The 144,179-nt window shown below is 41.6% G+C and overlaps 2 protein-coding genes and 1 pseudogene across 4 annotated transcripts; 1 reads left to right on the top strand and 2 right to left on the bottom strand.

Annotated features, from left to right (window-relative positions):
* Positions 1 to 28,249: 28,249 nt before the first annotated feature.
* On the bottom strand, positions 28,250 to 28,824 carry LOC113904260 (annotated as a pseudogene).
* Positions 28,825 to 58,363: 29,539 nt separating this feature from the next.
* SBSPON (somatomedin B and thrombospondin type 1 domain containing) lies at positions 58,364 to 91,091 on the top strand. Of its 2 annotated transcripts, none has more exons than XM_027561176.1 (5): positions 58,364 to 58,658; positions 70,810 to 71,038; positions 82,204 to 82,294; positions 83,935 to 84,111; positions 88,442 to 91,091. In XM_027561176.1, exons 1-4 carry the CDS (start codon positions 58,445 to 58,447, stop codon positions 84,106 to 84,108), a joined length of 708 nt encoding a protein of 235 aa, XP_027416977.1. In that variant the 5' UTR covers positions 58,364 to 58,444; the 3' UTR covers positions 84,109 to 84,111; positions 88,442 to 91,091. The 2 variants fall into 2 exon arrangements, with proteins under 2 accessions (XP_027416977.1, XP_027416976.1); XM_027561175.1 differs by having other exon boundaries at positions 58,372 to 58,658; positions 70,810 to 71,004.
* Positions 91,092 to 99,566: 8,475 nt separating this feature from the next.
* Positions 99,567 to 142,771, bottom strand: TERF1 (telomeric repeat binding factor 1). Of its 2 annotated transcripts, XM_027561173.1 has the most exons (10): positions 142,418 to 142,771; positions 135,260 to 135,355; positions 128,531 to 128,652; positions 124,059 to 124,145; positions 120,523 to 120,672; positions 119,514 to 119,626; positions 116,397 to 116,456; positions 114,767 to 114,858; positions 108,785 to 108,891; positions 99,567 to 100,784 (listed from the first exon to the last, which is right to left on the bottom strand). In XM_027561173.1, the coding sequence occupies exons 1-10, from the start codon at positions 142,722 to 142,724 to the stop codon at positions 100,608 to 100,610; spliced, it is 1,311 nt and encodes a 436-aa protein (XP_027416974.1). In that variant the 5' UTR covers positions 142,725 to 142,771; the 3' UTR covers positions 99,567 to 100,607. The 2 variants fall into 2 exon arrangements, with proteins under 2 accessions (XP_027416974.1, XP_027416975.1); XM_027561174.1 differs by lacking the exon at positions 116,397 to 116,456 and having other exon boundaries at positions 100,423 to 100,784; positions 142,418 to 142,760.
* Between the last annotated feature and the right edge of the window lie 1,408 nt (positions 142,772 to 144,179).

The raw sequence follows: 144,179 nt of genomic DNA, 5'->3' as shown, positions 1-144,179 counted from the left end.
ATGGGCGGAGGAGCCTGGTGGGCTGCAGTCCATGGGGTCGCTAAGAGTCGGACACGACTGAACGACTTCACTTCACTTTTCACTTTCATGCATTGGAGAAGGAAATGGCAACCCACTCCAGTGTTCTTGCCTGGAGAATCCCAGGGATGGGGGAGCCTGGTGGGCTGCCATCTATGGGGTCACACAGAGTCGGACACGACTGAAGTGACTTAGCAGTAGAGTATTCAATTAGTGGTTTTGGGAAGGAAGGAAGAGAGGGAAAGAAAGTAGAGAGGAGGGAGGGCAGGCAGGTGGCAGCATCTTTAGACACCAGGAAGAGAGCACTGGTTTGAGCATTATCTCAAAAAAAGAAAAGATGATGCTACTGAAGGGAAGTCGCTCAGTCGTGTCCAACTCTTAGCGACCCCATAGACTACAGCCTACCAGGCTTCTCTATCCATGGGATTTTCCAGGCAAGAGTACTGGAGTGGGGTGCCATTGCCTTCTCCACTGAAGATGAAGCTATATCTAATCCTCTTTCCTCATCTCTTTCATGAGGATTATCACAGCTAACTTGCATTTGTTTGTCTGATATAAAGAAAGAAAGTGAAGTCACTCAGTCATGTCCGACTCTTTGCGACCCCATGGGCTGTAGCCTACCAGGTTTCTGCGTCCATGGGATTTTCCAGGCAAGAGTACTGGAGTGGGTTGCCATTTCCTTCTCCAGGAGATCTTCCTGACCCAGAGATTGAACCTGGGTCTCCTGCATTGTAGGCAGATGCTTAACCATTTGAGCCACCAGGGAAGTCCTTGTTTGATATAAATATATATCAAATCAGATAATACCTGTGGTGTAAGTACTTTATAAAAAAGCAGACTGATATGTACATGAAGCTTTGTTGAAATTATTATGACCAGACCAGCTCACTTGTTTTTGTTTTCAATTTTTCCTTATGCCACCCTTCATTTGACTTTGGGTTAAAAAAGAAGACTCAAGAAAAAAAAAAAATCCTCATATTCTCCAGAAGTCATTAAAACTAGCTACTAATCTTTTTCCCTTTGGCTGAACATTCCAAATATGACACCACTTCCCCAAATGCAAAACATTCATTATTTTAATGATACTTTTATACAGGAAACACTTTCTGAATGGCATTCATCCAAAATCTTAAAGTACACTAATCTTCAAGGCTTGAAAGTGTTTTACTGGCTTGCAAACTCTTAAACTTTCTGTTTATCATGAAAATAAGGATGACACATGTATGATTATCTGCTATCTCCAATGGAAGAGTGTTATCTACATGAAGCTTTAGTTCTCACTTAATCACAGACACATCCCCTTTGAGGTGTCACCTGTCTCTACCTGGGAGGGTTTCAACTACAGACTTTAGGGGCACATCTGAGGAAGTCTAGGACCAGAGGAGGGACTGTCTGGATCTCTGAAAGAATATAAGCTTTCTATGGTGTCTAGGCTCAAAGTCAAATGTAACTTTTGAGCTTATCTCTTTTCGTGTGTTTCACCCACATTTCTCTCTGTCCTCTCAGTGTGGATAATTGAGATTTAGCCACATTTTAAATTCCTCCTTCCCTGTTCATTCCAACCAGAATTCCACCCCTACAATTTCAGTGAAATGGCTCTTAGTTGTCCAAGTCACTAGACATATTTTAGAACCTGGGCAAACAATCAGGCCTTGACTTTGAAGATGTTGTTGACCCTGGATTAGAGACATGGGTAAACAAGCAGTGGAAGACACAGAAGGGCTTTGGCAGGTGTTTGGGAACAGAGTGGACATCAACTGACCCGTCTGCGGTGGTTGAGATGGGTGGGCAAGTTCTCTCGACATTTTCCATTCTTTTGGTTTCTAGAATAATGCCCCTTGGTTTCTGTCTCTCTGATTACTGTGTCAGTCTCTTTACAGTTCTGCTTCCTCTATTCATCCCCTACATGTTGGTATTACTCAGGTGTCCAGACCAAGTCTCCTGTTCTTGTTTCTTGGGCTTTCTTAGGACAATCTTATCCATAGTTCTGGCTTCTGCCCCAATAAGTTGGTGACATCCACATTTCTGTTTTCCATTGTGTATCAATCTTTTTGGCTCCAGATTTACTTGTCTGTGTGTTCACCTGGGTCTCCCACAGGCATCTCAAACCCAACACATCCCAATCTGAACCCATCATCATAAACCTTCTTCTCTCCTCTGTTGCCTATTTCAGTGAATGGCACCACCATCCACCGCTCCCAGTTACAAACCCAGGAGTCATCCTTGACTCACACAATCACCAGGTCCCATTGGTCCTGCCTCCTTACTGCCAGGTGAGCTGTGCTACATGCCTATCACACTGTCCACAGAATCAGAGTCCTGCTCCATACAGCCTTCTGGGACTGGCACTCAGGTGTCTCCTTCACCTGTTTCCCCGATACCTGGGCCTCACCTGGTGACACTTCTTGGTGAGAAGCATTTCCATTTTGGATGATAATGTGATTAGATAGGCAATGGCGGCCTGCTCTTGTGGGAGGGGAGTGGCTCCTACTCTCTGGCGCTGTAATCTTTCTCTGATATCTGTTCTTAAATGCCCCGTTATTAGCAGCCAAGTCATAAAATGGAAAAATAAATCTTAATCTCTTCCTTAAGAGGAACGAGGAAAGTATTATTGAAATGGAAAACATGATAGAGGAATAGCTTCAGATTGTTTCCGATGTTTGGGAAATTCTGACCAGGGCAGAGTCGAGGATATTTGTATCATTTTTTTACATTTAAAAAAGTTTAAAAATAAACAACGACTGTAAGATTTTGAAAGAAATTTCTTTGCAGAGACCAGAGAGACTGGGCCTCCTGTAGTGTTATTTAGAAACTTGAATCCATGAAGCCAGTGTGTGGTTGAAAACAGGGAAACTGTGTTTGCAAAGATACGATTTCTCATCGTGTTTGGATCTGAGTTAGTTATAGGACTTTTTCATTGTTATGCATTGCAAAACTGGCATAGAGAAAAACTTGACCCGGGGGTTGAATAATTTTCTGTAGTGAACAAATAATTCCACACAATTTATATAATGATGAATCAGATGAACAGTTAATTTACCATTTACGTGAGCAAATTCTGGGCCCTAAAACAAATGTATTCTATAGATTAAATAAACAATTCCCTGTTTTACATGCTTTGAAATTTAAGTTTACATTCCAGAAATATTGTATTTAATGTTTAGGACCATCCTAGGTGGAAAAACCCTTGAAGAACTTATGAATATTTTAGGAAACTTCTCGTTTCTTCTTAGGAAACATAGTAGTGGTCCTAGCTCATACCATTCAAATGTAAAATAAACATAAATAAGAAACTCCTTGTTTCTTCTGAGGAAACATAGCAATGTGTCATGGTGCATGTCATTTTTCCTCTGTCTGATTTCTTTGTTCTTTAAACTGCTGAGATTACAGGAATGAACAGTTGTTCAGACCACCTGTCTATTAATGACTAGTACTTGACACAATAGGATTTTGCTCCCAAGACATCCAGTTGATGCTAACCTATAATTTCTTCCCATTTTAGACAAGACAGAATCAAAGTGTTTATGTCTCTATTTTATCATCACTGTATTTAATCAGTTGTTGTATTTGAAAGTTATATCTTTTCCCACTACAAAAATGATCCTTCCTCCCTTTGTTTCTTCCTTTTTTCTTCCATTTCTCCCTCCTGCCCTCCCTTCATTCCTTCTTTCTGTCTTCAACAACTATTATCTGAGCCCCTAATCTGTCATACAATGGATGTTGGAGATGAAAGAATAGTTCAGACATAGATTCTCACAGAGGAGGCTAGTGTAGTGGAGAAAGCAGATGTGCAGAAAAAGTCATAAAAGAAGTAAGTGCAGTGATCAAGACACATACAAGGAACACAGACAAAAGCCAAAATAAAGGGTAGTTGTGACTGCTCTGGTGGTCTGGTGGTAAAGAATCTGCCTTCCAGTGTAGGGGCTGAGGGTTCAGTCTCTGATCAGGGAACTAAGATCCCACATGTCGTGGGGGCAACTAACCCCCCGCACCACAACACAGAGCTCACATGTCACAACAAAGACCAGACACAGTCAAATAAAGTAATTAATTAATTGATTGATTAATTAAAAAATAAAAGAAAGTTGAGGATCCATCAGGAACTGCCTCCCAGCAATGCGAACCTGAGCAGGTAAAGGAGGTTTGTGTGTAGGAGAGAAAAGTGCTCCAGGCTTTCTGGGACAAGCAAAGAACAGAAATCTGAAGTCATAGAGTAAGGTCAGAGAAGAAAACCAGGTCATCATATCTAGAGTGTGAATTGTGAGGCAGGAAAGAAACAAACAAAGTTAGAAAATTGTTCAGGTGCCAGATTGTGGAGACATATTAAAGAGCTTGGATTTGATTCAATCAGAGTAGGATAGACTTGTGGGATCTGAAGACTGAAGACAGAAAACAATGAAGAGATGATCACATTGGTTCAGGAAAGGTAAAAAAATGTGAGGTCCCAAACTAGGGTGGTGAGGAGGGAAAAGAGCCCAGAAATATTTAGAAAGTAAAATTGGCAAATGTAAATGATTGTTGGACGCTAGGGAGAGGAAGTTCACGGGTGGAATCTAACTGCTAGGTTTCTAGTTTGTATGCTACCAGCTAAGGCAGGGGGCGGGCGGAGGCAGATACGCTGGTTTAGAAGAAAGCATAGTGAGCTGTATTTTGGACATGTTGAGCTCGAAATGTCAGTGGGGTATGAGGTAGATGTGTCCAAAGGTGGTTGGGTATATAAGCCTGGAGCTTGAGAGAAAGATCTGAAGATTTAGACTTTTGAGTGATTGGCGTGTATGTAGTATTTAACATCCAAAAATATAATAAAATCATCAGTGACTGCTCTGGGAAAGTATGGAGGATAAGAGAAGCAGTTGGATAAGGGAGAGACCTTAGAAACAGCAACATCTGAAGAATTGCTAGAGCAAAAGAATGCCCACAAAGAGGACAGGAAGTAATGGTCAGAGGAGCATGAAAACAACTGAAGGAGACATCATCATAGACAGTACCGGAGGGAAATGTCTCAAGGGGAATGAGAACAAGACTCTACAATGGAGGGATTTCCCTGGTGGTCCAGTGGTTAAGAATCCACCTTGCAAGTCAGGGGACTCCGGTTTGATCCCTGGCTAGGGAACTAAAATCCCACATACCTCAGAGCAACAAAGCCAGTGCCTAAACTAGAGAGCCCATGGGACACAAAAAAAGATCCAGCAACTAAGACCTGAGGCAGCCAAAGAAATAAATATTTTTTAAAAATGTAAATGGACTAAATTAAAAAAAAAACTATACAATAGAAGAGAGGCCCATAAGGTTTTGACAGTTAGAACTTCATTGGAGAAAGAGGGAGAGAGTTCAAGAAGGGGATGAGGAGAGAGGTGGGAGAGAGGTTTAAGAGGGAAGAGACATATGTACACCTATGGCTGATTCACGTTGATGTATGGCAGAAACCATCACAACATTGTAAAGTAACTATCCTCCAATTAAAAATAAAATAAAAAACTGTAAAGAAATTAAAAAAGAAGAGTAGGGGAAGCAGAAGTCACACTAATATGCCTTGGGGGGGAAACAGGAGCTGACACTTAGAATCATATTCACTGATTGTAGAAAGTTTGGATGAGAAAGAGAAGAGAGAGAGATGTGATAGTAATCAGAGGGGAGTTGAGAGAGATGTTTGAAGAACTGGTGTGGTGGAAATGAAATTTTGAGAGAGCTGCTTTGTAGAGAGAGTAGAATGTTGCAACTTAAGATTTCTGCTATGAAAACAGTTCTAGGTGATAGTAAGATTCATGGTGTGGCCCTAGGAATATATCGATCATTAAAGTTAAAGACATCATTAAAGTGAAAAAGTATAGGACTGTCTAAGCAAGGACATTGTATCTGTAATGTACATACAAGTGTCCCAGGTTCGTGAGAGAATCTGAATGTAATAGGAATCTGTGAACCAGACTCCGAAGACTTTAATGATGGTAATTGCATATCTTAATCAGGTGATGTGTTTCTAGGGACTGCTGCGAGTTCTTTGTATATATTTAAACCCTGTGGGACTGGTGTTGGGGAGAGGAAAGGCTTCTCTGAGCAATTCGCACTTGAGCTGTGTCCTCAATAAAGACCAGAAATCAGTCACAGGACGATCCCAGGGAATAGTAGAGGGAGCAGCAAGTTTAAGAACTTTAAGGTGAAAATCATCTTGATATGTGTAAGAGACACAAATGCAACCAGTGGATGAATGAGATAAGACTGGAAAGGTAGGAAGGGGCCAAGTCAAGTCGCCCTCCTGGGTTATATGACAAGGCAGGGTTGGATATTATTCTGGTGACAGAGGAAATCCATGGAGCATTGTGAGCAAGGGAATGACTGCTGCTGCTGCTACTGCTGCTAAGTTGCTTCAGTCGTGTCCGACTCTGTGCGACCCCATAGACAGAAGCCCACCGGGCTCCCCCGTCCCTGGGATTCTCCAGGCAAGAACACTGGAGTGGGTTGCCATTTCCTTCTCCAATGTATGAAAGTGAAAAGTGAAAGTGAAGTTGCTCAGTCGTGTCCGACTCCTAGCGACCCCATGGACTGCAGCCTACCAGGCTCCTTGGTCCATGGGATTTTCCAGGCAAGAGTACTGGAGTGGGGTGCCATCGCCTTCTCTGGAATGACTGCTAGGAGTCATTTATCAATGGATTCCTCGAGCTCCTGTCTGTTCGAGGTCTTCTGAGCCAAGGCATTTACAGCCATTGTTTGTATAAGGAGATCTTCCAGGATAGCAAAGCTTAGAGATTTTCCTTCTTTTCTCTGGAGACATCCCAGAGTAATAAAGATAATGCTCTTTCCTTTTGCTTCCTGGAGGAGTTTGGCTTACATTCCAAGATAATGAGTAATCTCTCTCTTTAAGAGGAGGATGGGCAGGTTACTAACAGCCCCATATAAAATCAGATTTTCCTGACTTCAGAGTTCCTCTCTTCTGATACACCCCGCTGCATGTGCAGGTATTGTCTGCCTTGTCATGTTGAAGAACCAAAGCAAGATATAGCTCTGGCTACTGCTCCTGCTGTGAGTAAGAAATGATCTTTTTCTCTGAATCAGAGATACAGTGATCTCATGTCTTCTGTTGGTATAAGTTGATAAACCTGTGATGTGGTAGGCTAACTTGTTAGCTCTCAAGTGGGGCAAAATCTCAGACCCTCCACAGTGTCTGATTTATCAAGGACCTAATCCAATTTGCATTGGGAAAGGATTTTATAATATCAAAAGGAGACGGAGAGTTAGAGAGCTGAGATGCTTTGCCTGAGATAAGGTAGACCAAGGTTTTCAATGGGACTTCGAACAAGAGAAAGTTTGTAGGTGCTTTTTTAGTGCTTTTCAGAAGAAACCATCTTGGCTACTCTGAGTTTCTCTTCTGAACCCCCAGGTATGTCATCATATAGTTCCTGTTCACAGATTATTCATACCAATCTTCTGAAAGAGGGCTATGTTCTCAAAAGGTGATTCAAGTAGACTCAAAGAAATAGAAAGAAAACGTAGGGTTACCAAAGGGAAAAAGGAGGAGAGGATAAATTAGGTATTTGGGACTAATATATGTTCTGTGCTCAGTCGCTCAGTTCTGTCCAGCTCTTTGTGACCCCATGGACTGTAGGCTTCCAGGCTTCTTTCCAAGGGATTTTGCAGGCAAGGATACTAGAGTGGGTTGCCATTTCCTTTCCCAGGGGGTCTTCCCAACCTAGTCTCTCGCGTCTCCTGTATGGGCAGGCAAATTCTTTACCACGTAGCACCACCTGGAAAGCAACATATACACACTACTATGTATAAAATAGATTAAGAGCAACCACTGCATGGGAAATAGATGGGGAAACAGTGGCAACAGTGTCAGACTTTATTTTGGGGGGCTCCAAAATCACTGCAGATGGTGACTGCAGCCATGAAATTAAAAGACGCTTACTCCTTGGAAGGAAAGTTATGACCAACCTAGATAGCATATTCAAAAGCAGAGACATTACTTTGCCAACAAAGGTCTGTCTAGTCAAGGCTATGGTTTTTCCAGTGGTCATGTATGGATGTGAGAGTTGGACTGTGAAGAAGGCTGAGCGCCAAAGAATTGATGCTTTTGAACTGTGGTGTTGGAGAAGACTCTTGAGAGTCCCTTGGACTGCAAGGAGATCCAACCAGTCCATTCTGAAGGAGATCAGCCCTGGGATTTCTTTGGAAGGAATGATGCTAAAGCTGAAACTCCAGTACTTTGGCCACCTCATGTGAAGAGTTGACTCATTGGAAAAGACTCTGATGCTGGGAGGGATTGGGGGCAGGAGGAGAAAGGGACGACAGAGGATGAGATGGCTGGTTGACATCACTGACTCGATGGACGTGAGTCTGGATGAACTCCGGGAGTTGGTGATGGACAGGAAGGCCTGGCGTGCTGCGATTCATGGGGTCGCAAAGAGTCGGACACGACTGATCGACTGAACTGAACTGACAGGGAACTATATTCAATATCTTTAATAACCCATAATGGGAAAAATCTGACAAAGAACACACACACATATATATATATATGCACATATATATGTGTATATTTAACTGCATCACTTTTCTGTACATGTGAAATGAACACAGAATTATAAATTCTATTTTAAAAATTCATATTAAAAAAGAAAAAAAAAACTTTACTGGGTTTCCCTGGTGGCTCAGTGGTAAAGAATCTACCTGTCAATGCAGGAGACATGGGTTTGATCCTTGATCTGGGAAGATCCCACATGTTGGGGAGCAACTGAGCCTCTGTGTCACAACTATTGAGACTGTGTTCTGGAGCCTAGGAGTCGCAACTACTGAAGCTCATGAGCCTAGAGCCTGTGATCTGCAACAGGAGAAACCACAGCAATGAGAAGCCCTCGCACTGCAACTAAAATGAATGTGCTTACTCGTTGAGTCATGTCTGACTCTTTGCGACCCCATGGACTGTAGCCCTCCAGGCTCCTCTGTCCCTGGAGATTCTCCAGGCAAGAATACTGGAGCGGGTTGCCATGCCTTCCTCCAGGGGATCTTCCAACCCAGGGATCAAACCAAGGTCTCCTGTATTGCAGACAGATTCTTTACCAGCTGAGCCACAAGGGAAGCCCAAGAATACTGGAGTGGGGAGCCTATCCCTTCTCCAGTGGATCTTCCCAACCCAGGAATCAAACTGGGGTCTCCTGCATTGTAGGTGGATTTTTTTTTTACCAGCTGAGCTACCCAGGAAGTCCCGGCACTTCATCGTTGGACTGAACAATGAAGACCCAGCACAGCCAAAAATAAATAAATAAATTTATTTAAAAACAACAACAACAAACAAAACTTTGCTGATTAAAGGTTTAAAAAAAACAAAAAGGAATTTGAAAAACAGCCCAATGGAAGGCACACACAGAAAGTCAGGAAGTTCCGCCATGGACTTTATGGAAAACAAGGTGAATAGACTAGTTCTAGGATTCTTTTTGAAAACAAGAGGATGCCTGATGGATTTCTGTTTGAACTGAGTTTACTGAGAAAAGGAGTTCCTGTAAAACCGTCCTCACATTGTGTGAAACCAGCATCTGAAGATGCAGCGAAACCTTGCCGCTCTTCTCTCTGTCCGGGACCGGATGCCTCCAGCCCACGCATGGCAGAACTGCCTCTCTCCGGATGCAAGGCTCAGCTGGTGTGGGAGACTGTGTTCGTTTCATGTCACCTGGAAAGAGAGCAGTCAGACAAGAGAGACTCTCTGGAGACCTCTTTTTCTGTCTTTGTTTTGACTATGCATGTTGAACACAAAGCAAGTGACACCTTTGACAAAACTTAATATTTCCAGGTCCTACTGAACATCTGCTCTTGAGTAAAGAGCACTATTTGGATCCAAAACCAAACCAAAACCAAACAACAATCCGAATTAAGGAAGGGAATCTTGTACCTTCTTTTGCAGGGTCCTTTCCCCTCTTATTGATCTCTAAATTCTCCTGTAGTCTCGGGGTTTACAGTTGGTATTTCTATCATGGATTCACATCTTCAAAGGAATTTATTACTTTCAAATTTGTTCTGCATTATGCTGCCCCTCACTGCATTGGTGTGCCCTGTTTCAGAAATGGGGAAACTCCTAAGAACTGATCTTTTGGATAAATTACAGTATTCTCTGGGTGGCCATCAAGGCAACGGATCTCAACCTTTTTTATTGAACATCTTACCAGTTATTGGGTGAAACAACCTTGTTTTTTTTTTTATTTTAAATTAATTTATTTATTTTAATTGGAGGCTAATTACTTTACAATATTGTAGTGGTTTTTGCCATACATTGACATGAATCAGCCATAGATGTACATGTGTTCCCCATCCTGAACCCCTCCTCCCACCACCCTCCCCATCCCATCCCTCAGGGTCATCCCAAGGCATCAGCCCTGAGCACCCTGTCTCACCTGGACTGGTGATCTGTTTCACATATGGTAAAATACATGTTTCAAGGCTATTCTCTCAAATCATTCACCCTTGCCTTCTCCCACAGAGTCCACAAGACTGTTCTTTACATCTGTGTCTCTTTTGCTGTCTCACATATAGGGTCATAATTGCCATCTTTCTAAATTCTACATACATGCGTTAGTATACTGTATTGGTGTTTTTTTTTTTTCTGACTTACCTCACTTTGTATAATAGGTTCCAGTTTCATCCACCTCATTAGAACTGATTCAAATGCATTCTTTTTAATAGCTGAGTAATATTCCATTGTGTATATATACCACAGCTTTCTTATCTATTCATCTGCTGATGGACATCTAGGTTGCTTCCATGTCCTGGCTGTTGTAATCTGGGCTTTCCTGGTGGCTCAGTGGTAAAGAATCTGCCTGCCATTACAGGAGACACTGGTTCGATCCCTAGGTCATGTAGATCCCCTGGAAAAGGAAATGGCAACCCACTCTAGTGTTCTTACCTGGAGAATCCCATGGGCAGAGGAGGCTGGTGGGCTACAGTCCAGAGGTTGAAAAGAGTCGGACATGACTTAGCAACTAAATAACAAAACAAATATCTATAAGCCACTGCATCTGTGGGAATTTGTTGTAGCAGTGTTAGAAAACAAATATGCTTTATATGCATCAGAACACCTGACAGGCTGATTAAACTCCAGATTGTTGGAGCTCGTTGCCCAAAGCTTCTGACTTAGTAGGTCCTGATTGATTGAGGCCTGAGAATTTCAATTTCTAATAAGTTTCTAATAAGCAGATGCTGATACTGGTGGACACTTTGACAATGTCTGCTTTATCTCACTGAAGCCCTAAACTGCAGCAGGTTATTCAGCTTTGAAAATGTTCCATTTTATTTATTCATACCCTTTAGTTTGAGGAATTCAAGAGTGAAAAGAGGACTTGAATGACTGGGGATCATGAAGCAGTGTTCACACTAAGCATGCACACAAGTTTGTAAAAGTCAGTTTCACTCCCTGTGGCATGAGTCTCGGGATAAGTCTGTATCAGAGAGATCAGTAGTGGCCTGTGCAAGAATGAAACTAGATAACTCAACTAGAAAAAAACCCAACAACCCAACTGAACAATGGGCAGAAGACCTAAATGTCTTCTTTAAAGAAAATATACAAAAAAAAAAAAGAAAATATACAGATGATCAGTAGGCACAAGAAAAGATGCTGCTGCTGCTGCTAAGTTGCTTCAGTCGTGTCCGACTCTGTGCGACCCCATAGACGGCAGCCCACCAGGCTCGCCCATCCCTGGGATTCTCCAGGCAAGAACACTGGAGTGGGTTGCCATTTCCTTCTCCAATGCATGAAAGTGAAAAGTGAAAGGGAAGTCGCTCAGTTGTGTCCGACTCCTAGCGACCCCATGGACTGCAGCCTACCAGGCTCCTCCGTCCATGGAATTTTCTAGGCAAAAGTACTGGACTGGGGTGCAGAAAAGATGCTAAGCATCTCTAATTATCAGAGAAAGGCAAATCAAAACTACAGTGAGGTACTGCCTCACACTGATCAGAATGGCCATCATGAAAATGTCTACAAATAACAAATCCTGGAGAAGGTGTGGAGAAAGGGGAACCTTCCTACACTGTTGGTGGGAATGTAAGTTGGTGCAGTCACTATGAAGAACAGTATGGAGGTTCTTCAGGAAACTAAACATAGAATTACCATATGACCCAGCAATCCCACTCCTGGGCATATATCTAGACAAAACTACAATTTAAAAAGACACATGCACCCTTATGTTCATAGCAGCACAATTCACAATAGCCAAGACACGAAAACAACCTATGTGTCCACTGACAGGTGAATAGATACAGATGTGGCACATATATGCAATAGAATACTACTCAGCGGCAAGAAACAAAATAATGCCATTTGAAGCAACGTGGAAGCAACTAGAGATTATCATACTAACTGAAGTAAGTTAGAAAGAGAAAGACAAATACCGTATGATATCACTTAAATGTGGAATCTAAAATACGGCACAAATGCATCTACCTATGAAACAGAAACAGACTCACAGATACATAGACAACAGACTCGTGGTTGCCAAGCGGGAGGGAGGGTGGGGTAGGGATGGACTGGGAGTCTGAGGTCAGTGGATGCAATTGTTATGTATAGACTGGATAAAAACAAAGTCCTACTGTGTAGCAATATCCTGGGATAAATTATAATAGAAAAGAACTTTTAAAAGAATGTATGTATGTATATAATGGAGTCACTTTGCTATACTGCAGAAATTAGCACCTGTAAAGATGGGCTCGATAAAGAACAGAAATGGTATGCACCTAACAGAAGCAGAAGATATTGAGAAGAGGTGGCAAGAATACACAGAAGAACTATACAAAAAAGAACTTCACAACCCAGATAATCACGATGGTGTGATCACTCACCCAGAGCCAGACATCCTGGAATGTGAAGTCAAGTGGGCCTTAGAAAGCATCACTATGAACAAAGCTAGTGGAGGTGATGGAATCCCAGTTGAGCTATTTCAAATCCTGAAAGATGATGCTGTGAACGTGCTGCACTCAATATGTCAGCAAATTGGGAAAACTCAACAGTGGCCACAGGACTGGAAAAGGTCAGTTTTCATTCCAATCCCAAAGAAAGGCAATGCCAAAGAATGCTCAACCTACTGCACAATTGCACTCATCTCACACGCTAGTAAAGTAATGCTCAAAATTCTCCAAGCCAGGCTTCAGCAATATGTGAACCGTGAAATTCCAGATGTTCAAGCTGGTTTTAGAAAAGGCAGAGGAACCAGAGATCAAATTGCCAACATCCGCTGGATCATAGAAAAAGCAAGAAAGTTCTAGAAAAACATCTATTTCTGCTTTATTGACTATGCCAAAGCCTTTGACTGTGTGGATCACAATAAACTGTGGAAAATTGTGAAAGAGATGGGAATACCAGACCACCTAACCTGCCTCTTGAGAAATCTGTATGCAGGTCAGGAAGCAACAGTTAGAACTGGACATGGAACAACAGACTGATTCCAAATAGGAAAAGGAGTACGTCAAGGCTGCATATTGTCACCCTGCTCATTTAACTTGTATGCAGAGTACACCATGAGAAACACCGGGCTGAAAGAAGCACAAGCTGGAATCAAGCTTGCTGGGAGAAATATCAATAACCTCAGATATGCAGATGACACCACCCTTATGGCAGAAAGTGAAGAGGAACTAAAGAGCCTCTTGATGAAAGTGAAAGTGGAGAGTGAAAAAGTGGGATTAAAGCTCAACATTCAGAAAATGAAGATCATGGCATCTGGCCCCATCACTTCATGGCAAATAGATGGGGAAAGAGTGGAAACAGTGTCAGACTTTATATTTTTGGGCTCCAAAATCACTGCAGATGGTGACTGCAGCCATGAAATTAAAAGACGCTTACTCCTTGGAAGGAAAGTTATGACCAACCTAAATAGCATATTCAAAAGCAGAGACATTACTTTGCCAACAAAGGTCCACCTAATCAAAGCTATGGTCTTTCTAGTGGTCATGTATGGATGTGAGAGTTGGACTGTGAAGAAGGCTGAGCAGCGAAGAATTGATGCTTTTGAACTGTGGTGTTGGAGAAAACTCTTGTGAGTCCTTTGGACTGCAAGGAGGTCTGATCAGTCCATTCTGAAGGAGATCAGTCCTAGATGTTCTTTGGAAGGACTGATGCTAAAGCTGAAACTCCAGTACTTTGGCCACCTCATGTGAAGAGTTGACTCATTGGAAAAGACTCTGATGCTGGGAGGGATTGGGGGCAGGAGGAGAAAGGGACGACAGAGGATGAGATGGCTGGATGGCATCACTGACTCGATGGACATGAGTTTGAGTAGACTCCGGGAGTTGATGATGGACAGGGAGGCCTGGTGTGCTGTGATTCATAGGGTCACAAAGAGTTGGACACGACTGAGCAGCTGAACTGAACTGAACTGAACTGAAATCAACTATACTTCAATAAAAATTAAATTTAAAAAAGAACATAATTAAGGGTAACCACATTGGGCTGCGTCATATTGTTTGTGGTACGGAGCTGGATTCCACAACCCAGTCACTCAGCATGGCCTTAATCCCCAGCATGGATGGAGTCCAGAGAGTCCAGAATGACAACATTGATCTTGATTTTCACCTGAGCTCAGGTCTCACTGTTTTCTCAGGTTTCACTACATGTCTGCTATTGCACAAATTCTTCAGCTTTTCTCATTCTCAGTGGACCTTTTAAAGCTCAAAAATATTAATAGTTCTATATGGTGAATGGAGTCTCCAAACCAAAGCCAGGTTGGTTGACAAGGGTCACTGAAGAGGCTTCTTATGGTCACTGGGCATCCTCACCTCACATTGAGAGCAGGAGCTTGGCAAGAATGGACAACTGTACTCTGAGTTATTTTTCAAAAGCATATTCACATCTTTTATCTCATCCTGTCACAAACATTTGGAGAAGGAAATGGCAACCCACTCCAGTGTTCTTGCCTGGAGAATCCCAGGGATGGGCGAGCCTGGTGGGCTGCCGTCTCTGGGGTTGCACAGAGTCGGACACGACTGAAGCGACTTAGCAGCAGCAGCAGCAGTCACAAACATTAATGACAAAAGTCAGGAAGGGAATACAGGCTTCCTGATCTTTAGCCCCATGTTCTGTACTGCTTATGCTGCTGTGACATTTTATCTCTGCCTCTAGATCAATGTCCAAAATGCTGTTGTATCTATAGTAAAGACAGAGCTAGAGAGAAAGAGAGAGAGAGGCAAAGAAAGAGAGAGAGAAAAGGATACACACTACACACACAGAAAGAAAGAGGGAGACAGAGACAGAGAGAAGGAAAGAAAGAGAAATAGAGACCGAGAGAGGGAGAGACAAATAGAAAAAGAAGGGGGAAGAGGAAGGGAGAGAACAAAAGGAGTAAAAGAGGAGAAGGAAACAGAAAATAGAAACGAGAAAGAAAGTAGAAAAGAAATAGATAGTGAAACTCCTCAACAATTTAGAAACATAACTCTGTGTCTGTGAATGGGATTACAGGCATCCTTCAGCATCCATGGGGGACTGGATTCAGGACATTGCTCACTTCCACCCACACCTCATACCCCCTAACCTCCCACCCCTGCTGTCTGTCCCTGCAAATACCCAAATCTATGGATGCTCCAGCCTTTGATAAACATACACACAAAAGCCTGGTACAGCTGGCCCTGCACGCTCACCTCCTCCGCTCCCTGGTTGGCAGGATCTGAGACAGCATGTTGGCAGCTTACATGTGGTGTCTGCAGGCTGTACTGAGTCAGGCTGGAGGAAAGATGAGGCTAGGAAATGACCCGGACACACTGACCATCCCTGGGTTCTCAGGAGTCCCATAAAGTCCCCGAGATCACTCTCAGATAAGGTCAGAGGGAAGCAGGAGAGAACAAAAGTTGGGAAAACAACGCTCCCCATTCTTTTTCAGTGTTGTCTTAACTATTATAAGATTAAGGTCAAGAAATCTTTCCACAGGGAGTGTGGATCAATGTAACACTACTTGAATGGTGGAACGACATTTTTCAGAGCGTAAAATAAGACCAATTCTGAAGGCTTGCTGTAACAGGTCAGTTTGGCCAGGCTTGGGGACTGGGAGGAGCGAAGGTGGGGAGGATGGTGAAGTGGGAATTACTATCTCATGCTACAGGTTGCCCTGATTTGTTTTGACTCAGCATTTAGAACCATCTCACTTTTTGTTTGACCCTTGTCTATACCACTCCTGTTCTCTGTGCCCACAAACTTGCCTCTTGAGGTCCCTAGGCCCCTGGCACAGCAGCTGGTGCATTGCAGGTTCTCAGTAGGTGAGGGGTTGTGTAGAAGGCAAAGAGATTCTGCTCCTAGGAAAGGCTAATGCCAAGGGTGCTTGCCCCTCATTTGGTGGAATGTGGGAGTCATGGGTAAAACGGATAGATAGACAACATTACTTTGGGTGCCTCAAAACTCTGGACTTCTGTATTTCTTGTGTACTTAGAAAACTTCAACAATACCAGTATCTGCACTGGAGAAATGTTTATTAAATATATATACTGGGGCTTCACTGGTGGCCCAGTGGTTGGGATTCCACCTTCCAATGCAGGGGATGAAGCTTTGATTCCTGGTCAGGGAACTGGGGTCCCTTATGCCATGGGGCACCTAAGCCTGTGCTCTGCAACTACCTAGCCTCTGTGCTCTAGAGTCCCTGCTCTCAGCAAGAGAAGACTGAGTGCTACACAAAGACCCAGGGCAACCAAAATTTTAAAAATAAATTAAAAAAAACAAATAGAAATAATAAAACCTTTTAAAAAAGGTTTATAGTAAATTTCTTTGTTAGAGGCTTATAAATAGCATTATTATTTGTCTTGAACATAAGGTTCCAATTTTCTATTTTCCTCTTTACTTAGTTAGATATCATAAATCCTAATGACTCTTACTACTGTCATATCTCACTTTGCAACATTGAAAGGGCTCATTTTTAGAGTTCCGAAAGAAAGTTAGATTCCTCAAATGGAATGTATACAGCAAAACATCAATTGCCTCTACCCAAGGCTTCCCTGGTGGCTCAGATGGTAAAGAAAGTGAAAGTGAAAATCACTCAGTCGTCTGTCCGACTCTGAGGACTGTAGTCCATGGAATTCTCTAGGCCAGAATACTGGAGTGGGTAACCTTTCCCTTCTCCAGGGGATCTTCCCAATCCAGGGATCGAACTCAGATCTCCCACATTGCAGGCAGATTCTTTACCAGCTGAGCCACAAGGGAAAACCAAGAATACTGGAGTGGGTAGCCTATCCCTTCTCCAGCGGATCTTCACGACCAAGGAATGGAACCAGGGTCTCCTGCATTGCAGGTGGATTCTCTCGGTTGGTAAAGAATGCGCCTGCAATGCAGGAGACCTGGTTCCATCCCTGGGCTGGGAAGATCCTCTGGAGAAGGGAATGGCAACCCACTTTAGTTTTCTTGCTTGGAGAATCCCCATGGACAGAGGAGCCTGGCGAGCTACAGTCTGTAGGGTCACAAAGAGTCAGACATGACTGAGCCACTAACACTTTCACTTTCAAGATGTATATTATAAAGTATCAAAAGTTGTTTTTTTCCAAACTTTCCATAATATCATCTATCAATTCATAAGCTCTGGGAGAGCATATAAAGCTTAAATGCTTCCTGCGGTGATAGTGTTTGGTTGTAAGCAAAGGAAGGAAAAATAGCTGGAAGTTCTACAGAGAAAAGAGAGATGAAAAGGGGAAAATAATACCACTGTGAAATAAAAAGAAAATGAAAATATTTGACTTTGATCAACTATCAATGCTTTGTGGAAAACAAAAATCCAAAAATCCAGTGTTACCAACTTTGCAAGATTTGCCAGCTTCTGTGTTCTTCTTCTTCTTTTTTTTTTTTTGGCTGTGCTAGGTCTTCATAGTTTCGAGAGCTTTTCATAGCTTGGAGAGCTTTTCTCTGGTTGCGGGGGGTGGGGCTACTCTCTAGTCGCGGTGCACGGGCTTCTCCTTGCCACGGCTTCTCTTGTTGTGGAGCACAGGCTCTGGGGTATGAGGGCGTCAGTAGTTGCGGCTCCTGGGCTCTAGGGCACAGGCTTAATAGTATGGCACATGGGCTTAGTTGCTCCCCAGCGTGTGGGATCTTCCTGGATCAGGGTTTGAACGTGTGTCTCCTGCATTAGCAGGCAGATTCTTTACCACTGAGCCACCAGGGAAGCCCCAGCTTCTCTGTTCTTGAGGAAGAGAGTGAGGGACTTGCTAAGAAGAATGTAGCATACTTGCAGAAACTGATTTCACACTAAAGCAAAAACCACCCAGACTTGTGCAGGAATTTCTATATCTATCACATTTCCTGGAGGCTGGGACCTGTTCAGAAATATTTACATGTGTTTCAGAAAAGAGCTTTAAAGAAATAACATTTCAAGTAAGAAGTTACATAAACTCAAGCTTCAGCTAATTTTTCAAAACCTACTTTCAGCCATACTATTCAGCCATACTAAGGATGATGGCAAAATAACAACACTTACCTTCTTGGGCTTCAAAACCACTGCAGACAGTGATTGCAGCCATGAAATTAAGACACTCCTTGGAAGAAAAGCTGTGACAAACCTAGACAGTGCATTAAAAAGCAGAGACATCACTTTGCTGACAAAGGTCCATATAGTGGACCGTAGGTCCAGTAGGTCCAGTAGTCAAAGCTACTGCTTTCCCAATAGTCACGTACGGATCTGAGAGTTGGACCATAAAGAGGGATGAATGCCAAAGAACTGATGTTTTAGAACCGTGGTGCTGGAGAAGAGTCTTGAGAGTCCCTTAGATAGCAAAGAGATCAAACCAGTCAATCCTAAAGGAGATCAATCCTGAATATTCATTGGAAGGACTGATGCTGAAGATGAAGCTCCAAAACTTTAGCCACCTGATGAGAAGAGCCAACTTATTGGAAAAGACCCTGATGCTGGGAAAGATTGAGGGCAGGAGAAGCAGGCAACAGAGGATGAGATGGTTGGATAGCATTATTGACTAAATGGACATGAATTTGAGCAAAGTCTGGGAGATAGTGAAGGACAGGAAAGCCTGGTGTGCTGCAGTCCATGGGGTCGCAGAGTCGGACATGACTGAGCAACTGAGCAGGCACTCACGCTAAATAATTTAGGGATAAAATAGCCTTTAAAATACTTCAACTGGTTTTTCTGTGGGCATAATATTGATAACTTCCCTTCACAGTTGCTTCAGTTCAAACTCAGTTTTCCTAACAGTATGTTTGAATGCTGATGGCAGTTTTCTAGTGGAGAGGAGAAAACTGATGATTTGGAGTTGGGGGAGGGATAATTTCTGGAGAAATGTCCCTGAGGGACAAGAAGGTGTGTGACTAATCCAGGGCTATTGACTCAGAAGGACCCTTGGACCCAGGTCAGTCTACAAAGTGTCTGTTGACAAGGTAAGTGCAGAAGTTGAAAGTATACATTCTGAAATAGCAATTTGACAGAATAATTTGATGCCCACTGACTCTAGTAATTTTTAAATGAGGCTTATAAAAAAGATGGGTTTTCTGTTACTTATAACTGATGTAATATTTCTTACTTTGCCATCACCGTTTCTGGGCTTCTTAACCCAAGTCTTAGATGAGTTATATCTAAGACAACCATTGTTGAATGAGGGAATTGCCCACAAATATACACATAAATATATTCATGCATGTATCATACACGTGTCACACACATCTGAAGATAGCTCTCATCAGATGCCTGTAGTGGTCTATGACCCACGAAAGGCTGAAGCAGCCTTGCCCCAGATTGCCTTGGACGAATCCTCTATACTCTCCTTTGACTTGCCTGTGTGGATACTTTCTTTCCCAGATTTCCAACTTAAATGCCAATTCCCAGTCCTACATATTTGTGTGGCCCCATCACTGATAGTCATTTAAGCACAATGTCTTGGTTGTCCCCTCCTCACTCTGCCAAAAGGGAGCTTTGAGGCTGAATATTACAAGGAAGCCAAGTTTCCCCCATGATGGCCAAGCTCCCTCCCGCCCACGGTGGGGGAGGGGGCACTGGGAGAGCCCTTCTAAATCCTCAGGCTCTCACCCATCTTGGTCCTTGGGACACAATTCTTTTTGGCTTGGCTGCTCACCACACGATTCACTGTTTAAACAAATTCCAGAAAGCACATCAATTATTACTAATGAATTCCAAATCAAATCATCCAGAACTACAAAGGGCCGCCAGATGTTTAGGGCAAGGAGTAAAGAGCCGGTGGGAGGCGTGGGGAGAAAGAGAATTCTTTCCCACCGCTCTATTAACTTGGATCTGAAAGCTATAATTTATCAGGCACCTGACATACAGAAGGATCACACACATTTTAAAATATTTCTTGGAGATTGTCCAAACATTAATTTTATTGTGGAATATTGCTTTGTATTGATGCCATGTCTAGCAAAAACTTTTCAGACCTCTTTTTGCATTTAGGTCTGATTTTATTCTTATAGTATCTGAGTGAAGAAGCAAGGGTATGACAAGTTCTTGTTTTTCCAGATGAGCAAATTACAGCAAAGGTTTTGGGGGGTTTGTTTTATAGTAGGATTTTGTTTAGAGACCAGATGTTCTGAGAATAGGACACTGCCATTTCCAAACAACCAGTGAGCTAATTGACATGAAAACTTTGCAAAGTATAAAGTTGCTAGGGCTCACATGAAAGGCTCCCAACAGGTTTCAAGGTGTGTATCTGAATGAGATATAACCAGAAATAGGAGTCAGCTCTGCAGTGGTGAGTCTCAGGTTCAAAGTCGGAAAGTGGGATGGCCATGGGCAGTTGAATATCCCTGAGGTTGGGGCCCCTGACAGGGGAAGAGGGACCAGAGGCTCTTTAAAACTAGGATGCCATCAGCAAAGACATGGGAAGGCTTTTCCCTGTGTACCTAGGGTCAGCTGGCCAGCAGTAAAGCGCTCCTGAGCTGATTCCTCTCTGAGCAGTTTAATTTCCTCCAGAAGCTTCTTCCATCATCAGGCTGATGTCAAGATTTTCAGTGGCATCTTTGGGTCTAAAACAAAACCCTTCAAATGGCCATAATCAGTCTCCTGCAAAATATGGATGACTTTTGAGGTGGTTAATGGACTTCAGAGTGAGAAAGAGGGAATCATGGTGTGTGAGACCAAGAAGGGAGGTTTTTCCAGGTGAAGGACCTGGTACGCAGAGAGGATCAGAGATTCACCAAGGACCTACACTTTCTTTCTGGATGTTGAGGTGATTGTCAGTTTATGAATTGCTTTCTTCTGCTTTAGTTTCATTTTTATGCTCATTCAAAATACTTTTACCTCCAGTGGGTTTTGTGGGCTTCCCTGGCAGCTCAGATGGTAAAGAAAATACCTGCAGTGCAGCAGACCTGGGTTTGATCCCTGGGTCGGGAAGATCCCCTGGAGAAGGGAATGGCTACCCACTCCAGTATACTTGCCTGGAGGATCCCATGGACAGAGAAGCCTGGCAGGGCTATAGTCCATAGGGTTGCAAAGAGTCGGACAGAACTGAACAACTGACAATTTCACTTTTAGTGGGTATTACGTATTTAAAACTTGTGGTCTCAAATCTTGGAATGAATAAGAATTAAGTTTTGGTTTTTGCCTTTTCTGCTACGTATTAGTTCAAATAACCAAATTTTCTTTAAAGGTAGATTTCTTTCTTCCTCATCTTCCCCTTCCTCCTGCTCCTCCTCCTCCTCTTCTCTTTACAATAACACATGTTAACTCTCTCAAGAAGTGTTCATAGTTATAGCCTCGTGGAGAGAAAAGTCATAGTGGCTGCGCTTTGGTTTCTGCTGAAAGAACTGCTGAATAAGGCTGGGTTTTTGTTTGCAAGTGCATTTCATGCCGCATTCCATCTCGACAATACATTTGATTTATCAACTCTAAAAATAAGACACGCTTTAGAGAAAAGATGTGGGCTTGGTCAGGGTGAAAGTAACAAGATAAACAATCTCTTGTAATTACTAACATTCCAAAATCATTTTCCATGGTGACCATCAAGCCAAGAGCTACCAAAACCATTTTCTTTCATTTGCACTGTACATATCAATGCAAAACAAAAAAGAAAAGAAAAACCCTACTTATTGAGTCAAGGATGTATTTGTTTGTTTTTTAATTCCAAGATCAACTTTCTAATCATCCATTTCTTTTAGAAACAATGGAATGATCATATAGTTAGAACAACACCTTGCTTCTTTCTCTTCCTTCTCTCCTCTTCTTGACTAGGTTTTATTTTTATTTGTTAATTTTTAAACGTTTTTGGCTACACTGTGTGACTTGCAGAATCTTAGTTCCCCAGCCAAGGATCGAACATAGGCCCTCCATACTGAAAGTGCAAAGTTCTAACCACTGGACCACCAGGGAATTCCCTTGACTGGATTTTAAATTAATTTTTACTTTAAAATAATACATAAACATGTTCATTAAAAATTTTAAGTTTTTAAGACAAGGATCATATGATATTTCTTATTTGCGGAATCTAAAAAAACACACAAATGAACTTATTTACAAAACTGAAATAGACCCACAGACAGAAAATAAACTCATGGTTGCTAAAGGGGAAAAGGCAATTAAAATAAATTAGGAGGTTGATATTAACATATACACACTACTGTCTATAAAATAGATAACCAACAAGGGCCTACCATATAGCACAGGGAATAATACTCAGTACCTTATAATAATCTATAATGGAAGAGAGTATAAAATATATATATATTTATATGTATATGTATAACTGAATCACTTTGCTGTGTACCTGAAACTAATTCTACATTGTAAATTAACTATATTTCAATAAAAATTGTAAAATAAATGTTTACTTAAAGCTGAAAAAATGTAAAAAAATTTTTACAGTGCTTAACATGTAGATTATTATTTTGAATTTTAAAAATAGAAGCATATCAAAGGGCAGAGAAAATTGTCTCTCCATCAAGTTCTTTTCTGACAAATATCACGACTCTCTTCATCTGTTGGTGCAAGTCACCAAGTACCATGCCTGAAGTAACCGAAACCTGATGTTTTGGCAGAGTGATGGCTTTGAAGAACTGTGCCAACCCTTTTGAGAAACAGAAGTGCTGAGTGGAAGCCCCCACCAGACCTTCTGAATCATCAAAACCTTGTGTTGAGGCTGACTTTCCAACAGAGTAGTCATTCAACAAACACTTACTGGGTGTCAACCCATGTGCCAGGAGTTGAATTTCAAAGGCGAGGGAGATGTGGTCCCTGTCTTACAGGATTCTGCAGTCTCGGGCTCTTCCTCTGTGAAAGTGAACTGCGAGTTCCTAACCAGCTAGGCTGCTGCTGGAATTAAATGAGAGATGTGTCAAGATTGGCAACCAGCACATGATACTCAAAATGGGTAGCTATTTTTTGTGGTCATTATTCAGTCACTCTCTGGCCTCCAGATGACAGCCCAACACCCTGACATCTGGGGCTCAGGGTGGATTCCTGAGTTCAGTGTGTATATACATGTGTGTGAGTGTGTGTGCGTGCATGCATGTGGAGCATTGGGAAGAAAAAGACACGTCAGTCTCTTCCAGAGATTCTCTGTCTTGGCCCTGTTGGCATTTTAGACTGGATGAACCTTTGCTGGGGCGTCCTAAGCATTGGAGGGTGTTTAGCAGCATCCCCATCCTCTACCGATTAGACTCCAATGCCCCCCACCCATCAATAGTTCCCATCAGAACTATTCCCAGACATAGCCAAGTGTCCTCTGGGAGGGGCAGAACCCACCCTGAAGTTGAGAACCACTGCTCTACCCAGTGGTCTTTAACCCCTCTTGTTGCCAATCAAATACATCACAGAGAAGGGGATGATAATTAACCTGTGTCGATTACTGTTGCATTGAAGCTTTCCAACATGTGCTGACTCAAACAGAGACCTGCTTCAAAGGACAGACCTTGTCAAGGTTCTGCAGGCTTTCACTCACACTCTTAGCAGCACAATGCTCTTGACTTTTTGAGTCCAAAATGCTGCTCCGGAATATCTCACTCTCCAGGCTTCCTGACCGGGCACACCTCTCTTTTCCTGCTCACAAGTCCGCTTTTTTCTCTGCATTTGTGCACGTGACATTGTGACTCTCTCGTCAAGCTCCCTTTCTCATTTTTCCTAAGCAGACACACTCTTGACCTCTCCCTGGTTCCTCAGGATGTCTCTGTTCTCACCCCCACCACGGCTGGAAGAGCCTCCCACATCCTTCCTGCCTGATCACCCCTGTCTCTTCCTTACAGATCCTTTTCCAGACCATACTCCGCAGGGACGGCTTTCCTAACTCTCTGTCTAGCAATATCTCTTCCCTCCAGCAACTTTCCCATGGATCATATCTATCCACCTGTTGATGAAACAGGCTCTGAAAAGAGCATCATTTGACATGCCTAATGGAATAACAGGTGATTAAAAGACGAGGAAACTTTCACTTCTCTCTGCCCTTTTTCCTGAGTTGTATTTGCTTGGGTAGTTGTGAATTTCACAGTTGTCTCTAACACGTATCTTGGTCAAACATCCACTTGTTCTAGGCCCACTGATACTTCAAAAATGAAAGTCTATTTGCTAGGTGGCTGGCTGTTTACAAAGTCCAGTTAGTATCAGGCGTGAACCACAGACTCAAACTCCAGAGCAATTTGCTCTCAATCTGTTCCTTGCCAGTTTTACTCTCTGCTTTGCTCCAAAGTTGAGAGTTGTTTTCCCAACTCCTTTCTATTTCCTGGCATTTAGTTCTCCAGTTTGTGACAGTTTCTTATAGACTTCAATTCTTGCTAAAAAGTTACAAGCAATTTTTAATGAGAGGAAAAAACTTAAAAGAAAGGGATAGGGAGGAAGTAAAGGCATGGAAGTGGGTGGGGGAAAGACAGCTTTGGGATGAATAAGGTGTATCTCATGCTGATGACTCACTCATATTAAAACGTATTAAAGTTTTTAGGTTTATTAATACATTTCATTGAGCCAATAATATCCTCAAAGGCTACTTAGTATACTTTTGGGAAGAAGTTTGTGCACATCCTGTGCTTAATGAATCTAGTTACAAAAAACTTTTCTCTGTGTAATTGGATTGACTTTTTGACATTTTCTTCTGTGTTAAGTATAGAACAGATTGATGAGCTTTCTTTTTTTTTTTTAAATCCCTGGTGAGCAAATTTGGTGCCCTGGTTTTCTTTAGGTTACACCTGATGACTTTTTATTTTTTTCTCAATTTATTTATTGTTACTTGAAGGATAATTATTGTGTTGATTTCTGCCATACGTCAACATGGATCAGTCATAGGTATACATGTCCCCTCTTCCTTGGGCCTCCCTCCCACCCCATCCCACCCCTCTATGTTATCACAGAGTCCCGGTTTGAGCTCCCCAAGTCAAACAGCAAATTCGCACTGACTGTCTGTTTTACATATGGTGGTGTGTATGTTTCCATGCTGCTCTCTCCGTCCACCCCGCCCTCTCCGTCCTGGCCCGTGCCCTGGGCCCACAAGTCTGTTGCTATGTGTTTGTCTCTACTGCTGCCCTGTAAACAGATTCATTAGTACCATCTTTCTACTGATGACCTTTGAAATATTTGTTCATCTATTTGGCTGTGCTGGGTCTTAGTGTGGCATGTGGGATCTATTAATAGTTTACTGACTAGAGATGGTACCTGGGCCACCAGCATTGGGAGCACAGAAACTTAGCCCCTGACCACCAGGGAAGTCCCTACACCCAGTGACTTTTTTACGAGGCATTCAGTAGGTTCACCTATTTTCCCGATGACAGTGGCATGAACAGTCATAGTTCTTTCCATGGAGTAGCTGGTTTTAGTCCTCCTAAAGCTGCACCCCTATTCTTCTCTATCGCTAATCCCATTCATTACTGAAAATTCTCCGTTTTTCACTAAAATTTGTCCATTTTACCTGCAGGGGTGCTTATTTTTGCCCACACCTATTTTTGTAGATAAAATTTAAAGGCTCTCACATGCTGGCTACTGTCTTGAGAAAGTTTAGCTCTGTACAAAGTAGTTCATCTTCCTGTCCTCATAACCTTCAAAAATTCTGGAGTAAAAACCAACCTAGAAACCACCTTTTAGAAACAGGGCAAAAATTTGAGCTGAGGATTGACTCAGTCTAACATTTGTCCCTCTCCTGATGCCTGTCATCTGAATTGGGTTTAAATCCCAGCTTCACCACTTTCTAGCTAGAGGATCTGAAGCAAAGTCACTTAATGCCTTTTAAACCTTGGTTTTCTCCTCTATGAAATGTATTGCATTGAATTTTTATGATGATTAGATGAGTTAATAAAGGTTGTTGTTGTTTAGTTGCTATGTTGTGTCTGACTCTGCAACCCCATGGACTATAGCCTGCCAGGCTCCTCTGTCCATGGAATTTCCCAGGCAAGAATACTAGAGTGGGTTGCCATTTCCTCCTGCAGGGGATCTTCCTGATGCAGGGACTGAAAACTCGTGTCTCTTGCATTGGCAGATGGATTCTTTACCACTCAGCCACCAAGGAAGCCTGTTAATAAAGGTAAAAGCACTTAAAACAGTGTCTAGCACATAGGAAACACACAGGGGGCTTCCCTGGTGGCTCAGATGGTTAAGAATATGCCTGAAATGCAGGAGACCTGGGTTCAGTCCCTGGGTTGGGAAGATCCTCTGGAGAAGGAAATGGCAACCCATTCCAGTATTCTTGCCTGGGAAATCCCATGGACAGAGGAGCTTCAGATCAGATCAGATCAGTCGCTCAGGTCGTGTCCAACTCTTTGCGACCCCATGAATCACAGCACTTGGTGGGCTATAATTCATGGGGTCACAAAGAGTCGGACCATTTGAGCAACTAACACACACACACACATAGCACATAGTCAGTACTCAATACATGTGAGCTTGGTTCTTCTATGGGATTGGGATCAGAGGATGGCATCTCTTAGGATAGGGTCAAGGTGAGAGATAGAGTCAACATGCTGACCCTCACTGCTCTCCCCAAATTAGAAAATACCAACCGGGAATAGTTTTGTGAAGCAATAAACATCACTATTTTCTCTTTTTTTTGGCCACACCATGTGGCATGTGGGATCTTAGTTCCCTGACCAGGAATTGAACTTGCACCCTCTGCACTGGAAACCCAGAATCTTAACCACTGGATTGCCAGGGAAATCCCCAACACCACTTTTAAAAAGTGAATTACAAACAGTACCATTAAAATATGGGCAAACAACTTGAAGGCATTTTCTCAAAGAAGGTATACAATCAACCCTTGAAAAACATGGGTTTGAAAACATGCATCTACTTATAGATGGATTTTTTCAAAAAAATATATGCCTATTATAGTACTACATGACCTGAGGTTGGTTGAATCTGCATATGCAAAATCTCAGGGTCAATTGTACAAATGGCCAATCTACACACACAAAGACATTCAGAATTATTAGTCATCAGGGAAAGGCAAGTCACAACCACAGTGAGACATCACTTCACATTCACAAGGATGGCTAGGACCAAACCAAAACAAAGAAACAAACGAAAACCAACACTGACAAAAAGGGAAATAGCAAGTATCAGTGAGGCTGTGAAGGAATTGAGACATGATGGGACTGTAAAATGGTGCAGCTCCTGTGAAAGACGTTTTGGCAATTCCTCAACAAATTAGTGAAGGCAATGGCACCCCACTCCAGTACTCTTGCCTGGAGAATCCCATGGATGGAGGAGCCTGGTAGGCTGCAGTCCATGGGGTCGCTAAGAGTCAGACACGGCTGAAACAACTTAGCAGCAACAAGTTAGTGTAAAATTACCATGTGATTCTATAATTCCACTCCCAAGGTATAAACCCTATTGAAAATAGGCATTCAAACAAATACATATGTACTTGTGTGTTCACAGCAGTGTTACTCACAATGGCCCAAACAGCCTAAATGTCCATCAACAGATGAATAGGCAAACAAAATACAGTATCCCCATACAATGGAATATTATTCAATCATTAAAAAAGAATGAACTATGCATACATACTTTTATACAACCTGGATGAACCATGAAAATACTATGATACAGAAAAGAAACTAGACCCCTAAAAGTCTCACATAGTATGATTCCATTTATATGAAATACTCAGAATAGGTAAATCCACTGAGACAGAACGCAGGTTGGTAGTGGCCAGGAGCTAGAGGTAGGAAGATTTAGGAGTAACTGCTTAATAGGTACAGGGTTTCCTTTTGGGATTATGAAAATGTTTTGGAACTAGATAGAAGTGATGGTCTCACAATATCATGACTGTACTAAATACCACTACAGTCTAGCTTTTATTATCCCCATTACAGCCTCAAATATTCTGGTGGTAACTAAGTGTTGTTCTTTTTCTTTTTTTTTTCAGGTTTTAAAACTTTTTATTTGCATAATAAAAAAATTGTGCATTCCAATAATTAAAATCATTTGAACAACAACAAAAAAATGGCAGTCTGATTAAACTGCATTTTACAGCCCGCAGAACACCTTGGACCAGCTTTTTACTCTAGATTTCACTGTCGTCCCACCCAGCTTCCTCCTTCACCAACATGCAAGTTCTTTTCCTTCCCTGCCAGCCACACAGGCAGATGGGAGAGGCAGGCGCGGCCTACGTTGTCAGTAGTTCTCCATTCTTTGATGTGAAAAGGGGTAGCACAGTCATTTAAACTCGATCCAACCTCTTTGCATCTTACAAAGTTAAACAGCTAAAAGAAGTAAAATAAGAAGGCAATGCTTGTGGAATGTACAGTGCATACTGGTGGCGCACGCTTCATTACGACTCGCCTGCTTGCTTCTCCTGTTCAATCGTTTCTTTCGAAGGCAGTGGATTTTTCTCTTGCGTTTCCGTTTTCTTCAATTTCGACTTATCGAACTTATCAATCTCAGCCATATTGGGTTTGTCAGACATGGTTGCAGAGGGCGCGGAGCGAACTGCAAGCGAGTGAAGTCTTTTTTTTTCTTCATCATCTGTCCAGCTGTATAAAACCGAATTGCACTGAGTCTTGTGTTGAGTTAGCCAACAATTCAGTTGGCTGAATTGTTCGTGTTAAAGTGGTTGATTTTATGTTATGTGATTTTCACCTAAATTTTAAAAAACTGGAGTGAGTTACTCACTTGCCAGTGAGGGTGATTTTTATAGGGGATTTAATACTTCATTGAGATGGAAGACGTATTTTCTAATGTATTTTAGTCAACATTAGAAAAGTTTGCAGAAATATTTTCTTTAAAAAGCGAAAATCCAAAATGAAACCGGTAGTAAACTGTGGACTCTAAGTGGCTTCGCTATTCTCTCTGCCATGGCACAGCAGTGTACGTGGCCTCCCTTGCTGTGAGAGCGGTCCTAGCATTGAAATCTTCCAACGTGTTCTTATGGTATGCATTGTAATACACACATTGAGTGCTCTAATCCAGAAGGGAAACTAACTAGTGGGGAGAATTTGGTTGTGCATTTGTGAGGATAGGGCTTTCCACTCATTTCCCACTCATTTCATGATGTCCTACTGGAATAGAACTGATTTCAGAACAACCATTAGCATCAGTAGATGAAAGGATGAAGAAGACATGGCACCTGTATACAATGGACCATTAATTAGCCATGAAAAGAAACCAAGTTGTGTCATCTGAAGAGATGTGGATGGACCGAAAGTCTGTCAAACAGAATGGAGTAAGTCAGAAAGAGAAAAACAAATATCATATATTAACGTGTATATATGGAATCTAGAAAAATGGTACAGGTGAACCTATTTGCAGGTCAGGAGTAGAGATGCAGATGCAGAGAACGGATATGTGGGTGTGAGGAGGGAAGGGGGTGGGTTGGGAGACTGGGATTAACATATATACGCACTATCATGCAGAAAATAGCTAGTGGGAACCTGCCATATAGCACAGGGAGCTCAGCTTGGGGCTTCATGATGACCTAAGTGGGTGGGATGGGGATGGAGTGGGAGGGAGGTCCAAGAGGGAGGGGATATATGTTTATATATAGCTGATTTACTTTGTTGTACAGGAGAAACTAACACAACATTGTAAGCCAACTATACCCCAATTAAAAAAAAAAAACACAAAACAATTGTTAGCTAATCCAAATGCCCCTTTTGACTGCCAACATAGAACCTATGAAAGTTCAGTAAGATCTGTGGTTTTAACCACCTAAAGCCTCCCAGTGTCCACAGGCCACACCGTATTTTCCACTATGTCCCACCTCCAATTCATGTGTTGCTTCAGCTTAGCTGTCCTTGTTCACATTGAGACTTGCACTTTCCTATCTCCTATCCTGATGTTCAAGCTGGTTTTAGAAAAGGCAGAGGAACCAGAGATCAAATTGCCAACATCTGCTGGATCATTGAAAAAGCAAGAGAGTTCCAGAAAAACATCTATTTCTGCTTTACTGACTATGCCAAAGCCTTTGACTGTGTGGATCACAATAAACTGTGGAAAATTCTGAAAGAGATGGGAATACCAGACCACCTGATCTGCCTCTTGAGAAATTTGTATGCAGGTCAGGAAGCGACAGTTAGAACTGGACATGGAACAACAGACTGATTCCAAATAGGAAAAGGAGTACGTCAAGGCTGTATATTGTCACCCTGTTTATTTAAATTATATGCAGAGTACATCATGAGAAACGCTGGGCTGGAAGAAGCACAAGCTGGAATCAAGCTTGCCGGGAGAAATATCAATAACCTCAGATATGCAGATGACACCACCCTTATGGCAGAAAGTGAAGAGGAACTCAAAAGCCTCTTGATGAAAGTGAAAGTGGAGAGTGAAAAAGTTGGCTTAAAGCTCAACATTCAGAAAACGAAGATCATGCCATCTGGTCCCATCACTTCATGGGAAATAGATGGGGAAACAGTGGAAACAGTGTCAGACTTTATTTTTCTGGGCTCCAAAATCACTGCAGATGGTGACTGCAGCCATGAAATTAAAAGACGCTTACTCCTTGGAAGGAAAGTTATGACCAACCTAGATAGCATATTCAAAAGCAGAGACGTTACTTTGCCAACAAAGGTTCGTCTAGTCAAGGCTATGGTTTTTCCTGTGGTCATGTATGGATGTGAGAGTTGGACTGTGAAGAAGGCTGAGCGCCAAAGAATTGATGCTTTTGAACTGTGGTGTTGGAGAAGACTCTTGAGAGTCCCTTGGACTGCAAGGAGATCCAACCAGTCCATTGTGAAGGAGATCAGCCCTGGGATTTCTTTGGAAGGAATGATGCTAAAGCTGAAACTCCAGTACTTTGGCCACCTCCTGCAAAGAGCTGACTCATTGGAAAAGACTCTGATACTGGGAGGGATTGGGGGCAGGAGGAGAAGGGGACGACAGAGGATGAGATGGTTGGATGGCATCACTGACTCGATGAACATGAGTCTGAGTGAACCCTGGGAGTTGGTGATGGACAGGGAGGCCTGGCGTGCTGCAATCCATGGGGTCGCAAAGAGTCAGACACAACTGAGCGACTGATCTGATCTGATCTTTGGTTATTGTCCAGATTTTATGACTGCACTAAAGCCCAAATACTCCAGTGGTGACTAAATGTTCTTTTCTTTATTATTTGTCCAGCTCAATGGAACCAAATTACACTGAGTCTGGCTTTGATGCTAGTTGACTGGCTCCTTTCCAGGTGATAATTATTGAAGAATTTGTCTTACTATTCGATATTAATTACTCTGTGTGGGCTTCAGTGGAAAAAATAGTCCAGAGATGGAATGTGACATTGGAAACAGGCCCAAATCCTGAATATTATTCCCACCAGACCAGGGTGTGCTGAGCTTTTTAACCCTGGGAGGAATGATGGAACGCTCATGGGTGCCTTTAGAAGACTTAAGAACCTAAAGAAAAAAATGGGAAGAGCAAACGAAGAAGGACCAAAGTCAGTGGATGGGTGTGGAGGGCACAGGAAGGCAGTGACTCTTGGAACATCACATGAGCAATAAATGGTCACTTTACACGTATTTGCTGTTAGGAGGCATAATGGTTAACTGAACTTGGGGATCAGAACATTATGGGTTATAACTGAAGCCCTACTAGATACTTGCCTAAAGGCAGGTTATCTAACCCCTTAGATCCCTAGTTTTCTCATATGTAGGATGAGGATAAAATTGACAATAGTGTATTTAAAAAACTTTTTTGGCTGCACCCCATAGTATGTGGGCTCTTAGTTCCCCAACCACGGATTGAAGTCATACCCCTCAAATTGAAAGGTGGAGCCTTAACCACTGAACTGCTGGGGAAGTCCCTAGCATATCTTTATTATGACGAATCTTTCAGCGAATGTATGGAGGATCTCACCACACGGTAGGTAATCAATAACTGATGCTGTTTGTGCAGCCATTTACCTTTTTTCTCCCGCTGACCTTGCTGAGGTACTTAAGATGACCTCTTTAATTTTGAGCTATTAATACTGAGCTAAGCAAGTATTCTTCTTCGCATATTATTTATTTTTGGTTGCTCTGGCTTTCTCTAGTTGCGGTGGGTGGGGGCTGCTCTTCATTACAGGCCATGGGCTTATTGCAGTGGCTTCTCTTGTGAAGCGTGGGCTCCAGGCCCCCTAACTTCAGAAGCTGCAGTACCAAGGCTCAGTAGCTGAGGTTCCTGGGCTCTAGAACGCAGGCTCAGTAGTTGCGGCACATGGGCTTCGTTGTTCTGCAGCATGTGAAATCTTCCTGAAGATTTCCAGATTCCAGATTCCAGATTCCAGATTCCAGAAATCCTGGAAGAGGGATCGAACCCGTGTCCCCTGCATTGGCAGCTGGATTCTTATCCACTGGACCACCAGGGGAGTCCTATGCAAGTATTCTTAAAACAAATGTTTGTTTTTGTTGTGCTGATTCTTTTTTGGTTTTGGACTAAACTCAGTCTGAGTTCTAAGATGCTTGTCTGGAAAAGAGGGAAGGGATGAAACTGAACCTTGGAGAGTCACTGTGGAGCCAAGAGGCCACACAGGAGACTGGACAGCAGACATGTGTCCCAGAAGGTGCCATGGAGGAGAAGCAAGAGGTAACAGGATGGAGAAGTGGGAGGAATGTTGGAGCCTGAAAGATCCCCTGGCAGTGGTCTTCGGGCTGGAACCTGGTAATAGAAAAAGTCATTTTTTTCCTCCGTATGTTTCTTCCCTGTGTGTCTTCTTTCTTGCTCACACAGGGCATTTCATTTCTGACACTTTGGTCACCAAATGTGTGGAGGGTTTTCTCCACAACAAGAAGGACACCAGGTGAGTGTCTCACAATTTAATCAATTCTGACACTGTCTGCCCAGAGATGGCATCAGATTCCACAGGGTGAGGGTTCAGTCCTACAAGATTATCTGTCCCATCCCCCACCACACACACACACACACACACACACACACACTCCAGATGCCAGTTGAAAGCCAAAATTGTCATCTGGGCTTCTGACACCCAGCTGTAGATTGGAGGTTCTAACAATCTCCTCCTTGGGTTTGATTACTTTGCTAGAGCAGCTCACAGAATCCAGAAAAAGAGTTTACTTGACTCTTACCAGTTTATTATCAAAGAATATGATAAAGGATATAGGTGAACACACAGATGGAGGAGGTACATGTGGCAAGCTAGGAGGGAAGTGTGTGTGCAGCATCTGTGTTCTGTCTGGGTACCACTCTCCCAGCTCTAAAACCTGTTCACCAACCCAGAAACTTCCTTGAACCTGTGCTTTGGGGATTTTATGGAGGCGTCATCACAGAGGCATGATCAATCGTCAGCTTTATCTGCAGCCCTTCTCCTTTCTCAAGAGAAGGGGGAGCGGAGCGGCACTCCTCCCACCCAGGAAACGACAAGAGTTTCAGGGGCTCTGTGCCAGGAACTGGGGGCAGAGACAAATGTACATTTTTCCATTATTTCATAAACACATTACCCTGGAATATACAAAGTCTTTCCAAGAGGCTCACAGATATCTCTTTAAAAAATATTTATTTTGGCTGTGTGGGGTCTTAGTTGTGGCATGTGAGTTCTTTCAGTTGGCACTCAAACGCTTAGTTGCAGCATGTGTGACCCAGTTCCCTGACCAGGGATAAAACCCGGGACCCTTGCATTGGGAGTACGGAGTCTTAGCCCCTAGACCATTAGGGAAGTCCCGCAAATAGCTAAAGCTATCAAATTCAGTCGTCAACTTCTTCATATGTCTTTGCCTAGCAAGGGACCTGTAGGCCAGAAGATGCTCAGGCTACCTCCACATTTATAACTGTCCTTCATCCATCCAAAGTAAAGATATCATCCATCTCTAACCTAGCAACACTGCGCTGTCCTGAGTCTGACAACCTCTAGAATACCTAACAAAGGACCTTTTGATGTATCGTATTGGCAATCATGGACTTCCCAGGTGGATCAGTGGTCAAGAATTCATTTGCCAATGCAGGAGACACAGGTTCGATCCCTGGGTCAGGAATTTCCGCTGGAGAAAGAAATGGCAACCCACTCCAGTGTTCTTGCCTGGGAAATCCCATGGACAGAGGAACCTGGCAGGCTACAGTCCATGGGGTTGCAAAAGAGTCAAACATGACCTAGCGACTAAAGAACAATGATCGGCAATGATGTGCAGAAAGTGAGTGATTCTAACAATCAAGGGACACACATTTTTCCAACTCAGATGGTTTCCAAATACTTACTTTCAATAAAATTGAAAGATGACCTTTTTCAGTTGTAAGCTGATTACAGAAGACTCTAAAGGAGTTCAAAGAGTTGAGGGACTTTGCTATAACAAAGTATCTTTCATTTTCATGTACTTATTTATATGAACATTTTCCCAGTTCTCACATAAAAACAAGAATAAAATGTATACCAAGCCCATCTCATTATAGCAATATGGCTACATGAATGAATTTTTAAAACCCCCAGCTAAGTCATTATTAAGTGATATATTTAGGCTGCCTTAATTTATAGGCAACCCACTCTGGTTCTCCTTAGCTCTTTCACACAGCTCAGTTGAGTTAATTAAAGGAAGAGTTCTGCTTTTTCAGTGGAAAGATGTTATGTAAGTGGTCTCTTGAACAGTCAGAACTCAGTTAATTACAAACACAAAATAGTTCAACTTTCTTACCTAATTGTTGCCTTTAAAAATACTCTGTCAAATCCCCTACCCTCACAGATTTTGGGTCATCTTGAGTTTTTAAAAAGTTGGATCAAGTTCAGTCCAAAATGAAGCCTCATATCCAAATTGGCTTTGTTCTGTGCTACTCCACGAAAGTTTCTCTTTCCCATTGAATAATTCACTAAGAAACATACACTTCACAGCTTCTTCCAACCTCAGATGAGGCCATGGGTACGCTGATGCACTGGTTTTCAAAATGTTTGTTTATGCACCACCCTCCACCAAAGGATGTTTTAAACTTGAGGTAAACCCTCATGAGGGTTTATCTGTAAACTCTCATGTGTGTGTGTGTGTTAGTCACTCAGTCTTGTTCGACTCTTTGTGACCCTATGGACTGTAGCCCACCAGGCTCCTCTGTCCATGAAATTCTCCAGGCAGAGATACTGGAGTGGGTTGCATTTCTTTCTCCATTAAGCCCTCATGGTTCAAGACAATTTGACTTCTAAAATTTTTTCTCAGTGATATAATTTGTTGTAACTGATACAATTTCTATTGTAGTATAAATATTGGTACTCAAACATACACTATTGTATTATTCTCTTATATATATTCATTGAACTATGAATACCATAGTTATTTTATAACCACTGTCATTCATTAGTAAAACATGGAAAAACCCTTCTCGCATCGTGGGAAAGTTTGCAATGTTCCTTTGCTTCCGTGAACTTGTATTTCCATTCCACTTCTCCCATAGAATTTTATCTTATTATCTTGTTATGCTTGAAAGTTTAGGAACCACCCTATCACAATGTTTTATAATAAAAATATGTGTATAAACTTAAATGTCTAGGTCTCTTATGTCTCTAAGACTGTTTAACTTTTATTCGACAGTGAGTTTTCAAATATTATAAGGATTGATCAAAATGACATACACATGTTAAAATATTTAAATAAATAATGTTGTTAAACATAAAACATACAATTTTATTGGAAATATATTTTGTTTTTTCTCCTACTCCCCTAGCCCTATATTGCCCCACCCCCATCACCGATGACCACTGGTGTTTTCTTCACATCTGGAGTCTGCTTTTTTTTGTTATATTCACTAATTTGCTGTATTTTTTTAGATTTCACATATAAGTGATATCATACAGTATTTGTCTTTGTCTGACTGGTTTTACTCAGCATAATGCCCTCCAAATCCCTCCATGGTGTTGTAAATGGCAAAATTCCATTCTTTTATATATTCCCAGGGGGCACTAGTGGTAAAGAACCCTCCTGCCAATGCAGGAGACATGAGACTCAGGTTTGATCCATGGGTCAGGAGGAGGGCATGGCAACCCACTCCTGCATCCTCCACTCATGGCATCAAACTCAGGTTTGATCCTCCCCTGGAGGAGGGCATGGCAACCCACTCCAGTATTCTTGCCTGGAGAATCCCATGGACAGAGGAGCCTGGCAGGCTACATTCCATGGGGTCACAAAAAGTTGGACATGACTGAAGCAAATCCATTCGTCTGATGAACACTTAGGTTGGTTTCCTATCTTGGCTATTATAAACAATACTGCTATGAACATTAGGGTTCATGTATCTTTTTGAATTAGTGTTTTTTTTTTTTTCTTTTAGATTCCTGGGAGTGGAACAGCTGGGTCTTATAGAGGTTCTAATTTAGTTTTTTGAGAGCCCTCTGTAAGATTTTCCACGGTGGCTGCATCAATTTACATTCCTACCAATAGTGTACAGGGGTTCCCTTTTCTCCACGTCTTCACCAATATTTATTAGCTGTATTCTTTTTGATAAGTCATTCTGACAGGTGTGAGGTGATTTCTCATTGTGGTTTTTGATTTACATTTCCTTGATGTGACGTTGAGCATCTTTTCATGTGCCTGTTGGCCATCTGCATTTCCTCTTTCGAAAAAAACATGAAACACACAATTTTATTGGAAATATGTTTTAGAGAGCTTCCAGCTTCTTTCCCAGCACCATCCTGACCATGATGATCTGCAGACAGTGAAGCAAATTTCAGGAAAAGAGCTTCTTTCTCTCTAAGAACAGAGCTGAGTAGTGGTGGGCATGAAAAATTGTGCCCAGTCATGTTCCAGGAGCTACCTTCTTCCGTGGGTCACTGAACTTCTTTTAATTTCTGTTTCCCATCTTTGTAAACTGAAGGTAATACAATACATGCCCTGTTTCCTGCTCAGGATTGTAGAAAGTTTCACCCAAGATAATGTAGAAATGCCTTGTATGCAAACAAAACACAATTGCTAATGACTGTTATTAGTAAAGGAAAGAAATGCCCTTCTCTGAAATGTTGGCCTCTGAGGCCTGGAATTTAAATTGCAGTTTTGATCACTATAATGCTCACTTAAGCTTGACCTGTTTGAAGCTTATCAGTATACAAGATATTAAAATAAATTAATTTTTCTAAAGAAAATGACAAGAGACCTTTAGAGATCTTTGAAATAATCTTTAAAATTAAAAGGATTCCTGTAAGCAGAAGAAAAAAAAAAAAGGATCAGGAAGCCTGGTGAGCTGCAGTCCACGGAGTCACAAAGAGCTGGTCACAATGTAGCAACTGAACAACAACAAAAAGCCAAAATGACTCAGGGTTCATGCTAGCCAGAAGCTGGCTCTGGGTTAGCCCCCAGCTAGGCCCTGGGATCCAGAAAAGCCAGCCACCCACTCCTCAATCAGGAATGAACTGTGAGTCACAGACTCAACACCCTGTGTGCACACAGCCCCGCAGCTTCTGGTTTTAAGGACCTTTCATCCGAGGCTCTTGGATGTGAGAGAAAGAGAGGGACCTCTAAAGAGTAAACAGACAAGGAAATAAGCAAGTGAGGGGGAAAAAAGGAAAAGAAAAATACAGACAAGCAGCATGTTTGAAGTCTCCCATCTTGATTCCATCAGTGAAATCCCCCAGAGAACCTACAAAGTGAGCGGGCGGGCTGGGAGAGGAGGTGGAGGTGAGGTGGGGCCGGCACTCTGCTGACAGATCCCCCATCTCAGCTCCGCTTTGAAGTTGACCTGAACGATCCTTTCATCGGGTTCTCAATATCGCCATGGCTATAATTTAAACTTGAAACAGGAACAAAGTGTTTGTACTATTGAGTAAATCCTCTGCTCCAAGAGCAGCTTCTCCGGTGCACATGGCTTCTCTCTGCTCTTCTCGGGGGTGCATTTTGCCTCCACGCTTCCCACACACATCTCGAGGATGCTTCACTCTGTAGAGCAAGTGGACACATACGTCACGATTGAGCGTGGCTTACAAACAGCGAATGATTAATAATAAATTTCTGAAGTTTTTCTTCCTCCTCCCTCCTTTCTTTCTTCCTTCCTTTTTTTTCTTGCCTCTCTTCCTTTTTTTCTTAGAAGAACATTGTTTTCAGTCTTTTGTTTTCTTTCCATACTAGCACAATTCTATTACAAATGTAATGCTCATTACAAAATATTAGGAAAAATACAAACAAGCAAACATAAAAAGATCAAAACAAAACCATAGACTACCTCATGCTAAAGTAATCTCAATTAACATTCTGGTGAAAATTCTTCCAGGCCATCCATCTCCCTGTGTCTCTCTGTGTGTGTCTGTCTGTATGTGTGTGTGCTAAGTTGCTTCAGTCGTGTCTGACTCTTTTTGACCCCGCGGACTGTAGCCCGCCAGGCTCCTCTGTCTGTGGGATTTTCCAGGCAAGAATATTGGAGTGGGTTGCCATGCCCTCCTCCAGGGGATCTTCCTGACTCAGGGATTGAACCCATGTCTCTTACATCTCCTACACTGACAGGGGGATTCACTACTAACGCCAGCTGGGAAGCCCTTGTATGTGTGTATTCACCTACTGATGATTACTTGACTAGAAATGAAGTTTCTTGGGGCTGATAACTTTTCTTCCCCTCATTTTGAGCCTTTAAAATATTTTTATTTATTTATTTGGCTGCCCTGGGTCTTAGTTGTTGCAGGATTTTTATTTGTGGTGTTCAGGATTGTAGTTGTGGCCTGTGGGACCTTTAGCTAACTCTTGGACCCCATAATACAACATGACTTTCAGATTAAAGGATCTGAATAGATGTGGAAGTCAGAGCTTCCTGAACAGGTTTTGTCTGATCTCATCTATGTGGTATGATTTAAAAGTGTGAAGTAAGGGAGCCCCCAGTGAGGACATCATGAATAGCCTCCTCCCTAGCCCTCTCTGGTCCCTACACTTTCCAAGAGCCTGTCATTTTTGTGCTACAGGAATCCTGGGAAGATTCTCAAAGAGAAATATGCCTGCTTACAGATAGTACACCAAACTCTTATCAGGCTTTTAGTAACCATCAGTTTCTGGGAGGAGAGGAAGGCTTTGATCAAGGTCTGGGTTGGGGTGGAAGAAGTGAGGAAGAAAAGAGAGTTAAGGGAGGGGAAGCTTAGGGAAGAGGCTGAGTCTAGAGACCTCCTCCAGTGTGATGGATGTTCCAACAGGAAGGAAACACACAAACGTGTGCATGCATGCACACACATGCACACACACGGGACATTGGAAGGAAGGATTAGTATAAAGATCCAATATTATTAGAACTATGGGGAAATAGCTCAGTTGGTAAAGAATCCTCGTGCAATGCAGGAGACCCTGGTTTGATGTCTGGGTCAGGAAGATCTTCTGGAGAAGAGATAGGTTACCCACTCCAGTATTCTTGGGCTTCCCTTATTGCTCATCTGGTAAAGAATCTGCCTGCAATGTAGGAGACCTGGGTTCGATCCCTGGGTTGGGGAGATCCCCTGGAGAAGGGAAAGGCTACCCACTTCAATATTCTGGCCTGGAGAATTCCATGGACTGTATAGTCCATGGGGTGACAAAGAGTCGGACACGACTGAGTGACTTTCACTTTCACTTTCATGGGGAAATGAAATGAAATATAGTAGGTCTTGAGCAGATGGAAATTCAAGAACAGAGGTCCCTGTGTTTCTTCTGCCTCTCTTGTTCCTCTACCCCTCAAGCAATGTCTTCTAATCACTCACTTGGCATTTGGCCCCAGATGGCCTCAGGTCCTAACATCATGACCACCCTAGTCTGGTACCCACTACCACTGACAGCTATTTCTGTGTCTCTCGATTCACATTCCACAGGGTGGTGGCTCTGAAATCTGACCGCTGAAATCATTCGAGGCTTTGTAAACATAGATTCCTGGAGGTCTGTCCCAGACACTCACTCAGCCTCTCTGAGGAGAGAATAGGAGACTCACTGCTCTGACTGTCAGAACTGCTGATGGTTGCCCTGGGGTCAAGTGTCCATCCAAGGACACTGAACTGCGGCCAGGGTGGGTGGGCTTCAGGACGAATGTGGGGCCATTTCAGGGTTGAGATCAAGGAAAACAATAACACTTCTTTGTGACTCTGCGCCTTCCGATCCATCCTCTACTTGCCACTGGGAGTTGTTTTTTTTTTTTTAATTTATCCATCAGGTCATGCTCACAATCCTTCAGTGGATTTTCTATCTTTTTAAGATAAGGATCAAAATCCTTAATATGGCTCACATAGACAGAGAGGTGAGGGTGGAACAGAAACAAAAACACACAGGAAATGCTAACTGCAAAACTGCATATCTTGTGACCTGGATTCTGGCTTGGATTCTGCATAATCTTGTCAGTCCTATAACTTCTCTGGCCTTAGTTTTCTCACTGTAAGAGGGTGAGGTTGGATAAGATACTCTAACTTTCAACTTCAACATTTTGATAGTTTTTGAGTCTGCACCACTGTTTGGGGGATAAGAAACCATTCTAGGGTTGGAGATAGGATTTGGTTGAGAGAGTAACATGGGTTGTGAATACTTTCACATCATATTAACTGGGGAAAAGTAACAGTGAGAAGTCAGTGGTAATGGAATACTCTGTTTACTAGATACTGACCAAGTCAAAGACACAAACAAAACAAGCATATTTTTTCTGGCTTTGAGGACACTGTCAAATGACGAAGGTGAGAAATTGGGATTCTGAGAGTGTTTTTGCAAAAGACTCACTCTAAAGCCTGCTTACAAGTGTGTCCAGGTTTTAGCTCCGACAGTACATGGTAAATGCTGAAACAATTTAGTTCCAAACAAACTGAAGAATTGCTACAGGAGGAAATGATGTGAAACTAACTACCAAGAGAAAATTAAAAGTCTCTAAGGATGACTGGTCACATTGCCACTCATAATAGTCATGTGTAGAGTAGATGAAATAGTATGTCAACAATTCATTGGTTGAATGATTATAATGACTCTTGTAAGCTGATGAAGAGTCTTGAGTTGCAATTTTTTAAGCAACTTCAGAAGTACTTCATTCATTTCCACTGGTCAATATCCATATCCCTGAGGTCAAAGATGGCATCCATCACTTTAACATACTTGGGCCTTCAATAAATTCCAACAAATTCATAGCAGTAGATGGAGGCCAGTGGTTGGATGGAAGATGCTCAAAGACTCTTTCATCTGATATCCCACTTCCCAATCTTACATCTACTTTTGAGATTGCCCCCAGTGGTTCCCCAGTTTTGAGGAGTGCCCTTTTCTTCTGGAGGCCAGCCTTTCTCTCTCATCATTCAACCTGCTGTGAAGTTTTACCTTCATCATGAATGCTGTCCTTGAGACTTCCCTGGTAGTCCAGCGGCTAAGACACTGCACTCCCAGTGTAGGGGGCCTGGGTTCAATTTCTGGTCAGAGAACTGGATCTCGCATACTACAGCGACTAAGAGTTCCCATGCTGCAACTAAAATCCCGTGTGCTGCAACCAAGACCTGGAACATCCAAATAAATATTCTTTTAAAAAAAAAGAATGAGGTCCTTTACTAGATAGGTTGGAGATGATGCCTTCTGATTCTTAACGTTTAATTGGTGGCGCTAGTGGTGAAGACCTTTCCTGCCAGTGCAGGGGATGTAAGAGATGCAGGTTCAATCCCTAGATTGGGAAGATTCCCCTGGAAGAGAGCATGGCAACCCACTCCAATGTTCTTGCCTGGAGAACCCCATGGACAGAGGAGCCGGGTGGGCTACAGTCCATGGGGTTGCAAAAAGTTGAACAGGACTGAAGGGACTGAGCACGTGTGCACATGCCATCTTCTGTGCTGCCACAGCATCTTATAAACACTATGACTACAAGGCTTAGAGTATGTTATGCCCATCTGCTCCTCTCGATCTCATGTTTCTTTAGAGCAGACATCATGACCACCTGTGTTTGTATTTCCCACACCTGCCACAGTGCACGCTTCGTGCTAAGTCACTTCAGTCGTCTCCGACTCTCGGCGACCCTGTCAGGCTGCTCTGTCCACAGGGTTTTCCAAGCAAACATACTGGAGTGGGTTGCCATTTCCTCCTCCAGGGTATCTTCCCAACCCAGGGATCAAACCCACATCTCTTACATCTCCTGCACTGGCAGACAGGTTCTTTTCCACTCCTGTGGTAGGAAACCCTACCACAGTGGCCAGCGCACAAATACTTAGAGAAGGAGAACTGTATCAACAATGGAGCCAGTAGGGGGCGGTGGAGAGGAGGAGTTACCATCTCAAACGGACTTTTATACCAACTTATTTTATAACAGTTAAAATGCTACACGCTGACGATGAAAATAGAGCAGAATACAATATCGTCCAAACACAAGCGATTCAAACAGAAACACTCTGTGTTGGAAGTATTTATTTTGAATGTTGGTGCTCGGAAAAGAGAACAAACTGGTTTAAATAAATGAGAGTGAGGAAGTTAGGAGGTTCTGGACAGAGATCCTGAGTGTTCTAGGGAGTCGCTCAGACCTCCCCCCAGGTCAGGCTTCTTTTCCCTAGACATGCCCATTCTTTTTAATATAAACATATTCTTACATTTTAATGCTTAATGCATTTTATTTTATTTATTTGTTTTTGTTTATTTATTTTAGGCCTCACCCCGAGCCATGTTCTCCAACCTGGGATCTAGCCTGTACCCTCTGCACTAGGAATGCAGGGTCTTAACCTCTGGACTTGCCCAATCTTATGTGTTTCCATTGTATAAGGTAATTTTCAGATTGACAAGGCAGGTAGAAGGAAGAACAGGAGAAAATGAGAGTTTAAAAAAATGCCTGAAGGAATCTGAGCAAGTTGGAAGGAAAGAGGAGCGAAGCTGCTATGGGTTGAATTATGTCCCTACCTCTACCCCCAAGTTCATGCACTGAAGTCCTAGTCCCCAGAACCTCAGCACGTGCCCTTATTTGGAAATAAGGTCATTGCAGATATAATTAGTTAAGTCGAAGTCATGAGGGGGGGCCCCGAGCCAATATGACTGGTGTCCTTATAAAAAGCAGAAATTTGGACACAGAGACCCACCAACAAGAAAAACATCACGTGACTATGGAGACGACCATCCACAAGCCAAGGACAGAGGCCTGGCACAGATCTTTCCCTCACAGACTCAGAAGGAACCAACCCACTGACACCTTGATTTCTGGCTTCTGGCCCCCAGAACTGTGAGAGATGATAGATGATAAATTTCTGTTGTTCAAGCCACCCAGTTTGTGGTATTTTGTTACGGGAAACCCTAGAAAATTAATCTAGAGATGAAAGAGAATGTATGTATACACATAAAAGAATGATTTCTTGGGAGGGAATGAACAGAATGGTGAACTGTGAAATACAGAGGCAGAGAAGGACCACTGCGGAAAGTCAGGTCTGATGAAGAAAAGGAAACATTTCCTGGGGCTAGCCAGCAGATGGCGCTGTTGATCGGAACAGCTCGCAGGGGTGGGAAGAGAAATCCTGTCTTTACTATCTGTTGGACTTTTGCAAGTGGAGTAGCCCAGACCCGTAATTGCTGGACATGCAGACTGCTGCCAAGCTGTGTCCAGCATCTTCTGTGATTCTTGGAAGGCTGTGAGCAAAGAATTGTGGGAAATATTTCTGACGGCTGTAATTTAGACGGGCTGCACAGAGTGGTATGTGTGCATGGAATTTAAACTTTTGCTGCAACTGACCAAAATGCAAACTCCTAGAGGCTTTGAGACAGTGGCTGTGCTATTCTCTTTGCACAGAATCTAACACAAAATTAGAAGATGGTTGTTCGTGGTGGTAATACTTTTATCCTTTTGAGTTTACTAAAAAGATCATTTTTCCTTAAACAATTACATTTTTAAGTCAATAGTATTTACATCTACTTAAATCTTTGAGGCATGCTCTCCAGTTTACTTCTTAGAATATTAACAGCTAACACTTTAATATAAAATTTATATATATGAGGACTTCCCTGGTGGCTCAGTGGTTAAGATTCTGGGCTTCCAGTGCAAAGGGTATGGGTTCCATCCCTGGTCAGGGAGCTAAGATCCCACATGCTGTGTGGCATAACCAAAAATGATAATAAATAGATAAAAGTTATTTATATGAAGAATCCCACAGTGACCAAGTAATAACAATAAGTGCTTACCAAGCTCTTTCACCCAAGAGCTCTGTTATCAAGGTAGATCTTATGGTTCCTGAGACTCATGGAGTTTAAGTACATGTAGGGAGTAGCAAAACAAAAGACTCAGTTCTTCCAACTCCGAATTCAATATTCTGTTGATCTTTAATTAAATATTTAAGAATTTTAGGAACTGCTGGAAATACAAATCAAAACCACAATGGGATATGACACTTGTCAGAATGGTTGTTATCAAGAGGAAAGAAGTGTGGGTGAGCATGAGGAGGAATGATGCCCTTGTCCACTGTTGGTGGGGATGTAAATTGGTGTAGCCACTATGGAAAGCGGTATGGAGGTTTCTTAAAACTAGAACAGCCATATAGTCCAGCAATTCCACTTCTGGGTATTTGTCCAGAGGAAATGGAAAGATTAACTAGAAAACATATCTGTAGTTCCATGTTCATTGCAGCGTTATTTACAATACCCAAGACAGGGAGTCTTCCTAGGTGTCTGTCGATGGATGAATGAATAAAGAATCGTGCAGTCATGCTAAGTCACTTGAGTTGTGTCTGACTTTTTGTGATCCTATGGACCAGGGCCTGCCAGGCTCCTCTGTCAGTGGGTTTCTCCAGGCAAGAATACTGGAGTGGATTGCCATACCCTCCTCCAGGGGATCTTCCCGACCCAGAAATCAAACCTGTGTCTCTTATGTCTCCTGCATTGGCAGGTGGGTTCTTTACCACTAGGGCCACCTGGGAAGCCCGGATAAAGAATATGTAGTATATATTATATACACAGTGGAATACTACTCAGACATGAAAAAGAGGAAATGCCTGCCATTTGCAACAGCTTGGGTGGACCCTGAGGGCATTATGCTAAGTGAAATAAATCAGACAGAGAAAGGCAAATACTATATAATCTCACTTATACGTAGCTTCCATGATGGATCAGACGGTAAAGGATTCGCCTGCCATGCAGGAGACCTGGGCTCAATCCCTGGGTCTTAAAGATCCCCTGGAGAAGGAACTGGCTACCCACTCCAGTATTCTTTCATGGCAAATTCCATGGGCTGAAGAGCCTGGTGGGCAGTTCATGGTGTCACAAAGAGTCGGACAGAACTGAATGACGAAGCACTCACAGACTTCCCTATAGTCCAGCGGTTAAGAATCCGTCTTCCAATGTGGGAGACACAGGTTCTATCCCTGGATGGGAACTAAGATCCCACAAGCCTCAGGGCAACTAAGCCCATGCGCTCTGGATCCTTTATGCTACAACTAAGACCTGATGCAGCCAAATAGATAATTCTTTTTTTTTTTAAAGAAACGGAGCTCATCACTACAGATGATGGTTGCCAAAGGGTGGGAGGTGGGCAAAATGAGTAAAGGTGGGCAAAAGGTATAAATTTCCAGATATAAAATAAATAAACCATGTAAATAAGGCATAGAATGTACTAAATTGTGACTATAATTAGTAATGCCATATGTACATTTGAAACTTGCTAAGGGAGTAAATCTTAAAAGATCTCATCACAGGAAAAAAATTATAACTAAAAAAAAAAGAGAGAGAATTTAAAGAACTGATAATTGAAAATAATGCCATAGGGTTCAATGTCTTCAGTTACCTCATAGTCTAAGTATGCACCCTCCGTCAAGATATTTATCATAAAGAACCTATGAAATTGTAACAGAAACCCTGTGTTGATTATATAATTAGTTCTCTGAGTAGAAAAAAATGTAGACTCTTGAAATTGCACAAAACATGTTTGAATGTCTCAAGTTTGGGCAAGTTCTTTAACACCAACAATCTTCAGTTTCTTTAACTGTCAAAAATAAGTAGTAATACTTCCTTCATAAGAGTCAATAAACTAAAATACAATTAAGTATGTAATATGGTGTGGAGACAGGGATCAAGACCAGCCCCATGGAAAAGAAATGCAAAAAAGCAAAATGGCTGTCTGGGGAGGCCTTACAAATAGCTGTGAAAAGAAGAGAAGGGAAAAGCAAAGGAGAAAAGGAAAGATATAAACATCTGAATGTGGAGTTCCAAAGAATAGCAAGAAGAGATAAGAAAGCCTTCCTCAGCGATCAATGCAAAGAAATAGGGGAAAACAACAGAATGGGAAAGACTAGAGATCTCTTCAAGAAAATTAGAGATACCAAGGGAACATTTCATGCAAAGATGGGCTCGATAAAGGACAGAAATGGTATGGACCTAACAGAAGCAGAAGATATTAAGAAGACGTGGCAAGAATACACAGAAGAACTGTACAAAAAAGAGCTTCACAACCCAGATAATCACAATGGTGTGATCACTCACCTAAAGCCAGACATCCTGGAATGTGAAGTCAAGTGGGCCTTAGAAAGCATCACTACGAACAAAGCTAGTGGAGGTGATGGAATTCCAGTTGAGCTATTTCAAATCCTGAAAGATGATGCTGTGAACGTGCTGCACTCAATATGCCAGCAAATTGGGAAAACTCAGCAGTGGCCACAGGACTAGAAAAGGTTGGTTTTCATTCCAATCCCAAAGAAAGGCAATGCCAAAGAATTCTCAAACTACCGCACAATTGCACTCATCTCACACGCTAGTAAAGTAATGCTCAAAATTCTCCAAGCCAGGCTTCAGCAATACGTGAACCGTGAACTTCCTGATGTTCAAGCTGGTTTTAGATAAGGCAGAGGAACCAGAGATCAAACTGCCAACATCCGCTGGATCATGGAAAGAGCAAGAGAGTTCCAGAAAAACATCTATTTCTGCTTTATTGACTATGCCAAAGCCTTTGACTGTGTGGATCACAATAAACTGTGGAAAATTCTTTAAGAGATGGGAATACCAGACCACCTGACCTGCCTCTTGAGAAATCTGTATGCAGGTCAGGAAGCAACAGTTAGAACTGGACATGGAACAACAGACTGGTTCCAAGGGAAAAGGAGTACGTCAAGGCTGTATATTGTCACCCTGCTTATTTAACTTGTATGCAGAGTACATCACGAGAAATGCTGGGCTGGAAGAAGCACAAACTGGAATCAAGCTTGCCGGGAGAAATACCAATAACCTCAGATATGCAGATGACACCACCCTTATGGCAGAAAGTGAAGAGGAACTAAAAAGCCGCTTGATGAAAGTGAAAGTGGAGAGTGAAAAAGTTGGCTTAAAGCTCAACATTCAGAAAACGAAGATCATGGCATCCGGTCCCATCACTTCATGGGAAATAGATGGGGAAACAGTGGAAACAGTGCCTGACTTTATTTTTCTGGGCTCCAAAATCACTGCAGATGGTGACTGCAGCCATGAAATTAAAAGACGCTTACTCCTTGGAAGGAAAGTTATGACCAACCTAGATAGCATATTGAAAAGCAGAGACATTACTTTGCCAACAAAGGTTCACCTAGTCAAGGCTATGGTTTTTCCTGTGGTCATGTATGGATGTGAGAGTTGGACTGTGAAGAAGGCTGAGCGCCAAAGAATTGATGCTTTTGAACTGTGGTGTTGGAGAAGACTCTTGAGAGTCCCTTGGACTGCAAGGAGATCCAACCAGTCCATTGTGAAGGAGATCAGCCCTGGGATTTCTTTGGAAGGAATGATGCGAAAGCTGAAACTCCAGTACTTGGGCCACCTCATGCGAAGAGTTGACTCATTGGAAAAGACTCTGATGCTGGGAGGGATTGGGGGCAGGAGGAGAAAGGGACGACAGAGGATGAGATGGCTGGATGGCATAACTTTCTCAATGGACATGAGATTGAGTGAACTCCGGGAGCTGGTGATGGACAGGGAGGCCTGGCGTGCTGTGATTCATGGGGTCGCAAAGAGTCAGACACGACTGAGCGACTGAACTGATGGTGTGGTGGGCCTCCCAGGTGGCGCTGGTGGTAAAGAACCTGCCTGCCAATGCAGGAGCCGTATGAGAAGTGGGTTTGATCCCTGGTTCTGGAAGACTCCCTGGAGGAGGAAATGGCAACCCACTTCAGTATTCTGGCCCGAAGAATCCCATGGACAGAGGAGCCTAGCGGGCTACAGTCCATAGGGTCTCAAAGAGTGGGAAATGACTGAAGTGACTTAGCACACATGCACACGTAGTTGGTAGAACCAAGTAGGCCTTAGTAAATGGTAGTTCCTTTATTCTCTGTAAAGAAGTGAGTATCTGGAGGACTAGCGTACAAAGAACATGTTTTCTCTGTAGCAAATTTCTAGGATCAAGGTCAAAGTCATAATACGCAGCATGGACTGCCTCACACCCACACAGGCCTCCAGACATGCCAGTGAGCACACTGGTTTCCCACTTGTCTCAGAACAAGTGGAGTAGGAACATTCCTCTCCCTTGAATGGAGCACATTTCTCTCTGGCTTATCGGACAGGAACTTCTGGGGACTTTGTGCTTTTGCTGACTTAGTGGGAGTTGCACACATAGAAAGAAAAAACAATCCACTATAAAAATCCCCACTGTGGCTCAGAGAAGGTAATTTTACCGTAAAAGGAGTAAATTACTTGACTTCTTTAATGTTATCCAGATGATTTTCTCCTTTTCATTTTTTTAAGCTTTGCTTATAATTCCACACTATTTCCTCGCAGCTCGGGCCCAACTTGGGCACAAGCCAGAGCTTCAACCCTTGCCCTAAACAAGTAGTGCCGAGCAGAAGTGTTCTGGCTGTGCCTTTTAGATTTCAGAATCCCATTTTACATGAACCTGTTTCATGTGGAGGAATGCTATGTAGTTCCCAAAGTGTTTAAGGTATATTAATTCATAAACTGTAGAGCTGGAGGTACTGAGGGAGTCAGACAGACATTTTCTGTAAATACTCAGCTAGTACACATTTCCGGGCTTCCCAGGTGGTGCTAGCGGTAAAGAACCCGCCTGCCAATGCAAGAGACAGGAAGGATCTGGGTTCAATCCCTGGGTGGGGAAGATCCCCTAGAGAAGGAAACAGCTACCCACTCCAGTATTCTTGTCTGGAGAATCCCACGTACAGAGAAGCCTGGAGGGCTACGGTCCGTAGGGCCTCAAAGAGTCTGACACAACTGAAGCGACTTAGTGGACACGCCATAAATATTTCAGGCTTTGCAAGTAGTACAGTTTCTATCGTCTGCAACTGCTCTGCCCTTGAAAGTGAAAAAAGCTATAAACAATGGGTGTGGTCATGTTCCAGTAAAATTTTTAGGGACACTGAAGAGTGAGATTCATTTGCTTTTCACATGATACCAAAAAATCTCTACAAACATTTTTCCTTCAGTTCACAAGCTGTACAAAAATTGACATAATTTGTCTAGCCCTGAACTAGAAGATTATAGTTCACAGAATCAGTGTTGGATCCATGGAAGATTTTAGAGTTTCTAAAAACCCTTCATTTGATAGCTGAGATTCTGGAACACAGAGAAATAGTTTCCTCAAAGTCATATATTAGAGATTTATGGGCCAAAATTCCTATTATGGGCCATAATTCCCATCTCCTGATTCCTAAATCAGATTTTTTTTTTTTTTTTGACTGTACCTTGTGGCATGTGGGATCTTAGTTGCCCAGCCAGGGATCAAACCCGTGTTGCTTGCGTTGGAAAGCAGAGTCTTAACCTTTGGACCTCTGGAGAAGACCCTAAATCAGATTTTTTAAAGTATTTTAAAAATCTTATTTCATTTTTTAATATTTGACTGCACTGTGAGGCATGCAGGATCTTAGTTCCTTGACCAAGGATCGAACCCATGCCCCCTGCAGCGGAAGCTTGGAGTCTTAACCACTGGACCACCAGGGAAGTCCCTAGATCAGATTTTTCAAAACCATGTCATTCTACAATAATCTTCATGACTCATACACACTCATGCAAGCATCTGCAATGAATCCATAATTAGTCTGTGGACATAAATGTCTGTCTCCAAATAAGCCCTTCTGATTTCAACTTGGAGAGTCCTGGACTCTGCAAAAGGACTTCTTTAACTGTGTTACTTGCAGCCTAGTATTAGGGGTAAGGAAAGCATACGAGACCTCTCTGTCATGACTTATATCTCTACTTAAGTTGAATATTAGTATTTTTGAGCTAAAAGGGTCAGTGGAGATTTTCTTGGCTCACACCTTCAAATTATTTAATAGAAATCAAGGACCAGATAGCCTAAATGAACTACCCAAGGTCATTCAGTGACAAGATTTAGAAGCCAGGTCTTTGGATTCCCAGTAAGGAGCTGTTGCAATTGTACCTTATAGTCTGACAGCTTGTGAATATGAAATTGTTTATGAAAAGCAATTTTATTGCTTATAATTAAAGCATGTCTTGTGTTAATGTTCAGAGAACATGTATAATAATCATTGATCACCAAACTATTCTTATATATCAGGAACTAAACTAGACATTATATAATCCTTTCCTTCTTTATCTCTTTATTTCATTTGGCAGATCAGGAAGCTGAGACTTAAAGTGTTTACAACTGTCTATTCCATATTATGTAGCCAGTAAGTGACAGAACGACAGTTCAAATTCACTTTTCTTTTTAAAACCTGAACTCTTCACTTTCCAGGTCACCTCTTGTGTGCTCTTGTTTTAAGCCACAATTTCTTGTTTTAAGAAATTGCAACAAACTGGTATAAATTATAAGGGGGATTTATTGGGGCATGGAATTACAAGATGAAAATGTGACTTCAAATGTCATTAAGTCAGAGCCCTATAAGCCCTGGCTTTGTCTTCCCTGGCTTGTTGACTAAGATCTCAGGTGGCTTCACATAGGTCACATCTGTCCTCAGGCATATCCAGTGAGCGTAAAGGTGAAACTAAATCATCTATGGGCCAAACAAGCATCCCGATCCTGAGGCTCTGATTGCACAATCCCACACCTGGATCATAGGTTGAGGATGGAATTAACCTTAGAACTCATCACTAGCACTCCAGGTGAGGTTAAGCCACCCAAAATGAATTGCTGTCACATAAGAGAAGGAAGAGGTACTCCCTCTGGAAGGGGAAATCTGGGGGCTGTTAAAAAAGAAGTGAAGAATGAATATTTTATAGGCAACCAGTGAATTTACCACCTTCATAGCCACTGTACATTTATTTAGTCGATGAATACACAAAAGATCAAAGATACAAAATTGGCAAAAGATAAAAAATTGGTCAAAGATACAAAATTGGCATCATAAACCTTGATAATGGTAACATTCACTGATTTCTATAAGGTGGTAGGGGAGGAACTGCTCAACGTCCATGAAGCACACCAATCTTTAGCAAGCATCTTTGGATTCTTGCCTGCACTTTAGGCATTATTGAACAAATAGGTATCAGCCGATTAAGTCATACCTCCCAGGTATGTGAGGTTTTCCTGGGGACTAAGTCTGCACTTTGCAGAGAGACAGAAAGGAAATAGTAGTGACCCAATTCAATCTCCCCTTGCTTGCCCAGCTCCCCTGTCAGTCATCTCAGACACTCCCATCACCTCTTTTTAGAATAGCCCTCATCACAACATGCTGTGATGAACTGTTATAAGTCTACTCTTTCCATGAGACCTCAGTCTCCTTAGGGAAGGACCAGTTTTACCTATCTTTGTCCATCAGCCCAGAGTAACATCTCACCCACAGGAAGGGAATGACTGCACAGATAGAATGACTGCAGTGCTAGCCACGAAGGAAGTATCAACTCGAGCCCTGGAGTGCTGGGGAGGTCACTTAGCTCCTCTGAGCCTGCTGCGCTGCGTGTGCGCTCAGTGGTGTCTAACTCTTTGGAACCCCATGGACTGTAGGCCTCTGGTCCATGGAATTTCCAGGCAAGAACACTGTAGTGGGCTGCCATTTCCTACTCCCAGGTATCTTCCCGACCCAGGGGTCAATCCCGTGTCTCCTGTGTCTCCTGCCTTGGCAGGCAGATTCTTTTCTACTGCTCCACCTGGGAAGCCTCCCCTCTGAGTCTCCTCTCCAACACAATGAGAAAATTGCCAATACCTGCCCCATGGGGTTTCCTGCAAAGTACATTATAAAACGTAAAGTGTGATGAAAGTGCTGTTTCTTTAGATTTTTCATTAATTCTCAGATGCATGTTTTCACGTTTACCAACTCAGAAACTGAGATCCATTCTTGCTGTGTACTGAATGCATATGTTTCCCCTGTATTCATACGTTGAAATCTATGGATTTCCCTGGTGGTCCAGTGGCTAAGACTCTGTGCTCCCAGGGCATGAGGCCTGGGTTCCATCCTTGGTCAGGGAACATAACCGAAAGTTCACATGCTGCAACTAAAAATCCTGCATGCCACAGAAAAAATTGAAGACCCAAGTGCCACAGCTAAGACTTGGGGGTAGTCAAATAAATAAACAAGTAAAAATTAAAGTATTTTTTAAAAAAGAAAAGAAATCTAATGCCCAAAGCAATGGTATTGGGAAGCAGGGCCTTTGGGAAGTTATAGGTCCTTGGGAGGGAGATAAGTGCCCTCATGAAAGAGACCCCAGAGATCCTAGTCCTTTGCCATGTGAGGTTACAGCTAGAAGGCACTAGCTATGAACTAAAAAGCAGGCTCTCACCATACACTGATCTTGGGCCCACAGACAGGTGAGGGATAAATTTTTGTGGTTTATAAGCCACCTGAAAAGAAAGTGAATGTGAAAATCACTCAGTCGTGTCCAACTCTTTGCAACCCCATGGACTATAGAGTTCATGGAATTCTCCAGGCCAGAATACTGGAGTGTGTAGCCTTTCCCTTCTTCAGGGGATCTTCCCAACCCAGGGATTGAACCCAGGTCTCCCAGATTGCAGGTGGATTTTTTTTACCAGCTGAGCCACAAGGGAAGCCCAAGAATACTGGAGTGGGTAGCCTATCCTTTCTCCAGGGGATCTTGCCGACTCAGGAATCAAACCAGGGTCTCCTGCATTGCAGGTGATTCTTTACGAAGTAAACTATCAAGGGCCACAACAGTTGATGGTAAGCCACCTAGCTGATGGTATTTTGTATGGCAGCTTGAATATACTGAGACAATACTGCAATCCACGAATAAGTATGCACAATATTTTAATCAACAGTGTTTTGTCTTATATATTATATCTTAGTAGTATAACATAAAATAATGGTGAATCTTACAATTAACTATGTCTGACTGTCAATAAATTATGGGTTTTCCTGGTGACTCAGATGGTAAGGAATCTGCCTGCAGTGCAGGAGACCAGGTTTGATCCCTGGGTCAGGAAGTTCCAGTATTCTTACCTGGGAAGTCCCATGCGCAGAGGAGCCTGGTGAGCTACGGTCCATGGGGTCACAAAAGTCAGAGACAACTGAGCAGCTAACACTTTTACTTTCAGATATCCATGCACTATGTTGCCTCTGACAAATGCCCCCAAACCTGCCTAAGAACCAACTATTCTATTTCATGTGGAATCTAAAAAACAAACAAACAAACAAAGGACTTCCCTGGTGACAGTGAGTAGGAATCCTCCCACCAATACAGGGGATGTGGGTTTGATCCCTGGTCCAGGAAGATTCCACGTGCTGCAGAGCAGCTAAGCCCCTGGGTCATGATTACTGAGCCTGTGCTCTAGAGCCCAAGAGCCGCAATGACTGAAGCCCTTGGGCCTAGAGTCTGTGCTCCCCAGCAAGAGAAGCTTCTGCAATGAGCCCACACATCATAAGGAAGAGTAGCCCCCACTCACTACAACTAGAGAAAGCCCACACACAGCAACGAAGACCATTATGACCAAACATAAATAATTTTAAAGAGAAAATAAATAAACATAACTAAATAGAAACAGACATAGATTACAGAGAACAAACAGATGATTGCTAGAGGCAAGAGGGCTTTGGGGAGGATAATGAAATGGTGAGGGAAATTAAGAAGTGCAAGCTTTCAGTTACAAAATAAATGAGTCATGGATGTGAAATGTACCATGTGGAGAATACAGTCAATAATTGTGTGATAGCATTGTAGGGTGACAGATGACAACTAGACTTATGATGGTGATGATTTTGAGATGTATAGAAATGCTGAACCATTGTGTTGAATACCAGGAGCTAACATAGTGTTTCAGTCAATTATAAGTCAAAAAAATATATAAAAAACAGATGAAACTATTTGCAAAGCAGAAATAGAGACACAGATTCAGAGAACAAACATATGGACACCAAGAGGGGAAAGTGGGGTTGGGATAAACTGGGAGATTGGGATTGACATCTATACACTGCTTTGTATAAAATGGGCTTCCCTGGTGGCTCAGACGATGAAGAATCACTTGGAGTGCGGGAGACCTGGAATAGGTAACTAACGAGAGCCTACTGTACAGTCCAGGGGAAAACAAATTCATAAAAAAAGAGATCAGACTTGTGGCTACTGGAGGCAGGGGATGAGGTGGGGTGGGAAATTGACAGGCAAAAGCTACAAACTTCCAGTTATAAGACAAATAAGTACTCAGGATGTAATGTACAGTATGATAAAGGTAATTAACACTGCTCTCCATTACATATTAAAGAGAGTAAACACCTTGAGTCCTCATCACAAGGAAAATTTTTTGTTCTATTTTGTACATGTTGCATCTATATGAGATGATGGATGTTCATGAAACCTATTATGATACATGTGATGATGTGTGTGGTCAAATCGTTATATTGTACACCTTAAACTTATCCACTGCTCTATCTCAATTGTTGTTTAGTCGTTAAGTTGTATTTGACTCCTTTTTGACCCCATGGACTGTAGCCCACCAGACTCATCTGTCCATGGGATTTCTCAAGCAAGAATACTGGAGTGGGTTGCCATTTCTTCCTCCAGAGGATCTTCCTGACTCAGGGATTAAACCCCTATCTCCTGCATTGGCAGGCAGATTCTTTACCACTGCACTACCAGGAAAGCCCTGTATGTCAACTGTATCTCAGTAAAACTGGAAGGAAGAAAAAAAGAATCAATTCTTCTATTTATCAACCTCAAGAGATTGCCTCCACAGCCCTCAGAGCATCCTGGACGCCTTTTATGACTCCCTGCCCATCCATCTGACATATATCCAAACCTTTCTGGAAATTATTCGAATGTTCATTTCCACACATTTAGTGCAGCACTCAGTCTTACTTGTCCCTCTGTTCCGTTACCCTCTCACCATCACCACTACCAAGCTTTAAGTAATGGGAAGAACTCTGCAATATTTTGGAAATATTTAGTTTTGTCACTAATTAGCTAGACGTCTAATCTCTGTCATCTGTGGTACGGGGTACCAACATTTCCCTCACAGTTGTGCAAGGTTGAATGAGATCATATATGTGGACGTCCTTTAAAATGACTGCCTTCTGAAATCCAGTGAACAGAAAGGCCTCCCTCCCCCTCTGTAATTTTACCAGTCTTGGGCAGCGTCCAAAAACAACACTTTAGAAGAAAGTGTCTTTTAAGGTGAGTTTCGTGAATTCCTATACTCGCCGCACATTCACTGGGGTGATTTCTGTTCTCCTAAGATCTACAGGACATGGAAAACAAAGTGGTTGATTGTTGCAATCGACTGTACCCAGTTTCCAGTAAGAATGTGAACTCCACAGCTTTAAATGTCAGTGTCCCCTCTACTCTGCCTTCCGGCAAGAACTGCTTCCCTTGCAGGGGCCGGCTGGAGAATCTTATCTTGATGGTTTCAAGGGAGTACAAGATATAACTTGAAACTGTGAGTTTTCTTTCAAAGTCACCTACCACAGACAAGCTCCTTTTTATGTTTGGTAATAGGAAGTAATCATTTCCATCCAGCTCTATGGACAGAGGAACCTGGTGGGCTGTTGTCCTTGGGGCCACAAAGAGTTGGCTGAATGCACGCACACACAGTACTCAACTGACCAGTGGTTGGTTGAATCTGTGGATGCAGAATCCGTGGATACTGGGGTGGGGCGACTGTACTATGCCATTGTACTGAAGACACTCGAACACCTGTGGATTTTGATATCTGCGGGAGAAAAGAGGGGGCAGTGTCAGTCATGGAACCAATTCCCTCACCACCGGCAGAAAGAGGGATGGCTATATTTGCAGTATCTTCTTTTTAACTTTGTGCTTCCCCCTACTTTGTGTGTTAGTTTCTCAGTCGTGTCCGACTCTTTGCGATCCCACTAACTGTAGCCCCCCAGGCTTCTCTGTCTATGGAATTCTCCAGACAAGAATACTAGAGTCGATTGCCATTCTCCTTCTCCAGAGGATCTTCCTGACCCAGGTATGGAACCCTGGTCTCCTGCATCGCAGGCAGATTCTTTACTGAGTGAAGAAGTCCTTCCCCCTACTTTGCACACAATTAAAACAGGAGTTTGTCTCTTACTTGGTTTTAGGCTTTAAATGACCAAGTGGGAGCGGGGTGGGCATTAGGACACGATCTAATTGATATCTAATGACCACTTTGTTCTCAATTTACTCACATCACCTCATTTCTATAGACAACACACAGCAATCTTAAAAGTTAGTATTCTTTATTTGAGATGAGAACACTGGAGGCGAACTGTCCAAGATCATAGAGTCAGAACTGGACCCAATCTTTCTGAACACAGACTCCCAACTTCCTGTTTTTGATTTTAGATTTTGGGTTTTGTCTGGTTATAAGGAAAAAGGGATGATAAAAAGTATTTGAGGAAGCATTGGGCATTGTATTTTTAATTCTCTTAAACCGGAGGTCATCTTCTTCTACTTTCTGTATCTGAAAATGAACTTGTCAGTGGAGCATTTATGTTTTCCTGGAACAAGTCCAGATTCTTAAGACATTACAGAACAAGTCTCTAGCTAAAGGCATTCCATAAAGCAGACAGCCTTAGGGAAGACGTGGGAGATAAATTACATGAATGAGTTAGTATGAAGATGCTAATAAAACGTACACACAGGTAAAAGCAAAGGGTATAATTTGCTGACAAAGTTATTTAATATCAACTACCAAGAACTAAAAATATTAAAAAGTAAGTCTTTTTAAATTAAATTGCAAAAAGAGAGACTTACCTAAAGAGGAAAATAAGATTATTTCCAAGCCTGAGATTTATTAGTATAAATAATCACAAAGAAAATATTTCTTTTTTATTTTAGAGTGTGTTTTCTTTGGACAGTGGGGGAAAATTGCTTTGTACCCTTGTCAAACTTCATCTGTGATTTCAGTTTATAAGATACAATTCTTAAAAAAGATTCAATCTTTTTCATGTCACAGCTTTTTTGCTTAATTTTTTATGTGTGATTATTGTATTGTTTATTTTCATAGCCAAGTTTTTTTTTTCCTTTTGCTACTTTTCTAGTCTCTGAAGAGTAACAGGAATTCTTTGAGAAGTCTTCATATGAGAAAGGAAAAAAAAATTCTGAAGTTAATTAGATTTCTCAGATACAACTTTATGGTCTCAGTTTCTTACAAAAACCATGAATAGTTTAAATGTTTAAAAACATAAAAGAAAATGAAACTTCCAGAACTATTTGGTTAACAAAAGGAATACAGAAAATATATTTGGAGAAAAAGGTGGAAGAAAATGTCTATACGAAGTTAGGATGGCGCTTGATTAAAGCGGAAATTAATTCTACAGTACCATCAAGCAGAATTTCTTTGGGGAAATCTGCTTTAACAGAAAGCCAGGCACCGTTGGTAGTCTATGTATCATTAATTGATTCTTCGGTGAAACAAAGTGGCATTTTCCTGGGGCAGGAAAAACCCATTAGAAAATGCTGCAGAAAGAAAGGACCTTTCTTCAGTCTTATCTCTCGATTCAGTGGCCTAGGGAGGTTGCGGAGGGGAACTGGGTGTCCTGGGAAAAGTACATCGTGGCTTTCTGGGCTAAGTCTGGGCGAGCCGTGCGACTGAGCCCGGTTCGTGCCCATCGAGTGCGATACGGCTCCTGGCTTCGGAGTCAAGCTGCCGACTGGCTAACCTGTCCCCAGAAGTCAGGAAGCAGAGTTTGGAGCCAGGACATGTGGCCGCCCTGGCGGGGCGGCTGGTGGGCCCGGTCGCTCCCTGAGATCCCAGAGCACCTGCTTTTCCGCTGCCTTCCGGCCTTCCCCGCGGGCCGGGCCATGGGCGCCGTGGGCAGGGGCCCGGGGTCCCGAGCGTCGATCGCGGGCGCCGGGGGCGGAGGCGCCCTCCCCGCCGGTCCCCGCCCGGCTCCCGACGGGCGCGCCGCCAGGGCCGGGGTGGGGCGAGGGCCGGCGCGGGGCAGGGCCGGGCCGGGCTGCTCCGGGGCCGGCGCTCTCCGAGGAACCCCGGCACTTGCCCCGAAGGTGTGCAGAGCGCGCGCCATGAGGACACTGTGGATGGCGCTGTGCGTGCTGGCGCGGCTGTGGCCCGGGGCCCTGGCCGGCTGCGCGGACGCCGGGCGCTGCTGCCCCGGCCGGGACCCCGCCTGCTTCGCCAGCGGCTGGAGGCAGGACCGGGTCTACGGGACGTGCTTCTGCGACCAAGCCTGCCGCCTCACCGGGGACTGCTGCTTCGACTATGCCAGGGCGTGCCCAGGTGGGTGGCAGGCTCGAGGGTGGGCAGCTGGCGGTTCGCCCGCAGCAGAGGGACGCAGGTCCCACACTGGGGACCGCAATGCCGGAGCCAGGCTTTCCTGGGCTCATCTATTCCACCCTAGACGCCTCCTCACCCCTACCCGCCCCACCCCCCCGCCACCTGCCCCACCCCCCCGCCACCTGCCCCATTCAGGTCCACCCAACTCTGTGCTAGGGTCCTCCAGCCCCTTGCATCCAGGTCCACCCAGCTCTTTTTGTCCTAGGGTTCTCAGCCCGCTCTCTCTAGGTGCTCCCCAGACTCTCCATCCTAGGGTCCCCCTGCCCCCTCCACCCAGGGATCTCCAGTCTTCTGGACATACAGTTCCAAAGCACCCCTTCCCACCACGGCCTGGCCAGAGGGCCTAGAGCCCATGTTCTGGAAGGGCACAGGCCATCTCTGTCTAGTGAAGCCCTCCACTTGGGAGCTCCAGGCCTGGTCTGGCCACCTTCTGCCTGGAGACATGGCGCTGACAGGTGCCAGGGGAACGCCCCAGGCCAGTTTCCACAGGGGTGCTTTCTTTTAACCCTTAGCTTTCAATCAAGAGGGGGTGAAAGGAGGAACGTGGCGCCAAGGCCTGGCTCTGGGAGGGTGCTTTCTTCTGGAGAAGGAGTTCCTGGAGTACCACAGTTGTCCTCACCTGCACTCTGGCCCGTTGCACAGCCTCTTCCTCCTATGAGGTGTTCCGTATATTCTTTAAATTCAGTTGTATCCATATAACATGACTAAGGGTTTTATCTCAGGGTTCCTAGTATGTTTCATTCTTGCTGGTTTTCCTTTAGGTTCAGTCTTTTTAATCTTTAAACCTCACACATAGGCTCCTGGTATAGATGTGATAAATGCCAACTTAATTAAAAGGTAAAGGAAGACGTGGTGAGAGTAGTCCTGAAGAACAAGGCATACTTGAGAAGAAGCCAGGTCTGGAAAGAAAAGTAGCCCTGCTCCCTGATAATCACAACACCCCCAAAGCCACACATGCATTAGGGCTTAACCTCAAGGATCCTGGTGTGGTGGGAGCCTCAGCATGTTCCTGGAAAAGGAACCTGCAGGGCTATTATTCCCCAGGTACCTGGATGCCTGGTAGAGAGTAGCACCCTTTCTGCCTCTTTTTAGGCAGGGAGAGGCCACGGGCCCATGGCAGGATGGTCAACCAGGCCCGCTGCTGAAAACACAGTTGAAAAAACATGAAGTTTTTTTTTTTTTTTAAATCTTGATTGAAAGCTAATGATACATCTGAGAATATTGATTTTTTTTTTTTTTTTTTTTTGATAAGCTGCTTTCCTGCTTCTGCACCAAAGCCAGGGCACTTTACTACCCAAGTAAGGTGAAGAGTCAATTACTTAGGAAATGCCGTAGCCTCTGGCCAGGTGCCCCTGCTCCTCACAGCATCCCTCCCAAACTCCTATTTGTCTCGGTTCCCTGGATCACTTGAGCGAAGCCTGCCCACTATGGCAGTCTCTCTCTCCAAATCTTTTTTCTCTCTTGAGCATTCTACCTATATTGTAAAGGGAAATACAGAATTCCTGCAGTTCAGTCTGTGGTAAACACAGTGATACAAAAACCATGAAGACAGTTTCTGCCCTCCTGAGTCCAGCAGGGAAACACACATACAAAACCATCTGCCACATGCTCAGTGGCAAAACAGTGGATCTGGGAGGCCAGAGAGGAAAAGCTCAGGAGACCGGAGGAATTCAAGGACGGCTCCTCAGAGGAAGTAATGGGCAAGCCTAGTCACAGAGAATGAGCGAGAAGCCTATAGAAGGAGGATGGGGGTTCTAGGAGGAAAGCATCCATGGCTGTTCAGTGTTACCTGTGGGCAGCAGCCTTTTGTGCCAGTGCTAGGCCAGGCCCTGACAGTCACCTGATGAACAGGACAGACAGTGAACACAGCTAGATAGGTGAGTGTCAGGAGGAGAACTGGCCTTTTCATGAGCCCTAACAATGCTGTGAGGAATTCCAGAATCCTCCAAGTCTCTATTTGGTCAAAAATAAATCCCTCCTTTTTAGTCCAGGAAGCAGAAATACTAAAACAAAGGCCTGTCATTTCAAAGTGAGGATTTTTGGGGAAGGTGATAGCAGAAGAGAGAAGACTTTACCATCTCCCAGAGAACTCAGAAAAAAATCCTGGGCTCTTTGTGCTTAGGGAGGGCTGGGGCGGCGGACGAAGAAACCCAAACCAGAAAAGGGAATGGGGCCTGATAGGATTTTTAAAGGAGTATTTTCAGGAACCTTAAATGCCCTTCCCAAGGGAGTTAGCAGAGGCTCTCCCAGGCCTAGGCAGAAACAGGCTTGGGATGGAAAAGGCTCCTCCGTGATAGATTCTCTGCATCTGGAGTTTTGGGGACAAGGCAGCAAGAAAATAGAGACAACCAGGGACTTCCCTGGTGGTCCAATGGCTAAGACTCCTCCTTCCCAGTGCTGGGGACCTGGGTTCCATTCCTAGTTTGGGAACTAGATCTCGGAGAATCCTGCAAATACAACCTGGCACGGCCAAATAAATTAATTAATTAAACTGTTTCTTAAAAGAAGAAAGAAAATAGAGACAGTTGGAAGGCAGCCACTCTGTGAGCCTGAGCCTTCTCAGGCCTCCACGCTGAGGGAGAGTGAGGGGCAAGACGGAGCTGAGCTGCTTGGCTTCCTTGGCCCTGGGCCAGCATCACAACCATGCTGTGTGTTTGGGGAGAAGGTGAGGTGGGCTGGTATTGGTGTTTCCCAGCTGTAGGAGCTGGGACTTTCAGAGGGCTTTCCCATCACAAAGTTAACACTAGTGGGGAACAGAATGAGTCAGAACCCATGACTACCTGCTTTCAAGCTGCCATCAGCCCCATCTGTCTGTGCCAACTCATAGCTGTGATTTACTCCTGGATAAATCAAGGTGCAGCAGCTCAAAGCTCCCAGTGACTCGGTGTACACAGAACCGCTCTGCCTCTGAGAATCTTGTTTGCTTCTTACCTAAGGATGCATTACCTGCCAATGCTGCTGGAAGCAGTTTTGTCTGAAATGACATTACATGTGAATGAAAAAGGTAACTGTGTCAATGGAACTTACCTCTAGCCCTTCTGATTTTTTCATCTTGATAAATGCATTATTGTTATTATTTTTTTGATGTGGCTAAGAGATGAAGTACTGGAAATTTTTTTCTAAATAGAAAGTTATTTTTTTACTCAGTAAAAATAAGTTGGCTGTAAAGACTGACTAAACTTTCAGGATTTCCCTGGCAGCACAGAGGTTAAGCCTCTATGCTACCAATCCAGGAGGTGCAGGTTTGATCCCTGGGCAGGGGACTAAGATCCCACATGCCCCACAGCACAGCCAAGAAAACACACACACAGACACACAGACACACAGACACACACACAAACCCAGAATGACTAAGCTTTCCAACAAAAAATAAGTTCTGAAACTAATCATCTCAGAAAATCTCATTAGGGTGATGGCATGGGTTTCAACACCCATAATGTATGTTCATAACTACTCCACATCCCCAAATGATAGAAAATTCACCATTGGCTGAGCCTGAGCAGATATGGGAAAAGGCCAAGAAGCCAGATCCAAGTTACCCTGCCCTGAAAGAACTTCCTGGAAGACTTGCTTATCAGGCTCCTAACGCCCAGGCTCCAGCTCATCAGCTGTGTTCACAGAATCTGCCTTCTAAGACCATAGAAGCAGTAAGTTGCACTAGATCTTGGATGAGCAACTTAGGAAAGAGTAATCATAAACTCAAGTGAAGCAGGACAAAGAAACGAGTAGCCTATATGGGGCCAGTCTCTTCTGCCAGATTGATGGGGAATCTCGGAAACCAACTAGGGCTTCCCGGGTGGTGCTAGTGGTAAAGAACCTGCCTGCCAGTGTAAGGAGATGTAAGAGACCAGGTTCTATCCCTGGGTCTGAAAGATCCCCTGGAGGAGGAAATGGCAACCCACTCCAGTATTCTTGCCTGGAGAATCCCATGGACAGAGGAACCTAGCGGGCTACAGTCGGTGGGGTCACAGAGAGTCAGATACAACTAAAATGGCTTAGCACACAGCACTAGGAAATCAAGTGGCCAAAATCTGCTGACATCTTAACTGGAGGGAGCAGGGGCACCATGCTGGAAAATACAGGCTCCCAAACTCACCCCCCAAAAAGGACGGCACAGTCCATGATGATTTAAAAAATCAAGACTTCACTGGAGCCGTCATGGCCTGAGAGACAGTGTGTGGCTTCCCCTGCCTTTGTCCCTGCGGAAATAACGAGCAGGGACTGGCGCCAGAATTTGACATGATTTGGCTGCAGCCCTGGGTGTGCAGTCCAGGAGGGGAAAGTCATCCATGCTTACCCAGCACTTACTCTGTGCCAGGCCCTCCTCTCTAAGCAGCCTCACAGCTCTCAGTTTCCTTAGGTCTCACAACCCACCAAGGCATTCTCCATTTTGACCTCATTCTACGAATGAGCTAAACAAGCGCAGAAAGGTCAAGCAGTTTGTCCAAAGTCACACAGCTAAAAAGTGATGAAGTGACATTTGAACTCAGGGGCTCTGGATCCAGAGCCCACAGGTTTAAACATTAGGTTTTCACTGCCTCAGGGAAATGAGGCTTTTTGGGAAGCTGTGGACTTTGCAGAGCAGGCACCATATAAATACTGGTAGAGTGAGTCTTTTTTTTCTCCATCAATTGTGTGCCTCTCGAGGGCAAGAAAATGTGCCCTGCTCCTCTTTGAAATCCCCTAAGAGTTATTGCGGAGCTTCCCAGGTGGCACTAGAGGTAAAGAACTTGCCTGCCAACGCAGGAGACATAAGAGACAGCGGGTTCAATCCCTGGTTCGGGAAGATCCCCTAGAGTAGAGCATGGCAACCCACTCCAGTATTCTTGCCTGGAGAATCCCATAGACAGAGGGGTTTGGCGGGTTATACTCCTAAGGTCACAGAGTCAGACATGACTGAAGCAACTGAGCATGCACACACTCAAGAGCTTTTGCAATGTTGCTAACAAACGATTGTCCAAAAAAAATGGGACCGACCACTCAGTGCCTCTGAGGCATATCCACATGTCCTTTTTAAAAATGATAGTTTCCTTCCTTATCACAAAATATATGTTTGTTGCAGAAAGTGTGGGAATGCACAAAAGGAGAACAGAACTCACCTTAGAAACTTATTACCTAGAAAAGTATCATTATCTTTTTTATTTTTATCCCTTTTCCCCCAACCCCAGGTTTGCACGGTGTCTACAACCCTGTTTTTCAAAGGTGACAGTTCATTTCACTGTCCTGCTAGCATTTCATAAACTTGTCCAGTTAATATCTCAAAAGAAAAAACAAAACAAAACCAACCTATCAGGGACCAATAACGTGGTTTCTGCAAGAGGAAACAAATACTTGATCATTTTATTTATGCTTTTGAGGGGCTCCATAGGCACTTGGGCAATTTTTATGGTCTTGTTTGACTTTCAGAGAAGTTGTGACAAGTTTCCTGGGAAAGGGGCACATATGCAGAAGGAGAGAGAAAAAGGCAGATGACGTAAATTTAAAATTGTGTCACCCAGGGGCTTCCCTGGCAGTCAGTGGTTAAGACTTCATCTTCCAATGCAGGGGGTGTGGGTTCGGTCCCTGGTCAGGGAGCTAAGATTCCCACATGCATTGCAGCCAAAAAACTGAAACATAAAACGGAAGTACTATTGTAACAAATTCAATAAAGACTTTAAAAGTGGTCCACATAAAACAAAAAGATCTTTAAAAAAATAAATAAAATTGTGTCACCCTGAGGAATGTGTGTGTGTGTAAGGGACTGTTTTATTTTTCCTTCATAGGCTTTTTTTTTTTCTTTCAGTTTTTGGCTGTGCTGTACAGCTTGTGGGATTTTAGTTCTCCATCCAGGGATCAAACCCAGATCCTCAGCAGTGAGGGTATGGAGTCCTAACCACAACCACCAGGGAATTCCCTTCCATAGACTGTCGAGAAACAGAAGCCAAGCATCAATGCTGCTGCTGTGCATAAAGTGCAAAAAGAATATTTCCTTAGAAATGGTTAGGGCTAAGAACTGATTGGAACTTTAAAAAGTGAGGGAGAAAGTGCTTGATCGTGGGTGGCCTTCACCTTTTAGGTGGCAAAGAGCCAGGCAGGCAGGGCCAGATTACAGAGAGGAAAGTTTGAGTGTCTGATTAACCAAGGAGAGGCTATAGGAAGATAACCAGGCCTTACATTAAGAAGAAATAATCCAGATTGTATTCATGAAATGAAGGAGCTTGCCCTTCAGCTCAGTTTGCTGCTGCTGCTGCTGCTGCTGCTGTGTGTGTGTGTGTGTGTGTGTGTGTATTTGGCATCATCAAGGAAAAACATTAGAAAAAAAATTTTTAGATTACCCTTTGATACCTACAGGACTTCCCTGGTGGCTCAGATGGTAAAGAATCTGTCTGCAGAGCAGCAGACCTGGGTTCAATCCTTGGGTGGGGAAGATCCCTGCAGAAGGGAATGGCAACCCAATCCAGTATTCTTGCCTAGAGAATCCTATGGACAGAGGAGCCTGGCAGGCTACAGTCCACGGGGTCGCAAAGAGTCGGACACAGCTGAGCGACTAACACTTGATACCTACAGTTGAAAATAGTGTGTGTAATTCTGGTTTCCACCTCTATCTGGACTGGGAATGGGCCTGGGGAAAGTTGAGTGGGAAATCTGAGAGGGAAAGTGTCTATAGAAAGACGGGTCCAAAAGCTGCGGGGCAGGGGTCTACTGGAACAGTAAGTCCACGAGTGGCTCAGACGAGATACACACAGGGGTTTTCCCACCGTATTCTGAAATCCTTGAGTGAGGGAAATTAGGCTCAAATAAAAGGAAATACCACCTCACCCCACAGATATTAATGCTGAAAAAGCTTGTCACTTTCAAGATGTGGTAATGCCAGGAGATATAAATGGATTAAGAAGGACTTGATGGACTGTGGTTGCTGGGAGAAACTGGACTCTACGTAACCTTAAGGAGCAGAGAAGCAGTGCTCCTTCCAGGGGCACTCTTTGGGGCCACCATTGCCAGGAGATCCCAGGCAACTCTGGCCCAGGTTAGGAATTTCTTCTGTGTTTGGCTCTGCGAGTTTCTGACTTTGTTCTTCCTCCGGCTTTCCTTCACACCCTGGAGCCTCTGTCAGTCTTTTGGCTTCTTATTGGGTTGGGCAAAAAGTTCATTACAGAAAAACCCAAATGAACTTTTAACCCAACCCAATACTTATGATGTGAGCAGGCCAGAGTCTGTTTCAATGTAGAATTTAATTTAGAAAGGAGGAGGACCTGGTCTAATGCCATTTCATTCATCCATCTGACAATTTATGGAGCACCTGCCATCTGCCAAGTGCTAGGGATGAAATACAAAATGAACAATAAACAAAATAAATACATATGTATTCTGAATTATGGGCTTCCCTGGTGGCTAAGAAGGTAGAGTCTACCTATAATGCGGGAGACCCAGGTTCAATCCCTGGGTCAGGAAGATCCCCTGGAGAAGAGAATGGCAACCCACTCCAGTATTCTTGCCTGGAAAAGTCCCATGGACTGAGGAGCCTGGCAAGCTACAGTCTATGGGGTTGCAAATAGTCAGACACAACCGAGCGACTTCATTTGGTTGGTATTCTGAATTATGGAGATGCTAGAAGGCAGGAAACACTGAGGTCTGAGAGGAAATAATTTTGTGGGGTGTGTGTATGTGTGTGTGTGATAAGCCGGTCAGGGAAGGTCTCCCTGGAAAGGAAATAGTTCAGCTGGGACCTCAAAGATGAGCCGAACCCAGCCATGCCCAGTGTGGGAGGAACATTCCAGCAGAGGGAACACACAGCCAAAGGTCCTGAAAAAGCATGAGTGGGTGTGGCAGGGGCAAAGGGGCCACCGTGGGCAGAGCTTGGAAAGAGGTGTTGGGGAGTGGGGGCTGGCTCCCAGTGGGAGTGGCAGGCAGGCACAGGCAGGTCACCCAGGACTTGGTGGGCCACTCAGGGAGTTTGAATTCTATTCCAAATTCAATGGCAAAACCTTGGAAGGAGTTTTAAAAGCCATTAAGAGAGAGAGAGAGAGTAGTGGTACATCTTTTGAAGTAATTTTACTTGGATCCCACTTGTGTTCAGTCACTCAGTGACTGAACTCTTTGCGATCCCATGGACTGTAGCCCGCCTGGTTCTTTTGTCCATGGGATTTTCCAGGCAAGAATACTGGAGTCGGTTCCCATTTCCTTCTCCAGGGAATCTTTCTGATCCAGGGATCAAACCCTCATCTCTTGAGTTTCCTGCATTGACAGGCAGATTCTTTACCGCTGAGCCACCCAGGAAGCCCAATTTTACTTTGATATGACTGGGTATTCCCCTTAGAACATGGGGAAATATCCCCTACTCTTGTGTGAAGATTCATTACTGAACTGTTTAACTTACTTTTTTGCTCTTGGCTGTTCTCCCTGTGGCTATGGTGGGGACGTCTGATAACCAGAAGGCTCCAGAGGGAGGGACATGAGCTGGCACGTATGGGGAAAGGCTTGACGGTTCCTTCCATTCCGGATCTGTCCACTTGCCACTCCCCAGTGACCCCAGAGCCAGAGGCATTCACTGCACCCAAAGTAGAAGCTTAGACATCCCCTTCCTACCTCTGTTCTCTTCCATGTCTGATTCTGTGTCCATTTCCCATTCCCTTATACGTCCTGGGATCACCTCCCAAGTAAATTGCTCTCAGTCAGATCCATGTCTGAGGGTCCACTTCTGGGGAAACTCACCTGAATGTTATGTGGAGTTGAAACAAAGGAGAAGAAAAAGGCTTGCAGTGCTTCTAGGCACCCATTAAATCTAGGCTTCTTTCCTCTAAAAAGGGTAGGTGGTTCCATTAAATTCAAACAAAGACCCGGGGAAGCTGCAGTGAGCTTGGAATCAGGAGCTCTTTCTGCTGGCTAGGTGAGAGTCTGCCAGCCCCCAGTGACAGCCAGTGAAATGTGAAGGATAAGAAAGTCATGTGAAGAAAGACTGTTTTGTTATGCTGTATACAGATGTGAGTTAGGTGAGCTTTAGTGGGAAGGTAACAAGAATACTAATGGAAGAGTTCAAAAGGAAATCTGTGTCAAGTAGCTGAGATATATGACTTGTGGTAATAAATCTGTCAGAAGTTTCTGTTCTCCCAACCTCCATGACCAAAGATTGCTTGTGATCTGTGACAAATTGCAATCCAAAGAATCAAAAGTTCACAAGTTAATCAAGATGAGAATCTTTTGTGCAGAACAGGAATAAATACTTCAGACTCATCTTCCAACTCAAAATATTTTGTGGAACACCTGTCTACTGGTGAAACTCTACATGAACTTTTTTCACTTTGTTTGACAATGAAGACCCCAAGATGTTCTTGTTCGGGGCCCAGAACTTTCTGATTCTCCTTATGAGGCTGTTAAAATCATAGATTGGGCTTCTCAGGTAGCGCTAGTGGTAAAGAACGCTGCCTGCCAATGCAAGAGACTTAAGAAACGTGGGTCCAATGCCTGGGTTGGGAACATGCCCTGGAAGAGGGCATGGCAACCCACTCCAGTATTCCTGCCTGGAGAATCCCATGGACAGAGGATCCTGGCGGTAGGGTCACAAAGAGTTGAACATGACGGAAGCCACTTAGCACATACATACAAAGTCATAGATTAGGAAGAAAGGGCATAGCATTTTGCCAAGGACAAATATTAACCAATAGGAACAACAATTGATTCAATCATTCTGTGATTTGAGGACTTTACCTATGATTCCCAAATAAATAAAGATTTATGAGACAAGACATAAATGTTGAAGAAATACTGGGAGACTAAATTCATCCTCCCATGTCAACTGTTACCCTATGGATAATGTATTGTTGTCGTTGTTCAGTCGCACAATAGTGTCCTACTCTGCGACCCCATGGACTGCACCACCCCAGGTTTCCCTGTCTTTCGCCTTCTCCCAGACCTTTGCTCAAACTCATGTCCATTGAGTCGGTGATGGATAGGGTATAACCAAGGCCATATAACTAAGTTTTGGGTTGAAGCCATGGCAAAATTGTATTTTATACTGCCTCCAAATGTTTAATTTTTGAAACAAGTGTATATTTTTAAAGTGTATTATTAAGTGTAGTTCAAGCATAGGACTAACTAAACTCAGGGATGAAGAGATTTGGGGGAAGAAAAAGAGTTATTAAAGGAATTAAGGACAGGAGGTGTCCTTCTCAACCAGCTCCTAACCTGAAATCCCCTTAAATGCCTTCTGGTTCTATGGGCCAATTGAATCACAGGGCTGTGAAAATAAAAAGGGAAGGTTAACAAGAGATAATGAGCAGGAAGTGACCTGTTATTGATTTTCCAAAGGATGTGTGCATGGCAGATATTGGAAATGAACTCTGGTGTGGCTCATTCTTGCTTCCTTAGATTGTTGACATGTGATACCTATAAGGCTTTTTGTCTGTTTTGTTTTTAGGTTCACAGGATTTTATTTTATTTTATTTATTTGCCACATTGCAAGGCATGTATGATCTTAGTTCCCTGACCAAGGATCAAATCCGGAGCCCCTGCAGTGGAAGCACAGAGTCTTAACCACTGGACCACCAGGGAAGTCCTACCTATAAGTTTTTAGATGATTAATAAAAGCAGTTTTACAGCAGTTTGACGCTCTTTAGTTACTGACCGAACTTTATGATGTATGTTACCCTTTTCATGTCATGGGTAGTGCTACCGAATGATGTAGCTTCCAGACACCACGAACCCTAAACTAGAGTGTGCCGAGAGGCAAAATGTGTTTTCAAGTACAAATTGTCAGAAGTCCCATCAGATTTCAAAGAAGTTTGGGTGTTTTCTTGGTGAAGACTTTGAAAACTTGAATGTATGAGGGTGATTGGAAAAAGTGGGTCATGTTTTTGTGGGAAAGGAATTTTGGCATCCAGTTCAGGGTACATCTTCTGTTTCTTTGTTTTTCTCTTTTCTTATATCCAATTTCAGGTCTTCAAGTAATTCAACTTGAAAACTCAGTACAGTCCTTTTAAAAGACTTATTAGGATTTTAAATGAAAAAGTTAAATATGCAACCACATTGATTTTTACAGTCATGGGCAGAGAACCAAATTCATCCCCTGACTCTGCCCCCATGCCTGACCATGGGTATTCTTACCCTCTGTGGGCCCTGGTTGCTGATCTCTAAATGTCACCTCGTATAGTGTATGAGTCCCTGAGCCATGGAAGGTGAGAATAGAGCACCAGGAGAACCCTACTGGATAGGGGTCATTGGTGTGGCCCTATGCCATGTCTTAAGGAGGCACATTTCCTGATAAGAATTGACCTGGGTAAGTGATGGGATGGTGGGAGAAGTGATTGGTGGGAGAAACACCTGTTTTGTTTTTTTTTTCCTGGCTTCACGGGGTCTTTGTTGCTGCACATTGGCTTTTTCTAGTCTCAGGGAGCAGGGGCTATCTCTGGTGCGGGGTCTTCTCGTTCTGATGGCTTCTGTTGTTACTGAGCAGGGTTCTAGGGCCACTAGGCTTCAGTAGTTGCCAGCTAGGGCTTAGCTGCTCTGCAGTATGTGGAATTTTCCCAGACCAGGGATGGAACCTGTGACCCCTCCATTGACAGATTCTTAACCACCAGCCCACCAGGGAAGTCCCACCTTTTCTTTTTTAGAATTTATTTCCTTTATGTTTTCTACAATGAATGTGTATTACTGCTATTGTTTAGTCGCTACGTTGTGTCCAACTCTTTGCGACCCCGTGGGCTGCAGCGCACCAGACTTCCCTGTCCTCCAACAATGAGTGTGTATTACTGTTGCCCTAAAAATATTCTGGACAGAGGAGGATAAAGTTACAATCAAAGGAAAACAAGGGCAAAGAGCTGATCTAACACTGGACTGTAAGAGGAAGTACCCTGAAGGCATCAGTCTCTTACTCGGGTGGGTCCTGGCTCAGACCCACCTTCATGATCCGGGAACATCCGCCCGTCTCTAAGGGATACCCATTTATCAGTTCACCATCAGGGTGGGTAGCGTCAGTGTCAACCTTGTGCGTTCCTCCTGATCCACCGCGGGTCCCGGCACGATGTATGCACAGCCTGAACTTGACTGTGTGTCTTGGCGGGAACGGCCTGGCAGGCGCTGGCTGTGCTCAGGTGTGCGTCCCCATCGTGCTGTTTTTCAGCTCGCCCGTGCATCGTTGGGGAGTGGAGCCCCTGGAGCGGTTGTGCCAGCCAGTGTCGGCCCACGGCGCGCGTGCGGAGGCGCGCGGTGCAGCAGGAGCCTCAGAACGGCGGCGAGCCCTGCCCGGCCCTGGAGGAGAGAGCCGGCTGCCTGGAGTACGCGACGCCGCAGGGCGAGGACTGCGGGCATGCCTTCGGTACCGCGCTTTCCTTAATTGCTGTCCCTGGGTGGTGAGCATCCAATGCAGGCACTGCAGGGAGCGGGGTGGGCCAGGCTGCGCAGAGGAGATAGGAAGCTCAGGAAGTGTTAGATAATGCCTTTATCCATCAGTTGCACTAAAGCCCTCCCCAACACCCGAGCCAGCCCTTCCCATTTATAGCTTGTAGGTGGGCCCCTCCCGCGCTGCAGGCGCCAGCTGTAAGGGACCGTACACTGTGGTGTTTAGCAAACTCTATCAAGCTGACCACAAAGGACTTAAGGTAGGATGAGGCTATTTCACACAGGATAAGATGCGTCCAGTAAGGATAACTGGATTTCACCTTTCACCGCCATCCCTGTTTAATCAGGGACACTCGCATACCTGTGAAAATAATAGAAAAATTAGAAATTCCTGTTGTTGGTGTTTAGTTGCTCAGTCGCGTCTGACTCTTTGTGACCACATGGACTGTAGCCCCTCAGACTCTCCTGTCCATGGGATCCTCCAGGCAAGAATACTGGAGTAGGTTGTCATGCTCTCCTCCAGGGGATCTTCCCGAGCCAGGGATGGAACCTGTATCTCCTGCATTGCCCTCGAATTCTTTACCACTGAGCCACCTGGGAAGCTCAACAAATTCCTAAAGCATGATAAAATGATTCTCTTAAAAAACCTGTTTCTCCTCCCAGACCAACTGGGTTGGGGCTGATGTGATGAGATTTTTGATTTGGGAAGATTGTTTTGCTCGTGGGCTGGCCCAGGAGACCCAGAGTCAGCTCCTTCATGAGTTGGGAGCCATGGGAAACTCACAAAGAAATTAACAAAAAGGCCAAAACCGGTGTGTTGATAGGGGTTGAATCTGATAGAGCAAAACACTGACTTCTCAGGGTAGCAGAGATCATGTTTTTTTCATAGGAACCTGGAAAATTCCACGTCAGCGTGATCCTCCGAGTTGTTTTGCTCCTTTGTTCTTTCCACACACAAGTGTTTCTTCAGAGTCTCCTGGATGCCAGGCACTGGGCTGGGTGCCAATCACAGTGGGGAGAAAAGTTGCTGTGAAACCTGCTGTCAGGTAGATCACAGTCTAGCGGGAGGGGAAGATGATAAGCAGATCATCCTAGGAAACTAGTCCCAGAGAATTACCACTGCAATGATAATTCAGTGGTAAATCCAACGGGGTATGGAACAAGGGCTTGCCTATTGGCTCAGTGGGTAAAGAATCTGCCTGTAATGCAGGAGACACAGGACATGCGGGTTCGATCCCTGGATCGGTAAGATATCCTGGAGGAGGAAAATGGCAACCCACTCCAGTATTCTTGCCTGGAGAATCCCGTGGACAGAGGAGCCTGGCAGGCTATAGTCCATGGCGTCACAAAGATTTGGATGCGACTGAGTGACTAAGCACTGCAAGCATAGGATATCATGTATGGAACAAGGGAGAGGTGTAGTGACTTGTGAGTGTGTATTGCAAATACAGTCTGAGCCAACAAGGAGGTCCCATGTGTGTTATAAATAGATTCCTTGGTGGAGGAGGGGATCCACAGAGGCTAGGAGGGGAGGGACTTCCCTGAGGATATGATGAGGCTAAAAAATGCAGAACCATCCAGGTAGAGGGAACAGCATGGTGAGCCAGACACCCAGGTTGGGGGGTGGGGGTTGAGGATCTGGGGACCAGTTTAGGAAAAACTCATGACCCCAAGAGGCAGTAGTAACACACAATGACCTTACAGGCTGTGTGAGAGAGGATGTTCAAAGGTTGCACTATGGCGATCACCATCCAGAGGGGGAACAGAAGAGTCTGCCAGGAGCTCGTGCATCCAGTTGATATCAACTAAGTAGCATGGTTTGGAGTCCCTGGGTGAAAGGGCTTCATAGGGCAGGTGTCATGGTGGCTTGGGGTCTTGCAACCATAAAGATTTACCTAATCAGTGGCCAGCAGACGTTGGGTATATTTCACAGGATATGTAAAATTAGGATCTAAATGGCTAAAAGTCTGCTTGTTTGGCTATTTTAAAAACAATCGAATGCACAAAAATTTTAGTTTAGTGCCAGTAGAGTTTTGTCTCATTTTGTTTATTTTTGGCTGTGCTCAGGCTTCTCTAGTTGCAGAGAGTGGGGGCTACGCTTGTTGTGGAGCGCGGGCCCTAGGGTGCAGGCTCAGTGCTTGTGGCACATAGGCTTAGTTGCTCTGTGGCATGTGGGATCTTCCCGGACTGGGGATCAAACCCATGTTCCCTGCACTGGCAGCTGGATCCATTAGAAAAAACAATGGCACCACTTAGTTACAGGGATAGGCTGCTAGAATGTATTCCTGCAGCACAGGCTGACCCTTCAGTGTGGCACCAGGGTGCTCAGCCCCCTTCCCAGGCCTGGGTCTCTTCATAGCAGGATGATAATGCATAACCTTCCATCCTTTTGTATTGTCCTCAGTTTCCTTCATCAAGGTCTTACAGTTCTCAGAGTACAAGTCTTTCACTTCCTTGATTCAATTTATTCTTAGGCATTATGTTCTTTTTGAGGCAATTGTAAATTACATTGTTATGTTAATTCCTCTTTCTCATAGTTTGTTACTAGCCACAATGTATTTTTGAGTATTGAATTTTTGGGTTGTACTGGGTCTCCGTTGCTCTGTGGGCTTTTTTTCTAGTTATCTCAAGCAGGGGCTGCTCTAGTTGTGATTTGTGAGCTTCTCATTGTGGTAGCTTCTCTTGTTGCCAAGCATGGGCTCTAGGGCTCGTGGGCTTCAGGAGTTGCATCATGTGGGCTCAGTAGTTCTGGCTCCCAGGCTCTGGAGCACAGGCTCAACAGTTGTGGCACACAGGCTTAGTTGCCCCATACCATGTAGGATGTTCTCAGATCAGGGGAACCTGTGTCTTCTGCATTGGCAAGCAGGTTCTCTACCACTGAGCTACCAGGGAAGTTCCTGTGTATTGATTTTGTATCTTAAAACTTTATTGAATTCATTAGTTCAAACAGTTTTTTTTTTTGGTGGAGTCTTCAAGGTTCTCTATGTATTAATAGTATCATGTCATTTGCAAATAGTATCAGTATTATTACTTCCTTTTCGACTTGAATTTATTTTAAAAAATTTTTTCTTGGCTCATTGCTGGGACTATGACTTCTAATACTTTGCTGAATAAAAGTGGCAAGAGTGGGCATCCTTGTCTTACTCTTCTCTTAGAAGAAAAGTTTTCAGCTTTTCACTGTTGAGTGTGTTAGCTGTGGGCTTGTCATAAAGAAAGAAAAGGAAAGTGGCTTAGTCGTGTCTGACTCTTTGAGACCCTGTGGACTGTAACCTACAAGGCTCCTCCGTCCATGGGATTCTCCAGGCAGGAATACTGGAGTGGGTTGCCATTTCCTTCTCCAGGGGATCTTCCCGACCCAAGGATTGAACCCTGGTCTCCCGCATTGCAGGCAGACGCTTTAACCTCTGAACCACCAGGGAAGCCCTTATGGCCTTTATATGTTGAGGTACATTCCTACTGTATCCAATTTGTTGATATCAACATCATAAATGGATTTTGAATTTTGTCAAGTGTTTTTGCATATCTGTTGAGATGATCATATGATTTTTATCCTTCATTTTGTGAATGTCTCACATTGGTTGATTTGCAGAATCAATGAAACCATCCTTGCACCCCTGGAATAAATCCCGCTTGATCATGGTATATGATTTTTTACTGTATAATTACATTCAGTTTGTTAGTGTTTTGCTGATGCTTTTTGTGTCTATGCTCATCAAGGATATCGGCCTGTAATTTTCTTTTTTTGTAGTGTACTTGTCAGGTTTTGGTATCAGGGTAATGCAGGCTTCATAAAATTTGTTTGTAAAATTTTCCTCCTCTTTGATTTTTAGGAAACGTTTGAGAATGATATTAAATATTTTTTTTTATGTTTTGTGGAATTTTCCAGTAAAGTCATCTAGGCCTGGGCTTTTGTTTTTTGGGAGTTTTGTGTTTTCATTATTGTTTCAATTTCCCTATTAGTAGTCAGCCTATTCAGATTTTCTGTTTCTTCATAATTCAGTCTTGTATGAATTTATTTGTCTAATTTGTTGATGTATAGTTATCTGTAATAGTGTCTTATGATCCTTTATATTTCTGTGGTATTAGTTGTAACTTCTCCTTTTTCATTTCTAATTTAACCTGTTGGAATCGCCTCTTTCTTTCTTGGTGAGTCTAGCTAAAGTTTGTCTATTTGGTCTGTCTTTTCAGAAAACCAGCCCTTCATCTCATGGGTATATTCTACTAATTTTTAAGTCTGTGTTTATTTTCACTCTGATCTTTATTATTTCAGGAAGCAGTGAAATAATATTTTAATCCTCTTGGAACAAGGACTTGATAAACTGTGAAACAGCCTACCAAAATGCAGAAAACACTAAAATTAAAAAAAAAAACCACTAAAATTAAGCAAGTCACTCACAGGAAAACACCTTTTAGAGAAAAACACGCTTGGTGTTGTATTATTGTTGTTCAGTCGCTGAGTTGTGTCTGACTCTTTTCGATCCCATGAACTGCAGCACGCTAAGGCTTCCCTGTCCTTCACAGCATCCCAGAGCTTGCTTAAACTCAAGTCCATCGGGTTGGAGATGTCATCCACCATCTCATCCTCTGTCACCTCCTTCTCCTGCCCTCAGTCTTTCCTAGCATCAGGGTCTCTTTCAGTGAGTTGGTTCTTTGCATCAGGTGGTCAAAATACTGAAGCTTCAGATTGGTCCTTCCAATGAACATTCTGGGTTGATTTCCTTTAGGATTGTGTTAGCTTTTGTCAATACCTCAGAAAGCTGGAGGCAGTACATTACCACAAACTTAGTGACTTAAACAACACAAATGTATCATCGCACAGTTCTGTAGTCAGAAGTCAGACACAGGTCTTACTGAACTTAAACCAAGGTTGTCAACAGGGCTGAATTCCTCTCTGATTGCTCTGACGGAGAATCAGTTTCTTTGCATTTTCCATCGTATGAGAGGCTTTCTTTTCTCATGGTCCCCTTCCTCCACCTTCCCAGCCAGATCATAGCATCTTTCTGTGCCTGTCTTCAGTCATAACATCCTCCTCTAACTCTTCGAAGGACCATTGTGCTTACATTCAAGCCATCTGGATAATCCAGAATAATCACCCTATTTTAAGTTCAATCGAGTAACATCTTTAATTTCTCTTTGCCATGTAACATAACATATTCACAGCTTCTGGAGATTTGGACATGGACATCTTGAGGGAGGCATTATTTTGCCTGTGATGGACAGGGAGGCCTGGGGTGCTGCGGTTCATGGGGTCGCAAAGAGTCAGACACGACTGAGCAACTGAACTGAACTGAACTGAACTGATGGATATAGAACAATGTCATCTCTCTGGGTTTATACATGAGGACATTGGAGCTCAGTGAGGTAACAGCATGACAGGTGATCTCATTGCCCTAAATCTTGTGAGTTTCGTCCCTTAATAGTGTTTTGCTTTTAAGCATTATCATTAGTTGTTATGATTATAATTATATTGAAAATTAATATTGATAATGTAAATCAATGAATTTACAATATCAATATGAATGTTCAATTGATATTAATATATTATTATAATATGAATGTTAATAATATAGAAATGTTAATACTATACAAATGTTAATAATATTGATATATTATTATTATATTGGGTTGGCCAAAAAGTTCATTCAGGTTTTCCCATGATATCCAACAGAAAAACCTAAACAAACTTTTTGGCCAATCCAATATTTTAAAATCACAATTACAGAGTCTGATAACTAAGTAGAAATATAAAGGCCATGAAAGGCCAGTGAATAAAATACAATTATGAAGACACTCTAATTAATGATCAAGTAGCCATTGGTGGCTCAGCAACAAAGAATCTGCCTGCCAAGGCAGGAGACAGAAGTTCGATCCCTGGGTTGGGAGGATTCCCTGGAGAAGGAAATGGCAACCCACTCCAGTATTCTTGCTTGGGAAATCCCATGGGCAGAAGAGTCTGGTGGGCTGCAGTCCATGGGGTTGCAAAAGCAGTGAAGACAACTTAGTGACTAAACTCACACACAGCCTTTGCCCTCTTCCAGTTTCATTTAATGTGTATCATGAGTAATCCAGAAGCATATATTATGTGTTTGTTGCCCATACTGACTATTGTTCATATGGGTTTTCCTTCTGCAAGATCACTGTGCATTATTATGAACTGTATGATTCTAGGCTGGCGTTATTTGTCAAATTTTCATTCCATTCTCTTCAACACCATATCTACAGACTAGTGGTTCTAAGTCTGCTTTTGTGACACCCCGTTGTGTCAGAGGGCTTTATGAAATTCTCAAAGCAAATGTAATTTACTTTCACATTCAAAGTAAGTACGTGTGGGGCCACTCTTTTAGAAGTGGAAGTTGCCCTAAAAGCGAACAATGGTAGGTTGATGGGATGCCAGAAAAGTTGGCAAATAGTCTGTTAACAAAGAATCTATTACATTGAATATTGTTGCCAGGAAGGGGAGAGGCAGGAGAATGGGCATTTATTGAAAGCTTTTGTCCTGAAGCACCAGCTATGTGCTGCCACACAGAAGCAGAAGGGAGACTGGAGGCAAAAATAATTTCTAAATTACCTACTGCTCTTAGTGAAAAATTAAATTTGTGGGGAATGTTAAAAAATGGAGCTAGCTCAGAGTCCTCTAGGTGATCTGGTTCTTGGCTTGTTTACTTTAGACTCGTGCCAAAGGGAAGGACACCTCCTTAGTAGAATATGCCATCCAACCAAGCTTGGGCTGGAGGGGCCAGGACACAGAGGAGACAAGGTCCAGGGTTCCTGCTCAATTCTATGATTGGTCTTAACCACAGAGACTCAACACTGAGTTTGAATTGTTCAATTGTTCAGTTGCTAAGTCATGTCCCACTCTTTGCAACCCCATGGACTGCTATACACCAGACTCCTCTGTCCTCCACTATCTCCTGGAGTGTGCTGAAATTTGTGTCCAGTGAGTCAGTGATGCTATCTGACTGTCTTATGCTCTTCTGCCTCCTTCTCCTCCTGCCCTCAATCTTTCCCAGCATCAGGGTCTTTTCTAATGAGTCAGTTCTTCGCATCAGGTGGCCAAAGTATTAGAGCTTCAGCTTCAGCATCAGTCCTTGCAATGAATATTCAGGACTGATTTCCTTTAGGATGGACTGGTTTGATCTCTCTGCAGTCCAAGGGACTCTCAAGAGCCTTCTCCAGCACCACAGTTCAAAAACATCAATTCTTTGGCGCTCGGCCTTCTTTATGGTCCAACTCTCACATCTGTACATGACTACTGGAAAAATCATAGCTTTGACTATATGGACCTTTGTCTACAAAGTGATGTCTCTGCTTTTGGATAGTAGGTCTTAAAAAATAGACTTGATTGTCTGTACTGGGGTGCCTGCTTGGTCATTTACTATTTATTTTCCCTTAACTTCCATGAGCCTGTTTTCTGATGAGAAAACCTCTGTCTAGACAGAGCTTTGGTGAAGATCGGTGATGTAGACTATGAAAGCACTTTGCAAATATACAAGGTGCCCTCCTGCCCCAGGCCCTCCCCGACCCCTGAGCCACACCTCCTGCCCATCCCCCAGCCTGAGGGGGCTCCGAGTGTCAGGGCTAACCTTTCCCCGCTTTCCTTTCTCCGCTCTCACTTCACAAAGGGACAAAAAGGGAAAATGGAACCAAATTTAAGCAATTTATCAGTAATACGCTGCCGTATTGAAACATTAATATTAATAAACTAGTGAAACTTTGTCATCTGTGTTGTAATAGAGTCAGACTGCCACACTTTTGAGCCTTGAACATGTTTCTTATGCTCTCTGGACCACAGTTTCCTCATCTGTGAAAGGGAAATAATTGGTCCTATCTCAAAGAATGGTTGTGAAAATTAAATGATTAAAGAGATGGGAATACCAGACCACCTGACCTGCCTCTTGAGAAATCTGTATGCAGGTCAGGAAGCAACAGAACTGGACATGGAACAACAAGACTGGTTCCAAATCGGGAAAGGAGTACGTCAAGGCTGTATATTATTACCCTGCTTATTTAACTTATATGCAGAGTACATCATGAGAAACACTGGGCTGGATGAAACACAAGCTGGAATCAAGATTGCCAGGACAAATATCAATAGCCTCAGATATGCGGATGACACCACCCTTATGGTAGAAAGCGAAGAAGAACTAAAGAGCTCCTTGATAAAAGTGAAAGAGGATAGAGAAAAAGTTGGCTTAAAACTTAACATTCAGAAAACGAAGATGATGGCATCTGGTCCCATCACTTCATGGCAAATAGATGGGGAAACAATGGAAACAGTGAGAGACTTTATTTTGGGGGGCTCCAAAATCACTGCAGATGGTGACTGCAGCCATGAAATTAAAAGACTCTTGCTCCTTGGAAGAAAAGTTATGACCAACCTAGACAGCATGTTAAAAAGCAGAGACATTACTTTGCCAAAAAAAGTCCATCTAGTCAAAGCTATGGTTTTTCCAGTAGTCATGTACGGATGTGAGAGTTTGACTATAAAGAAAGCTGATCACCAAAGAATTGATGCTTTTGAACTGTGGTGTTGGAGAAGAGAGTCTTGAGAGTCCCTTGGACTGCAAGGAGATCCAACGAATCCGTCCTAAAGGAAATCAGTCCTGAATATTCATTGGAAGGACTGATGCTGAAGCTGAAGCTCCAATACTTTGGCCACCTGATATGAAGAACTGACTTATTGGAAAAGACCCTGATGCTGGGAAAGATTGAAGGTGAGAGGAGAAGGGAACAACAGAGGATGAGATGGTTGGATGGCATCACTGACTTAGTGGACATGAGTTTGAGTTGACTCTAGGAGTTGGTGATGGACGGGTGATGGACAGCCTGGCGAGCTGCAGTCCGTGGGTTTGCAAAGAGCTGGACATGACTGAGCAACTGAACTGAACTGAACTGAACTGAATGCATGAAAAACACTTACTCAGAAGTGCATCACTGGTAGCTGTTAGTTTTATTATCTCAGAACTTTTTCTTCGGATTTCATATGAGAAACTGTAGTCCTACACTTACCCTCTACTTCCTAACCAAGCGTTTTTTCCCTTGAGCTATATGTTAAGTGCATTGCCTTTGAACTTTTGTAATAACATGCGCAATACAAATTAGGAGCTCAGGTAAATGTTTTGAACTAAAGAAACATATTCTGAAAATGTTATAGTTTGACTGGTAGGATGCTATAAGGATTTAGCAGTAAGTGTATTCTTTACTTAGTGAATAAGTCCATATGTGTGTCAAAAGAACAGAAATGAAAACAGTCCATAAGAAAATGAAAACCCTTTCGATGTTTGTTTCTGATAATTAGGTCTAAGAGAAACAGAAGGATCCTGACGTACATGCATTCACTTCTCCTTTTTGATTCTGTCCGTGAATTTTGGAAGTTCCAAAGCTATGGTCACATTTAGAAAGAATGACATGTTCTCTTCGGAAAACAAACATGCTATCACAGCAAGAAAGAGCCACTCAGCTGGGTGTCTAGAGCTTATACAAGATGTGGGTAGTGTTCAGACAAGAGACTAGATGCCCAGACACATGGGACACGAATGTGCCTACAACTCTTAGGACCAAGTGGCTATGCCTGTCTTATGTTTCCATGTAATAGAAAAATGACATCTCATTCAGAAAAATCTAAAGAATTCAGGCTGCCACCTCGTGGCTGGAAGGAACTTAGCAAGATGAACATAGAGGCTTGAAGCATCTATTTTGCTGCTGGTTCCCCCATGACCTTGTGCTCTTGTTGATGACTTGGGCATCTCACAAGCCAATCTCAGTTGGTATCTCTTCTTCCCAGAATGGTCCAATTTCTGAAATAAGAGGTCAGAAGGATAGTAGAGCTTTCTCAGCTGCAAGATTCAGTATAGGAACAGAAGACCTCAGGGAAATAGGACCTGTGAAACTCATGGCAGTTTCATGACTTCATTTATTCATTCATTCATCGACCCATTCATTCCTTGAACACATATTTGTTGAGCATGTGAATATGTGAGGGCTACCATGATGTTCAAGGCAAAACCCTGTCTTCCTTGAATTGACAGCAGGATGGAATCAAGAGATCATCCCCAGGGGCTACACAGAGCAACAGAAGCCCCCACCCCAGACTTAGAGATGAAATAGGAGGAAGGCAAAATAAGAGGGAAGAGGTGGAAGGAAAGGGTTTCTGGCTGTTTTTTTTTTTTTCCTCTGACCCAGAGTATCAGAAGTGAGGGTGTTGGGGGGGGCGGTGAGGAGGAGAGACCCTTCGAGACCTTCCTTCCCTGAAGTTGGAGTGGGGACAGCACCGTGCTGGCCAGCACCTGATGGTCACACCCTGGGCTTTGTTGTTGGTGGCGAAGCTTCCAGGCTGTGGTTATCAGAAAACCTGGGAGCATTCACTCTTCCTTCCTTTGCTGTTCCTGTTTTTTCCCGTTCTCATTTAGAAAGGTTGCCTTTTTCTTTTTTTCTCCTTCTACTCCACTTTCTCTCTTGTCTTCTTCCTCTCGCCTTTGTTCCTTTTCTCTCTCTTGCCTTATTCTTTCTACTTTTCACTTGTCTTCTCTGTTTCTCTTCTTTTCATAAAAAAACAAATCTCCCTTTCTCTATTACCTTACTTTTTCCCTTGGTTCCCCCTACCCCACCCATCTTTTTATTATTCCCTCTGCTTGCTGCCCCCACGCCTCCCCTCACCCCCTGGCCCCTACCCGCCACTTTCCTTTGTACATGGTGAGATCACTGCAGACAAGCGTGCCCCTCCCTGCCCAACTGTGCTGCATGAGGCTTTATGGAATTTGGTTCTGGGGTCTCTGGCTTCACCTCCTTCACTCCTTGGTGGTGTCCCATAGATTTAGGGGTAGAGGGATTTATTTTTTTAACACCCCAAACATTTTGTATTGGGGTATAGCCTGTAAACAATGTTATAGTTTCAGGTGGACAATAAAGGGACTCAGCCATACATATACACGAATCCATTCTCCCCCAAACTCCCCGTCCCATCCAGGTTGGCACACAACATTTAGCAGAGTTCCCTGTGCTCTATGGTAGGTCCGTGTTGGTTATCCATTTTCTATATAGCCGTGTGTCCATGACCTTCCCTAAGTCCTTAACTGTCTAGGACTGAAGGGCTTTGGATGGGTTTGAAACCAAGTTTGGGAACAGTTGCTCTGGAGACTTCAAGCTGCACATGTTCAAGGTCATTCTCCTTTTCCAGTCCCTGCCTTTATAACTACCTCTGCGTTCAACAAGGAGCGAACAAGACAGGCGGCCTCCCCACACTGGACCACAAGCACAGAGGACGCTGGGTAATTTGGTATTATTTGTTTTTCTCATGTTTTTTCCAGTCGGATGGTCAAGTCAGCTCACGAAGGTAACTCGTTGGGGTGGAATTTCTTCTGGTATTGTTCATGTACTTCGAACAAATAAAATGTGACTCTTTGTCCCAGAGCTGGGAAATACTTGCCCCTTCCCTGTTTTATTTTGGTGGAAGGGGCTAGAAATATTTTGTCTCTGATCCCTAAGAAGAAACATCCTGTATAGAAATGAGATGGTATATTTTGCCATTCACACTAAGGATGCTCAGCTTATAGTCTTTATGGAACCGTGGACTCCAGCACCACCTCTGTTTGTGAATTTGAACATGGCCCCCATCTGAGGTCTGAGCCTTTCTGTCAAGACCTAATGGCTCAGAAGGAACCTCCATTCTCATTAGAAGCCCACTCTTCTGCTGTTAGAATAGGGACACCAGACGGCTGCATGTTCAAATCCCCACACCACCTCTTACTGCGCCTCAATTTTTCCTTCTTATAAAATGAGAATATTGATTCCTACAGCGTGGGGTTGCTGTGAGAATTTAATGAGCAAATATCCTTGAAAAAATGTCAGGGTTAAGCTGTCTGAAGCTGACTGAAGCTGCATCATAGATTTCCTACGTTAGTACCTTAAGGTACCAAATAAACTTTACCTACCATCGTTAAAGATGTTCTTTGAAACAGTCTCTCTAAACACTTCCCATCTAACTTATTACAATTCGTAATTATATGGATTAAAACACAAGAGCCCATTTTAATGTAGTTAGAACCTAAAATGCCGTGCTGTTTTGTTTCCCTGAAGAATTGTAAAATTGTGTTGCTTTTAAGTACAAAACTCTGAAATATTCATCCATGTCTGAATGCACCCCTGGGGCCTTCAGGGTCTAGTCACATAATATAATGCTAGAGTTTTCCACAGCTCAGTGTAAGGTGACTCTAGTCTGTTACAGAAAACTGTGTCTCAGCTTCCCGTGTCCTTTCATCTGTGATGTCCAGTATAACTCTGATGCTTGACTCTGAGTCAGAACTCACCTCATTGCCCCAGATTATGTAGGTGAGCCAGGAGAGCGGGTATAGGGAAGGTCCCGGGAATGGTGGTGAGGTGCTGGCCTGGACATCTGGGACCAGCCTTCCTGGGGCTCACATGTTCTCAGACTCAAGCAAGTTCTTGTTCGATTTCTGTAATTCATTAAAATCTCCGCAAAGTTATCAAGGGCAGTTTTCCTACTGAAATGTGTTTTGAGACATAATTTCACGGTCAAACTAGATAGGACACGAGATAAAATTTGTGCAGTATGGTGTTGACCAAATAATTCAACCATGGATTGAGAAACAGCAAAAAGGTTCAGTTGTCAGATGTCAAGAGTTCAGCGAGTGAGAAGCTTGACCAGGCCTTCTGTGACCTGTGACAAGGCAACACCCTACCTTCCCCGGGCTGTCAGGCATCCTCAGGGGGTTCCAGCCTTCCTAAGACTTTCTACAACATCAGGGCACTTCTTGTTGTTCTTGTTGACCAAAAAGTTCATTTGGATATTTTCATAAAGTGGTATGGGAACATGCGAATGAACTTTTTGGCCCATCCAATCATTACAATTACAGCAAGTGAAATTGCTCTTTTTTTTTTGTTGTTCTAGATACTGTATGGAGTTCAAGACAGAGTCACTGACTCACCACTGTGCCCTGGAAAATCGCCCCCTGACCCGATGGATGCAATATCTCCGAGAGGGCTACACAGTGTGTGTGGACTGTCAGCCTCCAGCTATGAACTCTGTGAGCCTTCGTTGTTCTGGCGATGGCTTGGACTCTGACGGGTAAGGCAGAGAAACTGGTTGGAGGATTTCTCTTGGCCCTCATTTGGGGAGACATGTCCTTTTCATGTCATGCACAGCAGACCAGTATTCGATTTGGGGAGTCACAACAGTGGGGAGAAACTTCCATTTGGCCGTTCCAGAGTCCAGGACCCAGTTCACATTCTAGGACTTAGAGGTTCTGTACCAGAGAGGTGTGGGTGAATTTGGATATTGGGGCTCAGACCAAGGTCTCAAGGGACCGTCAGAGACCTGCCTCCAAAGCAGCCATAGACGCTATGCAAACAGATGAGCTTACCTTTGTTCTAGTAATACTGTATTAATGGACACTAAAACTTCAATTTTATAGAATTTATATGTATCATGAAATAATCTATGAATTGCTTTCAGTTCTTTAAAAACATAAAAATCATTATTTTTATTACTATTTTTTAAAAGTCGAGGTAGAGTTGATTTACAATATTATATTAGGTTCAGGTGTGAAAGTGAAGTGAGGTAAAAGTCGGTCAGTCGTGTCCAACTCTTTGCGACCCCATGGATTTATACAGTCCATGGAATTCTCCAGGCCAGAATAGTAGGGTAGCCTTTTCCTTCTCCAGGGGATCTTCCCAACCCAGGGGTTGAACCCAGGTCTCCCTAATTGCAGGCAGATTCTTTACCAGCTGAGCCACAGGTTCAGGTGTACAACATAGCAATTGAAAAATTTTATAGCTTATACTCCATTTATGGTTATTATAAAATATTGGCTGTGTTCTCTGTGCTGTATGGCTTGTTTATTGTATACAGAGTAGTTTGTGCCTCTTAACCCTCAACCCTAGCTGTCCCTTGCCCTTCCGTCTCCCCACTGGTAACCACTAGTTTGTTCTCTGTATCTGTGAGTCTGTTTCTTTGTTATTTTCACTGGTGTGTTTTGATTTGCAGAATCCACATACAAATGATAATACACACTATTTGCCTTTCACTATCTGACTTATTTCACCAAGCATAATCCCCTGCCGATCCACCCATGTTGCTGCAACTGGCAGGATTTCATTTCCTTTATGTCTGAGTATACCACATATTCTTTATTCATTCAACCATTGGTAAACACTTCTATGCTTTCATGTCTTGGCTATTGTAAGTAATGCCGCTATGAACACTGGGGTGCCTGTATGTTTTTGAATCACTCTTTTCATTTTCTTTGGATATATATATATATATACAGGAGTAGAATTTCTGGATCACATGTAGTAATCATTCTTAACCTGTAGACTACACAAGGGGTGGGTGGGCTGGATTCGGCCCATGGGTCGCAGTTTGCTGAACCCTGTCCAGATGATTCATACCCACAGCAAAATTTCAGAACCACTGCTTAGTGAGGCAGTCACAGTCATGACTAAGATAGTATTGGTGGGCCTAGTTTTGCAGGATCATAAACTCTTTTGATGTTCTAAGCACTCCATTTTAATATGGGGTGGGGTGGGATTTCCTCACACAGCATGAAGCAATTCATGGGACACCAGGTTGGCATCCAACAATTTAACTTAATTCTGACACTTAATTCTAACTTAATATCAGTCCTACCAGACTGCTCCCTCCTGCCACCCCCTTCAAATACCAGTTTCCAGCTCAGGCTGTGTTACCTGTTAACCTGTGCTTCTGACTGACTGGCTATACATCAGAGATTCCGTGATCTCTTCCTCAGGTCTGATTAATTTGCTAGAGGGGCTCACAGAACTCAGAGACACATTGACTGACTAGATGACCGTGCATGTGTGTGTGCTACGTCACTTCAGTTGTGTCTGACTCTCTGAAACCCTGTGGACGGTAACTGACCGGGCTCTTCTGTCCATGGGATGCTCCAGGCAAGAATATTGCTGAAGTGGGTTGCCATGCCCTCCTCCAGGGGGTCTTCCCGACCCAGGGTTCAAACTCGTGTCTCTTATGTCCCCTGCATTGGCACGCCAGTTCTCTATCACTAGTGCCGCCTGATTAGATGACCAGTTTATTGTAAAAGGATATAATTCAGTAACAGCCCAATGCAAGACAGGGAAGAAGTATGGGGAGGGGTGTCATTCTCCCCACCTCTCCATGTGTTCACTTACTTAGACACCCTCTAAACCCTGTCCTTTTGGCTTTCCTGAATGGCTCACTATGGAGGGTCATTGATTGAGTCATTGGCTACTGACTGATTCAACTTCCAGCCCTTCTCCCATCCCTGGACCTTGGGGTTGGGGGTGTGGAGCCATGAATTCCAACCTGCTAACCACCTGGTTAATTCTCTTGGCAACCAACTCCCAACTTCAGGTGCTTCCAAAAATCTGCCTACTCACATAAAAAGATGCCTTTATCACTCTCAACATGTAAGAAATTCCAATGGCTTTGGGGACTGTCAGTTAGAAACTGGACAAAAACCAAATACACATGAGAAATATAGTTTAGTCGCCTGGATTGCCAAATATGTTTCTTGTAAATTATAATATTGCATAAATCTACAGAAATCTAGATTGTCCAAAGAATTGACCCTTGAAAACATCTTACCTTTCTAAAAACCCATTCCAGTCCTTTACTTATCTACCAGTTAAATCCAGTAACATTATTCATAACTAAGAGACAGGTAGAATTGGTGATGTATGGTTTATGGCTTTTAAAAATGTCAGATGGAATTGGTAAAAATATAGATTAGAAAGAAAAATGTGGACCTTTCCAGTTAATCATTATTCCCAGGGCATATTTTAGTATTTAATAACTTGAACTTATGTTTATTAGTCTCTTGTGTCCAACAGCCTCTATATCGAGTATGCACACTAAGAGTGAAGTGGGTAAAGAATTCACATGAAACAGAAACTTAATATGTAGACTTAGTATTTTCCTGACTACCTCATCCATATTTTGACTTTAAAATGAATATTATAATTTAATATGTACCCATAAAGCACCTTCAACCCTGGCTGAAGTTCCAGTGACTTAAAAAATAATAATTTCAATAATAAAGGCTTTTTTCTTTTCTCTGCTCACATTTTTCATTATGGGATCAAAGAGTTGGAAAGGATTACAAGGAATCATTTGGTTCAGTCCCCTCTAATTTAAATGTACACAAAACAGTACCCAGCAATCCCACTACTGGGCATATACCCAGAGAAAACCATAGTTCAGAAAAACACATCACTCCAACATTCATCGCAGCACTATGTAAATAGGCAGGACATGGAGACAACCCAAATGACCATCAACAGAGGAAAGGACAGAGATGCGTTACATGCATACAGTGGAATATTACTCAGCCAGAAAAAGGAAGGAAATTTGGTCATTTGTAGAGATGTGGGTGGACCTAGGGACTGACTGTCATACAGAGTGAAGTCAGAAAGAGAAAAACAAATATCATGTATTAATGCATATATGTCGGATTTAGAAAAATGGCATAGATGATCTTATTTGTAAAACAGAAATAGAGACACAGACATAGGGAACAAACATCTGGATGCCAGTGTGGGAAACCGTGGGAGATGGGATGAATTGGGGAGATATACACTATTGATACTATGTATAAAATAGGTAACTAATGAGAACCTATTGCATAGTTCAGGGAAACCTACCCAGTGCTCAATGGTGACCTAAATGGGAAGGAAATCCAAAAAAGAGCCAATATATGCATACGTGGAGAAGACAATGGCACCCCACTCCAGTACTCTTGCCTGGAAAATCCCATGGACGGAGGAGCCTGGTGGGCTGCAGTCCATGGGGTCGCTAAGAGTCAGACACGACTGAGCGACTTCACTTGCACTTTTCACTTCCATGCATTGGAGAAGGAAATGGCAACCCAGTCCAGTGTTCTTGCCTGGAGAATCCCAGGGACGGGGGAGCCTGGTGGGCTGTCATCTCTGGGGTCGCACAGAGTCGGACATGACTGAAGCGACTTAGCAGCAGCAGCAGCAGCTGCTTCACTTTGCTGTACAGTAGAAACTAACACAACTCTGTAAAGCAACTATACTCCAGTAAAAATATACTAAAAAACCGTACACAAAACAGAAAGTCATTTTCCTTTATGCAACACTTCATATACTCAGAGCAACTGAGAGTCACGAATGCAGTGACCTCAAACTACAGTTCTCAATGTGCAGGGTAGGGAGAGGTCCTCAAATAAGGATTAAATGGTAACTTGTTTTGACAGAACCCCAAGAAAAGAAACAGTTGTGTTGTGATGATGTTTGTTTTTTAATTTCAATTTGTAATGCACTTAAAAACTTCAAGTGTTAACCTTTTTTTTTTAAAAAAACTTAATTTATAATTCTGTAAATTAGAATCATCTTTGGTTTGCTTTAGTGTAACTCACATTTTCAAAATATCATTTCAGAAATCAGACCCTCCATTGGCAAGCAATTGGCAATCCTCGATGTCAAGGAACTTGGAAAAAAGTTCGGCGGGTAGAACAGTGTTCTTGTCCAGCTGTTCACAGTTTCATTTTTATATAGATCTTGATATAAATATTTTAAAATGTGTTTGTAAACATGCTAAATACTACCAAGTCATATTCGATGCTGCATAATCCTTTGAAAACTCTTTGGCCTAAAGTTCCTAAATGTATGTCTTTTCCACATTCTGAAGCAGAGAAAGGAAATTCAGGGGGCCAGTTCTTAAGAAACGCAGTGCCTTTATTTTTATTTTTTACTATGTTGAGGACCCAGTCTAAAGTCTCCTGTAGTTTTCTGACCTTGGCCTGTCACTTGGAGTCTCCTCATTGAACAGGTAGTCCTCTGGACACAGAGTAAGTCTGTTTGCACTAAAATGACTACATTTTATTGGTCCACTTACTGGTAAGTTGTCATTTAAGGGTACTCATGCTTTGAATCTTGGGTTCTTTCTTTCTGTTCTGTAATCTCTTAAAAACTTCTTGCCTTAAAAAATGTCTACAGATATATGTACACTCACGCGTGCATTTCCCATATATTATTCCACAAATTCTGCAATAATAATTTCAAGCAAATTTGTCACAAGTAATTTCCCACAGGACAAATTGTTTGAGATTTAGTAAGCAAAACCAACAGCTCTACTAAATATACCTTTTTTTTTTTTAATAGAAGAAATTTTCTTCTGTTAACTGAAAAGCGTCAATCAAATGTTCATTCTAGGTCAGTACAATTCCTTTAAATGTTTTAATTTCCATGAAGTGAAATTTTGGCAACGATAAGTGAAACAATTGCTTTAATTATGAACATTCTACCATCATTAGCATTGAAAATTATTTCCAAGGCATAAAGCCTGAAATTGACTACAATAATTTTGGAGTCCAACTTCAAGTTTAATTGAGGTAAACTTATTACTTTTTTTCCCCCCTATAGCACAGGTTTTCTTTTGTCTGGAGTAGAAGGTAGAGGCATAGATTATGGAAGGCATAGATTTATTACAGATGATATGATCCCCATCCCCACCCCAACTCTACAAACACAGAAGTATTAGTTTCCTTATTGTATGATTGGAAAATCAATGAACCAGAGACAAAAGGCCTTGTTGAAGAATCTGGACTGACAGAGCCAAATCTTAGCTTCTCATTCAGAATTTAGCTTCGATGAAGAGTCTAATGTTGCCAAAGACTGTTCTGTAAAAGCAAAGCCCTTTTTATTTCTGAAGCAAATTTTAAACTCAGAATATTTTCTTCAGAGAACTGAATCTGGAGATTTAAACTACAGGTAAACCTCAGAGATAGTTGAGTTTGGTTCTAGACCATCACAATGAAGTGAGCCACAAAATAGTTTTGGTTTCCCGGTGCATAAAAAAGTTACATTTACACCATATGTTTGCAGTCTATTGTGTGCAATAGCATTATGTCTAAAAAAAAGTACATAGCTTAATTAAAAAATACTTTATTGCCCAAAACTACTAACCATCATGTGAGTCTTTAGTGAGTAGTAATAGCAAAGATCACTGATCACAGGTCACCTGGACAAATATAATAATAATGGTGAAAAAGTTTGAAATATGCTAATAATCACCAAAATGTAACACAGACACACAAAGTGAGCAAATGATATTGGAAAAATGGCACCAAGAGATTTACTCAATCTAGGGTTGCCACAAACCTTCAGTTTGTAAAAAAAAAAAAAAAAAAAGGTAATATCTGCAAAGCACTATAAAATGAGGTGTGCCTGTATATGAAATTCCTTTGATTTCATATGTATAAAATATGATTTACTAAAATACCTATTTCTTGGCACTTATCATGTAATGAATGATATAATGACAATAGCAAGTTTAATAGGGATGGAAAAGTTCCCAATATTTAATGCTGAGAGTAGCAATATTTCTGAGAATGTATTTGTTTAAATGTCAGGACAGTTTTGGGGTAAACTAAATTCTTCATAAATTAACAATAAAAATTTGAGTCTCATCAGAGTTAGAAACTTCAACTATCAGCTCAGTATTAACATTTCAAGACCATTTCTAACATTTGTAAAACAAAACTTTTTAAGGCATACCTGGGCAATTTTCAATGTTACTTAAAATTTTATACCAGTAAATAAACTTTCTGTTCACATTTTGAAAAACTCTTGACTTGTTTGGCTAGAAAATATCCAAGTTTTCTGGACAAGTCAGAGAATAAACAAAAAATTTCACAAAAGCCAAAAGAAAACATTTTAGAATTGATAGGCATATGTATGATGACTAACAGCAATAACGCTATGATGTATTTATGGTTCCAATATGCTATAACATTCAGGATATTTGAGTTGTATAAAATCAGTTTTTCAAATTACATATTTAGCTTTCACTACATGACTGTTAATTATTTTCATATTGAAGCATATTTTTGTTATTTCTATTCTTATGAAGAATTTCAAGGGCTGGAAGACATAACTACTAAATAGTGATCTTGAAAAGCTTGTTATTACTTCTAGCAAAGCCCACGGAAACAGTACAAAACTGAAACAAACTGCAACATGTGGTCTAAATGATGAATGAAGAACCCCTAATTTTTTATTTTCAGAGATAAAGATCAAGGAATTTAAGACTTCTTTGGTATTCCTTTTTAATGAGTACGTTAGAGTTGGAGTCCTTTCCAATGACACTGTACAATGATTTACAGGCTCTAGCACTACTTAATTGGAGAAGGCAATGGCACTCCACTCCAGTACTCTTGCCTGGAAAATCCCATGGACGGAGGAGCCTGGTGGGCTGCAGTCCATGGGGTCGCTAGAAGTCGAAAGCGACTGAGCGACTTCACTTTCACTTTTCACTCTCATGCATTGGAGAAGGAAATGGCAACCCAGTCCAGTGTTCTTGCCTGGAGAATCCCAGGGATGGGGGAGCCTGGTGGGCTGCCGTCTATGGGGTCGCACAGAGTCGGACACAACTGAAGCAACTTAGCAGCAGTAGTAGCAGCAGCAGCACTACTTAATAGGCTGCTTTTCAAAAGTGCATGAGAAAAGTAATTTGAACAAAAGTAGATATACCCACTCAGGAAAGCAGGGGAAAGGAATTAAAGATGGTGATCATTTAGTAGAGAAAAGCTGGGGGAGGGGAAATGAGAAGAGAAAAGAAAAGAGTAGAAAAAGGAGCAAGGTGAACTATAATCTCATTGTTCTTTTTGTAGGGTCTTTCTCGGAATTTAAAAAAGTTCTTTCTTTATTTTTGTGTGTGCTGGCTTTGTTTCTGTGCCAGCTTTCTCTGGTTGCAGGGCACGGGTTTCTCACTGCAGTGGCTTCTCTTGTGGAGCACAGGCTCTGGCGTGGGTGGGCTCAGTAGTTGTGGCGCACGGACTTAGTTGCCCTGCAGCCTGTGGGATCTTAGTTCCCAGACCAGGGATCAAACTCATGTCCCCTGAATTGGCAGGCCTATTCTTAACCACTGGACCACCAGGGAGTTCCCTTTCTTGGGATGTTTTTATCTGAGAATGTTGAAATTATGCATACATAGCAATAGCAATAACTTAAATTGTTTAGTTCTACTCTGGCATAAAAATTGTAATTACCATTTCTTCTAGGAATACACCAAAATGATGTAATATAAAACTAGTTCTGCCCTCTAAGACTATTCTGGTGAAGGTTTGTACAAATAAGTGTAAGATGGTTTAGAAAACCTGAATATTCTGATGAATATGTGGAAAGGGAAGTGAAACTTCTAGGTCAAGGTGACAGATGGATAAACATGTTTATCTTCTTCCTCAACTCCCATTGAGATTATAGGATTCATGGAAAAGTCTGTAACAGAGTCTATAACACAGATGAGAAGGCAGGGATGGAATCAGCTCATAGATTTTGAAGAAACTTTTTGAAGATTGAAAGGACATAGGATTCTATGGATGGATAAACCAGAATAGAGGGACCATACCTCAGATGGTAAAGCGTCTGTCTACAATGTGAGACCTGGGTTCGATCCCTGGGTTGGGAAGATTCCCTGGAGAAGGAAATGGCAACCCACTCCAGTACTCTTGCCTTGAAAATCCCATGGATGGAGGAGCTTGGGGCAGGCTACTATCCTTGGGGTCGAAAAGAATTGGGCATGACTGAGCGACTTCACTTTCACTTTCACCCTTTAAAACATGTAGAAAAGAAGATGGAGGTAGAGCCATTCTTCTTGGGGTGTGGCAGTCCTACCAAGTACAAACAAAATGGATTTTAAAACTCCCCACCCCTAGAGACAAACTTGTGAAATTTAAAATCAAGGATAAAGAAAAGACTATAAAATCTTTCAAAGAAAGACAAGCAAATTACCTACAAAGGAACAAGAATTCCCATGAGAAACAGCAGTCTTCTCATCAGCATCAGTGGATACTTGAAGTCTAATAGAATAAAGCCCCCAAGTTCTGAAGGACAATAATTTTGAAACTAGAATTTCCGTATCATTCAAGGCACTGATTAAAGTGTGATGGCAAAGATTCAGCCTTTCAAAGGTGTAGAGATTCAGAAGCCTTATGAAATGGTCCTCAACAGGGTGTTTTTTTCTTTCTGACTTTTTATTTTGTATTGGAGTACAGCTGATTAGCAAACAATGCTGTGGTAGTTTCAGGTGAACAGTGAAGGGACTCAGCCATGCATGTAATGTATCCATTCTCCCCCAAACTCCCCTCCCGTTCAGGCTGCCACATATCATTAAGCAGACTTCCCTGTGCGCTACAGTAGGTCCTTGTTAGTTATCCATTTTAAATATAGCAGTGTGTACCTGTCGATCCCAAACACTAGGATACTCTTCTCAATTAAACATGGCAGGTTGACAATATATTTACCTCCTTTACCTCCAGATTCCCAATAAAATTACAGTTAAAGGATTTTTTTTTAAAGAAGACAAAGAGTATACTGATAAGGAGATTGAGAGAGAAGAACCTGAAAAGAGGTGGCTGTAAAGTTTCAGGACCAGTGAAGCAGAAGAAAGGAGAGTCAGATGCCTAGAAGAGGGAATTTCAGAAAGCAAGGTCCTCTCCAGTATCCCTGGAATGTAGTCTTAGCCTCTAGACCACCAGGGAAGTCCTGGGGGACCCATTTTACAGTGCCATTTCCCTTGCCACCCTCGCCCAGACTGAAATGGAGTATAGTTAAACAGGGACGCCGAAAGACTGTCTTCTTAGAGGAAGACTGATCTGGAAACAAGTCTCAAACTCTCCCCTTCTCCCCAAGGAATTGTGGGAACACTGCTTTAGGTCTAAGAGGTTGTCACCAGTCAGCTGTCCTGTGGATCTGCAGCCCAAATTCTCATCACCAGGCTGGGCTTTAGAAATCTCACACTGCTAATTCAAAGTGGTTCTAACCGACCAAAAAAAAAAAAGAGAGAGAGAATTAAGAGAAGTTCCCAGATTTGGAATTAACTGCCTATCAGAACAAAGTCCAGCATAATTCAGAGGAAGAAAACAAAATCTAGACCTCAAAGTCATCGGTCAGCAAACTACAACCTGCAGGCGAAATCTCCTGTAGTTTCTGTAAATGTAATTTACTTGGAACACAGTCAGGCCCATTTATTTGCATGTTTATGTCTATGGACCATTTCAAGCAGAGTTGACAGAAACCCAGTGGCCCACAGGCCTAAAGTATTTCATCTGGCCCTTTACAGAAAGCTTGCTTACCCTGGCTTAGATCATTGACATTTAATGTAATTACTCGTGTGGCTGCATTCAGGAGCACCATTTGTTTTTTTGTTAGTCCTTGTGGTTTTGTTGATTTCTGCTTCCTGTTCCCCCTCCTCCCTGCTTTTGCTTTCTTAGGGATTATTTAAATAATTTTTACTATTTCAATTTATATATTAGTTGTATATGTGTATTTTTAAAATGGTTGCTCTAGGGGTTACAATATCATACCTAATATTTTATAATAAAGGTAACAGTTAATGTTATTCCTCTTTAAACATTTATTCAGCTACATTGGGTCTTAGTTGTGGCATGTGAACTCTTAGCTTTAGCATTTGGGACCTGACAAGGGATTAAACCTGGGCCTTCTGCATTGGAAGGGCAGTCTTAGCCACTGCACAACCAGGAAGTCCCTAGTATTATTCATAATATTACACTTCATGTAAATTGGAAAAGGCTTGCGGGCATAAACTGGAAACTCAGAGAATGAATCTAAAAATTGACAATGGGCAGACCTTACATGACAACACTGAGCCATAACCTCTGTGGCAATCAGTTTAGAAAGGGAAAGGGAAAGGGAAGTCGCTCAGTCGTGTCCAACTCTCAGCGACCCCATGGACTGCAGCCTACCAGGCACCTCCGTCCATGGGATTTTCCAGGCGAGAGTACTGGAGTGGGGTACCATTGCCTTCTCCAATCAGATTAGAAAGAGGAACTGAATTCCCAAAACTATCTACCCAGAATGGGCAGGACTCAGTTGATGACTATTAACATCCCATTTTTTTCTCCCTACTTTCAACTTAAGAGCAGAGAAAGCCAAGTATGATCCCCAAAACAATCATATAAGATGCCTGCTGCTAGATGGCCAGTCTCCAGCTTCCTCATGCCAACAAGCTTCAATCAGAGCATGCCTGAAGCCTTAGTTTTTGACTACAAAGCTTTCCCACTATAAACATCTGCCTGCATCTCTGCCAAACACAAGTGATGGTGGCTGGCTTCCTTAATATAGCAAGCTCTGAATAAACAGCCTATTTGTTTTCATTTTTGAGTGGTTTCATTTATTTCCACAACTCAAATATTTGTGATGTAAGGAGGAAGCACAAGCTGGAATCAAGATTGCCGGGAGAAATATCAATAACCTCAGATATGCAGATGACACCACCCTTATGGCAGAAAGTGAAGAGGAACGAAAAAGCCTCTTGATGAAAGTGAAAGAAGAGGGTGAAAAAGTTGGCTTAAAACTCAACATTCAGAAAACTAAGATCATGGCATCCGGTCCCCTCACTTCATGGCAAATAGATGAGGAAACAGTGGAAACAGTGGCTGACTTTATTTTTTGGGCTCCAAAATCACTGCAGATGGTGATTGCAGCCATGAAAAGACACTTACTTCTTGGAAGGAAAGTTATGACCAACATAGACAGCATATTAAAAAGCAGAGACATTACTTTGTCAACAAAGGTCCGTCTAGTCAAGGCTATGGTTTTCCCAGTGGTCATGTATGGATGTGAGAGTTGGACTGTGAAGAAGGCTGAGCGCCAAAGAATTGATGCTTTTGAACTGTGGTGTTGGAGAAGACTCTTGAGAGTCCCTTGGACTGCAAGGAGATCCAACCAGTCCATTCTAAAGGAAATCAGTCCTGGTTGTTCATTGGTAGGACTGATGTTGAAGCTGAAACTCCAATATTTTGGCCACCTGATGCGAAGAGCTGACTCATTTGAAACGACCCTGATGCTGGGAAAGATTGAGGGCAGGAGGAGAAGGGGACGACAGAGGATGAGATGGTTGGATGGCATCACCGACTCAATGGACATGGGTTTGGGTGGACTCCAGGAGTTGGTGATAGACAGGGAGGCCTGGCATGCTGCAGTTCATGGGGTCACAAAGTCAGACACAACTGAGTGACTGAACTGAACTTAATTATATAACCTTACTTTGTAGAAATGCAAATGAACAAGAATGGCTATATACAACATGAATATGTTGAGTAGGGGTTAAAAAAGACAAAGAATACAGAGTAGTTCATTTCCTTAAATCAAAATGAAAAACAGGACTTCCCTGGTGATCCAGCAGTTAAGAATCTACCTGGCTATGCAGGGGACATGGGGTCAATCCCTGGTCTGGGAAGATCCCACATGCATGGGGGAACTAAGCCCAGGTATAAGCCCATGTGCCTAAGCCCATGCTCCACAACAAAAGAAGCCACCACAATGAGAAGCTTGTGCTCTGCAACTAGAGGGTAGCCCTGCTCACACTCACAGCAACTAGAGAAAGCCCGCAGGCAGCAAGGGAAGACCCAGAGAAATAAAAAATAAATAAAATTAATCAATTAAAGAAAAAAACCAGATAGTCTGCCAGCCTTTGCAGCTTGGCTCTGAGTTGGGTAACTCATTCAACGCTGAACCAGGCCACCTATAACTAAGTCTGCCTTAGCCTCCATCTCTGGCACTTATGAAGCCTAAAGATCACACAGCATAGAGGCCTAGGGTACTCGCAGGTCTTTCCTGAGACTGTGTCTAGTCCTGGGCACAGGGGCCTGGTCTTCTGGATTCCCTGGTTTTCTCAAGACTTTCAAAGCCTTTACCTACCACATACCTTAAATTTCATGCAGCCATATTAAAAGATGCTTGTTCCTTGGAAGAAAAGCTATGACCAACCTAGACAGCATATTAAAAAGCAGAGACATTACTTTCCCAACAAAGGTCCATCTAGTCAAAGCTATGGTTTTTCCAGTAGTCATGTATGGATGTGAGAGTTGGGCTCTATAAAGAAAGCTGAGCGCCGAAGAATTGATGCTTTTGAACTGTGGTGTTGGAGAGACTCTTGAGTCCCTTGGACTGCAAGGATATCCAACCAGTCCATCCTAAAGGAAATCAGTCCTGAATATTCATTGGAAGGACTGATGCTGAAATTGAAGCTCCAATACTTTGGTCACCTGATGGAAAGAGCTGATTCATTGGAAAAGACCCTGATGCTGGGAAAGATTGAAGGCAGAAGAAGGGTATGGCAGAGGATGAGATGATTGGATGACATCACCAACTCGATGGACATGAGTTTGAGCAAGCTCCAGGAGTTGGTGATGGACAGGTGCCGGGGTCCAGCCCCGGTGGGGTCAGGGGCTTTGGCAATCAGGAAACAACAGCTTATTTAAATGTTAACTAAAGATATAAAGAGTGGTTAAAAAAGGATAGCTCAGTGAGGAAATTCAGTGGAGAAGAGGCTGAAATAAGGATAGCTCAGTGAGGAAATTCAATGGAGAAAAGAGGCTGAATAATTCAGCCAGAAGGTGAGAGAAAGAACGACATGGGGAGACCAAGCTTCGGTGAACAAGGCCTGCACTTTATTTTCCAAAGTAGTTTTTATACCTTAAGTTATGCATAGAGGATAATGGGGGAAGGGGTAGAGTCATGCAGTAAGCCAGGCTTTCTTCCTGCAAACTTATCATATGCAAAAGTTTAGGTGATTTGCATTATCTTCTGGCCCGGAGGCCTGTTACCATTTTAAGACCCTTTCTTCAGAAAGCTTATTTTTCTCTAAAGGTGATTAGTCAGGCACCACCCTCCAAAAGCATTAGATGAAGTTGCATTCCTACAGGGCAAAGGTGTGGTGGGCTCTAACAAGAAAAAGAATTAACTCAAGGGTCCAAGGTTACAAACATTAAAGCTACCACTTACACCAATTATATTAATCAATACACTGCCAGGGACACAGCAGGTAAGGGATATGGAGACGTAGCAGCAAACCTTGGCCCAACAAGTGAAAAACCCTTCACCAATACAATTTCTAATCAATCTTTTAACTGCTCAAAGGAATCTGTATTTAGATAGTTTAGAACATCTCATGCCTCTCACAGTTGGGAGGCTCTGAGCAATCACATGTGGCCGGAAAAACCTATTCTGGCAGGCTAGAGGAATCCCAAAGGAGTTTGTAGGTTGAAACATTGTCACACCCAGGAATTATTAACTGGAGCTGTAAGTTAACTCTTTTTTTTTTTTTTTTTCAGAGAGAGGTAGTGGGGGACAGCCCCCCGTAAAGTCAGAGGTGTAGGTGAGAGCACAAAGCAGAAAGTAGGCAGATTCTGGTTTTGGGGGTGGATGCTCGAGAATTTCCGGGGGGACTCCTGAGGATTGATCAGGCCTTTGCGTATGCTGAGCCTCCTTCCTCATGACCTTTGCCACGGGCGGAGCTCCTGCTCCCCGCAGACAGGGAAGCCTGGCATGTTGCAGTTCACGGGGTCGCAGTTGGACACTACTGAGCAACTGAACTGACTTTCTTCTCCAGGCTCTTCAATCTGTCTGCTGTCTCCGACCCCAGGCAGATGTAGGCACCACTTTTAAAGCCCATGAGTTCATAAGGGGCAAAACAAAGGCAAATCTCTGAACCCTCAGGGAACTGCCAGACATGGAAACACTCCACCACAACTCTGAGCACAAGGTCTGTGTTGGCCTCTCCCCCATCACCAAACTACACCCCAACACATATCACTGGTCCCTCAAGCAGGCTAAGGAAAACCACCAGAATGCGCTACAATTTAGCAGCCTCTTTTTTCCATTAAGCACCCCCCATTTATTAGATTCGTTTCAAAAAGTTGATTCTAATATTTTTTTTTGCCAGCTTAATATTTGCTTCAGAAAAAGGAAGGCTCTCTGGAACTCCCCACTTTGTCACTCTCTATGTAACCTTTTTAATGACTGTTTTAGAAATGAAGGGCAGATTAGTGGTTGCCAAGGGTTGGAGGAATGATGTAGGAGAGATGACTGCCAACAGAAGGGATCCTCATGGTGTTGGAGTATCTTGCCTGTTGTAGATACATGCACCCACACAAGTGATAAGTTGTTTGGAATTACATATACCGTACACATGTGGTACAAGACTGGGAAAATCCAGGTAAAACTGAAGATTTATATCAATAATCTGATGGTGACTTACTGTGGTTTAACTGACACTGGGGGAAGCTGGAGCAGGTGTACAAGGACCTATTATTTCTTACAACTGTATGTGAGTCTAGATGTCTGAATAAATTTCAGTTTAAAAATTCAAAATATTCAGATAAAAATGAGGAAGCATTTAGGAATACAATAACCCAATTTATTTCACTTTTCTATGGGTCCACAAGTTATATAATAAAAATCTATGCTTACATAAATCTATAACAGTTCTTTAATTAAAAATAAAATTCTAAGTAAGAAAGCACCACATTATAGCATAATTCATAGTGATCTTTTTTAGTGGCACATGAAATAACCGAGCATCTTACAGCTCCTGGCAGTTTAGATTTGATGATTTAGGGTGTCTGGAAAGAGGCTGACAAACTGGTCTATTTTGGCTCATAAATAAAAGCCATCAGCTTTGGCACTGATCATCAAAATGTCTGCAGTAAACACGATGACGGTAACCAGTACTGTAGCAGGACAGATAGAACCAGGAAACATTATCCACGTTTTAATTTATTATACATATAAGACAACAAACTCAGGAACAATGAGAAAGTAATGTATAAAACTTTAATAAGAAAAACAAATGACAAAATAATTACTTAATTTTTGTACAAATACTTAAGCATTTTCACATACTTGTTAATAAAACATACATAACTCAAAATGCTAAATAATTCTAGTTTTTGACAAATTCTCTAAAGACCATGTTGGTAAAAACTCAAAAGTTGTCCAATAAGGTGTGCAGGATCTTGTTTATCTACTATTTATCATAGACATTAAAATTATTATGTTTAAAGCCAATTTAAACATTTACAGAATGCCATTTAGGCCCGATATTTATCTAATTAAATGAAAATATCGGAGAAACTTATATTTATGGCACCAGGTTATAAAGAAGCTTTATTTAAACTATCTCTGTCAAAGTTTTAACACCAGAACCAAAGTCAAATGTACCTAAATGAAACATAAGCTATTCTTGGTAGTAGCATAAACTTTGTCCTATGGGTATTACATTTTCAAGTTTTTTCCTTTATATGAAACTACTTAAAAGGAAAATTTAAGTATATCTCATAGATTACTTTGTACATTTATCATTCTATAAGCTAATGTGTTAGCAATTAACGGATTAAGGTCATAAATCATTACGCCTTATGTCAAAGGCCTCTTATTCACTGATTTAGAAACTTCACTCTTATATGTGTCACAGAGTTGAAGTCAGCCCACACATATACAGCAGGTTAACAGCAATATATTTTTCCTCTAATCAGGCTTTCACTTTTTTATTGGAATAGGGTTTGGAGGTAGGAGGATTGAAAGCACTAGGGTTCAAAAAAATTTACTTTTTTTATCAAAGGAAAAAGATTCTTAAAGAATACAATGACGGTAATGCTCTTACAGCACAAATTCTCATACTGAGTAACTGTGCCACAGAAAAAATGTTGTAATGCTTTAAACAGAATTTTGACCAACTTTCAAACAACATGCAGTGATTAGAGTGTTAAACTGTCATCTCATCAAGCTCTGCAAACACTCTCAGTCTTCACTGTCCGAACAGATCAGTTTTAGCTTCTTCATAGTCCTCCATCTGTCTTTCAACATGACGCTTGTCCGGTTGTTGAATTCATAATGTGATAGTATTTTAGACCAATTTCCCTCTCCATATTTCCTCACACCAGATCTCAGATTCTTGTCTTCTTCCCAAAGCCATGCCTTTTGATGAAAAGTAGGACAGTTAATCACAGAACCAGTTCTTGACAAACAGCATTAGTTTCAGGTGGACAACATAATGATCCAGTATCATACATATTGTGAAATGATCATCACAGTAAGTCTAGCTAACCTCTGTCAAAAGTGGATAAAAAGTAGAACAGTTATTCACAGAAACAATTCTTTAACATATCTAAATACAAATTTTTAAAAAACCAATATGTTACAATTTCTTAATGGTGGAAGAGATTCTGTGAACATATCTTAGATTTCTGTAAGAACTTGTGGTGATATTATCAAGGGTCCTGACTACATTATGCATGACACACTATGGCTCTTCACAATAAACTGTGGAAAATTCTGAAAGAGAGGGGAATACCAGACCACCTGATCTGCCTCTTGAGAAATTTGTATGCAGGTCAGGAAGCGACAGTTAGAACTGGACATGGAACAACAGACTGATTCCAAATAGGAAAAGGAGTACGTCAAGGCTGTATATTGTCACCCTGCTTATTTAATTTATGTGCAGAGTACATCACGAAAAATGCTGGGCTGGAAGAAGCACAAGCTGGAATTAAGATTGCCGGGAGAAATATCAATAACCTCAGATACGCAGATGACACCACCCTTATGGCAGAAAGTGAAGAGGAACTCAAAAGCCTCTTGATGAAAGTGAAAGTGGAGAGTGAAAAAGTTGGCTTAAAGCTCAACATTCAGAAAACGAAGATCATGGCATCTGGTCCCATCACTTCATGGGAAATAGATGGGGAAACAGTAGAAACAGTGTCAGACTTTATTTTTGGGGGCTCCAAAATCACTGCAGATGGTGACTGCAGCCATGAAATTAAAAGACACTTACTCCTTGGAAGGAAAGTTATGACCAACCTAGACAGCATATTCAAAAGCAGAGACATTACTTTGCCAACAAAGGTTCGTCTAGTCAAGGCTATGGTTTTTCCTGTGGTCATGTATGGATGTGAGAGTTGGACTGTGAAGAAGGCTGAGCACCAAAGAATTGATGCTTTTGAACTGTGGTGCTGGAGAAGACTCTTGAGAGTCTCTTGGACTGAAAGGAGATTCAACCAGTCCATTCTAAAGGAGATCAGCCCTGGGATTTCTTTGGAAGGAATGATGCTAAAGCTGAAACTCCAGTACTTTGGCCACCTCCTGCAAAGAGTTGACTCATTGGAAAAGACTTTGATGCTGGGAGGGATTGGGGGCAAGAGGAGAAGGGGACGACAGAGGATGAGATGGCTGGATGGCATCACTGACTCGATGGACATGAGTCTGAGTGAACTCCGGGAGTTGGTGATGGACAGGGAGGCCTGGCGTGCTGTGATGCATGGGGTCGCAAAGAGTCGGACATGATGGAGCGACTGATCTGATCTGATCTGACTATGGCTCTGCTGCCCCAAATCAGACAGCTATAAGGTTTGAGAACTAAATACAAACCCAATTTGTCTGACTTAAGCCCATAATGTCTCTTAAAATTCTATAGCTGTTAATAAAATTAAATAATTTAAATAAAATAAAAATTTATTAAAGTTAATTAAAATAAAATTTAATAAAATAAAATAATTTAATAAAATAAAATAAAATTCTACAGCTGTTAACAGGTTAGAGATGTGTCCCTCACCCTCTTCCTCTCTCTCATGCGTGCTCAGTCATGTCCAACTTTTTGCGACCCCATGGACTGCAGCCGGCCAGGCTCCTCTGCCCATGGAATTCTCCAGGCAAGAATACTGGAGTATTTCTTCTTCCAGTATTCTTTCTTCCTCCAGGGGATCTTTCCAACCCAGGGACTGAACCCGAGTCTCCTGTGTCTACAGTACCGGCAGGTGAGTTCTTTACCGCTAGTGCCCACCTGGGAAGCCTTAGAGATGTGTAGAATTCATATAATACCAAATAGAACTTATGAATATTTAATTCTTCCCTAATGAACTCAGTGAAAACCCTGTTCTATGTTGGGCAAGGTAGACACACACATAAAACTAAAATCTTCTCACTTTCTCCAACAGACTTCTGAGAACTCAACTAACACAAACTAATTAAAGATACATTATTTTGTTTTTGGAGAAAATGATTAAAAAATTTTAAAAATCAAATTCTGTATTATACATAGAAAAAATTACTGATACCTGGCATTTGCTAGAGGTGACCAACTAACTATTCCTTCTGCTGACATGCTGAGAAGCAATACGTAGGGTCATCTGAATGATTATTTACTGTTTCTGAACTACGAATGCTTTCCCCAGCTGACTCACATTTGGTTTAAAAATTCATCCATCATCAGTCATGAAAGGGCAAATACTGAATGATTTCACTTATGTGAGATATCTACAGTAGTCAGATTCCCAGAAACAGAAAGTAGAATGACGGTTGCTGGGAACAGGGGGAAGGGAAATAGGGGGCTGTCTAATAAGCACCGTGTTTCAATTTCGCAAGATGAAAAAGCTCTGGAGGCTGCTGTACGACAGTGTGAACGCATTTAATGCCAGTGAATCATACACTTAAAAAACAATTAAGGTGACATATTTTATGCTATGTTTTACTACAAATACATTTTTAAAATCAATAAAGGTCTTGAGTAGACAATTCTCCAAAAAAGATATATAAATAGCCAATAAGCACTTGAAAACATGCTCAATGTCACTTAATCATTAAGGAAAAGCAAATCCAAAACCCTAGAAGATATTGCCTCAAACCCATTAGGAGGTACACCATGAAACAAACAACCGAACACAGAAAATAACACGTGCTGGTGAGGATGTGGAGAAATTGGGACTCTTATGTGTTCTTGGTGGGAATGAAAACTTGTGCGACTGCAAGGGAAAACAGTGTGGTGGTTCCTCAAAAATTAAAAGCATCATGTGACCCAACAACTCTACCTGTGAGTAGAATTCTATATTCTTTTGTATACAGCCAAAAGAACTGAATGCAGAGACTTGAAATTTGCACACTCCTGTTGACAGCCGTATTACACATAACAGACAAAAAGTGGTATATAAATACAATATCATCAGCCTTAAAAAAGGAAGATTCTGACACATACTACAAGGGAAATGATCTTGTCCTCAAAGTAAATGAGGACATTATGCTAAGTGCAAGAAGTCAAATACAAAAGAAAAAATACTGTAGATTTCCACTTATATGAGGTACCTACAAGAGTCAAATTGAGAGAAAGTAGAAAGTTGGTTGCCAGATGCTTGTGGGGGTGGGGTGAATGAGACATTACTGTTTAATGGTTACAGAGTTTCAGTTTTGTAAGATAAAAAGAGCTCTGTGGATGAATGGTGGTAATGGTAGCACAGGAGGTGTTTAATGACACTGAACTATACACTTTAAAATGGCTAAGATGGCAATTGAATATTCATTGGAATATTGGACTGATGCCAAAGCTTCAAAACTTTGGCCACTTGATGCGAGGAGCTGACTCATTTGGAAAAGACCTTGATGCTGGGAAAGACTGAAGGCAAGAGGAGAAGGGGACGACAGAGAATGAGATGGTTGGATGGCATCACTGACTCAATGGACATGGTTTGCGCAAACTCCGGGAGATAGTGAAGGCCAGGAAGACTGGTGTGCTGCAGTGCACGGGGTCACAAAGAGCTGGACATGACTTAATGACTGAACAATAACAAGATGACAATTAAAAAAAAGAGGAAAAAAAAAAAAGAATCCAGCTCAACTGTCTGACACACCAAAAAGAAACTCAAGGTGCTTGTAGACAAACATGAGATCAAAATTATCTTGTGTACAACTCAGTGCCATAAAACTGGCAGTGATTATCATGCCAGACTTCCTACAGAAGTCTGAGCTGTCGCCTATCAGCAATGGTGCTGCCTACAAGTGTAAGACTACTCACCTTCTAGACAAAGACCAACATCTGTCCTATGACCTGTCCTGTCGAGCCAGCCCACTTCCCTCACCAGTCACCACTCCTAAAAGCCTCACCACACTGCTCATTACTAACTGACACAAAACCAAAGGAGATATAAATTCTGCATGTGTGCAGTAAGGAGTTTAAAGGGGAGAGGAATGTACTTATTGATTAATCTCTGGGTTCACGTAAATCTTCTGAGAATGTGATGAAGGCTATGGATCCATTTTGCAGACAAGTGAAGATACATAAAATTTTACATGAAATTTCAGGAGCCATTTAGAATCCCCTTAAGAAAACCTATCAATTCTATGGTCCTTCAAGTTAAAAATTTTTGTTGTATAAGAAGCTGCCACACATTTATTCTGTTTTAAAAAGTAGCTTTTGATTTATGCAAATCTCATATAGATAGCTGGAGAAGGCAATGGCAACCCACTCCAGTACTCTTGCCTGGAGAATCCCAGGGACAGAGGAGCCTAGTGGGCTGCCGTCTATGGGGTAGCACAGAATTGGACACGACTGAAACGACTTAGCAGCAGCAGCAGCAGCATATACATAGCACTGTTTCCTTGTTTTAATCTCAGTAATATTTAATACAGAGCACAGATGATATCTGATAAAATACAAAAGCCTGTTTCTCTGAAGAAATAACGTTCTCTGCTTGAATACTAGGTTCCTGAGTGCAACCAAAGTTTAAATGGTATTTCCAGTAGATCATATACAGCAAGGGTTAGGCAGGCTACTGCCCCCTGTACAGCACCGGAGCTAAACAATGGTTTTTACATTTTAAAAAGTTGTTTTCAATAAAAAGAAGAATACGTGACAGAAACTGTATATGGCTCACTGCTTTATACAAAGTTTGTCAACCTCTGATTTAGAAGTTATAATTTTGTCAGTAAAAGTTAATTGAAAACCACAATGTTTAACATTAAACATTTAATTTTTTTTTCTTCCATTGAAAACGAGCAACTATAACTTGATATATTATTGTTACTTCATGATTATGGCTTATATTGTTTGATCTGAATGCTTTTTTATACAGTCCTTGCTTAATTTCATCTATGATTTAAAGAGGAAAAAGTCTTAAAAAACACCATATGGAATATATCAGTAATCATATAGCAAACAGAAACTATACTCTTCCATCCCTGGTTGGGGAACTAGGATCATGCAAGCCACACAGCGTAGCCAAAAACAAAAACAGAAGTTTAGAAAACTTAAAGAGGTCAACCTCTATTGTTCATAGATGGAACTGAATAAGTGACACAATGGACTTATCAGTGTTAAGATTAGAAAGAAAATATAAGGATAGCACAATTTTATAAGTCTACTTTTTTGCTTAAAACTCTTTCATTTCTTTATTTTGTACAGGTGACCTATTATACTAGATTCTCGTCATAATGACACCTGGTTAACTTAGAGTTTAAGATAATGTATTTCAGGACAAAAGCAACAACTGTGCCCTTGGTACTATTCTCTTTTTGTCTTTTGCTTTTCTTGAGAAAAATAAAATTAAATCCAGCCATGCCCATAACTCAAGATATAGACAGCATGGGACAAATTAAAATGCACCAATCTTTTCTTTCCTTAAGGCTAAAAAGTTATACAAAAGTTATATTTTTAAATTGCATATCATTTTTAATGCCTTTTAGAAAAAAAACCCAATGTTTTAAAAATGGTATCATTTATTTACACCAACAGAGTCCTTGGATCTAGTGCTATGTCAGCAAATGGCACAGGCATTTTGCACTTTCCTATCTGTTGAAATGTATACATTCTAGCCTAGTTTGGTCTATTTTTAAAGCCTGATTTGGTGTAAATAATCAAGTCAAAAATGGAAACTTTGAAATATGTAATGAACAACTATCTTCCACTGGTCCATGTAAATAATTTCAAAAGCATCTATTTTATCTGATAAATAACAAGTCTATACTTTGGAGAAGGGATTGTTTCTTACAAGGCCACTAGGCAAGCTATAGGCTTGCTCTACCATATTCTCCAGTGATGACCTGATGACTCAAAGGTCTGCTCCTACCTACCCCCTTTATTTCTCTCAGATGAGAGAAAGCCAGAGCTAAAGTGGTGACCTCTCTCTCCCATGACACAAAACCTTCAGATTGGCTTTGTTCAGGAATATGGAGATCTCAGACCATAATGCTGAGGAAGCTGCCAGAGGCTCAACTTTTCTAGAAACTGAGAACCAGAGTAGTCCCCAAACAGAAAGAAAGCTTGTGTGTGTCTCTGAGAATAGAACCTACCAGTTTTCTGCCCGTTTCCTTTCTGCCTCAGAGGAAAGATATGGGAGGCAAACATAATCATATAAAATACTAATTTTAAAAAAGCAGCTGGATTTAGAGACTTGATTTCTAGTCTTCATTATAAAGCACATATTCTTGTGGGTTCACAACTGAGTATTATGTATTGGCACCATCCAACGCAGGACATTTTTTCCTAAGGGCCAACTGGATTTTTCCCCCTAAACAAAGCTTTTATACTGAGCAGATGCTGTGTCACGATTGTGGTGGTGCAGTTTTGATATCCTCTAAAGTTTATGGATTCATAAAACAGGAAAGAGTAAACCATCAGTCTGAAAGCACAGTCCATTCCTCCCACCGTCTGCAGTAACGTGTGGATGTTACTTTAAACAGTGTGCCCTTGTGCTGCTCAAGTCCAGCTGGTCTACCACCCCAGGGTCCATATTTAAACATCAAATGATTGAGAAAAGGGGCTTTGGAAGAGCTTTATGAACTGAAATATCCTTCCAGTTCATCATTCAGATTCCTCAACAGGAGTTGGGAATAACATTCTTTTCATCTTTCCTATCTTTTTTCTCTTACTGTGAAAAATAATAGTCGACCTCAAGACACAGACTGAACGCACTGCCTGCTGAGACAGGACTGTGGGTTTGTTTCCTGGTCATACCTGCATGTTGGTGCTCAATGTAGCGTAGACATGTTTTAAAATAAAACAGATGATGTATATTAAACAGTGATATCATTTATAATTTAAAAATACTGTATAATAATTCCCATTACATACCATCCATGGGGAAAAAGTCTTTATTGTTGAAAGCCATTTACTTTTCTTCTGAATAAATTTACAAAGGAAGGCCTCTTTTTAAATTGTGATAAGGCAGGCAAATATGTCTTTGTTTGTTTAACATACAAATGCAGGAGAAAGAAACTGTCCAAGACTACTGCAGTCAAAATTTTTAAAGAATCCAAATCTCAATACAAAATAAAATAAAATTGGTCACTCATCTAACAAGTTATCCCACCAAAATGCCAACAGTAGAAAGCTAAAAATAAAACCAGACACAGAATTTTTGGCATAATAGTGATAGACAATATCACCTGTATTTAATTGTGCAGTTGATATCCCATATGTTGTTTCAAATATAAAAAAAAGAGAAACTGTTTTCTTGATGTATATCTCTAAGTAACACCTATAATTCCATTTAGAACTGTTACCAGAAGAACCAAAGGGAAAGATAAATATATAAGGTAGAGACTTTTGGATTTTAGACCAACCTGGAGAGTCCAGGACTTGATCCTACCCCAGCATATCAACAATGAACCATTTGCAAATAGCTTATCAAAAAAGAAAATCATCTTAAATAATTTACTCATCTTACTGTAAACAACTAGAAAACCAGATAAAATAGAGTAAACAATGATTTCAGCAACTAGAGATAGCACAGGACTATAATCACTGTGAGAAAAAACAAATGAGTGAACCCTAAAACTGACTCAGCTTTCTGAATAGAAAAATTCTATATCAAATGGTATCTCCTTTTTTAAAGCACACAAAAATCTTAAACTGAACCTATGTTAGAAAGATATGAAAATAAGTTTATCATGTGGATTTAAGTTTTACCCTACATCTGATGAACGGACTGTAGGATGGATAATTCTAAATAAATGTCATTAATACCCAAGATTATCTTTAAAATGTGAGTGAACTCTGAACAGGCATTTTGATCAACTTATCTAAGGTGGCAAAGAGGAAACATTTTATTCTCAAGATTTTTTTAGAGTTGAACAGAAATAATGTGAAATAATCACAATTACTCCTTATGACTTTAATATACATTAAGCATTATTAAATTAAAATAAACAAGTACCTGTTTTTTCCTAGACCGATGCTTTTCAGGAGTTACAGGCTGACTTTTTAAAATACGTGTTCTCTTACTTTCAGTGGCTCGTCTACTGTTCTTTTTCTTTCTTCCACCTAAAAGCAGAAACACTGTCATCAAAAACTGTCCCACATTAAAAGAATTATATTTTTAAAGGTTATCATGAAATTCCTATTTATTTTATAGCTATTTAAAAAAACCTGTTTAATCTTTTTCCTTTGAATCTGGAAGCAGTATGGTATAAATGCAAAAATCAGCCTTTGAAAATCAGGGGGCATGTGTTTCCTTTCCAACAAGGGCTTGGCAGAATCGCTCCTGCAGAGGGTGGCAAGAAGGGGCACTCTGCCATCAATGAGATGGTGATCAGAGATGACACCATCAACATCCACAAATATATCAATGGAGTAGGTTTCAAGAAGCACCTGTGGGGGCTTCCCTGGTAGTCCAGTGGTTGAGAATTTATGTGCCAATGCAGGAGACACAGTGTTCAATTCTTGCTCCGGGAGGACCCCATATGCTGTGGGCAGCTAAGCCCAGGTGCCCAGAGCCCAGGCTCTGCAATCAGAGAAGCCACAGCAGTGAGAAGCCCACACACCATAACGAGAGTTGCCCTGAAGCCTGCACACAGTAGCAAAGACCCAGTGCAGCCAAAAAGAAAGAAAGAAGTCCCTCTGGCACTCAAAGAGATCTGGAAATACGCCACGAAGGAGATGAGAACTCCGTATGCATGCACTGACCGTGGGCTCAACAAAGCTGCCTGGGCCAAAAAAATAAGGAATGTCTCATACTGCATCTAGCTGTGTGCGGTTGTCTCAGAAAATGTAATGAGGATTCATCAAAGAAGACTTATATATTCTTTATCTATTTAACTACCACCACTTTAAAAAAATCTAGATAATGTGAATGAGGACTAACTGCTGATTGTCAAAGTTACAGAGCTTCAAAAAAAAAAAAAAGAATGAAAAAAAAATCAGAGGGGATGTGCTTTGCATCTTGACTCTTTCATGCCTTTGAACAAGCCATTTCACCTCCCAATGCCTGTCTTTTCATCATCTGCAAAAAAAAGGAATATTTACCTTATAGGATCATTGTAGTTTCTTAAAATAATGTTTAAGGAATATCTGACACAGTGTAAGAAATAAATCTTTCTCTCTTATTTACAGTTTAGTAAGATAAATGTATATGCAACTGAAAAGAAATAGAATGGTCATTATTGAAAGAAAATTGTATATATATAGTTGATCCTTGAATGATGCGGTTTTCAACTACATAGGTTCACTTATACAGATTTTAAAAAATAAATACAGTATCTGTTTTCATTTTACAAATCTTTTTAAATGTGCAGAAAAGTTTATGTTCGATTATATATGACAATATGTGGAATCAAAAGAACTAGGGTTTGAATTCTGATTTTATGCCACCTGTTTCAGCTGCCTACCCTCAGATAAGTCACTTATCAATCCCTTTGTTTCTGAGGCAGAGAGAGCAGTATGTGTTGACTGCAAAGAGTTGGAGCCCCTCATCCCTACTGTACTGTACAGAAACCTAAAAGAATCTACACATAGAATTTAAAAAGGGTTTAGCAAGATGGTTCCATACAAGATCAATAAACAAAACTCAACAGTATTTCTGTACATTAGCCAACAGTTAAAATATTTAAATAATCAAAAGATAATATTTACAATAGTAATGAAATATAAAACATGCTTAGGGATAAATCTAGCAAAAGTAGTCAACATCTACATGCAGTAAATTATAAAGTTTTACTATATTTGTTAAGTGTGTATACACACACATACATGCTGTAAGAAAAATATACATAAGACAATCTAAATAGAGAAATGCTTTTGTGCATAGGAAGACAATATAAATGTGTCAGCTCTCTCCAAAATTATCTATCACAATGTAATTTCAAATAAAATTTCAATAGGGTTCTTTGTAGAACTTAACAAGATTATTCTAAAATTATGTCTTAGGAGAGGTAATTAATCATAAGCTCTGAGCATTCCTGTAGTTCTTGCTAAGACTTTACTAAACAGTTTCTGCAGTTAGTCAGGTACCTAAATAGGTCACCAGAACCACAGGCTGACCACCATGTAACTACTCTCTCCTGGAGAAGGGAACTGGATTATTTGCTACAATGTTTTGCTTGTTGCTTACTCAAAAAGTACCCTTGGGCCCAAGTTCCTCTTTGCAGTACAACCTACAGCCTGTGCTGCATCTACCTGGGTGCATTACGCTGTCTTTGGGACCTGGCGAGGGAAACCAGCACAACTATGCTGTTACCATACAAAATCTGCTGTACTGTAGCAAACTGTCCTGTTCCGACCCATTAAGTCTCGTTGTACACTTTCTGGCACCTATGGAGTGGTAGCAGCTTCACTGCTTGCAATCTTTTATGAAGTTTCCTCCCGCCCCCGACAATATGGAAGACCAAAACACCAGCAATACTTAAGATGTTCCTAAAGAATAAGAGGATGATGAAGGAAATTACTCTGTCACATACTGAGTTATTTCTAAACTACAGTAATACAGATGATATGGTATCACTGCAGCGGGAGACCATATGTGTTGTAAGGCTAATGGAAACCACACCAGTTATGAACAGAGATTTTCATATTGTGAATTGTTCAAACAGGTGCTAGAGGACTAAAAAGGCAAAAATAAATTAACAGATTAACAATGAAGAGAAATTCATAACCATAGCTGGAGACTTCAATACTTCTTTCTCTCAGTAATTAGTAGAACAAGAAGACAAAAAATAAGCATGCATATAGAACATCTGAAAAGCACTATGAATCAATTTGACCTAATCGACATTTATAACACTGTATACTCAACGACAGCAGAATTCACATTCTTAAGTGTATATATATCAACAGTCACCAAGGTAAGACCATATTCTAGGCCATAAAGCTAGTTTTAAAAAAGAAAAAGAAATCCTACAAAGTATACCCTCAGGCTGGAACAGAATTAACTGTAAATCATTAATAGAAAAATACCTAGAATATCTTTAAATATTTGAAAATTTAACAAACAGCTTCTTAATAGTCCAGATGATCAAAGAGAAAAGTCTCAAGGGAAATAAAAAATACATTTTGATGAAAATAAAAATATAACATATAGGGATGAAACTAAGGCAGTAAGTAATAAAAGGAGAATTTATAGCATTAAATGCACAGTTTAGAAAAACTGGGCACCTATGAAGAAAAAGCCACTCATATACAAAGGGAGGCGAGTCAGGTTGATATCAAAAGACTGTCCACAGCAACACTCATCAAGTTAGAAAATAGAGAAACAAAATCTGTAAAGTTGTGAGGAAAAGTATTTCCAAAGAATACTATAGTCAAATCTTTTTTTTTTTTTTTGCTAATATCACCCATTACAGCTAAAATCAATCAGTAGTCTAAAGTTTATATTTACTGTTATAGAGGCAATCTGACCCAAGCTATCAAAGCATTTTTTATTATTTATTCTTTATTTTGAAGGAATCATAGTTTACTGATATATTTCTTATGAGATAGCATTTATGTGAACTTCATTGAATCCTTCAGTTTCACCTCTTAAAAATTAAATGTAAATATACTTTTAAGTACATATATAACCTCATCACTTTTAACTAAATTTTTATTTGCTTCGATTCTATCTGACCCTTGAGGCAGTTTATCTATCTCAGCATTTAAGGACATGGGCTCTAAAAAGTCAGAAATGTTATTGTGGCTCTGGTTCTGTTCATGATCTATAATATATGACCAAGGGCTTTCTACACTTAACCTCTTTTTGTCTTGGCTTTCTCACCTGTAAAACGGGGGTGATTAAAAAACAAATGCACTGATTCAGATTGTTTTGAGGATTAAGTGAGTTTATGAGTAAAAAGCTTCTAATTCAAATATTAATCATTTCACCGAATACTGGTGAAATTTTTTTGCATAGAACTTAAGTGATGCAAGAGATGCAGCAGATGTGGGTTTGATCCATGGGTCAGGAAGATCCCCCAGAGGAGGAAATGGCAATCCACTCCAGTATTCTTCCCTGAAAACCTTCATGGATAGTGGGGTCATAAAGGGTTGGACATGACTGGGACTAAGCATGCGCATGCACGCACACACACACATGTATATATTATATATTACTAACAGCTAACAAAAAGTTAAGAAATGTACTAAAACTCACAGGAGCGCCTGTTTAATATCCACAGTCACTGCCAAACCACTCTACAAAGAGATTACAGTCTTCATCAGTCTAATTACTGATCAACTACAGTGTAGAAAGGTGTATGCTTCCATTTCTCTGAACTTTGTATTATGAAATTAAAAGTCCAGGAAAAACCCTCCAATTATTTTAGTTTAGAATTAGGACTCCAGTGCTCACTTTGGCACCACATACACTAAAATTAAAGTTTTGATTCCTAGTCATTTGGCGGCAAATACAGTAAAATTAAAATTTTGATTCCTAGTCATTCCTAGGAACTTCACCAACATGAAGCAAGTATTTCTTTGCCCTATCATTGGCCATCTGCTATGAATAAATTTATTCAATTAATATTTACTGCTTATATTATAGCACAGGGAGCTCTACTCAGTACTCTGCCATGGCCTATATAGGAAAACAATCTAATACAGAGTGTATACATGTATCTGTAAAACAGATTCAACTTGCTGTACACCTGAAACTAACACAACATTGTAAATCAATTATGCATCAATAAAAATTTTTTTAAAGTTTTACCACAGGTCTACCATATACCTGGCATCAAGGTGGTACATCTATTATTTTTATATTGATCATTAAGTATTCAGATTTGAGGCAAAAAGATTTTAAAATCTTTGCATTAGAACACAATAGGTTCAATAAACATTTTTTGAATGAATGCATATCAAGGAGGAATTTACAATCAAATTGTAATTGAAAATAATTATGGACTGCTTTTAAGATTTTTTTGGTTACAGTTGTTTTTTTAATCTAGCAATGTTTTTTATAAGGATAATAAACTCTAAATGCAATGAGGAGAGTAGTTAGATTCTATATATAGCCATCCTCATAATAGTCATGGATTCTGGTATTTGAAAATTCACCTACCTGTTGAAAGCTGTAAATCAAAAATCAAAACTTGCAGTGCTTTTGTGGACATGCACAGAGTGGCAAAATACTGAGTCATGTTCCCAGCTGAGGTTAAATGAGGTGAAGCTCTGTCTTCCTATTTCAGTTCCCACACTAGAAATAATTCTTTTTACAGTCTATTTAGTGCTGTATTTTTGGGCTTTCAGGAGGTAATTTTGCTGTTTAAAATGGTTCCCAAGTGTATTGTGGAAATGCTATCTAGGGTTCCTAAGTGCAAGAAGGCTATGTATGATGTTCCTTATAGAAAAAAGTATGTGTGTTAGATAAACATCATTTAGGCATGAGTGACAGGGCTGTTGGCCGTGGATTCAATGTTAATGAATCAATGGTGGTGGTGGTTTAGTTGTTAAGTCGTGTCTGACTCTTGTGACCCTGACTCTTGCAGGCTAATGGACTGTAGCCTGCCAGGCTCCTCTGCCCATGGGATTCTCCAGGCAAGAATACTGGAGTGGGTTGTCATTTCCTTCCCCAGTAATGAGTCAGTAATATATAATAAACAAGGTGTCTTTCAACAAAAACACATAGAACAAAGTTATATTTTGAACAGTTGACCAAAACGTTGTCACCAGAGACTCAAAAGAACCTAACGCTGTACTCCTCTGTAAGTGTTTAGTATTCACTAAGTGTTCAGGATGACTTTACAGAATATTACCATAAATAACAAGCACCAACTCTAACTTTCTAAATTAAGCACCACCTCTAATTAACTCTATGAACCCAAGGGATTTAATCCCTTTGTGTTTTCCTTTTCTGAAGTATGTCTGCGTGTTGAGGTGTTAGGTCAAGGGTTGGACTGCTCTCTAGGAAGTATCAATTATCCACTCCTAAACCTGTAATAAGTGTACTTACTTTGAGGAGTTTCCACTCTTTCCTCTTTCTTATTAAAATCTTGTTGTTGGTTTCCACGTTTCAACTTAGATAAGAAGAGATTTCTGTGAGACCTAAATCAAACACAAAAGCTCGTGATTTGTTCTGCAAAGACTAGAAAGGCTATGGGAAAAGGTAGAGGATTTGTCTCCATCTCTATCTAGGACCTGCTTCTACTTTGGCCTGTTTCCTTTGGTGTTCCCCTTGCTCAGTACCCCATCTTAACCTTTGATCTCTTTAAGCTTTTTGTTGTCAAGACTTTCTGCTCTCCCATCATTTATTTTCTCCACTTCATTTACTCAGAAATCAAGATCCTTCTGGCCTTTCAATTGGAGAAATTTCAAAATTCTTTTACACATGATGGTAGATATCATGATTATAGATTCTGAAAAAGGGCTTTTTGGAAAGGTAAGATGGTTTGGAAATATAGGAAGGGGCAGAAATTTTGGACAATTCTGCAAAGTTTTTTTATTTTTTATTATATTATTATAATATAATATAATATATAATATAATATAATATTATAAAATATTATAATATTTTTATTATATTTTTTATTATAATTTATAAAGGAGCAAACTAAAATAAGAGGGGGAAAAAGTTCACTTAAGCTTAGGCAGCTCTTTTATTATCACCTAAAATCTACATCTTTACCCCTGTAAATGCTAATGCAACCACAAATGTGTTCCCTCCCTTCTCAAATTTTCTGTGTGCTCTGGAATGCCAGTCTCAACTTCTATGCCTTGTCTAAAGTTTAGCTCTCCCCTGGGTACACCATTTCTCTGTTTGTGGCCTTGAGTAGAGATTAGCTTCATCTTCCACATTCCATGAATCAGAGGGTTTTGCAGGTGGGTCTCTATACTTCCTGTTTCCTAATGTCACTTTCAGGATTCTGTTTCCATAGAAACCTCAGCCTTTGAGGATTCATGCCATTGAGGCATATTGCCATTTACTGTTTTCCATAATCATTTGTTATCCTTCCAAAGCACTTCCCATCATTCACAGATCTTTTTCTAACTGCTGCCATTACCATGAATTATTTCCATGTTTACATGAATAAACCAAATAACATCCTTGCCCCTTAATTCCTCATCTCCAGTGACCTCCTCCACACCAAATCAGCCACCCCCTTCCAAGGTTCCACTTAGCATCCCAACTGCTCTATACTTGGCAATCACTCATGTAGACTTTCTGCTCTGAGTATGCTACACTGTCTGTTAACAAAATTTCTAGCAGATTAAAGAGTTTTTAAAATAATTTCTTAAAATCAGGATTTGGGACATTATCAGAAATGTAACCTCCATCCCTTTCCTGCCCTAGCATCATGCCCTTGTTTCTGACAGATTCAAGTTTACTAGTTATCTGCTTTAAATTCAAGGACTCCCTGCTTGTGTGCTCCTTGCAGAAACAATGTGAAACAACCCAGGATCTGAAGAGGCAGGTCTCCACAGTTTGCCATTTCAAGGGTCTTAATATCTGTTGAGGTCTTAATATCTTTGTGACATTCTTCAAATCATAGCGTTTGCATGCAGCTATTATAATCTACATAAGTTTGCATGAATTGCTTCAAAGATTTGAAAAGCAGAGAAGAAAAATGTCAAATTTACTTCACCTCAATAAGGATACTGTACCCCATGAGGATTCAGTTACCGCAGACTGTCTGTCACTAACACTTTAAAAGAAGAAAACATTTGTAAGAATGCAAACATAAGAAATTGTTCATAAGGATAGTACTTTCCACACAGTCAAGTCAAATTTCAATTTATAAAAAGCATCTCTGGAAAGAAACTCTGGTAAAATTAGGACCTTTACGTAGTCCACTACAACATGGCTTGTTTTTGCCCAGATGTGCTTTTCAGAGACACCAAATCAATGTCTTTCCCAAACGTAAGTTCAGCAGAGGTGATGCTATAACTGATCATTCACAATGTCACTCTTTCAGAAACCCTCTCAAGGGTCTTTATTACTATGAATTTCTTATCCTACCTAACAGTCTCCAACTGAACTTTTTATAAAATTCTTCTCCTTTGCTATAGTTAAAATTAGCTCCAACAAACACAGCAGGATCATTTACAGCTTCATGCCTTCATCTGGAACTGTTCCTCTCTACTGAAAGGAAATCATTTCCTCTCCCTCCCACCAGTAAACCATCCTCTGAGCCCAGCTCCATGCTCACACTTTCTAGAAGCAGATCATCAACTCCTTCAGCATTTAAGTCTATCAGTGAACTTTAACAACAAATTATGTAATGTCTACTACTGTTTTTGTTTCAAGTTTATAATTCTTATTGCCTCAAACAGTTTATAAGCTTTGCCAGAAGAAAATATTTTTTTCATCTAGTACCGACAGCATAAGCATTTCATCTTTCCTAGCATCTGTCTGACTTCAAAATCACACTTTTGATCCTACCCTTGTTTTACTTGCATCTTATTGATTCTTGCTTTGAAACTGGTGAATTTGATTCCCAGGATGGTTTTAATATTTGCTTGATTCCTAATCTTTACTCTGTATCTAGTTTTTGGTTTTTCTCCTGGTGTCCAGTACCCTACAAGATTTAACGTATGTCTGGTAATGAACTAGGCATCAAGGATTCAAAGCTATTTAAGAACTTTCAAAGAATTCTCCATCTAGAGAGAAATCTACAGGTAAACAGGTATGTTACTATCCAAGATAAGCCCTCCTAAAGAGGTATAACTTGGTGCTATGGAATACAGGAAGTAACAACTGCTCAGAGCTCAGCTAGATTTCTTATAGGTGATCTTTCAGCTAGACTTTGAAGGGCAAACAAAAGCAAACAAAAGAGGATAGAAAAGATGGAAATTTAAAACTGAAGCAAGAGTCAAGGCATGAAAGAGCTTGTAATATTTGAAAACCAGGGAGAAGTTGTGTTGTTACAAAGTGTCATGTATGTGGGCAGGGAGGGGTTAATGCTTAGGGATAAGGTGTATATGGAAACAAACAAACAAACAAAACCCAGAAAGGGTCTATGTAAGGCTTTGTAACCCATGCCATAAAATCTAACCCATTTATAAGGAAACAGAAAGCTAAGAGAGGTTATTAAGCTGGGAAGTGAGTTAAATGGATTTATTTTAATGGAAAGCTAACTCTGGAAGTCATGTCAAGGATGGATTTTTGCGGCACAAAGCTAAGTAATAATCTAGGCTATGAACAATAAGAATGGATTAGAGAAGCATTTCTAAGATGGAATTTATAACACTTGGAGAGATAACTGGATGTGTGAGGGGAAGGAGAGTCAGGGTACAGACAGACAAGAACTGTTTTACACAGTGACTGAACTGCGTACCAGAAGGGCATCTGAAATAAGTGGTAGCACTATATTAAGACAGTATATAGGAAACATTCATTATCTGCAAGAATCATGGTAAGTTCTAATTTTATTTTACTTTAAAGCAGTACTATAGAGGGCAAGAAGTCCGGGCCACAGAATTTACTGGGTCTTAGTATTACTAAACTTTGATTTCCTAAACAAAATGAAATAACCAAGCCAATAAAAGTGAAATCCCTACTTCTCAAAATGGGTCTTAGAAAAAAGTCAATGAGAAACAAGACTTCAATGGAGCAGTGAGGAGTAGATCACGTTTTGACAGGCAGGGACAAGAAGAACTGTAAGACTGATGTCAGTCCTGAGGTGTGACCAATGTCACATCCAGCCAGTTCAGACTCCAACTCCCACCTCTAAATCAGTAGTTAAGATGGGGCTCACAGCACTTAAGCCATGGTCCTGAGAAGAGAGTGATACTACATCCACTGCCAAATACATCCATACAGAAACCACAACGATTTGACTATTTGGCCTTGGTTTAAGGGTGGATGAAGAGAAGGAATGGACCACAGGTTCAATATAAAAGATCTTTATAATGGTAGATTTTATTGTCTTCAATAGAGTTAGTTTCTAAAGCCAAAGCAAAAGATAAAAGTCAATTCTGCAAAAATTACCCTTGAAAATCCCTAAAGAAGAAATAATTTTAGAAACTGAATTCTTTGCTCTCAATATGTAGGAATGACACAGCCTGCTTCCTTCCAACACTGGAGCAAATCAGTGTCTGCACTTGTTCACCAGATGAAGAGTTAGCCTGCCCTTAGACAAAATGAAGGGCTTCCCTGGCAGCTCAGTGGTAAAGAATCTGCTTGCCAATGCAGAAGACACAGGAGAGGCGGGTTCAATCCCTGAGATGGGAAGATCCCCTGGAGGAGGGCATGGCAACCCACTCCAGTATTCTTGCCTGGGAATCCCATGGACAGAGGAGCCTGGTGGGCTACAGTATACAGGGTGGCAAAGAGTTGGACACCACTGAAGCGACTGAGCACGCATCATGCACAGAGAAGATGAACAATATTTTAACATATCAGAATAACCCTCAGTGCCACAGTCACATGAGGGCATGCAGGATTTGAGAACTAAGGGACACAGATGATTCAGGCTTCCAGCCTCAATATTGTTCTGGAGCTCATGTTCATCATTCCCAGTAAATGATATCACACTATCTACACAGTACTGTTTTCTCTCTACTCTTGCTTAGCATTTGCAACAGAATTTGCATAAGCCATGATGTAACTCTACAGTACTTCCAAATATACAAATGTTAGTCATCAGTAAGGCAATACACCTACTGCTCAAAAATTATTTTTGTTAACAACAGCTCACTACCATCACTTTTACATAGATATTACATTCATAAGACAAAAATGTACTAATGAATTTACAAACCTTTTTCCTGTATCCAAATTAGTTTCAGTTGCCAATTCAACATCTTTACCATTAGGTTTATCTTCAGAATATGTTGTTCTTGCTCTTTTAGTTTCCACTACTTTTGCTGCTGCCTTAAAAAAATGGGGATGTGGGAGAGGAAGGAATGCAATAAGCCATTAAAAACAAATAGCATTAAATCAAGCCTTCTAGTTATTTGATAGTCATAACAAAAGTATCTCTTCACAGACCAATAAAGGGCAGTGTATTGTTTCCCCAAGTACCTGTGACATGACAGTCAGCCACCTGCTTGGTTTATAAGCATTATGGAGAAGGGCTTTCCTTGTAAATGTACTTGATACACACAACGTGCTGAAGAGTATTTTTTTCCCCCTTTGAGTGTGCTGGGTCTTAGTTGAGGCATGTGGGATCTTTAGTTGTGGCCTGTGGGATCTAGTTCCCTGACCAGGGATTGAACCCTGGTCCCCCTACTTTGGGAGCGCAGAGCCTTGGCCACTGGATCACCAGGGAAGTCCCTATAGATAATTTTAAGATAAAACGTTACTTAAACATATATATATATGTTACTTAAACATATATATATATATATAAAACATATTAAAACTGTCTGGGGCTAGGACAGGATAAAATGTGATTAAAAAGAAAATTTCTGTAGTAGCCCTTCTTCAGTCCAACTTGACTTTTCCCAAAAATATGCTAAAATTTTCTTTTAAATTTAATTAAATTAAAACTATTTCTTTTTTACTTATTTCTCATTTCATTTTGCTAAGTTTCCCCTCAACTTTTTATTGTGAAAAATTTCCTCAAGCCTTACTTTGAAAAGTTGAAAATACTACATAGATCAGAAATAAACTTTCTTTTAGATGCACTAACTGTAACATTTCACCACACTATTCTATAAAATCACTAAGTAAAATTCTGATTAGTTTTTAAGGATTTCTATTTCAAGTATTCTCCTTTATTTTAACAATGTAAGTCTATGTTTAGAGCTTCTCTGAAATACGCATACCTTCATTAGAAACGTTGATGATTTTTCATTTAGGACACAATTCACATAACTCTTAATTTTCTCCATCATGTGGTTATAGCTGAAGTGTTGAAAAAAGGAATGAAATGTATCTTTCTGAGAGATTATCGTAAGCAATTTCCTTTTAAAAGGCTAAAGAAAACAGAAGAAACATAAATCACAAATAAGATACTAGAAATTCTGTCATATTGTTTAACTGAAAAAAGTCACTAAGCCAAAACCCAAGATTTTACAAAATTTCCCATTTTAAATGCCCACCTATATATTTTTGACAAAAAAATTCTTATTTTACACATATATAAATATAAACCTAAATATCTATGATCAAGTTTAAGAAATAAAACATTATCTATTTAACTGAAGTCTTATTATCATAATCTGATGGCACTCCTTGTCCTTCCTGGCCTTCTTCTCAAGGTAAGCAGTATCCTGAGTTTAGAACTTAGCATATCCATGCATTCCTTTACACTTGTACTACATATCTACGCACCCATAAACAATGTATAGTATTGTTTAGCACGGTTTTAACTTTATACAAATGGTGTTATACTATGTGTATTCTTCTGAAACTTTCTTTATTCTGCTCAACTCTGTTTATGATATTTACCCACATTGATTTGACACTTATAGAATTACTAGTTACTTTCACTATTAAACCCTGGAGAAGGAAATGGCAACCCACTCCAGTATTCTTGCCTGGAGAATCCCATGGATGGAGGAGCCTGGTAGGCTGCAGTCCATGGGGTTGCACAGAGTTGGACATGACTGGGCAACTTCACTTTCACTTTTTTCACTGTTAAATAGTAGTCCATTGATCAAAAATATCATCTATTCATCTTTCCTTCCAGCCTGTGTAAGTATTTAGGCTATTTTCTATAATCCACAATTCTATTAAACATTTTTATACATGTCTTCTTGTGAACAGTACAAATTTTTCTTAGTTCTTTCAATGCTGATTGCATAATTAAGCTATAAAGCTTAAAAAAAAATTATCTCTCAAGCTCTATCTCAGAGCAATTTTCACAGTTGGGCCTGAATTTTTTTTGGTTTTTATTTTTTAAGTAAAGCTTCATGACTTTAAAAGCATATAGTGAAAGTAAGAACAGTTACTCTAGGGTATTTATCTAGAAGTGGAATTGCTGGAATGCATGCTTATTGATTTTGCTAAAATACTCACTGAAGCTGAATTACCAATTTATAGTCCTGAGAAGAAGGTATAGCAGTACTATAATTTCTCCACATTTTGAGCCAACTGTTGGTGTTCTAAGACATTTTAATCATTGCCACTCTGAGGTGTAGAAAATATTATTTCAAAATATTACTTGGTGCATGCGTGGTGCGTGTTTTAAGTTGCTACAGCTGTATCTGACTGTTTGCAACTCTGTGGACTGTAGCCCACCAGGCTCCTCTGTCCATGGGATTCTCCAGGCAAGAACACTGTAGTGGGTTGCCATGCCCTGCTCCAGCGGATTTTCCCGACCCAGAGACAGAACTGTGTCTCCTGCGGCTCCTGCATTTCAGGTGTATTCTTTACTGCTAAGCCACGAGGCAGCCCATATTACTTGGTACTGCTCTGATAACAAGTATTAGTGAGGTCAGCATTTTCTCTTTATGTTTACTGGCCATAAAATTTCCTCTTCTGTGAAGTACAAGCAGAGTGGATAGTCACCTCACAGTGCTAAGTTTTTAGTCACCTAAACCTAGGTTTTTAGTCACCTAAACTGACTTAGGTGAGTTTTTAGTCACCTCACAGTGCTAAGGCAAAAAAATTAGGGCAAGGAACCCAATTAACATCAGGTTTTCAGCTGAAATCTCTGGAGGAGTACATCCTAGGAACAAGGGCAAATTAGAGATAGAATGAGCCTTACTAAAAGCTCTGTTTCTCGATGAATTAAAGTGATTCCCCTCTCCCCCATACCAGTATGTGAAAAGGTACTCAGCTTCATTAATCATCAAAGAAACAGAAATTAAAACCCAATAAGGTAGCACTATCTCACTGCCAGAATGACTAAATACTTGCCAGAGTGACTAAAATGAAAACCACAGACATTGTCTGTGAAGCAACTGGAACTCTTTCACACTGCTGAAAGAACTGATATTGCTACTTTGGAAGACTGTTTCACCGTATCTACTAAAACTGAATATGTGCATATATTTATAACCTAACAAATCTATTCCTAGGTATTATCCAATAGAAACACATATAGTTGTTGTACAAAAGACATGTAAAGGAATCTAACAGCCAAAACCTGGAAATAACTCAAATGTCCATCAACAATACAATGGATAAACTGTAGTATATTTCTACAATGGAGCAATGAGAATAAACAAACAATTGTTATAAGCAATGCTGTGGATCTTTCTGACAAACAGAAACCTGCTATATGATTATATTATATAAAGTTGAGAAATAAGTAAAGCTAATCTTGGATGTTACATGTTAGGAGAGTGGTTACCCTTGAGAAGGTGGGAAGGACAGTGACTAGAGTGTGCTGGTGATGTTCTATTTCTTGATCTAAGAGGTCATCACACAAAGTGTGCTCCTTTTGTGAAAATACATCTACTTATGCTATAAGTATTCTACTAAAGGTATGCCACTGTTCAATTAAAAGTTTACTAAAAACTGTATAAAACTATGCTTACTTCTTTGATAAACTTAATTGACTCCCACACCACTTTGTTTTTAATACTTAAAAATTAACTTCTATTGACCTTGATATTACACATACACAGAAAGACTAGTGATCACCTAAGAAACCATTAGAAAAACAGGCAAGTTATAATGCATTCTTCCATACCTGTGCTGCTCAATATGGCAGCCACTAGTCATGCAGTCCTTGAAATGTGTGAGCCCTGAATTTAGACTTAAGTGTAAAAGTCTAATTATACTTCTAAAAAGTCTAAAAACACCTCAGATTTCAAAGACTTCGTATAGCTGTTGCTCAGTATTGGTAGGGAATTGGCCCCAGAACTCCCCTCTGATACCAAAATCTAAGGATGCTCAAGTCTTCTATATAAAATGGTGCAGTATTTGCATATATCCTACACACATCCTTCGGTAAACTTTAAAAATATCTAGATAACCTATAACACCTAACCCAATGTAAATGCTAGGTAAATAGTTACCAGAGTGTGGCAAACTCAAGTTTTTCTTTTTGAAACATTTTGGAATTTTCCCCCCAAATATTTTCCATCTGCAGTTGGTTGAATCCCTAGATATGGAAACCAGGATACAGAGGGCTGACTGTCCAAAAAAGGGAGTGCAAAATATCTCACCAATGCGTTTTCACATGGATTGCTAAAAAAAATTAGCTTTACTTGTTTCTTCTTACTTTTTTAATGTGGCCACTAGAAAATTTAAAAATCACATCCATCACTGGCATTACTTTTCTATTGAACTAGACTTTTCTTTTAAACTATACTGTTTAAAAGAGAAAGCATTTCTTTTCCCTCCCAATGTTTTTTCAATTTTTCTTATTCCAAATAAACAGCTCTAAAATCCTAATGTAAATAATTACCGTGTAAGAATTTGGGTCACCAAATACTCTTTCAAAGACTTCTTCTGCTTCCTTAAAATTGCCATTTTCCATGCAAACGGCTATAGCCTAAAAATCAGAATACAGACAAATCAGACAAATACATATCTTGGATTGCTTTTTAAAATATCTAATTGCTGTTTAACATTAAAATAACTCAGGTAAGGTTTAAACTACTTCATCTAAAATATTCTTACACAGTTTAACAATTCTGATTTGATAAATGATATATAATAGCTTTTCAAAGATGAAATAACTGTGGTCCAAAAAGACATGAAAATTTTTGACTAGCCTCTTCTATTTAATTAATAAATTCAGAGCTACATTATATATATTGAGGACTCACCAAAATAATAATTTTAAACAAAAGGGAAATAAGACAGGAGGCAGATGGATGGTATTTGAGATGATTAGGAGAGAGATATATATATAGGTATATAAAATTTGCCATTTAGGAGCCTAGGAAAATCACTAATAGAAATGCAGGAAGCCAGATGCTTTTGAATAAGCATTTTATAAACAGGCCTTTTTTATTTCCCCCAATTGATTAAAAAAAAGAAAACAAAACTATTTCGTATTCAGGTAAAGTCAGCAAAAACAAGACCAAGAGCTGACTGTGGCTCAGATCATGAACTCATTATTGCAAAATTCAGACTTAAATTGAAGAAGGTAGGGAAAACCACTAGACCATTCAGGTATGACCTAAATCAAATCCCTTATGATTATACAGTGAAAGTGACAAATAGATTTAAGTGGATTATATCTGATAAATGGAGTGCCTGAAGAACTATGAACAGAGGTTCATGCAACTGTACAGGAGGCAGTGATCAACACCATCCCCAAGAAAAAGAAATGCAAAAAGGCAAAATGGTTGTCTGAGGAGGCCTTACAAATAGCTGAGAGAAGAGAAGCAAAGGCAAAGAAGAAAAGGAAAGATATACCCATTTGAACACAGGATTCCAAAGAACAGCAAAGAGAGATAAGAAAGCCTTCCTACGTAATCAATGCAAAGAAATAGAGGAAAACAACAAAATGGGAAAGACTAGAGATCTCTTCAAGAAAATCAGAGATACCAAGGGAACATTTCATGCAAAGATGGGCTCAATAAAGGACAGAAACAGTACGGACCTAACAGAAGCAGAAGATATTAAGAAGACGTAGAAAGGAAACTCAGAAGGACTATACGAAAAAGATCTTCATGGCCCAGATAACCATGATGGTGTGACCACTTACCTAGAGCCAGACATCCTGGAATGTGAAGTCAAGTGGGCCTTAGGAAGCATCACTACGAACAAAGGCAGTGGAGGTGATGGAATTCCAGCTGAGCTATTTCAAATCCTAAAAGATGATGCTGTGAAAGTGCTGCACTCCATATGGCAGTGAATTTGGAAAACTCAGCAGTGGCCAAAAGACTGGAAAAGGTCAGTTTTCATTCCAATCTCAAAGAAAGGCAATGCCAAAGAATGCTCAAACTATCACACAATTTGCATTCATCTCACACACTAGCAAAATAACGCTCAAAATTTTCCAACTTAGGCTTCAACAGTACATGAACCGTGAACTTCCAGATATTCAAGCTGGATTCAGAAAAGGCAGAGGAACCAGAGATCAAATTGCCAATATTGGCTAGATCATAGAAAAAGCAATAGAATTCCAGAAAAATGTCTACTCCTGTTATATTGACTACTTCTGAGAAAGCCTTTGACTGTGTGGATCACAACAAACTGGAAAATTATTCAAGAGATGGGAATACCAGACCACCTGACCTGCCTCCTGAGAAATCTGTATGCAGGTCAAGAAGCAACAGTTAGATCTGGACATGGAACAAGGGACTGGTTCCAAATTGGGAAAGGGGTATGACAAGGGTATATATTGTCACCCTGCTTATTTAACTTATATGCAGAGTACATCATGAGAAATGTTGGGTTGGATGAAGCACAAGCTGGAATCAAGGTTGCTGGGAAAAATATCAATACCTCAGATGCAGACAACACCACCCTTATGGCAGAAAGCAAAGAGGAACTAAAGAGCCTCTTTAGTTGAAAGTGATGAAAGTGAAAGAGGAAAGTGAAAAAGCTGGCTTAAAACTCAACATTCAAAAAACTAAAACCATGGCATCTGGTCCCATCACTTCAAGGCAAACAGATGGGGAAACAACGGAAACAGCAACAGACTTTATTTTCTTGGGCTCCAAAATCACTGTAGATGGTGATTGCAGCCATGAAATTAAAAGATGCTTGCTCCTTGGAAGAAAAGCTATGACCAACCTAGACAGAATATTAAAAAGCAGAGATGTTACTTTGCCAACAAAGATCTGTCTAGTCAAAGCTATTGTTTTTCCAGTCATTATGTATAGATGTGAGAGGTGGACCATCAAGAAAGCTGAGGCCGAAGAATTGATGCTTTTGAACTGTGGTGTTGGAGAAGACTCTTGAGAGTCCCTTGGACACAAGATCAAACCAGTACATCCTAAAGGAAATCAATCCTGAATATTCATTGGAAGGACTGATGCTCAAGCTGAAGCTCCAGTACTTTGGCCATCTGATGTGAAGAACTGACTCATCTGAAAACACCCTGATGCTCGGAACGATTGAAGGAAGGAGGAGAAGGGGACAAAAGAGGATGAGATGGTTGGATGGCATCACCGACTCGATGGACATGAGTTTAAGCAAGCTCCGGGAGTTGGTGATGGACAGGGAAGTCTGGCATGCTGCAGTTCATGGGGTCGCAGTCGGACACGACTGGAGCAACAGAACTGAACTGATAGCCGATTAACAAACAATGTTGTGATAGTTTCAGGTGAACAGAAAAGGGACTCAGCTAGACTTACATGTATTCATTCTTCCCCAACACCCCTCCCATCCAGGCTGCCACATAACATTGAGCAGAGTTCCATCTGTTATACAGCAGCACCTTGGTGGTTATCCATTTTAAATATAGCAGTGTATAAACCGGCCTTTTTGATACCATATGTGGTTATAGGACCACCACTACCATCTGGATAGGCTTGTAAATTTGGGCAAACCTCTTGGGGTCTTGGTTTCTTAAAATGGGGAAAATTATAGTATCTATTTCATAGGGTAGTTGTGAAAATTAAAGAGTTACATATGAAAGTACTTATAAAGACAGCTGAGTGCCTAAGAATTGATGCTTTTTAATTGTGGTGTTGGAGACTCTTGAGAGTCTCTTAGACTGCAAGGAGATCAAACCAGTCTATCCAAAAGGAAATCAGCCTTGAATATTCATTGGAAGGACTGATGCTAAAGCTGAAACTCCAATACTTTGGCCACCTGATGCAAAGAACTAACTCATGTGAAAAGACCCTGACACTGGGAAAGACTGATGGCAGGAGGAGAAGGTGACTGCAGGAGGGGAAAGGGACGACATAGGATGAGATGGTTGGATGGCATCACTGACTCGGACATGAGTTTGAGCACGCTCCGGGAGCTGGTGACGGACAGGGAAGCCTGTGGGCTGCAGTCCATGGGGTTAAAAAAAGCGACTGAAGTGACTGACTGATGAAAGTACTTAGAACAATATCTTCAAATAGTAAGCAATATATTATTACATTTTTGCTATGTATTTCATGGTAACCTGCTCAACTTTATACTAGTATATTTAACAAAGGCTGCTTCCCCTAGACCTCCAAAAGTTTGGGATAATGATAGATCCCTTTGGCCTGAGTTGAAATTCTTAAAAGCAGCAGTCATGTTTTTGCCCATTTTCTTCAGGCTTAATTCTACTTGACAGTCACCACACGATCAATGATTAATTCTTGAGAACATGGGACACCACCTGGATTTTAGTTTAACTGTGAAAATCTTGAGAACGTGCTTTGCCTGTAAGCAAAACATATTTTCCCTTCTGTCTTTGGATGACTTTCTTTAGTTTCTCACTCTTCAAAAGGCCACTTGTAAAATTCTCTGTATCTATATAGTTAACATTTTACATTCTCTCTTTTTAATTTTACATTCTCTTAATCACAAAAATCCATTTCATTTTCTATCATTTGATAACCTTGAGTGGGAGAGCACAAACCACTGGTTTTTTAGGTTTAGTGATCTTTAAATAGATCTGATGGACTGTAGCCCGCCAGCCTCCTCTGACCATGGAATTTTCCAGGTAAGAACACTGGAATGGGATACCATTTCCTACTCCGGGGGATCTTTCCAACCCAGGGATCAAACCCATGTCTCTTGCATCTCCTGCACTGGCAGGTGGATTCTTTACCACTCACGCCACCTGGAAAGCCCGTTTTCCAAAGTGGGGGCAATATGCACTTAGGTAACAAACATTAACTCCAGTTCTTAGAGCTCATGTCAAATTTCTAAAGAGAATAATTATATTGAATTTTACTAAAGGTTCATTGTCCAACAGTAGCTCTTAGTTTCTTTAAATGTCATGCTTTTATTTTCTAGGAAAATAATAATTATAAACATAAAGAATACTCATACCTGAATTTTAATTAAATTCTCTATTTCTTCATGAAGCTTGTCATGCTCCTTTTCAATTGAAGCCCAAATCATCAGGGCTGATTCCAAGGGTGTAATTCGTTCATCACTTTCAAACTGTGCATCTTTTAAACCAAAATAAAAACAAGTACCTTAGAAAACTATGAAGAACTTAACTTTGTTAATTTTTTATAAATTACTTTCTTTAAATATTGACTGATTGTATTCTATTTGCCAGGCACTGCTCTTATATATGCTTGTTTAGGAAAGATTTTTCAAATTAATTTCCTCATTAAAATCAACTTAAAATAGAAAATGCCAGACAAGTTCATAAAACATTTGAAGCTTTTCTGTGCTAAAATATTTAGGGACTAGTTCTTGGTGGTTCAATAGTTGAGAATCTGCCTTCCAATGCAGGGGACTCAGGTCTGATCCCTGGTTTAGCACCTGGGATCCCGTGTGTTGTGGGGCAGCTAAGCCCACACACCACAGGTATTGGGCCCGCACTGAAACTAGAGAAAGCCCACACACCGCAACAAGAGAAGCCTGTGCACCACAACAAAGACCCAGAGCAGCCAGTATGTATACATATGCATCGATTTTAAGAGCTGAAAAAAACATAAGGTACCTTTACATAAGGTATCACAGTAACAGAATTCTTAAATGGTTTATAAGTCTAACTGCAGTGTAACAAACCTCAAATAGAAATCTGATCTTAGCATATACTAATTGAAATCCTTATTATATATTTTGTGGATATTTGAAACAGGCATTCAGGTTATCTCTCTACCAACATTCTTCCAATTATCAAGGCTTAAAAATCTAAGGAGTCACTGTTTTACTCCTGTTTCTCATCACCGTATCTGTTGCAATATATTATACAGTGGTTTTAAAAACTTCAGAGTTTATTCCAGACTCTATCATTTATCATCTTTGGGGTGCTGAAAAGCTATTTCACCTCTCTAAGTCTCAGTTTTCTCACCTATAAAATGCCACAATTGTAAATACTATGTGAATATTTAATGAGATAATATTTGTACTGCTGTTAAACTTTCTTAAAACAGAATTTTGATCAGGTTATCCTCATGAAACACTCACTGTGGCTGATAACTTGACAAATTACACACAAACTTCTCATTTCGAAATTCTGAACCTTCACCACGTGTGCACTAATCTATTCACTCAGTATATATTACAGCTCATTTCAATACTCATCTTTCCTAAGAAGTCTTTCTTGATTGACATTATCCAACCCTTCTTGCTAATCTACCTTCCTTCTTATAAATGTGACATACAGAAAAACTGTATGTATGTTAGATCTTAACTTAAAAGACTTTACAGTGTAGAAAAACAAGTATTGTATATTAACACATATATATACAATCTACAACAATGGTACTGAAGGGCAGGAATAGAGACTCAGATATAGAGATATGGACACAGCAGGGGAAGGAGAGGGTGGGACAAACTGAGAGCAGCACTGAAATATACACAGTGCCATGTATAAAACAGATAAGATAATGAGAAGTTGCTATATAGTGCAGAGAGCTCAGTCTGGTGCTATGTGACAACCTAGAGGGGTGGGATAGGGTGGGAGGTGGGAGGGGAGGTCCAAGATGGAGGAGACTTGTATCCCCATGGCTGATTCACGTTGTTGCATGGCAAAAACCAACACAACATTGTAAAGCAATTAGGCCTCAATTAGAAATCAATAAATCAAAAAGAAAAATGATAAAAAAACTTTACAGTGTAGACTTTCACTTTCAGGTAGGATGCATGAAAGTGAATGCACCAGGGCAACACTCTCACCATCACCAGAAAAAAAAAATGGGGACAAACTGCAGAATCATGTTGTTGAAGACAGGAGACAGCTGTGCAAGCTCTGAGAACTAGGTGGAATACATCCTAGAAAGAGATTCCTTCTCAGGTGAGCAGATGATTCACAGCTCTTTTCCTCCCTGGGCTACTTTGCTGAAAAGGCTGAAGATCCAGTGTGCTCCAGGCAGGGAGGCTTTACTGGGGTAAGAGAAAGAAGAGCTTCTGGTGGTTTCCTTGGGGCTAGCACGGTGGACTGGAAAACTAGAAGAACTGAAAACACATGGCTAGCATTTCCCCACAAAGCTTTTGCTGAGTTCTGGGGCAGTGCAGGAAGCTGGGGTGGAAAAGTACGGAAAACTTTCAGTTGTACAGATCTTAAGATAAAGTCCCATGAGAGGGTGGAGCCTGCCATAAACAAAAGTTTCCCCTTTAAGACATTTGCCATATTTTAAAACCAGGTGGAGCAGGTGACTATAAAGTTAATAAGGCAGCCACTGCTGCTGCTGCTGCTGCTAAGTCACTTCAGTCATGCCCGACTCTGTGAGATCCCATAGACGGCAGCCCACCAGGCTCCCCCGTCCCTGGGATTCTCCAGGCAAGAACACTGGAGTGGGTTGCCATTTCCTTCTCCAATGCATGAAAGTGAAGAGTGAAAGTGAAGTCACTCAATTGTGTCCGACTCTTAGCGACCCCATGGACTGCAGCCTACCAGACTCCTCCATCCATGGGATTTTCCAGGCAAGAGTACTGGAGTAGGGTGCCATCGCCTTCTCCGAAGGCAGCCATTAGCTATATGTAATTACTGGACAGTTAAAGCATTGTTAATCCAAATTGAGATGTACTTTGACTATGAAATACAAACCAGATTTCAAAGACGTACTGCAAAAAAATTAAATAAAATAAAGGTGGTAAAATATCTCGTTTTATATCAATCATACATTGACGTATATTTTAGAAATACTGGGTTAAATAAGACATTGTTAAAATTCTACCTATTTCTACTTTACTTAATATAGCTATTAGAAAAGTTTTGATTATATATGAGGCATACTTTGGGCTTTCCAGGTGGCACTAGTGGTAAAAGAACCAACCTGCCAATGCAGGAGATGTAAGAGACTCCGGTTTGACCCCAAGGTGGGAAAGAACCCTTGGAGAAGGGCATGGCAACCCACTCTAGTATTCTTGCCTGGATAATCCCATGGACAGAGGAACCTGGCGGGCTACAGTTCATAGGGTTGCAAAGAGTCAGACATGACTGAGTCGACTTAACTTGCATGCACATGGCCTACTTTATATTTCTATTAGGCAGTGCTGCTATACAACAACCACTAAAAAAATAAGCAAAAGGGTTATATATAGCTGAAAATCCAATATAAATTAAAATGAAATTTTAAATGCTGCCTGACTTATTTGAAATATACTGATTCTTGTTCACTAACCCCGGCCTATTATATCTAAGACGCGCTCTGGGGAACTTCAAGATTAAACCATGGAGTCACACACAAAATAGGAAATTTTTTGACCCTTTTTTGATATCTTAAAGACATTAGTCGTTTAGACTATGGTAACTGTGTGGTGACTCTTACTACTGCCACACATTACTAGCAACTATCATATTTGTAACCTCTTGTTGAGCTTGATTTCAGCACTTATTCAATAAGGGAATATGATTTAAACTATAATATCTCTTTCTCTTGTCCTCATAGTTTATTTTAGATTATAATGGCCAAGCCTGGCTCAGTTTATCAGTAATGGCTAATATTTACAGCACAGTCATTCTGACGCTACACAAGCCAGAACTGGATTAGTGAGAGTCCTGAAAGTGGTACTAACAGGCTGGGATCTCCTGTAACACAACATGTTCATAAGTAAACAGCTTCATGTAATACTGTCTACCACTAGAGACTGTTGGGAAAGCCTTTTGTAAATTGCAAACCCCAATATAAATATGCAATTATCTGCATCAGAAGATCCTTTAAATGACCATGCTGTAAATATTAACCATTAGTGATAAATCGAACCAGGCTTGGTCATTACAGTCCAAAATAATCTATGAAGACAAAGGAAAGAGATATTATAGCTTAAATCATATTACCTTATTAAAGTGCTGAAGTCAAAATCAAATGCTCAGTCGTGTCCAACTCTTTGCAACTCCATGGGCTGTAGCCTACCAGGCTCCTCTGTCCATGGGATTTTCCAGGCAATAGTCCTGGACTGGATTGCCGTTTCCTTCTCCAGGGGATCTTCCCAACCCAGGGATTGAACCTAGGTTTCCTGCATTGTAGACAGACGATTTACCATCTGAGCCACCAGGGAAGTCCAAAATCAAATAAGAGGCTTCAAATATGCTTGTTGCCAATAACGACAGTAGTAAGAGACACTAAAAAGTTACCATAGTCTAACTGAGTGATTATGCACTCAACTCCTTATTACAAAATTCAGACTTAAATTGAAGGTAGGGAAAACCACTAGACCATTCAGGTATGACCTAAATCAAATCCCTTACGATTATACAGTGGAAGTGACAAATAGATTCAAGTGAATTCTATCTGATAAATGGAGTGCCTGAAGAACAGAGGTTCATGCAACTGTACAGGAGGCAGTGATCAAAACCATCCCCAAGAAAAAGAAATGCAAAAAGGCAAAATGGTTGTTTGAGGAGGCCTTACAAATAGTTGAGAAAAGAAGAGAAGCGAAAGGCAAAGAAGAAAAGGAAAGATATACCCATTTGAACGCAGGATTCCAAAGAATAGCAAAGAGAGATAAGAAAGCCTTCCTACATGATCAATGCAAAGAAATGGAGGAAAACAACAGAATGGGAAAGACTAGAGATCTCTTCAAGAAAAATTAGAGATACCAAGGGAACATTTCATGCAAAGATGGGCACAATTAAAGATAGAAACAGTACAGACCTAACAGAAGCAGAAGATATTAAGAAGAGGTGACAAGAATACACAGAAGAACTATACAAAGAAGATCTTCATGACCCAGATAACTACAATGGTGTGATCACTCACCTAGAGCCAGACATCCTGGAATGTGAAGTCAAGTGGGCCTTAGGAAGCATCACTACAAACAAAGGCAGTGGAGGTGATGGAATTCCAGCTGAGCTATTTCAAATCCTAAAAGATGATGCTGTGAAAGTGCTGCACTCCATATGGCAGTGAATTTGGAAAACTCAGCAGTGGCCAAAGGACTGGAAAAGGTCAGTTTTCATTCCAATCTCAAAGAAAGGCAATGCCAAAGAATGCTCAAACTATCGCACAACTGTACTCATCTCACTCGCTAGCAAAGTGATGCTCAAAATTCTCCAAGCTAGGCTTCAACAGTACATGAACCATGAACTTCCAGATGTTCAAGCTGGATTTAGAATAGGCAAAGGAACCAGAGATCAAATTGCCAACACCAGCTGGATCATCAAAAAAGCAAGAGAGCTCAGAAAAACATCTACTTCTGCTTTATGGACTACACCAAAGCCTTTGACTGTGTGATACAACTATGGAAAATTTTGCAAGAGATGGGAATACCAGACAGCCTGACCTGCCTCCTGAAAAACTGTATGCAGGTCAAGAAGCAACAGTTAGAACTGGACATGGAACAACAGATTGGTTCCAAATAGGAAAAGGAGTACGTCAAGGCTGTATATTGTCACTCTGCTTATTTAACTTATATGCAGAGTACATCATGAGAAAGGCTGGGCTGGATGAAGCACGAGCTGGAATCAAGATTTCTGGGAGAAATATCAATAACCTCAGATATGCAGATGACAACACTCTTATGGCAGAGAGCAAAGAACTAAAGAGCCTCTTGTCCGTCTAGTCAAAGCTATGGTTTTTCCAGTAGTCATGTATGGACGTGAGTTGGACTACAAAGAAAGCTGAGCACCAAAGAATTGATGCTTTTGAACTGTGGTGTTGGAGAAGACTCTTGAGAGTCCCTCGGACACAAGGAGATTAAACCAGTCCATCCTAAAGGAAATCAACCCTGAATATTCATTAGAAGGACTGATGCTGAAGCTGAAAAACTCCAATACTTTGGCTACCTGATTGGGAAGAACTGACTCACTGGAAAAGGCCCTGATGTTGAAAGACTGAAGGAAAAGGAGGAGAAGGGGAAGACAAAGGATGAGATGGTTGGATGGCATCACCAACTCAATGGACATGAGTTTGAGCAAGCTCCGGGAGTTGGCAATGGACAGGGAAGCCTGGTCTGCTGCTGTCCATGGGGTTGCAAAGAGTCAGACATGACTGAGTGATTGAACTGAAATGAACTGAATGTTATCTTTAAAACAGAGTATATGGAGCATGGTTTCCTACCAGCAGCATCAGAATCATCTGGGAACTTATTGGAAATGTAATTCATCCTACCAAATCAGAAATTCATAATGGGGAAGGAGCTACATCATTCTGTTTCTTAACAAGTTCGCTAATTATTCTGAAGTAAGCAAAAATTTGAGAATTGTTGCTCCAAAAAGATAGGGATATTTCCTTTACTAGCTTTAAATATGCTTGTGTATAGATGTACAGGCCAAATACAAGTGGGAAAACTCTCAAAAAAACCCCGATAGCTCCCATCTCTTTCTGGAGAAGGCAATGGAAACCCACTGCCAGTACTCTTGCCTGGAAAATCCCATGGATGGAGGAGCCTGGTAGGCCTGCAGTCTATGGGGTCGCTAAGAGTCGACTAGGCGACCTCACTTTCACACATTGGAGAAGGCAATGGCAACCCACTCCAGTGTTCCTGCCTGGAGAATCCCAGGGACAGAGAAGCCTGGTGGGCTGCCGTCTCTGGGGTCGCACAGAGTCGGACACAACGCAAGCAACTTAGCAGCAGCAGCAGCATCTCTTTCTTCTCATCATCACACCTTCAGACATAGACTGAAATATGTTCCATATAAGATAAAAACATACTTACCAAGGGTTTTTCCAGCTTCAATTCTTGTCAAAAATTGACATACGTATATAGTTCTCAGTTGATAAGCTGTTAGACTGGACAGTCCATGAATAATAGCTGAAAGTGAATAAAGTAAATTTTATTAAAACATTAAAACAAAACTCCAAACTTGGCCCTGCAGTACCTCTGTGTGGTTTGCTGAGCAATAAATTAACGAACGTCACCCAAAGATTATCATAAATTTAGAACTGTATGCTTTATTCCCAATTTTTAAGAAATCAGAACAAAAGTGAGTAACAATGAACACTTTACCTTCAAAATAAAACTGATGTTTCATACACAGAATAATAAATCTTTAAAACTACGTACTTTCACAGGTACCACTCTGTACTAATGAAAAGGGAGATTTAGATCCAAACTGTAAAATATGCAAATCATTAGATGGAAACTTATTTTCTACCTTAAGATGCCTAACGTAATAGGAAATATATTACTCTCAAGGTTTCAGTTGAATGAGAGTCTCTTTAGTTTACAAAACTTTATTCTAAAACATGTATTTATATTAACCTCCCCAATATGTGAACACCCACCCAGTGTTATGCTAGGTAATGAGTACCTACAATGATGAGTAAACCATAATCCTGGTTTTCAGTGAGTTTACTATGTACAATGAAAGACAAAGATTAAATTAACTAGTCCTGCAGCTGCTAAGCAGATGAAACAAATATTTATTTTCATTGATTTCCTCAATTTTAATATGCCATAGCCTTACGCTATACTGGAGATTATCTGTACCAAATATAGTCATAAAACAACAGGATTCAAAAAGAGAACAAAACTTATATAAAATTTAAACACAACTTATTCAATATTTACAGAATATCTACTGTTGGCCAATGGTAGGGACTCATGACTGAACGATAGACAGCCCCCTAGGAAGGTCTTAGTCTGAAAAGACACAAATTAAACAAAAATGTAGGCAGGTGACTAACTAAAATTTTAATGTCATAAAGGGAAGTATGGTATAGGAGCAAAACAGAAGAAAAGCCCAATCTATTCTAGAGAAGAATTGCTCTTTGTATCTATTAGGCATAAAACAAAACAATGAAAATCTACTCAAGTTGAAGCCAGCTATCTGTTTTTTCCATACCTGTAATCAAATACTACTGACAGAAAGACACCAGAGGATCTAATGGCCAACAACAATAACAACTATATTTAAGCAATTACTAAAATACCAGGCACCTACTTTAAGCCCCGAGCAGTGGTTTTCAACTGGGGGTGTTGTGACTCTGTCCCCTAAGGGACACTTTGCAATGTCCAGAGACATTTCTGATTGTCACATTGAGACATTCTGATTGAGTGGGAGGGGGCTGCTACTGCACCTACCGGTTGAGGTCGGGGATCCTACAACGCACCAGTGACCTCCACCCTGTCCCCTCTTCACCCTCAAGCACACACAGAATAAAGAATTATGTGGTACAAAATGTCAACATGCTGAGCGGGAGAAACCTTGCTTTACAAATACCAGTTCATCTGCTTCTCTGAACAGCTCTATGAGGTAGACGCCATTATCACTACCATTTTACAGATGTGGAAACTGGTGGTATCAAGTCCCTGCTTCAAGGCTTGTGATGTTAAATAAGCAGAGCCAGGAATCAAACTCAGACAATTTACAAGGATTCCCTGGTGGTCCAGTGGTTAGGACTCTGTGCTTCCACTGCAAGGGGCACAAATTCCACCCCTGGTCAGGGAATCAGGGAACTAAGATCCCACAAGCTGTGCAGCCAAAAACACAGACATACACACTCACAAAAACAAACAAAAAACCACAGACAACTAACGATGGAGCCCAAGCTCTTAATCACAATCCTACACTGCCTCCCCCGATGGAGACAAGTTAGGAGTATCAGTCTGGAAAAGGCATTATCTGACACAAGTGAGGTGGGAGAACAATTCTGAATTTGAATGAAAAAGCTAAGAATTTCTAGTAAGCATCTAGAGTTGCATATGTTTACATTCTTGAAAAGTATAGTAAATGTAATTCTATAAGAGATAAAATGGAGCCTGTCAGTCAAAAATGGCATACAGAGACAATGTTAACTTCACAGTTTGTGTATCTGTCATTGATTCAGCGATGCAACTTGGAAAAGAGTTTACTCTTTCTGGATTTTGGTGCCTTTGAGAGTTGGACTGTGAAGAAAGCTGAGCACCGAAGAATTGATGCTTTTGAACTGTGGTGTTGGAGAAGACTCTTGAAGAGTCCCTTGGACTGCAAGGAGATCCAGCCAGTCCATTCTGAAGGAGATCAGCCCTGGGATTTCTTTGGAAGCAATGATGCTAAAGCTGAAACTCCAGTACTTTGGCCACCTCAGGCGAAGAGTTGACTCATTGGAAAAGACTCTGATGCTGGGCGGGATTGGGGGCAGGAGGAGAAGGGGACGACAGAGGATGAGATGGCTGGATGGCATCACTGACTGGATGGACGTGAGTCTGAGTGAACTCCAGGAGTTGGTGATGGACAGGGAGGCCTGGCGTGCTGCGATTCATGGGGTTGCAAAGAGTCGGACACGACTTAACGACTGAACTGAACTGAACCTTAAAATAATGGAGGTGACCTAGATTATTCCTTGGGTCTTGGGCGAGAACCTTAAAAGGTCTTTGTTTTTTGTTTAAATGACTTTTTTTTTTAGAATGCTTTTAAATTTACAGAATGTTGGGAAGATAATAGAGTGGTGCATGCAAGGTTGCTTCAGTCATGTGCAACTCTTTGTGCCCCATGGATTGTAGCCCACCAGGCTCCTCTGTCCATGAGCTTCTCCAGACAAGAATACTGGAGTGGGTTGCCATGTCCTCCTCCAGGGGATCTTCCCGCCCAGGGATCAAACCCGTGTCTCTTACATCTCCTGCACTGGCAGATGGGTTCTTTACCACTAGTGCCACCTGGGAAGCCCCAAGATAGTAGAGAGGTCCCATATAATACTCTCCATCCAGTTTACCCTGTTATTAGCATCTTACATTAGCATTGTTACATTAATTAACCAATATCGATACATTATTATCTAAAGTCCACCTTTACTCAGATTTCTTTAGTTTTTACTTAATATCCGTTTTCTGCTGCAGGTTCCCATCCAGGGTTCAGTTCAGTTCAGTCACTGAGTTGTGTCCAGCTCTTTGCGACCACATGGACTACAGCACGCCAGGCCTCCCTGTCTGTTACCAACTCCCGGAGTTTACTCAAACTCATGCCCACTGAGTCGGTGATGCCATCCAACCATCTTATCATCTGTCGTTCCCTTCTCCTCCCACCTTCAGTCTTTCCCAGAATCAGGGTTTTTTCAAATGAGTCAATTCTTCACATCAGGTGGTCAAAGTATTGGAGTTTCAGCTTCAGCATCAGTCATTCCAATGAATATTCAGGACTGATTTCCTTTAGGATGGACTGGTTGGATCTCCTTGTGTCCAAGAGACTCTCAAGAGTCTTCTCCAACATCACAGTTCAAAAGCATCAATTCTTCGGTACTCAGCTTTTGTCACAGTCCAACTCTCACATCCATACATAACTACTCATACCATAGCTTTGACTAGACGGACCTTTGTTGGCAAAGTAATGTCTCTGCTTTTTAATATGCTGTCTAGGCTGGTCATAGCTTTTCTTCCAAGGAGCAAGCATCGTTTAACTTCATGGCTGCAGTCACCATCTGCAATGATTTTGGAGCCCCCCAAAATAGTCTCTCACTGTTTTCATTGTTTCCCCATCTATTTGCCATGAAGTGATGGGACCAGATGCCATGATCTTAGTTTTCTGAATGTTGAGTTTTGAGCCAACTTTTTTACTCTCCTCTTTCACTTTCATTAAGAGGCTCTTTAGTTCTTCTTTGCTTTGTGCCATAAGGGTGGTGTCATCTGCATATCTTTATTGATATTTCTCCTGGCAATCTTGACTCCAGCTTGTGCTTCATCCAGTCCAGCATTTCTCATGGTGTACTCTGCATATAAGTTAAATAAGCAGGGTGACAATATACCTCCTTGATGTATTCCTTTCCTGATTTGGAACCAGTCTGTTGTTCCATGTCTGGTTCTAACTGTTGCTTCTTGACCTGCATACAGATTTCTTAGGAGGCAGGTCAGGTGGTCTGGTATTCCCATCTCTTTTAGAATTTTCCACAGTTTGTTGAGATCCACACAGTCAAAGAGTACCACGTTACATTTAGTCATCATGTCACTTTGGGCATCTCCTGGTTATAACAGTTTCTCAGTCTTTCCTTGGTTTTGACGACCTTGGGGGTTTTGAGGTATTTTGTAAACTGCATCTCTCTATTAGGATTTGTCTGATATTTTTCTCATGACTAGACTAGGGTTATGGGGTTTGGAGAGGAAGATCACAGTGGCAGAGTACCACTTTCATCACATTATATCAAGTGTACATGCTACCAACTATCACTGTTGATGCTGACCTTGAGTACCTGGGTGAGGCAGTATTTGTCAGTTTTCTCTACTTTCTTCCCCTTTCTATACTGTGCTCTATATAGCCCACATTTTAGGAGTGCGGACTTACACTCCACCTCCTTGAGAACAGAGTAGAAACATGAATTACCTGGAATTCTTCTGCATTGGACATCTGTCTCTTCTCCCACTTTATTTATCCCAGCATTTATTTACATCAGTGTGGACTTTATGGATGTTTTAAAGTAATTTGGGTTATAATCCAAAACTCAGTTGACCCTTTAACAATGAGGGGGTTAGAGACACTGACCCTCCAAGCAGTTGAAAATTCCAGTGTCGATCCTCTGAATGCATGGTTTAACCAACCAGATTGTGTAGTAGTGCAGTATTTACTACTGAGAAAAAAAAACTGGCTTGTAAGCAGACAGGTGCAGTTCAAATCTGTGTTGTTTAAGGGTCAACCGTATTTTCATTTTCTTGCTTATGTCTGCCAGGGCTATTGGGAACTCTTGCAGTTGGCTCCTATGCCCCTTTGTGCTGCCATAACTGTGGAGCTTTGTTTCTTTGGGGGTTTTGTTTTGATTTTAGTACTGCCCTACTTTTGTCACAAGATGCTCCAGGTTCAAGTTGTATATTTCCTGTCCCTGTCCTGGAATCAGGCCATTTCTATGGAAAATGGTATTGGAAACCAATACCTGAATGCACTGGAAGGACTGATGTTGAAGCTGAAGCTCCAAAACTTTGGCCAACTGATGAGAAGAACTGACTCACTGGAAAAGACTGATGCTGGGAAAGATTGAAGGCAGGAGAAGGGGATGAAAGAGGATGAGATGGTTGGATAGCATCCTGACTCAATGGACATGAGTGAACAAACTCCAGAAGACAGTGAAGGACAGAGGAGCCTGGTGGGCTGCAAAGAGTCAGACACCACTGAGCAACTGAACTGAACTGAACCCTGTCTCTAGTGTTATCTGTGACATAGGGGAAAGGTTGTTGGACTGGAAGATAAGGCAGATGTCTGGACCAACCCTCTTAACCTATCAATGCTTTAGGTTGTTTAGATCACTCCTCCATAAACTGAGATTTTACTCACCTCACTCATGGGATAACTGTGAAGCTAAAATGTGTCAACATGGTTTTCTGAAATATTTAATTTTCTATTAAATTCTATCTTGGGGTTGTGGTCCGCTGCAATAAGCTGAGAGCCAACTCCAATAAATATTAATACCAGAGTATCTTTCAGTTATCATTTAAAAAGCCAGCTAGCCTTCTGTAGGCATCAATATCTTTGCCCATCATTCACAGGCTTTCTTGCATAGGTGGTAGACTTCATTGTCAGTTACTTTCATTGTGAAGCCTATACTGAGCAGCAGGCTCAATGAGGGCTTCCCTTGTGGCTCAGCTGGTAAAGTATCCGCCGGCAATGCGGGAGACCTAGGTTCGATCCCTGGGTTGGGAAGATCCCCTGGAAAAGGGAAAGGCTACCCACTCCAGTATTCTGGCCTGGAGAATTTCATGAACTGTATAGACAATGGGGTCGCAAAGAGTCAGACACGACTGAGCGACTTTCACACACACAGGGTCAATGAGGTTTAAACAGCTCATAGAGTAATACAAAACAAGGTCTCAGTGACTTGCTAAAAGAAAAAAAAACCTTTTACAGGAGTACCTCAGAAAAAAGCAAGAAATGCAAGCACCCAGGAGAAATATCAATAACCTCAGATATGCAGATGACACCACCCTTATGGCAGAAAGTGAAGAGGAACTCAAAAGCCTCTTGATGAAAGTGAAAGAGGAGAGTGAAAAGTTGGCATAAAGCTCAACATTCAGAAAATGAAGATCATGGCATCTGGTCCCATCACTTCATGGGAAATAGATGGGGAAACAGTGGAAACAGTGTCCGACTTTATTTTTTGGAGCTCCAAAATCACTGCAGATGGTGACTGCAGCCATGAAATTAAAAGACGCTTACTCCTTGAAGGAAAGTTATGACCAACCTAGACAGCATATTGAAAAGCAGAGATATTACTTTGTCAACAAAGATCCCTTTAGTCAAGGTTATGGTTTTTCCAGTGGTCATGTATGGATGTGAGAGTTGGACTGTGAAGAAAGCTGAGCGCCGAAGAATTGATGCTTTTGAACTGTGGTGTTGGAGAAGACTCTTGAGAGTCCCTTGGACTGCAAGGAGATCCAACCAGTCCATTCTGAAGGAGATCAGCCCTGGGATTTCTTTGGAAGGAATGATGCTAAAGCTGAAACTCCAGTACTTTGGCCACCTCAAGCCAAGAGTTGACTCATTGGAAAAGACTCTGATGCTGGGAGGGATTGGGGGCAGGAGAAAGGGACGACAGAGGATGAGATGGCTGGATGGCATCACTGACTCGATGGACATGAGTTTGAGTGAACTCCGGAGTTGCTGATGGACAGGGAGGCCTGGCATGCTGCCATTCATGGGGTCGCAGAGTCGGACACGACTGAGGGACTGAACTGAACTGAATCCTTTTATCAACTCAACGGGTTATTCTCATTTTACCAACTAGTAAAATTTATGAATCTGAGAAAAACTGAGGAGCCCATGAGAGGCGGAGGCGGGATTCGAACCAACGATTGACTTCGAGCCCGGGGCCCTCAGCAAGCAGCCAGATCCCCGACCCCTGAGGTACAGCGCTGCAAACCAGGCCTCAGTCGCCCACCGCGGTTCCCGCTCCCGGCCCGGGCGCGCCCAGCACTCACCCTCGGCGCTGTCGCGAGTGCGATGGAAGTCGTCGGAGCGGCCGTCACGGAAAGCCCGGCAAAGCGAAACGCAGAGGAAATCGAGCATCCAGCCGGCAGCTACCGCCTCTGCCTCAGCCATCAGGCCCGCTTCCTCCTCCTCCTCAGGGACCCCCGGCTGTACCTGGCAGTCGAGCAGTTCTTGGCATTCAAACTGCTCCTGATCATCTGTCACCGTGTCCGCCACCCGCTCCCCCGGGGAACCTGCATCCTCCCCGTCCGCACGCCCTCGCGGGCTCTGAGCCGCAGAGGCGGTATCCTCCGCCATGTTAAACAGCTCGCGCAGCTTCTGGCCTTTCCGGCGCAGAGCGACTACTGGCTCGCGCCGCACGGGGCGAGCCTACGGCGGGAGGCCTCTTCCGCCTGAGAGAAAACACCAATCACACACCGCCGGGATGGGCGAGCGGCTCGAGCCTGGCTTCGGATTGGCCGAGACCTGCTCCAGCCTCTGCATGTTGAATTCACCCGCCACCCTGCAGCGCCGCTTTGTTGGTAAAGTAGACGAGTTCAGGCTAGACCCGGAGAGGACTGGAGGTGGTTTTGTTCAGTGGCTCAGTCGTGTCCGACTCTTTGCGACCCCATGGATTGCAGCACCCCCGGCTTCCCTGTCCTTTACCATCTCTCGGAGCTTGCTCAAACTCATGTCTGTTGAGTCAGCGATGCCATCCAACTGTCTCGTCCTCTGTTGTCAGTCTGCCTTTAGTCTTTCCCAGCATCGGGGTCCTTTCCATTTTAACTAACCGTATTGTTCTAGAGGATGTTGCATTTTAGCACAAGAATAGAATAGTTCCCCAACCTCCAGGTGGGGGAGGTGTTTTAACTAGAAAAAACATTTTTAACTTTTCCAGTTAAAATGGAAAAACATTTTACCCGTTTGTGCTTCAAAAGAGATAGATAATTAAAATGTCACTATTTTTCGAGCATAAGACTTTAAATCCTAGTGTACTCTTAACAGTTAATATGCAATCAGGAAGCAAAACTCTTTCAACAGACAGATTCGTGCTTTTCCAATCTTAAGGAGCGCCAGAATCAGTCCCGAGGCTTGTTGGGCATCACACCTATAATTTTTGTCCTGTAGGTTTGGATTGGGATCCTTGAATCTGCAAGTCCTTTGTTCGCAGGTGAGTGATACTAAGGCTGCCAGTTTGGGGACCAAATTTTGAAATTATTGCTCTAGAAAGAGTAGGTTATTATGGAAAAGAATTTCAGTCAGGACCTGAAATAGATGATTAAAATTCAGCTTGTACAACAGAAAAGTGAAAGTGTTAGTAGCCTCTGACTCTTTGCAACCCTGTGGACTGTAGCCTCCCAGAGTCCTCTGTCTATGGGATTCTCCAGGAAAGAATACTGGAGTGGGTTGCCATTCCCTTCTCTAGGGTATCTTCCCAACCCCAGGATCCAACCCAGGTCTCCCACATTGCAGGCAGAGTCTTTACTGTCTGAGCCACCAGGGAAGCCCCGTGGCTTCCTGTATTCACAACAATAAGTGAATACTTATTTTGAATTTTCAAACTTACCTTGGAGCACAAGAGGGGACTGAGGGGAGAGGAGCCTGGTTATGTTCTATTTTTCTATGTAGGTGACAGTTGCATCAGTGGTCACTTTATGAACATTCATGGAACATGATATATGCACTTTTCAGTATGTGAGTTATAATCGAATAAAAAGCTTCCTTTAAAACCCTGTTTATAACATATCCAGTGTTGTCAAACCCTTTATATTT

Source organism: Bos indicus x Bos taurus, chromosome 14 (genome assembly GCF_003369695.1).
Source record: "Bos indicus x Bos taurus breed Angus x Brahman F1 hybrid chromosome 14, Bos_hybrid_MaternalHap_v2.0, whole genome shotgun sequence".
NCBI classification, from domain to species: Eukaryota; Metazoa; Chordata; class Mammalia; order Artiodactyla; family Bovidae; genus Bos; species Bos indicus x Bos taurus.
Note: the sequence above shows the minus strand (reverse complement) of the source record. Positions and strands in the feature narration are given on the sequence as shown.

What these genes read in the sequence shown, in the direction of transcription:
- SBSPON (XM_027561175.1), top strand. Translation starts at nt 58,445, where the DNA reads ATGAGGACACTGTGGATGGCGCTGTGCGTGCTGGCGCGGCTGTGGCCC. An exon ending in ACAAGCACAGAGGACGCTGG is followed by an intron (nt 82,295 to 83,934) that starts GTAATTTGGTAT and finishes TTGTTGTTCTAG; the next exon opens with ATACTGTATGGAGTTCAAGA. An exon ending in GATGGCTTGGACTCTGACGG is followed by an intron (nt 84,112 to 88,441) that starts GTAAGGCAGAGA and finishes ATATCATTTCAG; the next exon opens with AAATCAGACCCTCCATTGGC.
- TERF1 (XM_027561173.1), bottom strand. Translation starts at nt 142,724, where the DNA reads ATGGCGGAGGATACCGCCTCTGCGGCTCAGAGCCCGCGAGGGCGTGCG. An exon ending in CACTCGCGACAGCGCCGAGG is followed by an intron (nt 135,356 to 142,417) that starts GTGAGTGCTGGG and finishes ATTCACTTTCAG; the next exon opens with CTATTATTCATGGACTGTCC. An exon ending in ATCGGTCTAGGAAAAAACAG is followed by an intron (nt 100,785 to 108,784) that starts GTACTTGTTTAT and finishes TTTCATCAAAAG; the next exon opens with GCATGGCTTTGGGAAGAAGA.